Source organism: Podarcis muralis, chromosome 1 (assembly GCF_964188315.1).
Source record: "Podarcis muralis chromosome 1, rPodMur119.hap1.1, whole genome shotgun sequence".
NCBI lineage: Eukaryota > Metazoa > Chordata > Lepidosauria > Squamata > Lacertidae > Podarcis > Podarcis muralis.
Window position 1 is genome coordinate 52622085 of NC_135655.1, and position 121896 is coordinate 52743980.

Genomic DNA, 121896 nt, shown 5'->3' on the forward strand with positions numbered 1-121896 from the left:
CGTTCACACACACACTTCCTTGTTGTTTGGGTGGATGACGGTCCAACATCTGAAAGGCCCATCTGTTTGTTGCCTTTCATATGTGTTTGCAGCTCAGTCTCAGATTAGTGTCACATTCCATCAGTTCTTAAGCTATTGCTGGGGGATATATGTACACTAGCAGAGGGATCACACACATCATATCAGGTCATGCATTCACTGAAGACAAAGGAAACTGCTTTCTTGCACCAAATCTGACTATTTGTTCATCCAGTAGCAGTTAATACTCTGATCTATCACAGGAAGCCTCACACAAATATATTTTCCATCACAACAACCCCCCATTCTCCTCCCACCTCCCACCATGTGCTGTTCCAGGGATTTTCCTGACCTCCCCCCCCCCAAAAAAAAACCCAATTTTGGGAGCACAAGAGAAGGAGATGGGGACAGCCCCATTGCACAAGCAGGAGTCCTTGTGCAGGGCTGCTACTGATGGGACTCTCATTCATTGAATTCTGCCCTCTCTTTGTGAAGCATGTGCTTTGCTAGATGTATATGATGATAGCCCTGTCCTGTCTTTCCTTGCCCACAATCCCTCTCCCACCTCCAAAAAAGCTCTAATCCAAATAGATGACTTGTTCAAGGCAGTAGCTAAGGCTTTCTGGAAGAACATCATTTTGTTACCATCAAAGCTCAACTATTACATTTCTCTTACAGTTGAGTAACAACAAGCAAAGTCTGCAGAGCCCCCAGTGGATTTGCTGGGGGAGAATTTTGATTCAGCTCACATTAAAAAGTGAACTGACTTAATTCACACTTTCTGAAACAATATTCAAACCAAAACACAACCATCCTTTGAAATTTGCACTTCTCTGAATTTTGCAATGCCATTCTCTAGCCATGCAATGCATTTACTAGGGTAAAGAATGCATGAAGATGCAAACATTAGTATCTTGCAAAAAGATGCACAAGAGGCAGAATTGTGCATATTGGAAAAAATCAAATTATTTTCACGAGAACATTTTTTAAAATATCACCATCTGGTGCAGAAATGTGGAAGAACTGAACTTACAATCAGGAAAATGAGAAATCAGAATTGACAGATTTGCCCATCCCTTCTCTCTCCATCAAAAAAAAAAAGTCAGACAAGAGGGTTTGCAGATTTTTCAGTCCTAAGGCCTGATCGTGCTTGAGCTCCTCCTCCCGAGAAGACACTGAGGCTGCAGAGAAGCGATGTGGCTTGCCTCTCCCCTTGTATCTCTCTTCCCTCCAAGCCATTGCACTGCAAAAGGTAACATGGTACAGGGGACATCTCCAGGCAAAGCCTTTTACTGTATATCAATTTCTGTTTTTCTGCTGGGCATTCTTCAGACAGATTTCAAAAGGCTGCGTTGCTAATGAAAAACACACCGGCTCTTGAAATTAAGTTAACTCCTTTTATAAAACTTTAAAAAGAGAGAGAGAGAAGCAGAAGATGAAGAAAAAGAAAGGGAAAATATCCCCCTTTGATTTCATTGGGGCAGATATTAGAACCACATTGTTCATCAAGATCCATTCTGCCTTACGAGCAAATATACAGTAGTTATTGCAGGCAAGGAGGGTTTTGGTTTTTTTTAATATCCTGCACCTCATTATTGGCCAGCTAGAGTAAAAATCACTGAGAGCGCTGTGTGGAGGACAGATAGCAGCTCAAATAATACTTTTATTTTTAACCACAAAAGTATAGATACAGAGTGACTGGCACAGTTGGGTTAGGAATGGGGAAATGATGGGCCGGTGTACTGCTCCACCCTCACGACATAGGACTCTCAGACCTTTCAGAATGACAGAGGTTGTCACCAGTCTTGGTTGACAGCATAAGGCTAAACAGGCGCCACCACACTTACGCAAACCAAAACGTATTGTATTTTCATCAATGTTGGCATTCCCATGAAGCAGCCTGAAGCAGTCAGTAGTATCCCATGCCCTAGGATGGGATTAAATAAAAACTTTTAAAAACAAACAAACTGATCGTCTGTTAAAGACAGAATGCCAGTTCCAAGGTCACAACTGATTTGATCATAATTAATATCAGGGCTTTGTTTCATCTGGAACTCAGTTCTGGCACCTCTCAGGTGGGCGCCATTTTAAGACTCTGGGTTCTGGTAGTATGATGGACAGAGAATGTATCTCTGCAAGCCTTTGCCATGCCTTGCTATATGGAAGGCACAGATCCAGAGGCAACTCCATAAAAGTTATTAGTAGGGTATGGAGTGATAGTGATGATCCAAGATCCCTCTAGTCCAGAGCTGGCCAGCCAGAGGTGATAGCTATGCCCAGCTCCTGGTAGTCAGAAACATGAGTACACTGTTGAAGTTAATACTTCTGACTACCAGGAGCTGGGTATAGCTATCACCATCACTGGTTAAAATGTTGGGGTTTGTAGTGCGTGATGTGTAAGCACTCTGTACATGGTCATGGTTCCTACTGTTTCTGTAAAAATGAGAGGGGGTGTTGGGTATTCTCTCTGTTTGTGAGAAAATCATTTGTTCCAGAAACAGAAAACAGAGAAGAAGATTCAAGAAGCAGCAGAAGGCTGAGATTGTTTTGTCTATGCAAGGACATTTTCGGTGGGAACTGTTCTTTGGACATGTGCAGTGTGACAGGAAGTGCTGCTAACAATGGTTCTGTGTAACTTGTTGTAACTTATTGTGAGTCTCTTGCTTGCGTCTTGCAGTGAGAGAAGCAGAGAGAGAGTATTCATCTCTTCTTGGACTCTAAGCATGCTTTGACCACGGCAGTGGTGAATCTCTGTCTCTGTATATATTTACTACAAATACGCTTTTATACCTGTTAAGTAAACCTCTACACCTGACTGAATCTTCATGGTATCCATGAGTGTTTATTGCCTACTGTGTGTACCTTCAACCCCAAAGATGCTTCCAAGGAAGGAGCTGCATTAAGATGTAACTCTGCTGAGTATTGATACTGACACACACAGAGAGAGAGAGAGACACACACACAGCAAATGTGATGCTGGACCCAATCCTTCTAGTTGATGGATTGATCCAACATACACTGCCTATGGACATGAAAGTTCTTTCCCCCTCCCCCCCAGTCATTCAGAGTTTTCAAGGGCAACCTAGAACATACCTTCTTGGGAATTTCATGAAGGCACTCAACCTCAGTAATATACAAGGCACAAATGCAAGCTATTTACTTCTCACAAAGGAGTTCCTCCTCCATATGAATCTTGTCATAAGTGATTCATCTTGCCAAGTGATGAATCTTGTCAAAACCTGATCCTAGGGATGAATTGCTTTCAGTAGATGTACTCAGAGAAACTCATGTATCTTATTATACAATTTGTGCAAGTCCTAAACACAGCTTTTGGAAGTGTAGCCAAATGATTTTAGCAGAACATAATCTCAAGTAGATGTGCTTAAGACAGCAGCCTTTTCACTCACCCTTGTTTCAAATCAGCTCACATGCCTTGTGTAACTCATGCCACTGATTACATTACATTCTAATTAGGCCCAGCAACATTTTAGGAACATTTCAACTCCGTACTTTCAAAGATTTGAAGAGGGTCATTGAACAATACAACACAACATCTATAACTCAGGAGGCGTCAATGTGGCAGCTAAACCGTGCTGATGGTGTTGGGGGAAATGAGATGCCGTTGTGGCATGAGAGTCATTATGTAGCCACTTATTTGTTTTACAGGCTCCACCACCAGTCCATGAGCCAAGAGACACAGGAAAACAAATGTCATGTATATATATTTTTAAAAGGTTGTGGGGGCGCAAGGCTGAGCATTGGAGGCATTCTGTTCACAAGCCACTTCATACCTTGGAGCTGACCTAGAGTGCTGAATTAGTCAGTGTTTGGGGAAAACTTGTTTTCCACAACCAAAACCAAATAAAGGAGAGAGAGGAAAAACTCCTCACCTTAAGGACAGAAAGTTTATAATGGTGGCTTTTATTCCCCCTCTTTGCTGATATCCGCAGGCGGCTTGGAAGGAGCAATGGAGCGATCTCAATGGTAAACAACATCAGACAAGTTTCTTCCCTACTTTGGGTAATGAGTTGTTTTCATCAAAGCTTGGCTTGTTTGATGAGACTAATGGTGAGTCCAAGCCCAGGAGGCTTTCTTCCTTTACAATGTGTTTCAAGAGTTTCCAGGAGTGTAACAATATAAGGAAAGTGCCCAGCACATGCTCTGCTTGCTGTCATATGTATTACACGCTGTTTCTCTCTGCCCTGCTCAGCTACTGGAAGGTGACTTTGGGAACTTTGTCACTGAGCTGTTGTTCTGTAGAGATGTTAAGACCTTGTGGACTCACTAGCTGGCTTTTATAGAAGGAGGAGGAGGAGGAGGAAGAGGAGGAGGAGGGGAACTGAGGACACTTACATACAGTTCACCCTGACTTCCTCGCTGTTCAAAGCAATTGCTTTTCATGGATAAAGTTTTACACTGTTTACAATGGATGTGTCGTAGTACAAAGCTGCAGGAAGGGCCATAGCACAGTGGCAGAGTGTTTGCCTTGCAAAGCAGAAGGTCCCAGGTTCAATTCCCAGCATCTCCAGGTGGAGTTGGGAGAGACTAACATCCTGGAGAACTACTCAGTATAGACAGAGCTAGATAGCCCAATGGTCTGACTCAGTATAAGGCAGGTTCCTACATTCCTTTGTTCCGACTTCAATTTGCTGCTGTACTCCCCCACTTGGATTGGTGTGATAGAAATGCCAAGTTCTAGATTTCTTGAAATAATGCCCATCAAGTCCAGGAGAAGGACTTGTAGCAGTCCAGGGCCTGAATTAAACTAATCTCAGACATATGTTCCTAGAGATCTAGCTTAAAACTGTCTACTACTTAGACTTCATGGTTTCGGGAAGGAGACTAGCCATGTTAGCTGTGTTCTACCTCTACCAACACACTTCTGAATGCTTCCTACACTTTGGTTGCTCTTCTTTGAAGTTTGGAAATTTAAACCTAGACGTTATGTGGGGGTAGTGGAGATTAGTCACCTTCACCTGTGCTTACCTCTCAGGTAAAAGAGATACTCTCTGCTATGGTTCTCCCATGAAAGGAGGCACTGCACCTGATGAGGAGAAACGGACAAGGGGGCCTTGGATATTAAAAAACAGATTTATTTATTTTTTGAATTCTTATATTGTGGGGCACTACAGAGTTGGCCTCTACAATCTTCTCTCTATCTCTCTTGCAAAAGTTTGCTCAACCTGTTGTGAAGGACATCCTCCTGATGTAGCTTTCTCAATTTACAGATCTTGAGTTCTGCAACAGTATAATTCCTTGTGTCCTACTCCTCGTAATTATGAATCCCCCCCCCCCGCCAGCATTTATTGAGGGGGGGGCGCGTGTTCAGCAAGCCTTCTTTCACTCTCTAGAAAAAGAAAGAAAGTAGGCTTAGCCTACTTTCAAAGTGAATTTATCATTCCATTCCCCCCTTCTATCACTTCCACACCCACTATCCCCTGCAGGATAAATCTGCAGAGTCAAAACAGTGAACATGTTGTATTTGTTACTGGCAAAATTTGGCATTGTTTAACCATGCTGTAAGCTCTTTTTTCTCTTTTGCTCCCTCTTTACCTCTTGCCTTCCCTCACTCTCCCCCACCCCTTTGGAAAACAAAGCTTTTGGGCCACAAGGAACGCTGGAGGGGATAGGGCATGACCTGTGTGAGGACTCTTTATGAAGCCAATGCTCAGGATGTGGGGCTGCCTTTACTCCATGATTGAAGTCTTTTTTATAAAGTTCGGAAGGTTAGAAAGAGCCCAGCAGAGAAAGCGACTGAATGAAAGACGGGCAGAAAGGAAGGAAGGGCGGAAGCTGAAGAGGAAGGGACACAGGAAAGACTCGCCATGCCTAATTCTCTTTTAGATAGAGATATATATATACATAAAGACATCAATTGGGACATAGAGGAGCAGTGTCCTTAAGAAAACTCTTTCCTCTGAAATTAATTGGTATCATTCAGATCTGTTTATCTCATGTCATGATGTCAGGCCTCTCCCTCAAGGGACTCTGCATTCTCCTTGTGCATTCACTATATTTAGCTCTGAGGGCTGCTTTTGACACCATGGGTAGGAAAGCTTTTTTGGATAAGCTGGTTTAAATGAAAACTCCAGCCAGTACTCACCTTAAGATCCACATTGATGCAGGTGGATTCCCCCCCCCCATAGTTTCTAGACACCTTAATCTGTTGTAACAAAACCAACAAAAAGCCTTATGATACCTTAAAAACTAAAGCTGCATCCACACTATAAATTTAAAGCACCATTATAACACATTAACAGCTGTTGCTTCCCTGAAAGCATCCTGAACTGCAGTTAGTTAAGGGTGCTGAGAGTTGCTGCAAGAATCCCTATTCCCATCCTCTGCCCAGGGAACTCTGGGAATTGTAGCACTTTGAAGGTAATAGGGAGTCTCTTAACAACTGCCAGTGGCTTTAACAAGCTACAGTTCCCAGGACTATTTCTGTGGGAATCCATGACTGTGAATAGTGCTCTTGCCTTGCTGGAAGTGTGATCATGCCTCATGCTTACACGGACAGGGATGTGTGGAAAGATGTGTGTGTATGGGATTGTGTGTACAGACCCTTTATTTCTGTGTGGCTGGAATATAGCCTGTTGCCCATTCCATTGTCCTGCTCACTTTTGCCTCTGGCCCCACCCACCACTGACATGTGGCCCCTGAGGGGAATTGTGTCCCTCAGGCTGGAAAACCTTTCCTGCTTCTAGAGATATCTGGATCTATGCATTCAAGACTAACACCCTCATAGACTTTATCTGGAAGGCAATGCTTAATTTCTATCTAGTTTGTGAATTTTCTTTTTAAAATCTCTCTGGCACATGCCACATTCCTTAGGACACTTCCCCCTGTCCTCTGCTGCTTGCTCCTAATCCATGATGTGTGTGGATTCTCTGTAGCACGTTGTGCACCTTCTCAGATTTTGACTTTCCTTCCTTCATGTGTCCCAGCATGTTGTACTGGAACTGAAGCAATTGCCAGGATGGAGCCCTGGTTACCTCTGGCACAAATTAAACCTGCCCTTGTTGTGCAGGAAGACAGTTATCTTCCAAGAGGGTACCATAACTCCTCCACGTACAGGATGCTTGCTACTGAAATAAGTCTGATTGCGAGTGACTTGTGCCACAGGACACTGTGTTAACTAAGGAAAGATTAGAATTTGGATTTCCATATGCTCACATACCCCTACATAACACTGGCTGAAGTGTGAGGATGACTGAGAGGAATTGAATTTTTTTAAGCAAACAGAGTCCATCTGGTCCAGCATCCTGTTCTCACAGTAGCTGACCAGATGCCTGTTGGAAGCCCATAAGGAGGACCTGAGCACAACAGCACTCATGCAGTTTCCAGCAACCAGTATTCAGAAGCAATACTACCTCCAACAGTGGTGACAGAATATAGTCACCATGGCTAGTAACCATTGGAAGCCTTATCCTTTATGAATTTGTCTAACCCTCTTTTGAAGCCATTCAAGTTGGTGGCCATGAGGAATTGAGTTCCATAGTTTAACTCGTGCTTTGTAAAGAAATACTTTCTTTTGTCTGTGCTGAATCTTCTAACCTTCATTTTTTTTTTGACAATTGACATTGTCAGTCTTCAAGTACAGTGGTAGCTCGGGTTACAGACGCTTCAGGTTACAGACACTTCAGGTTACAGACTCCGCTAACCCAGAAATAGCACCTCGGGTTAAGAACTTTGCTTCAGGATGAGAACAGAAATCGTGCGGCGGTGGCACAGTGGCAGCGGGAGGCCCCATTAGCTAAAGTGGTACCTCAGGTTAAGAACAGTTTCAGGTTAAGAACAGACCTCCAGAACGAATTAAGTTCTTAACCCGAGGTACCACTGTACTGTGAAAGCAAGTGATGAGAAATCAAATAACGGACATGTGTGTGTGCTGAGAAACAGCCTTCAAAAATCACAGAATCTCTAGGTGGAGGGAACCAATCTGGTCTATGTCTTCATTATGACAGACCTGTGCAGGAATTGTAACCTGAGTAGGGGTTGTCCATTTGTCTAGAGAATTTGGTTAGGGTTAAGATGTCTGCCACAGATAAAGAGCATGTTCCTCATTTGGGGCATGGTTGGCGTGAGCCAGTGTGCTGTAATGGTTAGAGTGCTGGACTAGGACCTGGGAGTGCAAGGCTCAAATCCCCGCTCAGCCATGAATCTCGCTGGGTGACCTAGGGCCAGTCACCATCACTTAGCTTAACCTACCTCACAGGAAAAGTTCCTTCCAGTTGCACCTTAAAGACCAACTAAGTTAGTTCTTGGTATGAGCTTTCAGGTATCTGAAGAAGTGTGCATGCACACGAAAGCTCATACCAAGAACTAACTTAGTTGGTCTTTAAGGTGCAACTGGAAGGAATTTTTTTTGTTTTGACTATGGCAGACCAACACGGCTACCTATCTGTAACTACCTCACAGGAGATAGGTTGTGAGGATGTTGTGAGAATGAAATGAGGAGGAGGAGAACCATGCACATCCCCTAGAGATCCTTGGAAGGTAAAGGTGGTATATAAAGGTAATAATTAATAACAATAATGAACAGCCACCCATGTGAATTGTAGGTATCAGAACAACCCATACAATACCCCAAAAAGCAACACACAGACCACTCTCCAGCCAAGTCCTGTGAAAGAAGACTTATATGAATGTGATAGCTGGAAGACACCTCTGTTCTGCCTATTGCACCTCTGTCGAAAAGGCACAGAACCACAGCAAAATCAAATATAGCAAAAGTAGGGATTTCCTGTGCTTCTGCAGTTGGCTGGGGGTTTTTAAGAACCATTCAGTTAACAAGACAATGCATGACAACAATGCCTAATTAAAATATTATTAGAGTATTAATAGCCTTCAAAGCCATGATGAACTAATTCAGCAGCACTCCACTGGTTAGTCAATTCATGCAGAACAGCAGAGGTGCACAGACTTGAATCTTGTGGATCTACCAACCAGAGATACACACTTCCCATTAAAAATTTGTTAGCCCAGGAATTTGTTTTGAGTATACAAAAACTGAACCAAGCTCACTGTCCTTCCACACACAAATCTGTTCCAGATACCACAGATAACACAGAGAGATCTTTCTTTATTTCAGAAGTATAATCTAATGGAAATTTATTTTGTTGTTGCCATTCTTAAAAAACTGAGTCTCAGAAATCTTTGCTGATCTACATCAAATCACTGAGAGCTGCCTCCTGGCCACTCTAAACTATTTAAATAATAATTTCCCATTCTTTCTTTTTTTTAAAGAAAGAACTGAATTTTCAATATTGGTTTCCGAGAAATGACTCAAGTGACTCAAGCCTGTCTATCCTCCTGAACACCTTCAGTAAGTTTCTGGAAATAAATTTAAACGAGGATTTAAGTCCAGGAAAGGCTTTTTCCATGAGTCTTTCCTCCCCTTCCATGCATACCCAGTGTATAATGATGCATTTAATTAATGTTAAATGTGCATAGAATTCTCCGGGCAACCAACCATATGATAACCACATTAACACCAGATGAGGTCAACATGTTTATTGTCACTGTAATGAATACCAAAGCAAATAAAAATTGTTGAGTTGTCACAAGAAAGTGATTGCATACTATAGTGCAGCATCCTAACTAAAACAAGGGCGAAAAATCTCCTCACTTACTTCCTAACTGCGGGTATGATCCTGCCAACATGCAGCAGTCTTAAGCCCCATTTATTTCAACCCGCTTAAATCCCTCCCCGCTGAAATTAATGGGACTTAAAAGTGCCTGACTTTGGATGGATTGTGCACAGTCCCTTTTTAAAAAACAAAACAAAACACAAAATCCTTCGCATGAAAAGGGAAAGCGCACCAGTTAACAACATCCACATTATCCATGACTTTGACCCAAGGAAACACCTAAGCAAATAACTGGGAAGTGTCCCCTGGCAATCCATCAATTTTGTACAGTCAAAGACTCTTAGAAAAAAGCTGTATTAAACCAAACGTATTAATAAAACTAAAAAGGCATTTCAAATAGTGCTGAAAGACAGAGTCACATTAAGTCAGAAGGGAGCCAAGAACAGAAGTCCTATGCCCAACATTCCTTGCATCGCCTGAAGCAAACTTTTCCAAGAGTCAAATGCTTGCATTTTCCTTGTTAAGGAATGCCCCTGAACTAAGCTTTTCCTGGGGAGAGAGAGAGAGAGGGAGAGAGAGGGAGAGAGCAAGAGCCCTTATTGAAAAGATTATCTTTGCCATTAATAATCCCCATGTAACCGTTCCTTATTAGTAAACCTCATGGCAAAACCTGACATATTTACTGCTTGTAGTAAACTTTATGTATCTGCAACAATATTCATAATCAAGAGCCGGTGACCACAGCAAATCGTTCGAGCCTTGCAAATGATCAAGTGAAAGCTAAATTGTACTGAAAAGACCAGCGTCCTGACAAGTCTGAAACCTTTTCCACACACCAGAAAAAGAGACCTTTTTCCTAAGATGAAAAAAGTATGTTGGAAGGACTGGAAACATAAGAATACATATATATATATTTTACCCCCCCCCCCAAAAAAAAGAAAAAACCCACCCTGATATCACAGGCTGAGCTGAGACAGAAACCTGATCTTTGTACATGAATGGGCAACATTTGGGTCTGTTTTATGTGAATTGCTCCAAGCTGTTTTGGTTAGAAATGTATAGATTTTAAGGTAAGGCAAACCATATTGGCAGTCTAAGTCATATACACTTTTGGAACACAGTCCCCCTGTTCCTTTTCATCTACCAAAGGTAGGGTCTGATACTTTGCTTTCTTTCCTGGGTAAGTTCATTGTCTTTTAAGATGGAGCTGCAAGGGGGACGAAGCATACTGTTCATTTTGGTCATCTTTTCCGCACTGTAGGTTGTATGTAATTTTCTCTCTGATTTCTTTCATTTGTTAAAAAGATCAAGTGACAGTGATTTTGTTTTTATGGTGGTGTTTATGGTTTCCTCTCCCCCCACCTTTTAAAGCTAACTTAATAATTTGATGGCTTTTTCTCTGACTAGTGAATAATCATGTGGGGGAAGATCACTATTCAAAATAATATTTGCAGGGAAGACAAGGGAGTCTAATACACCATCTGTTTCGCTTGCCTTTTGATCTAAACCGATCAAGACATCGGTGCAATTGAAATAATAATTAAATGCAATTCAAAGCATTTTTAATTTAGGGATAGAGTACAATTCTTTAAAAGCTGGCTGAAATTTGGGTATTTTCAGGGCCATTTATCTTTAAATGAGATTGTGGAATTAAAAATACAATGTATGAAAAAATATGCAAATAGAACGGTTTACAAGGCACAGAGTGGCTGCCCATTCTCATTGCTAATAGGAGCAAGGGTTCAAGATTCAAATAGTTAGTGTTTAACCACCAAGACAAATATTTGGCTTTCTTTCGTGTGGCCCATTTTGCTGATTAAAAATTGGCAACAATGAAGAATACGTGTTACTTGTCATCTAATTAACCCTCTGCTCATGCACACAAAAAACCTCACACTTGTTATAATTAAAAATAATAACATTCTAAGTATATACACTAAGATATTATCCATCAACATAAATTTATGCTGGTGCTTATGTATTATCACTTATTAATCATTCATTCTTGTTTGCCAGTTTTGTGTGGGAGCATCTGAGTAGTTGCATATTGTACTTATGGTTTGGATATAAATACGTGCATGCATATCTATTGCTTTGCATTGATGTCTACATAAATAATTGTGAAAATTCACATACTGTTTTGCATTTTATTGTTCATCTTTTTCCTCTTTTGATTTTTATGTAGGTCAGAGTAATTTACACCTTATATTAAAACCAATGTTTTTATGTTGTTATCATTCCTCTCACTTTATTTGGTATTCCTATTTTTGTTTCTCTGCTGTCTATTTTTTATGTTTTGTCCATTTTTAACAATGAAAGAGCCTTTATCGATGTCTTTTCTCTATGTATGCATGCAAAGCATTCGTGTCTTGGTGCCCAAAATCTTGTAGCTAGTATGATCAAAATTAGTCTCTGAGCAGTGTGAATTCCACATGTTAAAAAAAAAAGTAATTATTTGCTCTCCCTACTAAGGAGAATAACTTTTGCCACTTTCCTGCTTTAAAAATATAATTTAATGATTTTGAGTTTGAAATAGTGGATTTCTTTGGAAGTTGTAATATATGTTCTGAAGATGCAAATGTAAGCTTGATTCAGGCATCATTAGTACATAGAACACAAAGAAGTTTAACTCGTCATAATATTTTTAGGAGTATAAATTTGTTGTCATTGCACAAGCTTGTTTGTACATGTAGTTAACACAGCCTTAAGACAGGTTATTAAACTGCTAGTGTTGGCTTCTAGGAAGGAAAAGAAAGCTTTTATATCCAAGCCTAAGGACAAAGGGGGTTCTTAATAATAAGCAAAGGGAAAATTGTAAAATGTTTTCTTTAAATTAAAAATCAAATTGAATTGTTTTAATGAATATCCAAAGTCAGGAGAGTAACTTCAGCTTTGGCTTCACTACGACTCTAAGAAAATTTACTTTGTGGTTTCCCTTGTGAGATCAAAAGAATCTAATTAACTTTTCTAGAAGGTAAACAAACTTGTAACTTGAAATATCCTCCTGAATTATCAGGGCAGTAGAGTCAGGGCCTCTGTGTGTTGTGTCTTTTGCTTTTTTATTTCGTAGACATTTTCCATATTGTGCAGGAAAAAAGAAAGAAACCCTTTTTTCTTGCTTGCTTGCTTTTTTCTTTTCTTTTTTCTGTGGCGGGGGGACATGAGAGGTGAGCTCTCTTCTAGGTTGTGGCTGCTTAATCCCAATGGAATATTTAGATGCAATAGCTGCAAAACTGCTAAGCTGAAACCATTTGGAATATTAATAGAGTATTGTTCTCTTAAGATGGATTTGTTCTCCTAAATCAACTTTAAGTCGAGTCTCTTTAGGATAGAAATGTGCAACAGGGAGTGTGGGAAAGTTGGATCTTCAGATGCAGATGATGGGGAGGGCAGATGAGATAAGGGACTTCTCTATGAACCCCAGGTGCTGAACAACTTGGTGCTTTGCTTTGGGTTTTTTTGATGAAGAAGGGGGAGTCAAGCACCAGTTCTCTGTATTCTTTCTAGCCAACTAAAAGTCATCCAAAGAAGGAAAGCTGGAGGATGGACTGAAATTGAACACAGTAAGCCTGAAACTTGCACACATTTAACTTGTGTGCATTCAGCCTTAGGTGCGCGGCAAAAATTGTAAATAAATAAATGGGGGCAGAAAGAGGGGGTCTGGGGAAAATGACTTTGGCAATCCCGCCTGCCGTTGAACCCAATGGGTTTTGTCTATACACGGTTTTGGCTTTAGGCGAGATTCCTGGAATGTAACTTCTGCATAAATTGTGGGCTTACTGTATAATTCCCCCCAATACCATTCCACATTTTCAGTAGTTTCACATCAGCTACGCATATGTTTCCTGGATCCATAGATGATTCAGTGTGCAGATTGTGTGGGCCGTCCTAGGATTCGAAGCCCTTATTCTTCCAAAGACTTTCAAACATTCACAAAAATGAGAGGCAGTCATGGGTTTAGCCATGAAACAACAGCTGATGGGAACTGTGTGAATCACCTCCATGTTCTCTGTATCTTTCTGAAGACAGAAGTACGTGCTCTATGCATATGCATGTGGCAAAAGCCAATGGCTACTTGCAGCTTCAGAGGGAGATTTGGAATGGTAACACTGTGTCGGGGGGGGGAGAGACTTAACCCTTCCCCGCTTGCTGTTTCTCCAGTCCAAGTCGACCCTTCACACCCAGCCATTTCCTCCCCAGTAGAGTTTCATATGAGTCTTTTGAGAGTCAAGTACACATTTCGTGCTCTGACTGGGATATGGTGAGTGGCTGGAATGGCTTTGACAGGTTACCCAGAGTGATGAAGCAACAGGCAAGGAAACAGGTTAAGCATTCCCTTCCCCTTACTCTCCCACCGCTTCAAATCCTGACGTTGCTTACCCTAGAGAAAATCAGCCCTTCGGGATTTTATTACACATAATCTGTGCACGGTATGTAGTTATGGTTCTGACGTTAAACAAAACAAAAGAAAAACCACTCCCATTTTCCTTTCTCATAGTTCAGTGGTAGAGTTCAGATGTTGCGCACATAAGATTTCAGGTGGAGCCTGTGACATTTCCAAATAGGTCTTGGGTGGGGTGCCTTTCTGAAACCCTGAAGAGCTGCTGCAAGTCAGTGAATTGAGCTTGATAGACCACCGGCCTGGCTCAATGTGTAGCAACTTCCTAGGTCCCTGATAAAATCCTGAATAAAATTAATGCTGGGATCAGGCAGGGCCAATCCTACCATTAAGCAAAATGAGGCAACCACATCAGGCTGCAGATTTGGGCTTTCAGCAGCAAATTATTAATTACTTAAGTTGTAATCCTAACCCAATTTACCTGGAAGTTAGTCCAATTTAATTCAATAGGACTTTTGTCTGGGCAGACATGGTTAGGCTTGTGCTTTTAGTCTGCTATTACGGTATTTTTGCTGCCAGGGAGGGGGAACGTGCCTGTAGGATTGCCCATTTTGTGTGCCAAAAAAAAGTTGACTGGCCTTGGCTATTATGCACCTTGACTTGGCAACGCAGGGAGGGCTATTTTCTGCTCTACCTCAGGCAGCAAAATGTCTAAGAGCAGGATTCAAATAACTGTCGAATTCTCTGCACCTCTATAGGGATTTTAGGCTTGTATTTTTAAAAGCAGTAGTCACCATGCCACATGGCAAACTGCATTTGAAATGGAAAAGACTCCTCAAAACAACTTTGTGACCTGGGATGGGGATCTACTGTTTTGAAAACAACCACTGAGCAGCCTGGTGCACCTGAAAGTAAATCTTTTGATCTCAGTCTAAATTTCCTGGCTCAAAAACATAGAAATTTGAGCGGGGGGAATGTCCAGCTCCCAGTGGGTTTCAATGATTTCAATACCAAAGCATTAAAGGTAAAGGTAAAGGTAAAGGGACCCCTGACCGTTAGGTCCAGTCGCGAACAACTCTGGGGTTGCGGCACACATCTTGCTTTACTGGCCGAGGGAGCCGGAGTACAGCTTCCGGCTCATGTGGCCAGCATGACTAAGCCGCTTCTGGCGAACCAGAGCAGCATACAGAAACGCTGTTTACCTTCCCGCCGGAGCATTACTTAAATCCAAATCATTGTGCTCAGAAATGAGCATTGGATTGGTTTGTGAGTGATGTGATTCATTTTGTAAATGTAGTATGTATGTATGTATGTATGTATGTATGTATAAATTATTTATTTATTTATTTATTTATTTATTTATTTAGTGTACCCTGCCCATCTGGCTGGGTTTCCCCAGCCGCTCTGGGCGGCTTCCAACAAAATAGTAAAATACAGTAGCCCATCAAACATTAAAAGCTTCCCTAAACAGGGCTGCCTTCAGATGTCTTCTAAAAGTATGGTAGTTGTTGTTCTCTTTGACATCTGGCGGGAGGGCGTTCCACAGGGCGGGTGCCACTACCAAGAAGGCCCTCTGCCTGGTTCCCTGTAACTTGACTTCTCGCAGTGAGGGAACCTCCAGAAGGCCCTCGGAGCTGGACCTCAGTGTCCGAGTAGAATGATGGGGGTGGAGACGCTCCTTCAGGTATATTGGAAGAACTGAAAATTGAAATTATAACTTCATGAGTTAATTTCAAGATCACTATTGAATAGAAGTTAATATTTAATCTAGGACACCAGGAATTACAAGTGAATCTGGATTTATAGCTTTATGGAAAAGCCAGTGAAGCTGAAGCAGAACTGAGATGCAAGTTGTGAACCCTCAAAAAAAAATTGGGGGGGGTGATGATTCACTGGCTTTCCCCAATTAGAGTTTCGGATTTTCTAATGCCCCAAACTTTAGTTTGCAAGATTCTCCTGCCTTAACTATAAAATTGGATAATAGCAGCTTATGCTATCTTTCAGTCTAGTCCTAAAATGAACTGCTGGAATTTAGAACAGAATTAAATAAGTTTAAAAGTAAAGTGTTTTATTAAAACGATGGTTCTGGACTCTACATAGTTTGTTCCTTAAATCTGCCTGTCAAATATCTTTTAAAATCATCTTCACCTTTCTGATAGATGGGGTACCCTTTTCAACTAGGGACACAAGTCTTGTTCAGTCACTAGAGGACAGCTGTAGAGTCCTGTTTAATTGGGGTGGGGCATGATTTTCCTGCAGACTGCTAAAATAGCCTGGGTGTGGGCAGCTTGCATTTCTTTAATTAAAATATCTGGAGATCCAGAAAGTGTTTTCTCAGTTATGAAAATTCTGATTCTCAGCATCATAGTATTTCAGTCCTCACCCAGAAGCCATATTTGGGCTTCCCATATATCGGGAGACATTGTTGCTTCCTAAGCATGGCTCCCCATTTCAGAGAATTGCATTTCTGAAGAAGACCATGATGCTCTGCAAAGCTTCACAGAATATTCACATTTACTTCACATTGCCACCTGTGTTGTAATGTTTGACCTCATATTGTTTGACCTAAAGCAGATCAAGTTCAAGAAAGCTTCACATACACGTACAGACCTTTGTGGTATATTTTGAGCATTTCAATTGCCAAATAATGCCACAGACAAATTAGAGGTAAAAACTGCATTGAGAGTGCTCCAGTTATATTATATTTAATCCCCATGATTGTGCTGCTCTCAGCATTACCCTGTGCTGGTCCTCCTGAGGTCTTCTCTTTGACAGGAGCGTGACCAAAATAGAGTTTTCCCCCATCATATTCTTTGCTTTGAAGACATTAGGCAACATTCCACTTTTCCTCTCTCTCCTTCCTCTGGATGCCCCCCATACCACCTAAATCTTCTGGGGGGGGTGTTAGTGAATACCCAGAACAGGTTCATACCCTCCAAGTGTCCCTATTTTCCAGGGATGCCCCTGATTTAGAGAAGCCGTCCTGGTTTCTGATTTGATCCTGGAATGTCCCACTTTTCCTTAGCATGTCCCTATTTTCATTGGAGAAATGTCAGAGGGTATGCAATTATCTGACACACACACACCCCAAGCTGCCTGAAGGCAATCCTGTAGAGGGAAGTTTTTTAAATGTTTAATGTTTAATTATGTTTTTATTTATGTAGGAAGCTGCCCAGAGTGGCTGGGACAACCCAGTAAGATGTGTGGGGTATAAATAGTAAAATTATCATTATGGAATGGGACGTCCCTATTTTCATCGGAGAAATGTTGGAGGGTATGCATGTTTGGGGGGTGAGCAGGGGGGCCACACAGGGGAAGGTGAGAGGGGGAAAGTCTAGTTGCTCAAGCAGACCCCATTCTATGCACACATAACTCATGCATAGGTGCACACATACCCTACGCTGGATTCCACCCATTCTTTATTGTGCTTCCATTCTCAACAAAGCCAAAACAGGAGTGTAGCGGATACCAGGTAAATTCAATTTCAGTCATGTCCTATGTGTGCGATCCTAAGCACTCTTCAATCAAAGTAAATGCCATTGAAATAAGTGGCATTTGGTTTCAAATAAATGTGGTTAGGAGTGCAGTGCTTGCTGGTAGTGCATTTGACAACTGTGCACTAAAGCACAAGCACAAACATCTAGGAAAGTAGATACTTGGACAATGTATGTACTTCCCCTCTCTCTTTGTTACAATGGCACTACATGCGTGTTGACTAGGTGGGCGCCACTGTATGCTCACCATGCCTCACAGGGCAGATGGGATAGGCCAGGGACTACTATGGTCGAAGGCACAAAAGTGTACAAACTGTGAGAGATGGGTGTGCTCCAAATATACATCTGCCCCTATTCAAAACCTCCCTCTGGATGCACCCAAAGGTTCCATGATATCTGCATGGTAGAAATGACATTGCTTCACCGCTATGGTGATAGAACATGGTTGAATGGGTCAACACAGACTGGTTTACTCCATGCAATTTCCAAACACGTGGTTTGATTCTCCAGCAGCAAACACAACACCAAATAGAGCTTACAAGCTCAGTTGTTCCCCCAGCTGACTTCTAAATGGCGATATGGATTTCACAAGGGTGACATTCCCCACATCCTCAGGGGGGAACCTGTTTTTTATTCACACGACGAGGATGAATATGAATACAGGCTTATGCTGTTCATGAATATCATTGTTCATAAATTGGCCTCGAAGCTTCAGCAGCAAAATAAGAAAACTTGGTGGTAATGGTGAAGATAATGTAATAACAACGATGATGATGGAGAAATGTCATAAATATGTTCGGTCTTCATTACACATCCTAAATCCCAAATTAAATGCCTCAAGAACAAACGTATTACTTAAATCCCAATTTCCTTTATAAATCTCATGAACCTCTCCCTTTTTTCTGGATATCTGCTTTCAAATGCTGCTTCAGTGCCCTTTGCCATAGCATGCATGAAACAGCTGCACTGCGGTCTTAATCAGAAGAACAAAGATCCCATGCAAGCCTCTTACTGGGAATACCCTAGCGGAGCTTTACTAAGTATCAAATCTACTGAGTCAGGAACAGCCATTTGCTTGCATTGAAGAATCATGGGAAGCAAAGCTGTGTGCCTTCTCCTACAGAGCACAGAGCATTTATTCAAACTGGCCAGGCCTAATTTGGTGTTTCGGCTGCTTCCACTTGAAAAATAGTCACTGTCGCTTGACTCAACTGGTGAAGAAACAAGATCTGAGGGGCTGAACAGTGATATAAGCCAAATAAGTCTTTTCGTATTTGCAAATACTACGTTGATTAATTTTAGCTTAGGTAGAACACATAGCTACTGTTTTACTTATTGTCACTCATTAGCTACTCCTTATTCATGTAAGTAGCAGGAAATCAAGGATGCTAGCACTCACTGCGTCGTGTTCTGTCTGTGTGTGGCAATTCCCCTCCTGTAGAGAGGTAAATGTGCAAAGCTCCTTGTGTGTGTGCACGCAGAAAGTGTGGTTCTTAATAAAGAAAGGCATAGCAGCTCCTTTCACCATGGAGAGTCAAAAGAAACCTAGATGTGATTATGCAAAACTGATCGCAAGAATTCTAATTTGCTAATGAAAGTTAACTTTCCCCATCGTTTTGCTGGCTTTTGATAACCAGAGATACAGTGGTATTAAGGGCTAGGGTTTTAATATTTGTCAGGGTTATTAATTTATTTTATTGGTTTTAACACATTTAACAAATCCTTGGCATAAAGCTGGTTATACACCCTGTAGATAAAAGCACAAAGCTGGATTATGCAGCAGAGTAGTTTTAAAGGGAAATAAACATGCACCCAATGTAATCAAATCTCTGCCATTCACAGACATCCACAGACACACACCTCATGCTAGTCCACTCCTTCTGAGACCATCCTAGATCATGCAATGGGTATTAGAAGAGTCATACAATGAACCTGCAAAAAAGGTACCTTAAAAAAAAAAAGTATACAGTTTCATTCATTTCTTGCATTTGGGGTTTAGCATCATATACAGATGGGGGAGAAAGTTGATTTGGTTCTCACTTAAAGGTGAATCTCCTTAATTTGGGCTTTCCAAAACAAAACACAGACCAAAACACAACCATCCTTCACACTTCTCTGAATTTTGCAGTGCTGTTTTCCACCAAAGTTATGAAAACAAGAATGTGTATACTAGGATCAGGTGTGCATTAAAATGCTTTTATTGGAGAAAACAACCTTTAAAATGCATTCTATCTGGGTGAGTTGCTTTGCAGAAATGTGTGTGCAAGGCAAAATCATGTGCAAGCCTTTGCATATTAGAGGAAAGTCACAGATAAATTTTCATTAGGACATAAAAAAAAAAATATGCAAACTGATATGGGACAGTACAGAACTGAAGTTAAGATTGTCATAATGAGAAAAATTGTGAGAAACTTAAATAGGCAGATTCAGCCAGGAAAAGCAAGCATCAGTATAGGAGCTTCCAGAGTACAAGCATGAAGTCTGTGACAGCAGAAAGAATCTCAGTTGCTTGTAACAGAAAAAATTACATAGATCACCAGTTGCACCAAGTGTATAACTGACTTAAGAATTTTCACCAGTCATCCATTAAGTAGCTATTGTTACTGATATAACTGTAGTGCTCAGATAAGAAATATAAAAATGTATGTCTGCTGCATCCCAAATCTACAGAACTAGGTGCATCACAACTGGATCGAACACTACACAATAGGTTAACCTGGAACAAATACAAAATAAAAAAATTCCTTCCAGTAGCACCTTAGAGACCAACTAAGTTTGTTATTGGTATGAGCTTTCGTGTGCATGCACACTTCTTCAGAATACACACGAAAGCTCATACCAATAACAAACTTAGTTGGTCTCTAAGGTGCTACTGGAAGGAATTTTTTTATTTTGTTTCGACTACGACAGACCAACATGGCTACCTACCTGTAACTGGAACAAATACGACACCCTGGTTCTTGTTTCAGGATCAATGATAAGAATAAAAATTTTCATTCCCCAATTTTGTCTCCATGGTATCCAGAATTAAAATGGCCGGCCTACAGATTTAAGATGTGTTTGTTATTTAACTGCTCCAAAACAAAAGGAGCTTTCATGTCTTGTAAGGAAGAACATAGGAAAACAGGGGAAGGTTCAAGCAGGGAGACTCATCAGCAGATGCACTGCACAAGGATTTCTGCTTACAAAATGGGGCTTTCTGAGCTCTCCTCTCCCACACACCCACCCCCCACACACCCGGAATTGAGTTGGAAAGTTGGGACAACCCCCAGAACAGTGTGGGGAAGAAACCAAAATGCTTGCGCTTGCGATCACCGTAGAGTGGCACTGAATTCCTCCCATAGGAAACTGCTTTATACAAAATCAGACCTTTGGTCCATCTAACTATTGTTGACACTGAATGGCTACATCGCTTTGGGGTTTCAGACAGGGGACATTCCCAGGCCTACCTGTAGATGTCAGAAACTGCTTCTGGGACCTTCTGCATACAAATCAGATGCTCTGCCAGTGAGCTACAACCCTTCCCAGATGACATATTTTAAGTGAATGTGATCGTGCGAACATTAGCGCCAACAAAGAAATAATCATTGCCTTAAGATTCTTAAATTTAGATTTATTTATTTTTTGCTGGAGTTGTAGACAAATGAATCTTCTTATTGCTCCCTTTTTTAATTTGTACCGTTCAGTCATGTTTGCATTCCATATTAAGTCAGATGACAATGACCATTTTGGAATCAAATTTAATTAGTCCCAGCCAAATCAGTTCCATCCACTACAATATATGAAATGATTCTGGTGAGGTTGCTGAACCAAACTCATGAAGTGCCAAATGCTAGATTCCAATGGCTTCAGTGGGAGCTAAAAGTATTCAACAGCACCTCAGAGAATCAGTTCCAGATTTATGAGTTGCTACTTACACTGGCCTCAAGAACCCTGTTCATAGTTGCTATTAAACTACTTCTTATAGTTAGCATTTGCCCCAGAAAATCTCTATGTGCCCTTTGGCAACTATACCTGCCATTCAAATGAATGGTGAAGCTGCGCTCTGTAAACATTGCTTACTTCATGCAACCTTGGGGGACCAGAGAAACTGGTTCTGTCAAAAGTTGAACAACATGCCTATGGTCCCATTATTCTGTAAAGCCCTGTAAATTGCTTCACACTTGTCTCATTGCTCTAGTAACAATATAGTGCTGCAGGTATATGGTGGTGGGCTGATGTTGCCAAGTGCCAGTGCTACTTCGGTGGAATTAAATTCTTATGTTATAGTTTTGCTGAACAAATGTGGACCAGGCTTTGGTTTCTCATTGGGAACTTTTAAGAGCACTATTTAAATGTGCTGTGGAAGTTATTCTTTAGCATTCCACAAGCATTTATGAGCCCACTCAACTTTAGCCATGGGCAATCTCACAGTTTCCAGTGGAACTGCTGACATCAGTGAAATCGCGCCCACGCCTCCGGGACCCATTTTCACAACCCCTGACTCTGTGACAACTGCTGCTGTCTCCTTGAAACCACTGTGTACATGCTGGCTTCCAGATGCAACAACAACAACAAAAGCTATGGCATATTAAACTTTTAAAATAAGATACAAAGTGTATAATTTATTGTAATGCTCTAAAAAGCAGGCTCAAGAATAAGAGTATGGCTGAAATCCAATGCTGCTGTTCCACATGTGGAATGGCTTTTGATCTACAGCAGCCTACGTCAGCCTGGGGCCCTCCAGATGTTTTGGACTACAACTCCCATCAGCCTCAGCCTCACAGCCATGTTGTGTGACTGGGACTGATGGGAGTCAAAGTCTAAAATATCTGGAGGGTTTCGGGTCAGGAAAGGAGGCACTGACATAAGAGGCACACACACACACACACACACACACACACACACACCTCCCAATCTTCCACTGTAGCCTCTTCTCTTCTATTAGGAGATGCCTCCACTGGATCAAAAGCTATAACACAGGCATCCCCAAACTCGGCCCTCCAGCTGTTTTGGGACTATAATTCCCATCATCCCTGACCACTGGTCCTGTTAGCTAGGGATGTTGGGAGGGCCAAGTTTGGGGATGCCTGCTATAACGCAAGAAAATTGGCAGCAGAGGTTTCCATCCCTGATTTGCAGATTGCATTTGCATTGGTCACTGAGTTGAGCACTGCCTTTTTTGTGTTGCATTGGCTCCCTGCCCATAACAAGTTGCTCGTATCTGGGCACCACCATGTGCATGATTTGTGTTTCCTGCACAGAGTGGTGAGATGTTACATTCCACTACAAACCACTACAGAGCCCTAGTATGAATTTGCTTTTACACATGATGAAAGTATGAGACACAAGCAGGATCTGCTATGAAGGCCTGGCCAGCCCTTTCAGCAGCAAGCAGGGCTTCTTGTCCATTTCAATCCATTTGAAAATAGATTGAGATTGTTTCAGCGCTAAGACCTCTCATCGTTTGCTTTGCTAGATAAAACTGTAGGAGGTTTTGGTTAACAAGTGCCAGCTACCCTGAGGGAAACTTCAAAGGAAACCATCTATTGAATGATTTGATTAGTCTTCCATGCCATACTCATGTTGGATGACCAATTTGCACACCAGGACTACTATGAATGAAGACTGTTGGGTTATTGATGCCTTGAATATTCCCTTTGCTAAATATCTGTCACTATTTTTGCCCTGCCTCATTTTCACCATCCTCACATAAGCAAGCATCACATTAGGTATCTGTGACTCCACTTTTGTATATAGGATTTAGATTCCTAAGCAGCTTGGTTTTAATTTTAAAAATACTATAAAGTTCTGGTGTGATTCTCCACGAAGTCCAGCACTTCCTATTGTCTGTGGAGTCTGAATCAGCCCCAGGTCAAAGTAAGAAGCTGGGCAGAGGAGAGTAGTAAAACGGATTGGATTGGTCTTGCTCTCTTTGTCTGGGATAGAATGTTGCACTAGGAATGAGGAAGAAATTCAGTTCACATTTAAGGCCAAATTTCTCAAATTCACACTTTCTGAAACAACATGAGAACTGAAAAACAGCCATCCTTTGAAATGTGCACTTATCCAAAGTTTGTGATGCAGCTCTCCAACCAATGTTTCCAATAATGCATATATTAGGGGGAAACATGAATAAAAATAAATAAGTGAAAACTGCATGCAAAGATGCATTATATTAGGAGAAAATGCTTGCAAAAATGTGTGCATTAGGAGAAATACACATGAAAATAATGGATTTTCCTGGTGGTTGTGGGGGGGGACACAATACAAATTGCTGTAGAAATGCGGAGAATTGAATTTAAGATTGGAAAAGTAAGAAACTGAAAGAACCAAAAGTGACAGATCCTTCCATCCCTAGCGGACATTGTAAAGATGCAAAGTACAAAGCTAGCACTGACAACGTGTTGTGTTGCTTCTTAGCATCCAGATTCCACTAATTACTGAGAAGTGGGATGTGCTACCAATATTTTTCAAACCTATTTTTGTTGTTGTGCAAATCCATCTTTGAAGCAGTCCCTCAAAAGTGTTCAAATGTTCTGCTGTTAAATTTATATCAGCATCTGCAAGAGGCTTGTGGCTGCCATTCAGATGAACACCAACATCAAAAGTTCTAATCTGGTTCTGATGACTTTCTTCAAATGCCAAGTTAAACAGGATTGGGGAGTGTGAATCACCTTGCATTGACCCCCAAATCTATTTAAATATTCCCTTGGCAATCCCCAGGGTAGAGAACAGGACAACACAACAGTGTCTCTAAGCACTTAAGGACAAATTACTAGAGTTGCTTAGTAAGTGAGAAGGAATTGGCCATTCAAATGACTCTTAGGACCTGAATATACTATCCATCCCTCATGCCCTTTTGACATGGGCATAACTTCCTTCACCAGTGGAATTAGTGCTGTGTAAGAGAGATCAGAGTACCGTTCATAGTTTCATACCATCTGGCTAAACAAAATGAAAGATCATCAGAGACATTATATCTCTCTGATAGCTAGTTGCTGGGAAGCAAAAACAGGAAGGGTTGTTGCCTTCAGCGTGCTGCTTGTAGGCTTCCTGATGGAATCTGACTGGCTGCTATGAAGAACAAGATTCTGGATTCATTGGACCTTTGGTCTTATCAAGCAGGACTTTTCTGATGTTCATATAATGGTTCCCATTAAACAAACCAAATTTTAAAGAGAGCAAGAGATGCTTGTCAGAGTGTTGCTGGAATAAGGTTGATTGTACATGTATAAGTGGGTATATTATTTTAAACCCTCAGATGGATTTAACTCCTGGCTCCCTTTTCCCTCCAGGAAAGAACTAATTGAATTAGGTTTTCCTTTGTATGTTAGCATTAACTGAACTCCTTTCCCCACTTCTAGTTACAGGTAGGTAGCCGTGTTGGTCTGCCGTAGTCGAAACAAAATAAAAAAAATCCTTCCAGTAGCATCTTAGAGACCAACTAGGTTCGTTATTGGTATGAGCTTTTGTGTGCATGCACACTTCTTCAGGTATCCCCACTCACAAACATACAGCTTTCCTGTCAGATCCCTTTGGAGAGTGACTGATCATTTGGTTCATGGTCACATATCCCAATCAGTAAATTTCTCCGGAATGATTTTTTATTTTATTTTTTTGAGTCGCCAAGAGAAAGAGTGCCAATAAAGGGTGCATACTTCACAGAGCAGAAGCTGATAAATTTACTGCAGAACGATTCACAGCTGCAAAGCATAGCACAGTCATGCAAATCAATGCAAAAGGTTAATATGAAAGGTTAAGGAACTTGAATCTGGCTGATTTATGGCCTCTTGGCTCACTTTTATCCTAACCATGGCTTTGCAACTGCAGTCAGGAGCGGTGGAAAACAAAAAATTAGTATTAAAGGCATTATCCCCCTAACTATAAAACAAAAACTCCCAAATGACCAGTGAGCTTCAGGAGCATGGCACCTATATAGAAAGGCAACGTCTTTTCTTCTTAGGACCAAGCTAGTTCTCATTGTTTCTCCAAGTTCTTTTTTCAAAAATCTAGACAGCATTTCACACATTTGGTAATTTCTTATGAGCTTATTAATTATCTAGTTTGGAGTATGCCCTGAGATACTGTTGTTGTTGTTGTTTGTCAGTTATCACTTTTTATTATGATTATGTTTATTGTACAGTGGTGTCTTTTATTAGTAGTATTTTTACTGGCCAACACAGTGGTAAATTTTGAGAGCGTGCCATGAGGCATAACCTCCTTTATTAGTACTTAAATGTTGCAGCCACTGTGGGATAGTAGTTAGCGTACTGAAGTAGGACCAGGGTCCTACTCTCCACTCTGCCACAAACCTCACCCACAAACCCTGGGTCAGCCACGATCTCTCAGCTTAACCTACCTCACAGGGTTGTGGTGAGGATAAAAAGTGGGGTGCCTTGAGTTCCTTGGTATATAAATGCAATAAATAACATACATTGGATTGATGTTAATTATGCCACTGATCAGAATAATGTTTAGTTTCTACCTCAAAGACCTAGGTTTGTAATGTTCACGATAGCAATCAGTGGAGAGGCAGCCACTTGATAGGGAGTCACAACTTATACCAGGCTTTTTGTTGACAGGATAGAACAAAGGATTCCTTGAGGAACCAAGCCCCACAAAAATCACTCAAGTCTTGACAACACTGAACTGACAACAGCAAATCAGCCACTTCTGCTATCCTGTGCAGAATCAGTAGTCCAGGTCCCTGTTGTTTTCTGTTTAAAGCTGAATATGTAATGCCCAGCATTCACACACTAGTATACAGAGCCGTCTTTCCTATTGGGCTTACTGGTGCATTGCGCCAGGGCGCTGGCCTCTCAGGAGCAGCCCAGTGAGTGGGGGAGCTGCGCGGCTTTGCCGGTGGCCTCCCCTTTCCCTGCACACCCACCAGCTGTGCCCTGTCAACCATATGGCTGGTGGGCGTGCAGCTTCCCTCCCAAGCCTCCGCAGGAGGAGAGCGATCCCCGCAGAGGCTTGGGAAAAGGTCAACAACTCTGGGAAACGGGGGGGGGGGCGGAGGGATCTTTGCACCACAGCACCGGATATGCTTAAGACAGCCCTGCTAGTATAGCTTGGTAATGGTTCCTAACATTTATGAGCAGATTAGAGCTACCTCTTCACAGGTTCATGACTTCATCTGCATGAGACAAAACCCATGGGTTGACGTTGCTTGAGTTTCAGGTGTGCCCAGATGTCCATCTGGCCTTGGTGAAGCTCCCTATGCCATGCATCCATCTGTGGTCAGGAGAGGGCAATCACAATGTTGGTCACATTTCTATCAGAGGAGGGTTGCCAGGTTGTTCCTATACAGTCTGTCCCACAGCTTTTTCTACCAGTTCATCCCACAGCAGATGAAGGACATGTCTGTGCAGTCACTTCTCCTGCTGCTTATGCTCCAGTGACAAATTTGAATGAGTTTCATCCCCATCTGCCATGCAACAGGAAAGGTGCCGGGTGCTTCTAGATGGGTGTTTATTTTAAGATGAGTGCTACTCATGCATACAAGTTTTTCACAGGCTCCATATGGCATCAAGAGCATTAAAATGCCAGCCCATGTTTTCCCCCCAATGAATCCAGATTTACCATTTCCAGAGGAAAGCCAAGAAAGTTGTTTTCTTGTTAAGGCTGTTGCCAATAATCCATTTGTGATACCTGAATGGCCCGTTTACAGTATTAAGCTCCCATCTGTATTAAGCTCCCACTTAAGGAAAAGAGAGGTCTTGTACCATAATATATAATGCTACAATATTACCGTATTTTTCTGTGTATAAGACTAGGTTTTCTTCCTAAAAAATAATGTCCAAAATTTGGGGGCGTCTTATACACAGGGGCCATATCCCCCCATTTTCTTAAATCAGAGTCCTCAAAAATAGAGGTCGTCTTATAAATGGGGTCGTCTTCTAGACAGAAAAATACGGTAATCTTTTGGAAATGGTTTGCTTAAAAAAAAGCTTTTCTGGTCACCATTGTTAAACATGTTGCTAAAAATAGTGACTGGAAAAAATGTATTTTTGTCAGTTTTTAAATATAGAACATTATAGCATTGTTGTATTATAGGGCTATATCTCTTTAATTTAAAAAAAAAAAAGCCAGGAAAATGTTTTAGTGCTAATTAAAAGATGGATTTTAACAAAAGGACATACCACAAGAGTTATGGTAAATGTTTGCTAAGCTTCAACTAGCCCCACCCACAGCAACGATGACTGTATATGTCAGAGTTTTCCAAACTGTGTGTCGCGACACATTAGTGTGTCGGGCTGCAGTGTGTAGGTGTGTTGTGCGAAAGCTCCCCCTGCTCCTGGAAAGGGGTTAGTTTAACTTCTGGTTTGCTAGTAAAACTGAATTACTGTGTCACAAAATGATGCGTGTCTAAAAAGTGTGTCACCAACATGAAATGCTTGGAAAGCTCTGCTATATGCACTATACAGTTAAAGCAGTAATATAGCACTTTAAGCAGTCATGGCTTCCCCTCAGAGAATCCTGGGAGCTGTAGGTTGTTAAAGATGTGGAGAGGGTTTAGGAGTCTGTTCCCATAATGGTTTAGTTCCCAGGGGACTTTGGGAATTTCAGTATAGTGGTCTCCTAACAACCCTCAGCACCCGTAACAAACTAAAACTCAAAGTTCAAAATTGTGCATTCCTGGCAACTGGCACACTTCATATAGAATAATCATAGAACTGTAGAGCAGCTCTGCTGCCATATGCCTTAAGCCTGAATGCAAAGACTGAAGAACAAATGTGGGAAAATGAAGCTGCCTTATAGTGAGTCAGATTATTGGTTCATCTAGCCCTGTATTGTTTACCCTGGCTGGCAATAGCTCTCTAAAAACTGAGACAGAGGCATTTTCCAGGTTTGCTAGCAAATATTATTCTAAAAATGCCTGAACCTGGGACTTTCTGCATATAATCTGTAGACTCTCAGACAGAGCTATGGGCATACAGATGCCAGCAACAGTTAGCACAGCTACTCCCTCTATTATAGGTAGCCATTGTAGTGTCTGCTGGTGTTCTTGGGCCATAGCCATATTGTCTGGGGCTGATGGGAGCTGGCGTACCAACAAGAAGGGCACTGTGTTGGGTTTCTCCTTCCCTACACATTTCTACAAAGTGGTATTTTTTTAGTCTTTCCACATAACGATAATGTTATATCATTACACAAAGAATAGTGCCTGTTTAGTTAATTGTAATTGATGTACTGTATTACATTATTACCATGAACGGTGCATGCACATGGTTCTGTGGAAATTTTTATCTTCAAAATGCATCTCAGTGCTGGTCTCTGCCCAAATGCAATGCTGATGACACCCTTCACATGACATCCATTAGAAAACATGTTCCCCGACCAGTTAATTCCAGAACCATTTAGCATCTGCCAACCAATATAACAGAGGAGACCATATAACTGTCTGTTTACAGATATCTTCCCTTTGTGCGCCACAAATACCCTGTCAAAAATAGCCCCTTGAGTTTACATGGATTGATTAAACAAATCATAAGGCTTTTAACCTCATTTGAAACTTGAATCTCATGGAGATATCTAATCGCATTGTAGAATGGTACTGATGAACCAGGAAGCGTTTTGTTTGTTTCTCTGCCTTGTGAATAGGCTTTGCATTTTTTAAATTTATTTTTAGCCAATTACAGAAGAATTAGTCCAGAGGAATTTAAATATATGCATATATGCATGTTGTTCACTCCTGCTGCTGCTGCTGCTTTTGGTCTGGAGACTCTTGCATTCTGCTTCACTCAAAGTGATTCAGCTGGAGGCAGTACAACATAACAGAACACCACAGTCTGCTCTGACACTAACTTGGTCTTTTTTCATAATTCTGCCAGCTACTAGTAGCCAGAGGTAACTGTCTCAAGATCTGTGGATGAAGGGTGGTATTCAAATTTAATCAACAGCAGCAACAACAACATAAAATGTCCTTCTTAAGGGGCTACTTCTCTTTCCCAACATCTCCTTTTTTGATATGGTATATCACTGGGGAAAACTATTACTGAAATATAGATTCATCTTTTTGTAGTCTGAATGGTCTCTATAAATTAGCCCTATAAATCAGGACATAAACCCCCTAGATCTCAATGGAGCTAAGTTCTGAGTTGAAATGCATAGAATTTACACACCTAAACTCAGCACTGGTTAATCTTGTAGCAGCTCATGTTATAGTGTTTTCCTGGCTGATCTATAGGCTAAGCACCAAATGACACAAAATGATAAAATTAAAATAAAAAAGCTTGTCACATAAAACTGGTGGAAATTATGCTTCAAGTCCAGACCAAAGCCCCACACCAGTTTGCTACCGAACCCTCAACCCCTGCTTTGGTGTTATTTCTCCCTGCTTTGGGGGGGATAAATTGAAGATTTTCAGCACAAAACAGGCACAGGAATCTGAGATGGATGAGGAACATATTCTGGACTGAGCTGACCACTTGAAGTATTCAAAAAAGCTTGTTCATCATCACCATCATCATGATCATGTTGCTTTGAACTCCACTCCCACTATTATCTAGACTCACTGAAATAACCAATGTGGTGCTCTCCATCAGCTCCTGCCAGCATGGCCAATGGTCAGGACTGGTAGTCCAACAGTGTCTGGAGGGCAGTCCTGACCTAGACTCTTAAGTCTTCCATTTCTTTCTCTTCTGGAATAATTTGAAGGTGACTTTTGCTGCAGTTGAATATTTGACAGCTGCATATGACTGTGGCTGCATCCATCCATTCATACCATCCATCACGGCATGTATCTTTGTGCCTAAATATTTTATCTTTAGATTTCATGAATGGCAATCCTTGTGGCTCATTTTCCTACTACTGTTATTGCATTTATTTATTTTACCCGACTTTCAGATGCCTCCAAATCCCTTTTCTTCTTTCTGAGCCATATGTACTAAATTTGGCAGCCAAATTTCTTGTGAAGCAATATTTCATGTAATTTCAGCCTAGCCAGATATGGATCTCTGCTTGAATCTGTGGTTTTCAGATTTGCCCATTCTCTACTAAGCAGTTTGATTATAGGCCATGTCCCTGGCCATGCCAAGCAAACTGAGTGCCATTGTCAGAACTTAATACATGCAGTATTCTCTTCCTTGAAGACCTTGATTCCAAGAACATGCTGACATGTTGAGCTTCCAAAAAAATTAACGTGAGATTTGAGGATAATGAGAATAATAACCTAAGAGTCAAACTAAAAAAAAAAAAATGTGAAATGCATTCATTGGTTGCATTTCACATAGCTGCTTAAATTTTTTTTTAAAGCCGCTGTTGAAGAGAGTCTGATCAGGACCATGGGGCAGAACAGGTTAAAACTTTCTGATAATGCCATAGTTCCAATAGAATTGGCCTCTGAACCTGCTATTTGCTGCAGTGAGGAAACTGTCATTGGTGCTATGTTCTGCTTCATTTTACCGTTGATGGTAGATTTGTCCTGCTCTCTTGCCTTGCTAGTTGCAACAACATATGTACTTCAGTACTCCACCAGGATAGTTAACAATGCCAAGCTCTTATAAGGTAGATTAATTTAGAACCAAATATACCATGGAACATGATACAAGCTACAAGTGAACTTGCCCCCATTTATCCTTTAATACTGCGCAACTGGCTGGTGGTATATCATCTCTCCTACAGCAATGCCTCGGGTACCACATACCAACACGTTGATCCATATTGTCCATGAGAAGGCTGATCTGACATATTCTACATCAGGGGCGTTTCTTTAACCACGGAAACACACAGAGATGATTTGATACGGAACTGGAACACTGTTTAAGCCAGTTTTTTCCAGTTGTGGTGTAACTACCACTACCCTGAGACAGAGCAGCAAAAAGACTGGGATAAGGGAGGGTATATGAGAGAGAGAGAGAGAGAGAGATATCGCATCAGTCTGGCTTTCCTATAACATCACAAATTTAACTGACAGTCTAAGGGTGTGTCAGACGGTGACAAGACATGCACTTATGAAAGATGACCAAAAGAGATTGTACACGGCTAGGAAGAGTGCACTGCATGGGACACAGAAGTGACAGCAGGAAGGCTGATCTATAAACTTTTCCTGTGCTTATTTAATGGCTCAGAATGTGTGAGCATATATAAAGTTTTCATCCACAGTTAAAATCCCCTTTATCTTATCCAGTTGGAGGATGTGGACAAAACTAGAGTTAGCTCTTATTCCAGCTACTGTTGGGCTCCCTGCATCTGCTCCACCACTTTCAATGAGCACCAGTCACCACTGACCCCAGTACCTCACTTGTAAGGAATCAATTGTCAAATGAATCATCAATGATGTAAGAAAATATAGCACAGATAGCACAGTTTGTTTGTTTTTAATTGTTTTATTCCCCTATATCAATACATTCAATACCACTGGTGATGAAAGTTTATGATCAGAGTTGACTTTAGCATAGGAAGAACTCCACAAGTTATTGGAGTGAAATGTGCAGTGTATTTTCAGTGGCTATTTGCCCCGGTCTACTGGTTGAATTTGCATGATAATTCAAACAGATGAATGGATGACTTAATTTAAGACAAACAAACCTATCCCAAGTCTCATATCCTCTTAATCAGGAATGACAAACCTGTGGCCCTCCCTATGTGCTTGGACTCAAAATTCCATCAGCCTCAGCCAGCATGACCAATGGTCAGAGATGATGGGAGTTATAAGTGAACCCTGAGGGACCATCAATTCCTTATTCCTGCTCAAAGTGATGAACAAGATATCCAACTACTTCTTGAACACATAATACTTCTGATGAGACTTCTTGTCAGCACTGATGAGATCACCACTTAGACCAGTCTTGCACCCTAGATCAGCACAAGTGTTAATAGTTCAGTCTGCTGACTTCTAGTCCCTGAGTTAGCACAAAGTGGTCAACACAAGACAGGCTCAGAACTGTGTTAGGGAAAGGTCAGGTGTCCACTATTTAAAGTCTAGGGAAACTGTTCAGGGACAACTCTTCAAGGATTGCAGGATTTACAATAGATGACCAGTGCTGCATCCTTTGCATGGCTAGATTGCCTAAACCTGTTGTTCCAGACTATCACTCAAGAGTTTTTATGCATTACTATAGGTCATATTTGTATTAAAGTTAAAGATTCCTGAGTGCTATTGTGTCTGTAGATTCTCCGGTATGCAGACATAAGTACTGCTTCTGTCAGTGTCCATGATCTGATTATGTGGGCTAGGCAGCCCAATCCACTGAGAGGTGACTTCAACAATAATTTTACTAAGCCAGTCTCCATATGATTGTTATTTGCTCAGGTGCCCATTGGTAGACATTTTAGATTTCCTCCTTCTTTCCTCAAGTGTTTGTTCCCCAGTTTGTGCTTGTCTTTATTGAAAACATCAGGGTAATAGCAATCTGGGGGTGGGTGGGGAGGCACCCTTCCCTTCCCTTTCCTTCCTGGAATGCAGCCATCAAAATAAACATTAATCCAAAATACTGAGTTTGAGTTATTACTTGCAAGGGTGCTGGGAAAGAAATTTATAGCAACATTACTGTGTCTTGCTAGAAATCTCTTAATGCACCAAAGTGGGAAAGTGTGTGTGTTTTTTATTAAAATGTGGCACTCTATAAATCTGAGTGGCAGAGAGGACACAGGTGGCTTTGCAGCTCCACTCTCTGGACTGTCATTTCAAACTTCAGAGCAGCCTCTGGATCTTTCACTGCATTCCACCACCAAATAAATTTAACCCATCACTTGTCACAAACCCCAAACTTCTCCCACTGAGATCTCTCTGCTGGTAGGTTGTTTGTTAAGATTTCTCCCTGCCATCATTTGAAGTCACCAGGGATAGGTGGCTCAAAACCTACCTTCTGATACTATGTGTAGGTCCTTTCTTCCTTCTTCACAGGAGCATTTGTTTGTAGATCTCAAATCATTTATCCCAGAGGAAATCCACTGAAATCCCAGGGTTACTAATTAAGAAGCGATTTCAGGATTGTAGCTTTAGGGCGCAAGCCTGGGAAAGTTAGATGTACCTAAATCCCATTGTAATTAAAGGGATTTAAACACACTGTTAAATCTTAAGTCCCATTGACCCCATTTCTCAATATTGTTCTCATACACTCTAGACATTACAGCCATTCTTTCCATAGTAGTCTGATAAGTAAGAGCTGTCTCAGCTGTGACAAAATTCCTGCACAGAAACAAGGTTGGCCCAACTGGAAGAGCAAGACCGCAATCACTTGGACAGTAATGATATTATGGATAACAATGAAACCGCATGATCTGAGAGGTGCATAATCCCTTGCAGAGGTGGCTGGAGCACAATTTGTAGATGATATGCTACCAGCAGGAAGAGTCAAATGCTGCCCAGGAATTTGAAGAAACCATAAAATACTGTGATTTTTATATGAATGGTGTAATTTGTGAGTTTTAGGGCTGTGCACACACACACACACACACACACACACACAAACAAACAAACATGCACATTCCAACCTGACCCAGGGAACACCTGACTAGGCCATGACTAGGTGTGGGGGGCGCTAATCTTTAATGAGGGTTTATTTGGTCCACCATCTTGATTCCACATGGTGCCTGGCATCCAACCATAGATGAAGACATCACCTCCACCTCAGGAATACTTGTACCAACTTGAGCAATGATATCTTCAGAGGTGTCCAAATCAGTACAGTTTGGACCCATCACACCAAAGTCACATTCAGGTTTGCCATCTTGATTCAAAATGGCAGCCAACATCCCAACTTTGACAAACCCCACCTCAGGAACCCTCATGCTGAGTTTAGTGACAATGTCTCAAGAGGTGTCCAAACTTATAGAGAACAGATGGACAGATGGTCAAACCACTTTGCACAACATACAACAGATACAAGTGTTTGTACTTCAGCAACTTCTACAACTTTGTAAAGGATCCTAGCATATTCTTCTCAGATCTTGTAGCTGCCTGAGGCAGCAAAATGTTTCAAGTTAACACTCTATGAAATCACTTTAGGAAGCAGCTTGCAACCCGTGTAGGCTGTGGACTGGAACCACTGAATGAAGTCATCTGGAGATTTGGCCTTGACACTTATCAATATGCAGATGGAACCCAGTTCTCTCTCTTGTTGACATCGGCTAATCTCCAGAAATCCTGAACTGGTGATTGGCATTGGGGTTGTGTGGGGGTTGGAGTAAACAAACTGAAAGTTACTAATGGTTGGGAGTACAGCATGTATTGGATGGGGATTGCACTTTCATTTAAGAAGCAAGCACACAACTTGAGGGACCTTCTCAATCATGCCCTGCTCTTGGATGGCCACTCATAGCAATAGCCAGAGGGATCTTTATCAGCTTTGGATGGTATGCCAGCTGCAATCCTCCCTAGAGAAACTGGACCTAGCCTTGTTCACTTATCAGAGCTAGATTGAATTACAGTAATGATCTCTACATGGGACTATGTTTGAAGATGGCTTGGAAACCCAACTGATTCAAAATCCAACCTCTTATATGGGCCAACCTGGTCAGATTATATTACTCCTTGGATTAAGCCATTTTCATTCCAACTAGTTTGTTTTGGAGCTCATTTCAAAGTGTTGGCACCAGCACTTAAAGCCCTGTATGTTCTGGGACAAGGTTACCTTACAAACTGCCTCCTCTAATATAAACTTGCCCAAGTATTAAGGTTAGCTTGAGCTTCATGACTGAGCAACAATTTCTGCTTAGATTTTCCACATCTCTGTATCCAATGCCAAAGCTCAAATATCAGGAGAGCAATTGCAGTCCATCCTCCTTACCTTTTGAGATGGCTCCCTCAGCTGCTGCTCTTAGAGGGCTACAGGGAGCCATGGTTTAACTAATAAATCAAAAGTGGGACGTGGATTTCATTAAGAGCTCAATAGAAAGCACTATCATTTAGGATGTAGGGATCAACCAGTACTTGAGAGGTAAGGGATTCATTTCCATTCCCGCTTTTAAAATCTGGCACATGCCTTTGATTTGTGTTTCTTTTGCTTTAGTGATTGCTAAATAATAATACAAATCAGCAAATAAACAAGTACGGCTGCAATCCTCTATCTTATTTATGAGTATAGATGTATAGGTTGACTTTGCTAATGAATTAAATAAAAGTAGTAAGTCAGTAAAATGGGGAAGGACAATAGAAGGAATTTGCAGTGAGGGGTGGAGAGGCATATATCTCCACCTAAGAGATGTGATGCTAAAGCCAAGAAAAGTTTTGGGAGTTGATGGATTCAACCTGCTGAAATAACGTCGCTGGTGCTTTAAGCAAATATTTCCATCGGCGGGGGAGATTTATCGCTACGGGACGCCTTAAGGTTCATTTTCTTGCGCAACGCTGCGGTGGTGAGAGCCTCACATGAAAGGCGTTTCAAACGTCCCGAGTCTTTCCCGAGACAGATGCGAGGGCGGCCTTGATTGCATCGGAGCAATAACAATTTGTGACCAACGGGCAGAGCTTTGCTTTATCTTTTGCAACGGCAACGCGTTCCAAACATATCAGTTCAAAATCTACCGCGTAACCAAAGGCTGCTTGACCAAAGCTCGCGAGACTTGGTAAGGTGGGCCCACGAAGCTTTATGGGGAAGTTTTAAGACTTTTTTTTAACCCCTTCGGCGGATTTCTTGCTCAGGCCGAGCTAAAGCTGCAGCCAGTTTTATGTTTTGCTCCTTCCTTTCAGCCCTGGCTACGTTTGTCCTCCTGCTTCGCTAAACCGGGGGAGAAAATTTCCTCGCTGGTTGTGTGTGTGTGTGTGTGTGTGTGTGTGTGTGTGTGTGGTTCGCAACCTGACAGCGACCTTCTTGGCGCTGGGAGGGGAGAGAGGTGCCTTCGGTGCGTCCCCTCGGGTAAGGGAGGATTTATGCCAGGCCCATTAGGTTGTTCCTCCCAACGCCATGGAAATCGGGCATATGCTCCGGATTATCTCCCTCCGCTTACTAGTTGAGATGTCTTTGGCGTGCACGTTTATTGCTTACCTGGTTATAATTATGCACGCGATTTCCCCTAACCCGAACGGGAAACGGGCTTGATCTTGCCGCTGGGTGAGAGCCTCATAATCCCGAAGAGAGCTCGGGGAATCGAAAATAGCCCGAGCATTAATATTGACAAGGCAACTGTAAATAATATTGCATTCTCTATTTCTGGCTTTACTATTCAGAGAGAGGGTTAATTAAGTGGTCCGCGCTGTCAGTCAGTCAATGAAAGATGATGAGGACAGAAGGAATAGTAGGGATAGTAACGTCCTCGTGGTATAAATAGAGTGGATGCCGTTAAATTAACCTTATAACAATAATATGACCTTGTAGCAATTGTATCCTTGGTGATGAACCTCTCAGGACGATGTGGCCCGTTGCAGAATGTCATTATTCGTTACAATAACATCCCATCGTACATTTATCATGCAGTTACACTGCTGAAATTCCCACTAGAGTCAATAAATTGGTGCTGGATTCCAGACCAGCCCCTTCCAACGCCAGAGAACGAAAATCAGTGACGCTATTATTGCATTTATCCTGTCACCTAATGGGCAAAAATTAAATTAATGAGAGGTGTTTCGTCTCACAACATAGTAATACAATTAGTGCATGTCTAGCTAACATATTAACAGAATGCTGTAGGTTTTAGAAAGAGAGAACGAGAGCTGTGCTCAACAGACTCCTATTATTTTTTGCTCTCTTCCTAAAATAAAAAGGCTACAGTTCGTTCGGGTTCTTATTATTTATTTTCCTTTCCTTCCCTTTTCCACATCCCCGTCAAATGTGTTCTTCGAAAACGGTAACTGTTACCTGCTTGGATCCTGAACGCATTATTCGTCAGGAGGCATTTCCGATGCTACGATGCCACTGAAAAGAGCCGCTCTCCTCAAGAGCGCACGATTTTTTTTAAAAAAAAACTGATTTGTAGATAGAAATGGGAAAGGTGCCTTCCTTTCTACATCGATTTCAGAGTGGGAAAAGAAAGCCACCTCTTGCAAGCCGCGGGAGAAGGTTGCGTGTACAAGGGGGGTTGGAGGAAAGTCGAGGGCGCAACCTCAGCTTCTCGCATCTTAGCAAGAGTGGCCCATTCTGACAGCGTGTAAACAAACCCTCTCCCACCTTAAAGCAACGTGGGCTTGGCTCCACTTTAATTGCGACTCAGCCTGCAACCCTGTGCACCGTTACGTGGGAATAAGTCCCGCTCTGAGCAAGATCGACGCGGCTTACTTCTGAGTAATGCATGCGTCTGAGATCGCACCAGAACTCCCAAGAAGCGGGCAGCTTTCCATTTGGAAGCACTGAAAGCGGGGCGAAGAAGGGGAGGTGGGAAGTTTGACGGTGCGTGCGGATACAAGGAAGCATTATCACCGCGAGGACGGGGCCCTTTCTATCCCAGCCCTCGCCCCTTCCACCCTGGATCTTGTTCTCAGGCTTTGGGTTTCAACGATCGTAGAGGGTGGGGCGATCCTCCGGCCTCCGACAGGTGTACCCGACGGCCGGCCGAGGCCTTTGGCGCTGAGCTCCCTCTCTCTTGCGGAGGCCACGCGCTCCCTCCTTCCCTCCCATGCCCCCTTTGCACTGTGTTCCCAGGCCAGGGTCAAAGAGGAAATTCCCAGGGCTTTAGGACACTCCCCCCCCCGCCTCCTCCAGGGTGGCAGATGCTACAGAGCGCGGAGGCAGCTGGTGCCAAGAGCCTGGGCGCTTGCAGCGACCTTCGAGAAGGTCACGATCCAGGCCGGGCTTTGGCAACGGTCTCCTGCGCCCCTCACGTTGAGCCTTCCCGCTAGCTAATCGCCGCGACGGGGCTCCGCGCCGACCCCGCCCCTCGCCTCCTCGGCTAGCCAATGAGGAGGCAGCAGCCGCAGCATCCCCTTATACTGCTCTTCCTCCTCCTCCCGGGAAGACCTTGCGTCCACGTGTTGGGTTTAGATCCAGTTCAGTGGCGGCAAGCTGCGTTGTTCGGCCTTGATCCAGCATCTCCCAGATTTTATTCTGCTGGTTTTCGAAAGGGCATGGGATTCAAAGCTTTTAAGGCAAGACCTATGGCAGATGTAGGAGCACATGTGTGGAAGCCCTGCTGAGCAGTTGTTTTCTACCTAGCGGTTTAAGGGTCTGAATTGTTACAGTACGTTGAAGGCAGAAATCCTCCCAAGAGCAACAGCTCAAATCCAGTTCCTGATGCTGAAGATTGGAAATCAGTGGCGTAAACAGAACTTGCTGGCCTTATCATACAGTGGTTCTGGAGCAGGGTGCCAACTTGAATAAAATATTGGGGGGCCCAGGTAAGCCCCACCCCATAACCAATCACATTATGTTGCACAAGCACACTATTTGAATGGCAATGTCCATCAATTTGGGGGGAAGCCCCCTCAAATATTTTAATTGGGGGGCCAAAGGGACCTTGACCCCTAGGAGTTGGCTCCTATGTTCTGGAGGGGTGGCTTTCCCAGACCAGCTTGTGAACAGTAACCCCAAGCTTTTTTAGATTGTTGACTTTCCTACAACGTTGCCCTAGTTGCAAAGAAGAAGAGTATCACCTGAGTGGTGTAGTGGTTAGACTGTTGGACTATGAGCTGGGAGACTAGGGTTTGAATTCCTGCTCAGCTATGCAGCTCACTGGGTGATCCTGGGCCAGTCATTGTCACAAAGCCTAACCTTCCTCACAAGTTTGTTGTAAAAATAAAAGGGAAAAGGGAAGAATCGTGTATGCCATTTTGCGCTCCTAGGAGGAAATGTGAGATATAAATGTAATAATAAAGCTCAAGTCCTGGCTATGTCTCCTGAGAAGTAAGTCCTATTGAATTTAATGGGCTTACACCCAGGTAAGTTGGGTTAGCATTAAATCCTAAGTCCATGTTCACTTTATCATTTGGATCCACATACATAGTACTGTAACTTTCTCTCCCCCTGACGGAACTGGGCTGCTTGGCCTTGAACATCTTAGATAATTTAAATGGCAAAGCTTTCCTTGGATTAGAGGGGAACTGGTGGGGGAAACATACCCATTTAAATCACCTATTGTGTTTTAAAACAAAAAGAGAGTGTTGTGCTTTTTTCTTATTCAGAAGTTGTGGATATTTTTTTTCTGAAAAAAAGAACATTCAAAACCATCAACCATTTGTTAGCAGGAGTGAGCAGTGTGGGGGGGGGGGAGTATTGAAATGAAAACCATCAAAAGAAAAAGAAAAATAAAGATGGCATCAACCTTTGCTGCTCCTATAATCCAGACAACATGCCATTTCCAATTAAGATGGAATGCCACATTTTAAGCAGGTCGACATTTGCTATGCTAAACATCCTTACTTGGAAGCAAGTAAGACTGTGGTTTGTCAGTCACTGAGCAAAAGTCATATTGAGATAAACCCTCTCCAACGTGGCATAAACAGGGTGGTTAGAGAACAGCCAAGGAGGCATGCCAGGCAGCAGGGCCTTCATGGTCATGGTCCCAAAGTTGTGGAGCTGGTTGCCCAAATGAGAAAGCCAGTGTGGTGTTAGACCTGGGGTGCTGGGGTTCAGATTCCCACCCAGCCATGAAGTTCACTGAGTGACCTTGGGCCAGTCACAATCTGTCAGCCTAACCTACCTCACAGGGTGCCTTTGATGATACAATGGTGAGAAGGAGAACCATGTCTGCCACCTTGACCTCTTTAGAAAAAGGTAAGATAGGAATGTTGGGACACGGGTGGCGCTGTGGGTAAAACCTCAGTGCCTAGGACTTGCTGATCGTAAGGTCAGCGGTTCAAATCCCCGCGACGGGGTGAGCTCCCATCGTTCGGTCCCAGCTCCTGCCAACCTAGCAGTTCGAAAGCACACCCAAGTGCAAGTAGATAAATAGGGACCGCTTTATAGCGGGAAGGTAAACGGCGTTTCTGTGTGCGGCACTGGTCTGGCTCGCCAGATGCAGCTTCGTCACACTGGCCACGTGACCCGGAAGTGTGTTCGGACAGCGCCGGCTCCCGGCCTCTTGAGCGAGATGAGCGCGCAACCCTAGAGTCGGTCACGACTGGCCCTGACGGGCAGGGGTACCTTTTACCTTTACCTTTAAGATAGGAATGTAATAATGAATAATGACGTTGGCCTTCATCTAGAAAATTTAAGATGCAGTCATTTTTGCGTGTCAGTGGTGTTGATTGTAGTCACATTAAGATCATTATACAGTAAGGTCTGCATTATATTGTTTGTAAGCTGCCTTCAGCAGAGAGAGCAGGGAGTAAGATGCGGAAAATATGTACACAGTTCTGGGGAAACTGGCCTGAACAAGCCCCACTGTAATGAATGAAAGCTGCACAACACAACTCCTTAGCACCACTGTGATCCTACAGAGCTCCCTTTCATTTCAGCAGGTAGCACATCTTTTCAGAGGGTTGTACCTGCTAACATTCTGAATCATAAACACATTGCGTGAAAGGTGGTAGTTCATTTGATTCCAGTTGGAGTTGGAATGAGGATACAATATTTAACCTGAACAGTTGTCCTATTGTGGTCCGGGTCCACCTAGACCCACATGTTGGTTTTGCTGCCAATAGCTCCTGAATAAGGATGCACAACCCTCTCTTCATTGGGTCCCCCCATCAACAGTACCTGCATTACCTGGCCAGAAAGGTCTGTCTTGTTGCAGCAGGTGTATGTCTTGAGCTTTGAGCCTGATGCTTACTTCTTTAGAAGCACACTAACCTTTTTTTAAAAATACAAAATTAATATACCACTTAATTGTAATAAAACCTCTAAGCAGTTTATGGCGAAAACAATAAAAGACAGGTATTTAAAAACACACAAACATAATTAAAAGACAAAAGACATGTCTGGATAGGCTTGCCTAAATGAAATGGTTTTAGGCAGTACAGTGAAGGCACCTGCCTGATAGCAATAGGCAAGGAGTTCCAAAGTGTAGGTGCTGCCATCAAGCCAAAGACTGATTTCCTACAATGCACAATAAGTATTATGCAACACCCATAAACAGCGCCACTTCTGCAAATCATAGATGAATCATTGAATCAAAGAGTTGGAAGGGGCCACAAGACCAACCCCCTGCAGTCAAAGTGGGCGTATATGAAGTAAGGTAATCTCACAAGTAAACTGGCCCCAAGCTGTTGCGGTTTCCTAACAGTAACACCTTGAATTTGGTCCAGTAGCTTATGGTGCTTTTTAGTAAACTATGCCCTAGCACAGTGGCTGAAGACCTGAGCTGTGATATGAGAAATACTAAATTCAAACCTGGTCTCAGCTACTAAGGTATTAGGTTGAGTCAAGTCACTGTTGGGCACAGGTTCTATGTACCATATGGAGGCTAATAATGGTGTAAGAATGACTGAGCTGTAGAATTGCTAATTTTTGTGAAGGCATAACTGCCCAGTATTCTTTTCTTTCTTTCTTTTCAATGGGATGCTGATGTACCATTACCTAAGCAGGTCTTTTAAAATTGGGTCACCTCTTGCATTTCCCATGGTGGAACCCTTTCCATGGCTTTCAGTTCCTAGTAAAAATAAGCCTAGTAGGCGAAGCGAGGTTTACGTTGGGGCTGCTTCCAAGTTTTCAATTGCGTGGGTGCCCAGGAACCGTGTTGCTTCTGGTCCTATCCAATACAGTACAATGCAAACTTCACAGGATTTTGGGGTGCTTTCTTGCGCTTTCTCCCTCCAAATCGATCCCAGCAACGTTTCATTCGAATTCATTTCGATTTGAGAGCGCTTAGAATTCCGTCCAATTAAGTGGGATACAAATCAGGCAGTCAATGCGTCCATCGCGCACTCCGACTTCCGCCTTAGCTCTGCCATTTATTAAGTGGGAATCTGGGCAGGCTCTTAGGAACCAGTACGGTGTGGAAAGGGGAGTCTCCGGGATGATGTTAATGTAAAAAGGGCAGGGTTCGGTGATGCGGGAGAGAAGATGGAATTGAAGGAGCTTCGTGATTCACACGATTTGCGGATGGTTAAAATCCAGCAAAGGCTTATTACCTGTCTCACCTGTGCGTAAAACCAATCCGAAGAGCACAAGCTGTGTGCTCCAGCCACCCATTTGGCCTGTCATGAACTATTCGTTTTTTGGCTGGGATGAATATTTTCCAATACAGGTAGCAGAAGAAAACCTTTAGAAAGATTCCCAATATAGCCGGGGATGGCAGAGAAAATGATCCTACGCCCCCTCTTTAATTCTAGAGTAGCTATATTGTCTTGCCTGTGATTTTTTTTCTTGAGTAGGTGACTTGAGGATGACACTTGCTAGGACTTGCGTTGCAGAGGAACCCCCTAAGAGGAGTGATTTTTTCTTGAGTAGGTGACTTGATGATGACACTTGCTAGGACTTGCGTTGCAGAGGAACCCCCTAAGAGGAGGGTTCTTTTAAACTAATCCCCAAATTGGTCAGACAAACCGGATTCAAAGCAGCCGCTTCACCCCTGTTCCCTCTAAGACTGAGAGGCACCCCTGTCAGAACGGCCTGCTGGATCCGACCCTCCAGGCCAGCCTTCTGCGTTCTCCTAAGGCGTTTGTGTGACTGTCTATCCACCAACCATGAAGCCCCAGTGGGGCTGGTCCCCAACATCGGGTGCTCTCTGAAGATGGAGGTTCTACGGGGTGGCTGCTTTATAAATGGAATGGAACTGCATTGACTTTCAGGCTGACTGAACAACGCATTTAAAAATGAAAAAATCCTGATCATGCTTTGCATCTTGAATGGTCCCCCACCTTCAACCCCAGCATCTCCAGGTAAGGCTGGGAAGACTCGCGTCTGAGACCCTGCCTGGAGAATGGCTGCTGGTCGGTGTAGAAACTGATCTCTGATCAGCTTCCTCTGGCCACTCAGGGCACCCTTCCGTCTATCTTCGCTGCTGCTTGGGAACGGCTCTCTCTGCTTATTTCACCCAGGCGCACCCAAGCCTATCGCTTGCCATTTCCAGTCTCTCTTCCTTTTATCCCGACGTCTTGCCTTCCCGTCAGTTCATTCGGTAGCAATTGCATAAGGCAGCGTCTCCTCTTGGCTCCCCCTGTTTCCTCGGAGGTTTCCCTTTTAACGCCATTTACGGTGCATTTGGCAGCGATAGGTAGGAAAGCTGCCGAGATCCCCCCGCCCTTATCAAATATTTTGAAAAGTTATTTCGAGTTACAAGCCAGATCGTCTTGGAATCGATCCCCCCCGAACCTCGACAATGCGGGTAGTCTTTTGACTCTTGATATAAGGAAGGAAGGAAGGAAGGAAGGAAGGAAGGAAGGAAGGAAGGAAGGAAGGAAGGAAGGAAGGAAGGAAGGCAGGCTGTGGGTCCTCCAGATGGTGGTGTTGAACTCTAACTAGCATGGCTGATGGGAACTGGAGTCCAGCAATTCTGAAGACCCATCCCTGCCATATAATAATAAGCCACACCATTAACCACAATGAGTCCCATTAACCACAATGGTTAATACTGAATAATTATATTGATAAGAATAAATAATGGGTGATGGTGGTACAATCGTCTATATCTGTGTCGTGGAGTTCACTCTTTACACTCCATCCTATCAGTTTGCACCGATATAAGGCGACTGAAATTGGTGTGACTGGTTCCCAGCTGTTGTTGGACTACAACTCCCATCATCCCTAGCTAGCAGGACCAGGGGTCAGGAGTGATGGGAGTCGTAGTCCAACAACAGCTGGAGACCCAAGTTTGCGAAACACTAGGTTAGATTTAGGAAAATTCATGTTTCTCAGCTGAACAGGCTCCATAACTGCTTCTGCCCCCAGACGTTTGGCCCAACGGAGCTGCGGGGGCGGGATTGGGGGAGGGAGCTTGACAAAGTCCAATAAAAATCAATTGTGACTTTAAAACCCCTTAGGGTGGGCAGGAACTTGGCCGTCATTGTAGCACCCTTTTGAAATAAGGAGAGTGGCACTGCTTTCTAAAAAGACAGGAAACGGAGCTCAGCTCCGGGATACGGAATGTCTAACCCTTAATCTTAAATGCTTGGGAACTACTTCGAGGAGAAGAACTCTGTACATGCTTGTGGGAGCTCGCGTGTCTGGCTCAGATTGAGTCATATTCGCAAACCAGTTAAGAGGAAGCAGACCCTGTCAGAGCAGCGGATTTTTAAAAAAAATAATTGTCCGGTAGCACCTTAGAGACCAACTAAGTTTGTTCTTGGTGTGAGCTTTTGTGTGCATCCACACTTCACATGAAAGCTCATACCAAGAATAAACTTAGTTGGTCTCTAAGGTGCTACTGGACATTTTTTTATTTATATATATATATCTCTACTGCGTCAGACCCACACGGCTACCTACCTGATTCTAGAGCAGCGGAGGTAAAATTAGTTCGCATTAGACTCCGGACTTAATGGTCTTAAATTGACTATCCCGTGTCCCCAACACCTGATAACCAGAGCCTCTGTTCTTTGAGATTCTACCTCTTAGAGCTGTCATTGAACGCTGTGGGGCTTGCTTACGAGTAAACATACAAAGGCCCGCACCTTTGAGAGACTGTTAATTTGGAGAAGCCTTATTAAGAAATCCCTTTCCGTTCAAACGACAGTCGGAAGCGGGCAGGCATTGAAATCAATGGGTAAACGTTCACCTTAATATTGAGAGAGGCTTCCAATGAGGGCAGACTCCGAAGGGGCTTGAAGTTAAACTAGTTTCCCCCTCCCCCTTTCGTTCTGTTTGTAGAAACAGATTATATGAAGCTCTCTAAAGACTGCGTATAATCTGGGAGACTTGCGCGCATCCGACACCCCGCTCTCACAGAAAGAGAGATCCTCCTCCCAGACCAGGATATTGACCGGAAAGTCCCCTGGACTGAAAAGGAACTTGCTTCCACATAAACTGGGCATTTTGGTTTGGAAGCAAATCCTCCCAATGAGGAGTCCTTCCTTCTTGGAGAGAGTTTTTAGAACCGAGGTGGAAGAAACAAATTTCCAAAGTTAAACTTCAGAAGTATGGGTGTGTTAGGCCTGTGGGTGCTGCAGTCAACTCTGTATAACAGGATAGGTGCGGTGTAACTGGAGATTCCTAAGCAATCCGCTACCTCGTGTGTGTGTGTGTGTGTGTGTGTGTGTGTGTGAGAGAGAGAGAGAGAGAGAGAGAGAGAGAGAGAGAGAGAGAGAGAGAGAGAGGTGTGTGGATAAATTAACACCCCGATCGAATCTTACAGGGAAATAAATCCCTTTGAAACGAATGGATAGGGTTTCCACCACCACTGTGTCCCTTCCTCCTCCCCTTCCTCTCCATTCCTCCCGACCTTAAAGCTTTCTTTGCCCAAAACAGGGTCGAAGAGCATCATTTGGCTCTCCAGAAAGGACTCGCGTTGCTAAGCGAGCCTCGGCACAAACAGAGATGCACGAGGAACGCCTCGCCTGGGGCAGCTTAGCGCCGAATGTCGTTCCCTGATTTTATGCTCTGCAGCAGCCGCGTGATAAAAATAGGAGGCCTCGGAGCTCGTGTATCAGGTAGAAGGTACCGAAAAGGAGGAGGGCGAGAGCCCTGGGTGAGGCTGTGTGGGGCGCTCAAGACCCCTGCCCAAGCGCCATGGAGGCCGATGAAGGAGGTGTGATGATGGGGAAAGGACGTTCTTTGCTTGAAAAGAAAATGCTTATTTAAAAAAATAAAAATAAAAACCAGCATGGAAAATCATTGTCCTCCAAGCAAAAGAAAATTGAAGAGAGATGAGTGGTAAAGGTGGGTGTTCAGCAGCTCCTGCTTAACTCCATTGACTGGAATGGCTCCAGAAGTACACAGAACCAGCAAACGGACTAAGCTGGACTCTGATGGAGAGGCTCTGCAAAGATGGGTTGGGTGGTGAACAGAAAATCAGAACCGTCGACTCTTAAATGGGTTACTTTTTCCCATCCTGATTTTTACACGTGGACTTGGAGGTCAAGCTCCGTCTATTTCAGCGGAACTTTACTTGCACACTTGTCATAAGGAGTCACACCCGATCTGTTCATCACCTCGTTTACTTCGAGGACAAGAATTCCTCCTCTGTATTCATGCCATTGCAAAGTCACAACTGATCTGGCCCCTATTTAGTCCCACTATGTAAGTGGTTTACACTTGGATTATTTTCCCTGAGCTTATTTGAAGTAAATGCAATCCCTGGGAGTTAGGCAATTCCTGTTGGAAATGCTTTGATTCATTCTCTAACATGATTTTCTAGTTTTTAAACGTTGTCCAGCTTCTGCAGGACTGATACCTGTATCTGAGTTCTTTCTCCTTCTTTCTCTTCCCCGGCCCCACCCCCGCAAATCAAACCTAGGCCTTCCCAGGTAACTGCTTAGAGCAGCCCTGAAGTGCATCAGAAGTCACACAGTCTACAGGGATAATGAGAGAAGCCAATCCACATTATTCTGCCTCCGCTCCGCCGTGCATGAGCACAGATGCCCCAGCACTCATTATTAGGAGGGAAGTACAACTTGTTTGAGAACACGCTTTCGTGGAAAGTTCTACTGTGACGTCACTGTGGATTCTGTGGCCTGGTCTATGGAGCATTTTTACTGAAATGCTACAGACGTTATGGGATGTTAGGAACATATTGAGTGGGTTTGGGAGGGGGCGGCTTTTAAATAAAATTGTGTAAAGCAGTGTTTTCCAGACTTGGGCCTCCAGCTGTTGTTGGACTACAATTCCCATCATCTCTGACCACTGCTTCTGCTAGCTAGGGATCATGGGAGTTGTAGTCCAACAATAGCTGAAGGCCAAGATTTGGAAAATGCTGGTGTAAAGGTGCTCTAGCCTCTAACAGATAGATCCTATGCATGTTTACTGGGAAGGGAACTAAATAAGGGAGCTAAATAAGGCTTAGATGGCAAGTGTGCACAGGCTGGCAGCCGGATCTATCTATTTCCTCGGAGGATGCAAAGGAAAGGCTATGGTTGGGCGGTAGTAGAGCTTGTGCTTTGTATGCAGGATCAGACCGTAGTTCGGGAGTGAGGAGCCTGTGACCCTCCGGATATGGTTGGATTCCACCTCCCATCATCCCTGATCATGGGCCATGCTGGGATTCTGACAACATCGAGCGGCCCACCTGGTTTCACCCACGTTCCCCTCCCTACTAACAGGATCCTTCTGGATAGCAGAATCCAATCCTGTGCTCTTAGTTCCCATTCAGTTCAAGGAGATTCGCTTTTTGGTGGGCACATGATTGGATTCTTCATCTCTCACACCCAGATCGCGTGTTGCACACGCTTACTTGGGAGTAAACGGCACGGAATTCGTTGGCGTTTATCTCTGAGTAAACCACGTGCATAGAATCGGACTGAGCGCGACCTTAAAAATAGCAGAGGGGAGTGAGACCCACTGCACAGAAGACGTCTTACGACGGTCGTGCTGCCCCAAGGGAACATCTCGAACCGTTTCCAGCCCCCCCCCCACTGCCATCCATCTTCGGCGCCTTGAGCTGCGCAGTGGATTTCGGAGTCGACGCGCGCTGCTTGAGGAGCCGCGGTTGGGTTTTTGGTTCTGTCACTCCGGATGCATCAAGAGCCTCTCCTGATATAGTCCAACCGCCTTGTAACCCCGTCCGCCTAAACCTGTATGTAAAAAAAAGCCCTTCCCTCATCTCATATGCGGTCCTTGGGGACAGCGACCTGTCTGGATTCGTTTGGGTTAATGAACGTCGATGAAACGCCACGTCGAGCACTGCTGCGGATGCACAAGAAAACCGCCCTGTGCTTATTTGCTCTCCAAGCCGCATTGCGTTAGCGCTGGAGTTAAGCCCCACAACAGATCCCAAATGATCTTTGCATTATTATAATTATTTACTTCTCTAAGCAAGTGCGCTTTGGTCCCCAGCCTTAAACTGGCCGATGGAGCACATTGTATATGATGGAAATCGACGAGCGCAGCATCCATTTATTTCCTCGGGGCTGGGTTTCTGGATTGGCGTGTTGGGACAGTCGGTCAACGGGCGATCCTTTGGTCCTTAGATTTAGACTCGCAAAGGCAGCGACGCCCAATTTGTCCACGATTTCTAACTAGGCATTCTTACCATTGCGGCGCTATAGGCGTCTTCCGGGGAATTAAAATAATTCCGAGTGGAAATTTCGGGTGGCCTTGCCAGCTTCCTTGCTCCCATCGACCATTGCCTCCAGTGAAAATATCACTCTACTTTTTTTGCAGGTAGCTAGAAACACAATAGCTGGGAGAAGCCTGAAGCGACTGAGCAAGGACTTCCTTAGACTGGGGGGGGGGGGGAGTTAAATTAAGATGAGATAGTCTTAAGGCCTAAGGATGCGATCCTGTACCCAGTAATCTAGGAGGGATTCCCATTTAGCTCAAGGAGATTGGTGCCTGAGGAGACCGTATTGAAGGGCACTGTATGATTACAGGGCATAACTACCAGAGCTTACATAAAAGTAAGTCCACTGATCACAATGAATTTTACTTCAAAGGAAACGGGTTAAGCAAGCACAACCACAACCCCTGGTTGCACGACCAGGTTGATGGTTTCTAGTCCATTTTGAAACTCTTATCACTGCTGCTATTCGTGATAGTAGCGATAGCATCTGTTACTCTTGCTGCTCCTATTGCGGTGTAGCTAGTGATGCCGGAGAGGGGTGGAATTCTGCCCAGGAGCCTAGATTACTTGGTTAAGGCTGAGATCCTGTGCAAATGTACTGGGGGAGGATGGCGCATCCTATTGAAATATGAGGAATTTACTTTCAGGTATACGTGGATTGGCTAGAGATTCCCGAGATAGTTGCTTTGTACACACAATACTATTGTAAAGGGCATTTAAAGCACACGGGGGGGGGGAGATGTGGGCACTGTACTTTATCCCTCACAGACCTGCAATTCCCAGCACCCTTAACAGACTACAGTTCCCAGGATTCGTTTCAATCGGGTACTTTAAATGTGCTCTAAATGTATGGTGTGTACGCAGCAAGAGTCCACAGGGAAAGAGTACTGCTGAACTGAAGACCCATTGGAATGGATGGGGGCTGAGTAAGAATTCTCCAGACCGTGTAGCTTTCATCCATTTCAATGGAACTTGTGTAAGTAGAACTCAGGTCTTGCAGTGGACACTCTACTAGGGGTGAATTGTGCATCTCAACTTGAATTTAACTTACACACACACACACACACATTCATAGTGATTGCCCTTGGGGTAATCTTGAGCCTCTGCCCCTCCTAGCTGTGTCATGGCAAAAATTCAGACTTTTCCCAAGTTTATTTGAAGGATTGTGTTGTTATTTTTCAGAAAGACGGTAGAAAATTTCTAAATTTGACTGTAAAAACAGATTGTTTTATCAGTCTGGTTTTAAACGTCATCATGATCTCCGATTCCTTCTCATCCTTTTCAGGATAATTGCTGCACGGGTCCGTTTGTAAGGAATGCTTTTTCCTGGATCTACAGAACTTCATGCAAATTAGACCCAGTTTAAACACACTCACGCCCACACGACCGTCTCACAACAAGTACGGGAAACTTGTTCAGTTTGATTCCCCAATTTTCTCTACTAGAAGGGAGCTCAATTTGCTGTTCGCGATAATAATTTGGAGACCGATAGCACCTTTACAGACCTGGTTTAAAAAATACTACTTTTGAAACTATTTTTTAAAAAACTGTTTCTTAACTTCTGTCCCAAAACTGGTTTCGCTGGGCGAAGCTTCCTGCAGAGAACGCCGCACTTCCAAATAAATTATAATGCGATCTTCATTCCAAGTGTCTTGGCGCTCAGACTTCCTATTTCGCTTTTCTCTGTCCAAACCCCTGGAATTGCTCCTCGAGGTAATGCATTTTACTTGGAATAAACCCCACTGAATTTAGTAGGACGCACTTCTGCTGAGAGGTGCATAGGATTGCCTCGTCGTGTGGCACTTTAGAGACTAATAGCTTTCCTTCGATTTTTTAAAAGTATACACTGAGATGCTCCCGGAAAAAAACAACACAAATCTTCTGGGAGAAAGAGAGGGAAGTGGCGGTTCTGTTTCATGGTCGCATCCGATTTACAAGACTCTAGATTTTGCCTTGTAGCCCGTTCTGCTTAAAAATAATGCCGAACTCATTTTCTGCTTCTATAAACCAATTCTGCTGTGATTTCACTAACACTTACTTCGAAGTATAGTCGTTTAGGAGCAAGCGAGGTTAGGCGCTTTGCACTTTCAATCCTAAATCTCTGGCTTTGCGTTAAGAAACCCCATTGATTTCAGAGGAGGGGCGCCGTCCCGCCCCCCAAAAATGAGGTTCTTACAGAGACTTGCAGCCCAATCCGTTTTACTTGCAAATTCTGTTACTTTCAGCGGAATTCTGTTCGGAGGGAGCTGAGCTTTGGAGAGACACTGAAAATCACTTTCAAAATCCAAGTTGTTCTGTTCAACTCTGCAAAGCTATTTAAGGAATCGAGTTTCCGACATCCCCAGATCCCGACTGTATTTCCCAGCGCACTAAAAGCAACTGATTTCACTGGGGCTTTCAGACTGATTTCAGCAGAATTTACTACCAAATTAATGCATGGGGGATTAGGCTTTCTATTTAAGATCTCGATTTCTCCATTTAAAAATAAATGTCGGATCTAATGAAAGGAAATCCTGACACCATACTGTTGCTTCTCCTATCTCTTCTCCTCTTCTGTTGTCGTACGCGTTTTGATTTCATGTGTACTTCTTTGGAAAGAATCATATTTCGCTTTCAATATTATCTGACTCGTTAGTTGATGGCGATGATGATGATTAATAGTAGCAGCAATAATATTTTGCCTTGTATCTATTCTACAGATCCTTTTCTCTTTCTCTCCAGCTAAAGATGGCTTTGGCGAACGTCTCACCGCAAACCATAGGAGGCAGTTAGTCGGGGCTCTCTTAAGTCCCATTGCTTTCAATGGAGCTCAGCCGCGACTCACTTCAGCTGGGTTTGAGCCAAGAGCGCGTTCCCATGCGCTGCTGCGTCAAAAGCGCAGCCCAAAGCGAACGGGTTTTATTGGGACAGTCCAAAGCCCTCTGCTGCTACAAATCTGCGCGGCTGCGGTAATCGCGCTGCTTCCTTTCCCCCACCCCAGCCCACCGCCACATACACCCCAAGTTCCCCCGACTTGCCTTTTCTCTCTGACGATTCCCCACTGCCCGTCCAAGAAGCGGTTTTTTAAGGAAGACTCGCACGCATTGTGCTGATTTGCTTTTTATTAAGTCATGAGAGGGTGAGCGAGAGGGGAATCAAAGGAGGAGGGAGAGGGGGGGGCGGAGAGGCCCCGAAAAAAATGAGGAAAGAATTAAGCAGGTAATAAAGAGAATAAGGAAGGGAAAGCCGCCGAAAGCTTTCTTGGATCGGAAACCTGCCCAAAGTCTCTGCCCAGGGAGGACTTGAGGGGTTGTTTTGAAATCGAGGCAGCACAACGGTTTGGAGCTTCTTCTGGAGCGGTGCAGCTCGGTGTGTTTCTCTAACATAGAAGAAGAAGGTCCAGGTCTCTTCTCAGGAGCGTGTGTGTGTGTGTGTGTGTGTGTGTGTGTGTGTGTGTGTGTGTGTGTGTGTGAAGGATCCTTGCTAATATATTATTAAATCCGGTTATAGATTATATACGGATTTCCCCCTGAATAATAAGCGCTGCCCACACACCAGCACGTTAACACAGAAGGGTTTAGGAATGACCTCTGGCTGGATCAGGCCAAACCGTCCGTCTCCAAAACGGTCGTCCTGTTACGCTTTCAAGGTTGGTTTCACATGAGTCCACTCCGCCAAACAGGTGCCTATTCCTGGGCCCACGAAGCCAGTTGGATCAGCTGAGCTATGTCGCCCTGGCTAGGTGTGGATCAGGCTGCAAATCGGTTTAGGCACCAGCAGTCCGCATTCGGAACGGACGTTTGAACCCTCTCTAAGTAGCTATTTGGAGAGGTAGGTTAGGTCTGATACATGACGCCGCCACATTCCGGCTACACCGAAGTCTCTGAGCTGAAATAGTGTGTTCATATTTTCAGGCGTGTGGTTAGGGGTTTTTTTGGTTGCGTTTGCGTTTCGTTTGATTTTATATCTCCGCGTCTCCTTTTGCCCTTAAATTGCTTTCTTATTGCATTTATTGTAAGCCGCCCAGAGAGCTTTTTATGTTGCGGGGCGGCGTAACGGCAAACAAAAGTAATTAATTAATCGTCCCCCTAGAGGAGAGTGGGACAAACTAATAAACAGAAATACAATGTCAATTCGCTTTGCCTTTGTCTTGCGCAGATCGAGTTGCCCATCTTTCTCAAGGAGCAGCATTTCCCCATCGCAGCACAATGCCATGGGAATTTATAAATGGCAAATGTTACTTCTAGGAAAACGTCTGTTTGGACGCCCACATTCACCTCTTTCATAGGGGTGTCGTTTTCTTGACGACGTTGTTATTGTTGTTGTTGTTGTTGTTGTTGTTCCCTAGTGGGGTTCCACCTTTGCAGCCAAGATGGTCCCCGCAAGGAAAGGGTTAAGGATCCTTCTGACTGAGGAGCCGCGGATGCCCTTTGCCTAATATCTTTATTACTGAAAACTTCAAGGTAAAGGGAGAGAGCGCCAGCAATGGAAACCAGATGTGGCGATGGAAAAATGAGGGATTACAAAGGGAGACGGAGAAAATGGAGCGTAAAGGGGCAGCAGGAGTTAAAATGGGGAAGGAGGAGCGTCGTGAAGTCGAGCTGACTTTTGCAGGATCCGTTTCAAAGGCCTGGAACGGCGGATGCCAAGCCGTGTAAACATCTTTGGAAGCGCAATCGACCAATTCGGATCCGCGGCTGGCAAATGGAGAGCTCTCGCCCTGGTTGTGCCGAGGAGGAGAATGGCGAGGCGTGAACTGAAAGAAAACCACGAGCAGCGATTTCAGTCGTGGTGTGGTTGGTGATGATGGGAGAAAGATCATCAGCATCGCCACCATATCTAGGAAATCGAACTTGCCTCCTCCTCTTTATGCGCTTTTAACAGCTACTCATTTTGTTGCAAAAACAAAGTCTTGCTCGTTCCACAGGTGAAATGCAACAGGGGCAGAAATTCAACCAGTCGAGCGTTTCCTACCAGGCCCCGGAAACGGTGCCAAGAGCTGAGCCGGTTGAATTTCTACCTGTCGCGAGTGGTTTCCCAGCCCCAAAAGCCCTGCCAGGACACACACAGACACACCTGGCAACCTTCATAAAGGGAAGCCTGACAACAAGCGGAGCGACCTTTCTCTGCGGCCCAGCAAAACGACAGGCTCCTCCAGTGTCCCAATTGCTACGAAAGAGAAAAGCGCCGGGGAGAAGGGGGTGGGCCAAGCAGAGGGTGGGGAGACTCCCCAGTGCAGTTTTTAATAAAGGAGGGCAGATCAGAAACGACTCCACAGGCCTGCAGCTGCCAGGCTAAGGCCGCGGGGAAGATGGACCAGGGCGAATCGACTGTGTCGGATCGGCATTAAATTTCCGCTCTCTCGCTCTCTGCGCGCACAGACCCTCGCATTCATCCCGCTAATCGCATTACTGTCATGTGGCTGGTGTGTTTTATTGTTTTTGCGGTTGTGATTTTTAATATATATCTCTATCTATAAATCCTGAAATAAAGCTTTTTCCTCCCTCCCCACGCCTTCTCCCGTTCAATGCAGAAAATAAAAACCCAGATCTGCGTCCTACTTTTTTTTTTCCTTCTTCGCCTTCCCCTCCGCACTTTTTCCTGTCCCTGCACATATTGATCAGGGCTGGGAAGGGGAGTTTATTTGGCTTGGTGTGGCTGGAGGCGAGGAGGGAAAAGTGGGGGGGGGTCGAGGGAAGAGGAGAGGAAAAGAGAGGAAGAGGGGGGCGAGAGACAAGAAAGCAGGGTTCCTTGAGGAGGGATTCCCCCCTTTGCTTCCTCTCCTCTTGGAGCCAGAGAGAGGGAGAGGAGGCGGGAGGAAAGAGACCCTCTCCCCCTCTCCGCTAGATCTTCTGGGTGTGGGGGGATCTGTTTAGCTCTCAAGAACATCTGAATCCTCTTAGTGCTCGCTCGCCCAGCTGTGTGTGTGAGAGAGGGGGGGGAGTTGGAGGAAGAGAGAGAGAGAGAGGGTTGCTGGTGGTGGATGAGGACACTGCGGGGCCCTTTTAATTTTAGGCATGAATGCCGAGAGTTGCGTTTCGTTCTGCGACCCAGCTGCTGCCATGGATTCCTTCTACAACGCCGCCTCGCAGGGCAGCGCCGACGGCTCCTCGCCTTTTAGGGCATTCCCCGGCGGCGGAGGCAGCGACAAGTTCAGCCCCGCTTTCCTGGCCAGCAAAGGGCAAAGCTTCGGAGACAGCGGCAGCGGCAGCAGCAGCCCCAAGTGCCGGAGCCGCTACAGCCAGCCGGAATGTCCCAGCCTCGACGGCAGCGGCGGGCAGCAGCAGCAAGCGCCGTCGGCCGCCTCTTTTAACAAGTATCACCCGCAGCAGCAGCAGCAGCAACAACAACAACAGCCTCCGCCGCCGCCGCCTCTCTACGCGCAGAGAGGCTCGTGCAAAAGCCCGTCGAGCGGCAGCCTCAAGCTGCAGGACGCCAGCGGCCACAACGGAGCGCTGCAGCTCTCCTGCTACGGTGAGTTCCCCGAGTCGGTCAAGATGGGCTGTGCACGGGTCTGTAGATTTTTCTTTCCCCGCACCCTCCCTCCCAAAAAAACAGCCCGTCTGGACTTGCCTGGAGTTGTTATTAATTCGTTTCCGTTTTTGCAGGGCTTCTCCTTGCAAATCCGGAGTCACTCCTGCGTCGCTCTTCACCATTTCCACGCTACGTTCTCCGGGGATGTAATTCGGATTTTGGATTCTCCCCACTCTCGCACACGTTCCCTCTCTCCCCTGTGTAGTGTAGAATATTATGGACTAGATAGATACCTCTGGTCTCCAAAGTGGAAGCCTACGAAAAGGTTCAAGAGATGGGAGGAAGAGAGACAGCCCCCTTAGGTAGAAAAATGGGTGTTTTTAAGATATCTTTTCTCCTGGGGTCGCTTGCAGATACCTCCGTTGGCTGGGTCCACACGCTATTTAAACCCATACATGTTAAGCCAATTGACGTTCATAGGGGTGACCGTCCATAACTGGAAGACATAGATTTCAGTTTAAATTTATAACATTTATATGCATTTATAACAACTTTCTGATGCTTTGGTACTCGTTATGCCTTCTGTCTCCTTTCCTGGCCAAGTCTTTTCTCCTTCTCTCTCTCCCCCCCCCCCCCAATATGACCAAATTCATAACGGTGACTTAGGTCAGTGCGTTCAAACGTTTCCTGGCTACCGACGCTCAGGTTTCCCAAAATCCGATGTCGTTCGAAAGCAACTAGGTAAAGCTTTCCGTCCGCGAAGTCTGGGTTGGCGGCGGCGACGCGCAGCTTTTCATTAGCGTCAATTAAATCATCTCCTCCTCGACTTGGCTTAATGAGTCGCCTTAACCCGGATTCGTTCTCGTTACAAGTTTAACGCCGCGGTTAAAATGGCAGGCAAATGTTTGCTTTAGACGGTTATTCTGGGAGGATTAATTAGAGATAAGGGGTAGTGAAAATTGAAAAATAGAATTATAGAATTATCTCTCTGGGTCTTTTTTTCTCCCCTGTCGCTCCTCCTTGCAAACCCGCTCGATTCAAGGCACCTGAGAGCTCACCTTCTGCGCAATCCTAAACCCGTTTACGTCCTATTAAAAACAAAAACCCAGTGATTTCAACTGGTCCTAAAAAGCCGCGATCCTAAGTTTACACGTCGAACTTCTCATCTCCGACAAAACTTTCACCAAAGACTCAAACGGGGCAGAGGAATCAGCAATGTAATTCCAAGCGAGTGGAAACAGTTCAGTCAAAATTGGTCATTTTTTTACTTCTTGTTAAATCTATTGCATTAAGTTGATCCATTTTGGCTGGATCGTGACCAATAACGGAGAAGGAAACACTCAGGGAAGGAAACACTGTCCGACTTGAGCCTATTTCAGTACTCCGAAAAGGGTTGCTTCTAGTGTCTGTCTTTGTTACTCTTCTGTCTCCCCCTCCAAGAGCCCTCTTTGTCCCCACTGACTCTGAGTCAGAGATACAGAGAGGTGATGGAGGATAACTGGCTCAAGGTCACCGAGTGAGCTTCACGGAGGAGCGGGGATTTGAACCCAGAACTTCTTGATCAAAGTTCAGCACTCTGTCCACTACACTCCCGTCACGCTCCTTTCGATCTCCTTGTCTTTACGACTCCATTTGTCCGTTCCAGTTGCTTTTTCCTAGTCAGGTTTACCTTCGGAGGACTCCCCCCACCCCCCACTTCACTCACTTTCTCGTTTCCAAATTCAGAGGACGTCGAAGGCACCTTCCATTTCTCCCCCCCCCCCCCAACGGGTTCGGAAGTCTGAGAGTGTTTTCTGACTAGAGGGAAAACCAGAGGGCCTGGGGTTACGTTAACAAGCCATCCATCACCGCAGCAGCAAAGAGAGGTCCCGATTTCTTCCAGCGCTTGCTGGACTCCTATCCTCCCTCCATTAGACTCTTTAAACTGGCTGGTTACCTAACAAAGTAGAAGTGGGGCCGGAATTCCCCTCTTCTCGTTCGCCCCGTCGGGCTCCCTTTGCAGATCTGCTGCTGAAAGGAATCGTGTATGCAGTCTAAGCGTTCAGCAGTTTGAGGTTAGGGGAATTCTGACACTCTGGGCTGCTAAGCCGGTTAGTAATAAGGAAGGTAGGAAACCCAGCGTGAAAGGGCCTGTTTTTAAAAAACAAAACAGTTCTTTCTGCTATAGGTCTGGGAACACTCGAGCTAGGGCATTTTGGAAGGGTAGGAATTGAATTCCCTTTTAAAGAAATGCACTCCGTGTGTGTGTGTGTGTGTGTGTGTGTGTGTGTGTGTGTGTGTGTTTGGTAACAGTGTAATCCAATGCATGCCTGCTCAGAAATACATCCCATTAAGTTCAACAAGGCTGACTTCCAGGTAAATGGCGACAAGTTTGCATCCCAAACGAGCTTTCTCCCTGCGCACCCCACCTTGACAAAATCTGGGGGGGGGGGGGGGAGACAGCAGTCCTCACCCAAGGACCATTGCCTGTTGACCGTCTCTGTTGATTTCCAGGGAAATCAAAATACTGTACTACTGAATTAAATTATGAATCTGGACATTGGGAGGGGGGATACAGAGCCCAGAGACCACCCTCCGTCCCAGAAAGTCTCAAGAATTAATTTTATAGCAGGATGTCGCCTTCGCTTTTACTACATAGGGCAAATTTAGTGGTGAGCGGGTTTCCTCTGCGAGGGAGCGCTCAGCTCCTCTAGAAACAGAAAAGGCAGCTGTCGAAACATCTTGCGGCAGAGGAGATCGGAAGGAGGCAAGCCACACCACAAGTCCCTGGTGCCACTAGGAGGGAGAGAAGAAATAACAGATCTCGGTTCCATCCTGCCTTTTAAAAAATTGTTTACATTGCCTTTCCAAAAAGCGAAGTGACTCCGAATTGGGCTGCGAAGCAAAGAAGCTCCGAGAGGCGGTGCATGAGGAGAGAGAGAAAAAGAAGGCAGATTTACTGCCCGAGAAGGCCAAGGGGCGGCCGAAGTCTCTCGAGAGGCTCGTCTGCTAGGCGATTTCTTCAAAGGCTGCTTCGCATTCCAGGCGCAGCCGCATTTCCACGGCCTGGGACTTCGAATGGAATCCCCGCCGGCGCGCCGAGGGAGAATCCGCGGCAGCCGCTCTGCTCCTAGAGGTGGAGCGCAAGCCATCCTGTCCTGGGTCTGCCAGCGCCAATAAGCGCCTGCTCACCGGCCCCGTAAGAAGTCACTGGCGTCAGCTTTTCAGCGCCCCCCTTCCCCACCCAGAGAATTTCAAGATGATAAATCAGGAGGACGGGGGTAGAGGTGGAAGCGCCCCTTTAGAAAATATTCCCCGACACCTGCCGTGGATCTGTTTTAAATAACCATTTGCGCGCAGTTGGACTCCACTAACAGGCTCTGTTCCGCGGCTCCTATGGGGATTCCAGCCCCAACTGAGTCGAGTGAGCGCTGGTGCTGCCTGCCTCCTTAAACCCACAGGCTTCCAGATTTCCTAAATCGGCTTCCAATCGTACTACTTCGGCTTAACAATTAATTAGCCGGTATAGTTATAAATCACGGTGTGTGGGGAGACGGGTTCCCATTTCTAGATGCTACCCTGCCGACGATGTGTTGTTACCACTGACGCCCATCTAACGATATTTTCTGGGAAGGAGAGCTTATTGAAACGGACCGGCCTTAACTTCCGCATTAATGAGCTTAGAAAAATAGCAATAAAAGTAATGGCCACCTTCATAATAAATCACGATACCCTTCAAAACACACCGAGCAGCGGCGTCTTCGCTGCGATCTTCCTATTTAAAAAATAAATAAAAAATGGGAGGGGGGCATAATAAAGACATATCCACAGAGCACCCAACCCCCCTTAAAATCGGAGTTATTCTTTCAAAGTGGAGCTCCTAAATTGTAACATTTTGTGTGATGTGGCTTGAAGGACAAGGGCATTTAATACGAGCCATCTGGATTTGTGGGGATAATTATTTACAAGGAGCCATTAAGCGAGGAATAGTTTCTGATTAGTAGGGAGAAGGTTGGCTTGGGGGTGGTGAGGTAGAAAGGAATGGGATTTCTGGGCACACGAACCACACTATATATATATACATTTATCGAGAGTAAAAAAATGGATGGATGTTGGCTGAGACGGGATTACCGCCTCGCTCCTTAAAGATTCTTAATCGCTGGAGCTGCGCCATTGCTTTTCGAGCTGAGTAAACCATTTATTTGCGGAGTGTCCAGGGTGGGGCGAGCGGGGAAGGAAGAAGGGCCCTGTGCGGTTTCTGCACATACAAAAGCTAAATACATCCACACACGGGCCGCTTCGGCCAGAGCACGGCCCAAGCCACCGGCATTCGTACAAGAACTGGAAAGCAAACAGCGGCCCATTTTCAGACGCCTGGCCTGAAAGGCAGCCTTTCTGGGAGAGATCCGCTCCTCTTCGCCATGAGGGCTTCTTCTGCCACCGCCGCGCAATTGCAGACACGGCTCCCGGTTAGCCACTTCTGCAACCGGATCTCTTAACGATTTGTCGGCCTGGGGAATGGCCTCGCACTGCAATAAAGCGCTAATGGCTTCTGAGTGCCGTTCTGGTTAACCAGCGCGGGCGAGACTTGCCAAACCCCAACTCGTGTATTTTCTTCGCCCGGCTTCGGGCTTCCTCAGGGTGGGTGTCGATTGCCTTGCGGATCTAAGGCAGACGGAGGAGGAGATATGAAAGGAAACCTACATCATCGAAGGGAACCTGCCTAGGCTTCAGCGAAGTTTTGCAATGCACTTACACAGTACACATAGCCTTAAAAAACCCATTTGCTTGGCAGGGAAGTCCCTCCAAGTTCCTGGGAAGCCACTTCCACTGGAATCAGCAGGGCTTCCTAGCAGATCTGTTTAGATGGCGAAGAGAAAGGAACCACCGTCCAATAGTAAAGAAAAGATGTTGGGGTGCCCCGGGGAGTGGGGTTTGGCGATGCGCATTTCCTTCAAACTTTCTCGAGGCTTTTGCAAAATGGAGCCCTGCGGCCTACATGCCTCGCGCGGAAGAAACCCTTCTCTCGATTTCCACAGACTTTCCAGGCAGTGTGGAGAATACCCGCATTCCCGTCTTAGGGTAGGGCTGGTGGGCTTAGGGCCTACTCTCCTGAGCCGACGGAAGTTACTGCCAGGACGCTTTCCAACTAGGCCGCAATGGCACTTCCCCGTGTTTCCCCCTCAAGTGCTTTTCCAGCCGGGCCCAGGTTTGCGCTGCTGTTGGTGGGGGAATCGAGGCCCAACTGAGGCTTGTGTTCCTGTGTGATAGAGACCAAGGGGACGTCCTTAAAATAAAATTTAAAATGGCGCGGAACCCGAAGGGTGTCTTTCTAGAAAGTCTGGAAAACTTTCTAGGCTCCTAAAAAGCAAAATACATGATTCAGCTGCACATGGAGAGCTACACCATTCCCCAAAGAGAACCTTTTCCCCAAAGCAGCAGCGCCATGTTTTTCTTTATTTAAGTTTGGGCTTCATAAAATCTTCCCCGAAATCAGAACATTTGCAGGGCGCGTCGAGGGTGTGAGGAGAGTTTGCCAAGGCCGTCCTAGTAGTTTCTTAGCGGGCCAACCCAGGTGGAAAGGGGAACGTATGGCTCTGTTGCTCCCTGGAAACGAAAGGCAAGAGCTTTGCGTGTTATTCATCCTGCTAAGGTGGCTCCTGAGCTCTATTCGGCCAATGGAAATGGCGACGGAGCCTCCTCCTCCTCTTTGTGGGTCCTGAAGCAAATCCTGCGCTTCGAGCCCCGCGCCTGTTATGGCGCCTCTTGATTTTTGGCTTGCGCTGCTGGTTTTTATTTCATGTTGTGTTGGATGATTTCCCCGTTTCCCCTCCCCAAAGTCCATCCATTTGATTCTTTCTAAACCTGAGAACAATAACCTAACAAGATTTAGCAAAACAACAAAGCCCCACCATTCTTCCAGCTGCTCTTCTAGGCTGCCTTTCAGTGCCCTTCGCTTTGCAGTGTCTGCCTCCCTTGGCGCACCGGACTCTTGACTGTTCCAGCATCCCGAGGGCAAGCCGTGGGCGCCGGCGGTGGGGGACGTGCCAGGATCGGTGGGATGGCAGGACGGCACGCTTCCATGGGAGAGAGGAGCCATTTCCCCAGAAAGCGCCCTCCATACATGCCCGTCTATGACTTAGCAGCCTTTGCAGCAGCGACTTTTTGCTAGATTTAAAAGCCAGCTCACGCGATCATCACCCCCGCTTTGTCCACAGCCTTGCTAGAGACCCCTGTTTCAAACAGACCCATCTCACAGATCCCACAGATCCATTTTCCCTCTTCCACCACCACCAGAGCTGAGCAAAACCTCTTCAGAGCAGCTCTAGGTCTGGCTGACAGCCCTATCGGGGAAGGAGTGAGTTAGATCGGTGCGGGGGATCGGAGACGGGAGGGGAGGCTGTAAAACGGGCAGCGCCGCAGCGGAACATACATGCTCAAGAGCAGAATACTGTATGTTAGGATCAGGGTGTTCATGTCAAAATGTGAAGGGAGTCAGTTCCCATAAGTTGCCTCCATCCATCTATCCCCATAGATTGGAGGATAGGGAAGTTTTCAAGGATGCAGTCCTGGTCATTGACGTGCAGCTCGAATCTCTGACTTCAGTAGGCTCACTCCCAAGTAATAACTGCACAACGTGTAATTAATACAAAGACATTGCAATCCGAATCAAGTAAAATGCTTTAGATTCGAATTAAGGGCTTTCACTTTAGTGTGTGCAGTTGTTCTTGTACGTAAAGTGGGAAGAAAATAATTCTTTGCTTACTGACGTGTGTGTACTTTAGCAAATGGGAAGCGGAGTGACTTCAGATAAGCAATGGAACCGATATCCTGGAGCCTAGTTTTTATTCGGTTTTGGTTTACTAATGAGATTTGCGTGGATAAATGCCTCTAAATGTGCCCCTCTTTTCTTAATACGATCCTCTTTACTTTCTTGCTTCAAAACTTCTGGCTGTAGATAATCCCCTCACACACTGAAACAGCAATTAAAATAAAAAGCGTATAGCCTAAGAGTATATACTTGTGTTAGAGGTGTGACGGGGGCGGGCGCGCGGCTCCCGAGTGATTTATGGCTGAAAGTAATCTGAATTACTATTTCTCAGTCTTGGAGCTGAGATAAATCATATTTCTGTATAAGGAAATGTATTGCCCTCTTGAAATATGGTTTGGGGAGGGACGGGGCGTTGGGGAGTGGGGTGGGGGTCTCTTTCGAGGCGTGCGAGAGAATGTGCCCTGGGATGTTTGCTCACCGGATTAAGAGAAAGAAAAACTGCTTTTCCTGGCACAGGAAAATCCTAAAGTGCCAGGCCTGGCAGATCATAACGACCTGTTTTATTTTAGAGCGAACAACCAAGGCAGTCTATAAAGCAGTATTGTTTGGGAGGAGTGCGCGCGCTGAGAACGTGGCTTTAGGAATTGATACAGAGAGCCGAAGTTTTTTTTAAAAAAATAGAACATAATCATAGAATTGTAAAGTTGGAAGGTACCCCGAGGGTCATCTAGTCCAACCTCCTGCAATGCAGGAATCTCAACTCGATTTCGGGCAATTTTAAAAACGTCCCAAAAACGAAGGCAGCCACCAGGGCCAATGGCCTTGCTGGAGAACAATCCCTAGACACGTTTAGCATCTTGACCCAAAGATGGTGAGCCAGCAGACCTGCTCTTTTGTCCCGCTCGTGTGAGTGTCTTGCGAGGGAATTCCGTGTCCTTGCAACCTGCCCTGGCCTTGTCAGGTCAGAAAATAAGAGAAAGTGGTGGGGCCAGATCTAGTGTGGATACTTGTGGCCCTCCCTCCAGAAGTTGTTGGGACTACAGCTCCCGACATCTGTGACCATTAGGCGCGCTGATCGTGGCTGTTGGGAGTTTGAATCCACCGCAGCGGCGGTCCCAGATTCCCCATCCCGGGTCTAGCCTGGCCCGTTGCGGTGGGGCCCAAAGAGCACACCCGCTCTCACGATGCACACCACAGGGTGCCCTAAATAGACACCAGGAGGTCTTGATCTGTTCTTTTGAGGAACAAGCCCACTACTCCCAGTGTCGTCTGAGCGAGCGATCCAAACCGTACGACGAGGAAGGAGGGTACTTGACCTTCCTTCGCACCGCCATAATCAGTAGCCAGCCGCAGGGGACAGCCCTTCCCGATCGCCACCTGGGAATCTGTCGGACGCCCAACGCCACTGACTTGGGATCTTCTTTTGCCATCTCAGATCAGGCAGAGTAGAGCAGCGATCTTTGTCGCTGCTATGGTAAGCTCCTGGTGAGTTCTGCATTTCATTTCCCTCTGACCTCACTGCATGCAAAACCACTACGACCCTGTGTTTGGATACACCTGTAACTCAGGCGAACGCATTGCATGCGTCTGATGAAGTGGACGCCAGAATGAATGTTTCTGGGTACCATCAGGCTCCTGCTTTTATTAAAAGAGGCAAACAAGTCTGCCCTTTTGGAAGTGGCGACCTTATAACGTTCACGGAAGATGTTGCAGACCATGCAAGGATTTTTCCTGTCACTCGCTCCTAGGAATGAGTGCAAGGAGAAACGGACGCCAGGCTTGTAACAGATCGCGCTGTCCAAAAATAAGGTCCAGGTGAGAGAGATACAGGTCTCTTCATCTGGTTCCTCGTGACTCCCAGAAGCCACCTATCTGGAGGGAGAAAAATGATCGGGGGGAGGGGGGAAACCGGAGGGCTGCAATCGCATACCCACCAACCTGAGAGGAAAGGGGACTTACTTCTGAGTAGACGTGCATGCGATTGCACTGCAAGCTGAATCTGTGTCTATCCTCCCACGATCTCAGTGATCCCCCTTTAATATTCTCTTTGTCTTGGACAAAACCACACTTTTAGAAGTGATTTGTTTGCTCTTCTCTAAAGACGCGCCGTCTTTAAAAGTCAATCAGGAGGATGCAATTATTGTGACGCTCAAGTTCGAGGTTATCATCTATCCCCACCACCACCATAAAAACTGGTGCGTGTGTGCGGGATCTGTGTACAGAGTACAGCCTACACAGATAAATTTCCTGGAGCAAGCTATTCATTTTATTACGCTTCCCAATGGATTGGTCCAGAGTTTTAAAGGTTACTAACGACGAATTTCTGCAGAATGGCGCAGATAAAAGGCATTTCCGTCTTGCAGAGGGAGGAGGCGTTGCTCTGATAACTCTTAAAACTGTTCTTTAACCAAGATCGTTTGCCTCCATCCTCTCTTATGGATGGAGAGGATATTTGAAATTGCATCGTGGTTTGTGAGCTCGCCACGACAAGATTGGCCTGCTTCTGCATTAACGATTTAGAAATAAGGTGCAGTTTAAAGAGACTCAAAGCGAAAGGTGGATGAGGTCAATCCGGTGGTCTGTTGAGAGTGAGAAGAGGAATGCTAGAAAGCCTGTCCTGGGAAGAGAGTGAAAACGGAGCAGTCCAGTTCACAAAATAAGCCGCGAACCGGTTGCCCTTAACGAAATTCAGCCAGGAAATCGGGGCTTGGGGATTTTACGGGAGGGAGCAAGAAAACGACGTAAAAGGAGGAACTGACTGCTTTGACCTTCCAGATGGAATTGGACCCCAATTCCCACTTGCCCCACACAGCACAGCCCAATGGTCAGGGATGATGGGAGCCGCAGCCCAATAACACCTGGAGAGAGACAAATTCCCCATCACAGTGCTATGGATTTCTTTCCTTTATTCTCTATCGACAAATCGAATGATGGTGCAACTGACTAGCAAAGGGTGACAGCTTGTAATACGTAAAATAGGCAGTTGAGCTGGAGGAATGCATGTGCCAAAAACCTCTCCTCACTCGAGCTATCTTTTGCCACGATTTGCAGGAGCTGTCTGAATCGGTTCTCTTCGTGGCATGAGAGGCAGCTCTGTGTGCGGTGCTGGGAGATCCAATTGAATTAGATCTTTTCTCAGAACCCCGGTAAGGGGTTCAGAATCTTCAATTTAGTCCTACCTGCTGCTCATTTGGATCTGTCATTCAGGACCAACAATGCGCTTAGGGTTGCTACTTCTGCTGCTTCTTTTTGTATCACAGAGCTCCTGTACATGAGAGAAAGTATTTTCCTGGCATTGAGATACAGTGTTGGAGCTTCTGTTGCTGGTCCCACAATGTTCTAGGAGCTTATGTGGGATTTCAGATGTGTTAAGTTTCATCAATCATCACCATGTAAAATAAACGTATTCTGGACTTCCACAGTCAGCCCATCTCTGAGTCTCTGAGAAGGATCAAAGCACCTGCTTTGCATGAAGAAGGGTCCAATGCATCTCTAGGTAGGGTTTGGAGAAACCCCCCTGCCTGGAATCCTGGAGAGCTGCTGCCAGTCTGTGCAGACAATACTGAGCTAAATGGAGCAATGATACGTCTCTGTGAAATGACTAGCCACAGACTTGGCTTGGGGAGCACATAGCAATTTCACCAGCGTAAACATGTCTCTTTTGCAAAATTCTCATTGTGAAGCTGGATACCACAGACCTGTAGAGCTCTAATTTTCATTTTGCTGATTTGAAAGGGCTGCTGCAGCGGTGTGAACTGACCCCTCTCTAATCTTGTAAAATGCAGGTCTGAGATGAGGAGTGTCTCTTTCAAATAGACTCACTTTCATCTCTGTCTGTACCCCAGGGAACTTGAAGTACCTGGATTTAAAGCTTTAGATACACCCTGGCCTTTAACATATTGGGCATATGTCCCATGGATTGCAGTGGAATAATGGAGAGGAGACTGCGAATCTCAAACACATTACTGAGTGTTCATTGCATCACCAACGCCAGGGTGGGTGTGTTATCATCAACACCACTTTTGGGAATGGTCAGTGTAGTTCTTTTATAGCCAAGGTCATGTCTATTTAGACATCAGACTCACTGAGCTGAAGAGATTCATTCCTAGGTAAATTGGCACAGGATTGCAGCTTTAATGTAGTTGCCCCAGACTGTATTATTGACATTTCATTTCCCTCTGACGTCACTGCTTACATATTCCTCACCACCTCTCATCTCTTTCTCTCCCCGCACCAGCCCCATCCTGCCAACAGGATAACAAATCATGTATCAGATGAAATGGACTCATTTACTTGCTAGGAAATTTGTTTTTGTCTGCTTCTTGCTTGCTTGTTTTGCTGTTTATTTTGATGTGTCAAAAACATGGTATCACTCACCTGTGGCCTTGAAGTGATCCAATCTTCTCCAGCACCCCCTTTCCCACTGAACTGTGTATTGGGTGTGAATGAGGCTGAGTCCTTGGTGAAGTGACTGTATGCGCTTTAGATGTTGGTGCATGGAAGTTCTGTCTCTCTGTGTGTTAAATCTGTGACAGTTCATACACACATGCAAATCATCATGAGGCTGCAGCCATCAGGCGATGAACATGCAGGGATGTCTTGAAAGAGCCCTTTGAACTGATTAGCACATGATACAGGGATGGGAAACATGTGGTCCTCCAGAAGTGTTGAACTACAACTCCCATAGTCATTTATCATTGGCCACAATAGGGCCCAACAACAGTTGGAAGGCCATCTCTGCTGTACCAGAAAGCTGAAGAGCAAGTTATGTCATGCAAGCAAAGCAACTTGCAAGTAATTACTAACTTCTGTCTTTTTTGCATGGGGGCACTTCAGAGAGATTTCCCTCAATGTTTGGTTGATTTCTAGGTGAGAGCACAAAAGGAAGGTGTACAATGATGTACACCCAATGTTCTTGGCTCCTCAACCAGGAATGGGCAACCTGCGGCCTTCAAGATGTTATTGGACTCAGCTCCCATCAGACCCAGCCAGCATGGTCAATGGTCAGGGATGATGGGAGTTGTAATCCTAGCAACATCTGGGGGGGGCACAGGTTGCCCATTCCTGCTTCAGAACAAGGATGGTGCAGCGTTGAAGTTGGCCTGGAGATCCGGGGCCCAAGGTGAGGAAGGGGCAACAGTCCATCCTGAAGCAAGGTAGGGAAGAAAAATGTCCTGATAGTGGTGGGACATTCTGACCAGCTCTTGCAAAGGAGAGTTGTTGTCTTTTAAGTGGCACTGCACTCATCATAGCAATGTCCTTGATTTTTGGATCAAACTTATACAGTGTATTGAAGATGGCTACCCCCTCACCCCGCCTCCAAATTATGGGAGGAGCCATGGATATTGTTGTTGGCATCCATCTGTCTTGGGGGACAATGGAAGAGTCTGTGCATTTTGGGGTGAAGTCAAACCACTGGAGAGTTACATGTATGCTTTTTCCATGGATATAGTGCCATCTAAAGAGGCAAAAGGGACGCGGGCGGCACTGTGGGTTAAACCACAGAACCTAGGGCTTGCCGACCAGAAGGTCGGCGTTTCGAATCCCCGTGATGGGGTGAGCTCCCATTGTTTGGTCCCTGCTCCTGCCAAGCTAGCAGTTCAAAAGCATGTCAAAGTGCAAGTAGATAAATAGGTACCACTCCGGTGGGAAGGTAAACGGCGTTTCCGTGCACTGCTCTGGTTCGCCAGAAGCGGCTTAGTCATGCTGGCCACATGACCCGGAAGCTGTATGCCGGCTCCCTCGGCCAATAAAGCATATGAGCGCCACAACCCCAGAGTCGTCCGCGACTGGACCTAATGGTCGGGGTCCCTTGACCTTTACCTAATGAGGCAAAAGGTGAACAAAAGCTGAAGATCATAAACAGAATAAGTCATAGGTGTGTGAGAAAGGAGAAACTTGACTCTAGGGATAAGAAAGACTAAAGGTGAAAAGAAGAGCCCTTGTAAAAATCCATTGGTTTTTATTTCTTTTTTAAGTTAAAGTTTCACTGTCTCCTGTTGAAATAAATTTAGTTTGGGCTGGTTCTGCTCAGAGTGATCAAGTGAAGAATGGACTAGGTGAAGCGTGTGTGTGTGTGTGTGTGTGTGTGAGAGAGAGAGAGAGAGAGAGAGAGAGAGAATCATCAGCAGAAAAAGAGAGGCCGAAATCCTAACCACATTTACCCATTAAGCTCCATTGAATACTATAGGACTTACTTCTGACTAGCCATGGTTAGTCTTGGACTGTACGGTTTGATCGAGACTAGAGATGAGATGAGGACAATTAGGACGGCAGAATTTGGTCTGCACCAGTTCAGACAGCCGGCGGGAATACAATGTGTTTGTGTGTGAGAGAGTTGCCCTCACCTGCAGCCACTGCACATTGCGCTCCGTGTATAGCTCAGGCCTCTGGTACCACTTAGCAGAAAAGCCCTCGGCAGGATTGGAACTCGCGGCAGCCTGCGGCTCCCCGCCGCTGGCTTTCATCTTACCCGCTCTCCTTCCTGGAGCGACTCCCATTGGCTACCGCGGTGCCTCTCGCTCGGAGCTAAGAGTTCTGACGCGGCTTGCGCCTTCGCCTTCCCTCTTGCGCAACAGGGGTCGCCAGCGCGGTCATTCAAACGGCTCCAGCGCCCTCCCAGCGAGAGGGGAGGGGGAAGAGAAGGATCTGGCTTTAGAAGTTGGCGAGAGGCGCCTGGAGCTTGGAGCGAGTCCTTCCTCGCCTGGAGGCAGCATCGGAGCCCTTTCCGTCTGCACATGCAGCGAGGCTGTGGGATTCTTCATGCGCCTGAAAGGTAGGGCTTTTCCCAGACCAGATGTGTCTGCATCTCTTTCACAGAGAGGGAGAAAGAAGCTTTGTTGCTGTTGATTTGGCCGCCTTAAGAGGAGGCTTGTTTGCAGCAATGATGTGTCAAAAGATCCAAACTGCCAGACCTCTCCCCCTTTCCTCTATTCCTCTATGCATTCTTCTTCTTCTTCTTTCTGGGCAACTAGAAAAAGAGAGAAGATTTCCTTTCCTACTTGGCCTGTTTATTTTCCAGTTGCTTTGCTCTGAAATTAACTCTGTTTTCTCCATGGCTTTTCACACTGGCGCCCCCTAAAAGGCTTTTTTTTTTTTTTTGCCAAGGCTGAAACAACAAGAAGTGGGGAAGGAAGAAGCTGAAAAGTCTCTTCCCCCCCACCCGCCTCTGTTTTTGATAGCAAGCCACCCACTGCAAAGCAGATGAAACAGAGGAGGATCTGCCTGGGTGAAAAGTTTGGAGATGCTTCCCAAATGTGTCTGCTTGGATGAGACGCCTATCCTCAACAAGATGTATGGAGGCCAGACAGCACACATGAAGAGAGAGAGAAAGAGTGTGTGTGTGTGTGTTATCTGGGCCTGTAGGCTGTTTATTTTGCGCTTCCTTCGGGTGTGCGTTCAATGTGGTTGCATGACTAAACCGGCTGGAGTGATTCACTGGCTGCCTTTCTGGGTGACTACTCAAAACAAGTTGTGAATCAATAGAGATGTTTTGGCTCTGCTCCTCAACCTCCCAAGTTAATGCACTCAGGGCTTAAGGAGAGTTAATTTACAGACTTGCAGGCTCTCGAAGCCAGCAGATTTATTCCCCCCTTTTTTCCGCACACAGCCATGATGTGTTTTCCCTTGCAGGACAGAGGGTAAGTTTTGGACTGCCAAAACCCTGATGTGAAGGTGCCAGTCACACTCTCGTCTCCCCCAGTCTCTGTCCAAGACATTTCGCTTCCTGGAGTCCAAATGAAGCCCTTGCCTCCTGACAGGACCAAGGCTTGAAACAGTTTTGCGGCACCAATTTCTGCTGTCTTTCCTCTTAGTGAAGGTCACTTAACCCAGCTGCATGGCAGGTCTGGTCCTGCTGTGACTCTTCAGTATCACCATGTTTCTGATTCAATGGCCAGCCACATCATTAACATTCATGGGCTCAGCAGAAGTATATGAGAATTTAAGTCTGGGCAGGACTTTGGGGCAGAGACTCAGGTCCTCACTCAGCAGAATAAGCCAGGGAGGTCTCCTGGTGAAGCAAGGCTGTTGGCTTACCGTATCTTGAAGCAAGTGAAGTTAAAACAAAAAAAATCCTTCCAGTAGCACCTTAAAGACCAACTAAGTTAGTTCTTGGTATGAGCTTTCGTGTGCATGTTAGCCGCTTTTTGTTTTGACTATGGCAGACCAACACGGCTACCTATCTGCAAGTGAAGTTAGTACCTAAAGATGGCTCCTCATATACGGATATTAAGTCCAGAGTCTAAAATGACCCAGATGCACCGCTAGATAGGAATGTTTAAATTTATCAGTTTTTCGAAGTAGCCTATCTATACAGTACTTCAGCCTTTTAACCAATTTAATAGTCATGGCTTTCCTAGGAATCATGGGAAGTTCTGAGAAGACTTTCTTAGTGAATCTAGATCTAGACTCTCCTCTAGAATGACAATTGCCCGAGTTTCTGAGAATGCTAGACACCACTATAAAGCAACAGTTGCCTGCATTTCTCGTGAAGAGGGATTTTTTGCTGAAGCAGTTTAAGTCCTGTATGCCCTGTATGGCAAAAGGTAGAAGAAAGTAAAGGAACTGGTCAATGCTTTCATGGTGAGTTGAAGACAGAATAAATAGTCTTAGTGTGGACTACTTTGTGCCTTCATTCAGTGTTCATCCTTTAGCGGTGATGTGTCTATGTATACAAACTTCAAATATAAACAAGTACATAGTAGGCAAGATGGGAAAAAGAGCTAAGATGTTTGGATGTCCAGCCAGACCTCAAAATTTGAGATGCTATGCATGAGACACCTTTAGAAAGTCTCTCTGGGTATCCTTAAAAATCGAAACTAAGTTTCAGTTTAGTTTACTGGTCAACCACTTACAATAACAAACTCCGAATATGACATGGCACAAAATACAATACAAAGCAGCACTAAACCTAGTACAGCTTGACCATGAACATCTGAACCTCCATGAAATTCTTCCTAAGATTCAGGTCACTCTAAGGCCCCATTTGCACTTCACATTTAAAGCAGTATCATACCCAGTTCCCAGGTTCATTTTGGGGGAAGCCATGACTGTTTCAAGTGGTATGATGCAGCTTTAAATGTATAGTGCAGACAGGGCCTAAGATATATTGTCAGTGTGCAAGGTGGGAAATGTAATGAAATAGTACATCTTGATACAAGACCCTAGTATAAGTACCTGAACTGTATAGTTTTGGATGGAAAAGCACAGGCTGTGGAACTACTAGATGATAATTCTTAGAAACTAAAAAGTGTGATGTTTATGCTATTAATTCACTTACTGTTTGTAAAGGTAAAGGTACCCCTGACTGTTAGGTCCAGTCATGGACAACTCTGGGGGTTGCGCGCTCCTCTCTCACTTTACTGGCCGAGGGAGCTGGTGTTTGTCCACAGACAGCTTCCGGCTCATGTGGCCAGCATGACTAAGCTGCTTCTGGCGAACCAGAGCAGTGCACGGAGACACTGTTTACCTTCCTGCCGGAGCGGTACCTATTTATCTACTTGCACTTGACGTGCTTTCGAACTGCTAGGTAGGCAGCTCACTCCGTTGTGTGGATTTGAACCACTGACCTCCCAATCGGCAAGCCCTAGGCTCAGTGGTTTAGACCACAGCGCCACCTGCGTCTGTAAGAGTTGTTTATTTGCATGAGCTACCCATGTAGGCTTTGAATATAAGAACAATTTTAAAACAATAGACTGGAGAAGGATGTTAGATAACAGACTATATAGTATCAGGTGAAATTTTCTGGCTTCAGTGTTAGATGATGAGAAAAAGAAAATTTTAAATTAGAGCTTTTCATACTTTAAAAAAAATATATCTAAAGGCTTTCCCCAATTTAATTTTGCCATTATCCATTCACAAACGAGTAATAGAGTATAGCTGCCAGATACAGGAGACAAAATATACACATACACACTCATCTCAACAAATGGTAGTTAGTGTTTATTCAGAAATAAGTCCCACTGTTCAGCTGGGCTTCTTATTCCCCATCAAGTGTCCATAAGATCATTATACGTCCCTTATTTGGAATCCAGAGTTGAGAGAAACAAAGCATATTTAGCATACTTCTCTACATTTCCATAATAAGGTTTAGTTGCTATCTCAGAATTTAGTTTATTGATGCAGCTTGTTGACAGCCGCATGAAATCTGAAATTTGGTACATGTCTGAAGTGAATGGCAGCAGGGAGAGTATACTGGCTTCTTGCATTACGTTTTGCATCCATACTATATGATGCATTCTTCAGGTGTCCTGCCAATTGGCAATCATAATTTGCAGAGATGATCTCTGCAAAACCAAGAACATCCACTATTTCCTATGTTTCTTTTAATGAGCTAACCCTCAAAGGAAGGTATTTGGGTCCATCCCACAGCACTGTGTTAACATCCAGATTACGAAGCAGCTAAATCAGAGTGCTTGGTGTTAAAATGTTTTATAATCCCTTAGTGTTTACAGTACATAATCCTATACATGTCTGCTCTGTCCACTGAATTCAGTGGGGTTTACATCCTGATAGGTGATTATAGGATTCCAGCCTTTCAGTGGTTTAAATCTAAGTGCTCCATCTTAACTGTTTGGTGGATCAGAATGATCAATTAAGAAAATATAATCCAGATTGCACCACACTGTTAAATTTCCTTGATTTGTAATTCAATGCCAGGTGAAGGGACCCTCACCATTAGGTCCTGTCGCGGACGACTCTGGGGTTGCGGCGCTCATCTCGCTTTATTGGCCGAGGGAGCCAGCGTATGGCTTCCGGGTCATGTGGCCAGCATGACTAAGCCACTTCTGGCGAACCAGAGCAGCACATGGAAATGCCGTTTACCTTCCCGCCGGAGCAGTACCTATTTATCTACTCACACTGGCGTACTTTTGAACTGCTAGGTTGGCAGGAGCCTTAATTATGGCCTCCTGTCTCATAGTTGATGAAAGGAGGAAGATAATAATGGAAGCCCTATTCAGAACCATAATTTTGGGTCTCATAGTGAGAAGCCTCTGTATTTCTCCACAAATGTGGAGACTGCTGAGCTGGATTTTGAGCATTGTCCAAACATTTTCCCATCTGTAAAGTGGAGGATTTGTTTGTTTGTTTGTTTAAAGCTGTAGCACAGCATTGTTGTGAAGGGAAACGAAAAAATAATTGTGAGCCCTTTGCAAAAGCAATGCACAGCTTTTATATTGTGCTTTGTAGTGTTCAGGCACTTCCCATACATTATCTTAGAAATCCCTACAAAAACCCTGCAAGGTAGGTTGGTATTATTATCCCCATGTTACAGATCAGAAGTACTGAGAGAATAGGGGCTTGCTTACAGCCGTTTAATGAGCTGTTGACTGAGCTGCCCACACTATTAAATGGAAGTTGGTAGTGGTGGTAATAGGTTGGGTAGGGAAGCTGATGAATATACTTCTAGCATTTTAATATGCTGCCAGGTAGAAGGTTTCCTGAGGACTGAAGACCTGGCCGCCCCACCATACTTTCTCTATGTCTATCTTCATTCACACTCATTTAAATACCTGGCATATCGAAACAATGTGCCATATGGGTTGGATATGGTAGGATATGGTGTCCTACCTCATTTATGGAGTTTGAATTAAAGGGTCTTCCAGTCCTCTCTAGCTCCACATAGTCTGGATGATTCCAGGAAGAGGTTTATTTATTCAAAAGGTTTATAATCTATTTTTTGAGAACCATGCTCCACAATTCAGAGACGTTTGCACCAGTTTTTTCCATTCAAGAACACCCGTCAATCCTTCTCAAATCCCACTAGTATCCTGGGCTTTTTTCTTTACCACATGGGTGGTCAACCATTGGCATGGATGTCACAAGAGGAAAAGGCCTCAGAGCACAAGGGTTTGTGGCACACCTGGGCAGGAGCAGGAGGGTCTGTCATGGGCCTGTCTCTGGTGAGGGTCTTTGCCATCCTGCAGTGCACCCTGGGCCTAACAAATTTGAAGGGAAACTACTCAAAGCCATGGGGACTGTAATAGGCCCTGTAGCACGCACAAGAGAAGCAGCCTCTGAATATTTTGGCAAGTTCGCCATGAATGGGTCCAGCAAAGAGGGCTGCTATTAATTTTTCAGCATTTCATATTTACAAATGGATTTTTTCTGGAAGCAAATAGCATGGAAAGGATCCTAAACTCGTGCTATATCCTGCTGTATTTCCAGGAGTATGTGAAAACTCAAAAAGATTGTGGAAATTAACACTTGGGGAAATGTTGAGAAAACAGAATAAACTGCCATGTGAATGAGGCCTTAGTTACAGACAGGAAGTTACTTTAATGGAGAAGAAGTTTTTTGTGGCATAGACTTTCCTGTACTAGAGCCCAGCATTGGGTGCATTTTGTTATCAGTGTGTAAGTTCACACACATACACGAGAAAAAATATTTCTTTTCTTTTCAAACCTATTGATCTCATACCTCTCCCAAGTGAGGACAGCACTTAATGAATCTTACAAAAGGAGCTCCAGTCCACAAATGCCTATTCTCAGTAGTGACATATGGAGATGGGGCGGGGGGGGGGGGAGAGAGAACTGCAATGGTGCTGCTCACTTGAATGGGTCTGGGGTGGCAGCAGGGCTGAGGACATGCAGAGACACTGGTGGGAGTGCCTAATTGGTGGTGGTGCCATTGCCACCTGCACAGCTCTAACCTTGCCCCAGCCAGGTAAGCAGTGGTGATGTCAGTGTCATGAGGGTGGCCCACCATGTCGTTATTGCCACACACAAATATATTAGTCTCTAAGGTATTGTCTTGTTCGTAAGCTGTCCAAGATACTGATGTGTGGATATATGTGTTTCATAAATAAATAAAAGCTGGACCCATATCTCCAAGTAAACATGCCTAAGATTGGGCTGTAAGGCTGCATTTCTATGCAGACTTACCTGGGAGTAAGCGCCTTCCAGTTCAGTGGGACTTACCTCCATAGGTATAGTCACACTGCATCACGGCTGCTCTGCTGGACTCTTCATCTCTGTTTATAATTACAAAAATGCATTGAAATAGGGGGAAAATAAATCGTTATATTTGCATATACAGTATTTAACAGACAAATGAATGGATGCTTTTTGTTGTTGTTCGTCTAAGAGAAAAGGCACTGATCAACACTTGTAGGGACTCAATTACCGAAAACCTAACCATGTCTTTCCAAATGTCTCATGGAATGAAATGGTGTGATTTTTCTACACCATGCACAAACTATAAGGCATTTAGTTCCCCCTGAACTAAATAGTCCTAAACACTGTAACTTTTCTTCGTCAGGGCTGGAGCATCTCTGCTATGAGGAAAGGTGATGATGTTGGGGGCTATTTTGTTTAGGGGGGGAAGGTGAGTAAGTGGAGGGGACATGATAGACCAGGTGTATAACACTAGAGTGTGGAGAAAGTGGATGGAGATAAGCTTTCCTCTATGCCTTATAATATTAGAACCCAGGGTCATCTAGAGAAGCGGAAGGTTGGGAGATTCAAGACACAGCAAAGGAAGGACTTCTTCACACTGCACATGGGTACTAATTATGGGATTTGCTACCAGAAGATGCAGCAATGGCCACCAACTTGAATGACTTTAAAAGGGTGTTCAACAAATTCAGGGTGGATAGTGCTATCCACGACTACTAGCCAGGATGCTCTGGCTTGTAGTCTAGAATCAGAGGGTAGCATGCCTCTGAATGCCACTCGCTTGGGAACAATGGAGGGAAAGGGCCTTTGCCCTCTTGTCCCACTTGCGGGTCTTCCATAAGTGTCTGGCCACTGTGGGAAACGGGATGCTATGCTAGGTGGGCCTCTGGTCTGATCCAGCAGGGCCCTTCTGATGTTCTCATAATCTGATGTGATAGGTTCTTATGAGAAAATAACCAGCACCCCAAAGAAAAACTTGCCTATTTGCACTTCCAAAGATCTGGCATGAGTTTGACTTAATTGCAAGCAAAGCTGAGGATCGGGCAAGCAAGAGGGATTATTTTTGTTGGTTTAGCAAATGAAGACAGAAACAAAACGGACCACTTCTCCTTTCAAACATTCCTCCAGCTCTAAATTCTGGGGACGGCATGAGAATCAGCCTTTGCCAGTGTTGGCAAGCTCCCCCTCCGCTGATTTCCTGCTGTGAATTCGAGTATCTTTCATCTATTGGAATCTAAAATGTTTATCTCTTCTTCGTCTTCCTTAATTTCATTCTTTCCAGACCCCTGGAGATAGGCATATCTCAAAACAGTTGGGAAAACGGAAATGGGCAGGGAGGGGGCTTGACATGTGCCTTTAAAAAACTTCAAAGCAATTCCATCCCGTTCCATGCATCCCAAATCCCCCTCCTTGCATATGCACATGTTTATTATTTCTCAGCACCCCAGTCCTCCACGCATTCCCTTGGAAACAAGGGGTGCTTTGCACAATACGCTGTTTGTGCACACAAGCAAACACAATGGTCCCTCTGAACTCCTATTGTGAAACAAGATGTCGGAGCCAGGCTTGAGTGCGCAGAGCTGCACATTGGAATGTGGCCACTTTGCCTCAAGAGAAGGTAATGGGGAGAGTCTGGCACTGGGCTTCATGGAATCCTGCTCTTTCCTTTCTATTGATGCTGTAATAACACCATCACTCGCCCAGCAGCTGCTATTTAATATAGTCATTCTTGTCTGTGCATATATTATTGAAGAGAGTTTTCAGCATTGCAGGATAGAATACGTTTACTGTTTTAATTTCTGCGAATAATACTTCTCCACTGGCTCTGATGCATTCTCATGATGCCACACTATCTTCCACATCCATTCATGTAAATTTTCTCACACTTTAGTTCTGTTCAGTATTCCTGGTGGTTTTCTTTTTCACTGAAACGTGCATCATAAACACTCATTGATTGATTTTATGCTTGTGGACCATGTACTATTAGAATTAGAGTCTATTTATTCCTGCATTGCAGGGGGTTGGACTAGATGACCCTTGGGGTCCCTTCCGACTGGACAAACTTGATTCTATTTGGGTTATCTGTCGCTTAACAGGAAGCACTGGGCCATGCCTATACTGGATGTAAATTAGTTTTGGTATCACTTCCTTCCTCCCATACTTTGCTTTCCAACAAATCCTTGGCACTTAGAACCATTTTCGTGAACAATGTTTGAGGAATGCCCATGCCCCTCTACTCTCTCCTGCATTGTGGGTGGAGTGCGGCTTTGCGTGCCACATTTCCTGGTTGTGTTGTTGATGGGGGAGTTCAGTAGAAAGGTTGTACCTTTGCCATGTCCCTAGCCTCATGCAGACCCGTCAATGGGATTTGGATATTGCCTAACTTTCTAAGACGGTAAGAAATGCTGGGGAACCATTTGAAGATAGAGGGCCAAAATACTGTGGCAGGTGTGCCAGAAATGGATGTTATTTGACCTAGACACACACTCTCTATCCAGGGAAGCAGGTGGTTTTGTCACAGGTCAGGGCACATTCCATCCAGGTAAAATCAGTAGAGGGGGGCACAGAGCAGGCCCACTGAGTGGGATACCTTGGGTGTGTGAGGCCTGGGCAGAGCCTGGAGGGTTGGAGAGAGAGGCCTGAATTTGGCGTGGGAGCCCAAGGTTGCCCACCTCTGCCATAAAACCTGCCTCACTGTGCAGTTGGTTTTTCACCTCCTCCTCTTTCTAGATACTGCAGTGTGGGTTTAGCTAGTTGCCTTCTAGGGCCTAGTAGGATTCTACCACCCCGTTTGTCTCATACTCGTTATGGGAAGAAAGTGTTTGTTCCACCTATTCTGCTCTACAGTATTGGACGGGGCTCTTTGTGCCTTGGCTTTGGTTGTATTTTAATCAAATGTCATTTAAATAGACATCTATGTACCACTTTTCTGTACATATTCAACACTCTCAATGCTGTTCATAAGAAAGGAAACAACACAAATTCAAGAAGATGGATAGGAGAAGAGAGCAACAAGAATAACAAGAAATATTATATAAACTTAACTATTGCTTCCCTGAATGGCACACAGAATGTTTGGGGTGGGGGTTTTATTTTTTAAATATACTTATCAAAATGCAATTAAGAAAAGCAAACCACCCCGATGCATTGTTATCCATCGCATCTCCCTATAAAAGACAATTCAAAACAGATTTATCATGAAATCTCTGATTCAAAATACAATGTACCACAACAAACAAGACGTACAGAATTCTGTACTCACAAAAAGAATACGATACGTCTTGACCTGAGAGGTTGTTGTAGCAGAATCAGCATTTTTTTAAGACCTGGAAAGGGAGTTGGTAAGGCTCCTTCTGTTCTAGATGGTAATTGGCCAAAGCTCTTTCCTCTTGCAATGGTGGCTGCAACTTGCAGGGTCAGTGCATGATAATGGGTAGCAAGATTAAGGCCGTGCACACATTAGCTGGTTAAAATGCATCAAGGTTGTTTTTTCTGAGTCCCATTCATGACAATAAAAAGGCGTGTCTTTAAGGGTGAAGGGTTTCTCCACTAGATTTGCCTCCCAGGGAATCAGGAGGACTGGAATTCATTTGGGGTTTACCTGCAGTGGCGGGCTTTGGACTCTCAAATTTCAGTGGTACCCTATGTGATGCTAAAAATTCAGCAGCACCCCCCCACCTCTTGTGCTCTGTTATACAGCATTGTTTTCGGCCCCCCTGCAGTGTGGCACCCAGTATGACCACACATGCTGCGCCACCCTAAAATCGTCTCTGTTGCTTGTCTCATCCACTGGAGGATAGTAGGCAAGATGACTTGACCAGACCTCACTTGGTATACCGTTGATATGTGAAGAGCAAAGACTAGAACTGTGGACTCAACTAAACAGTTGTAAATAAAACTTTTTTAGTTTGTCATAAAGTGCAATATGCAAATGTGACACAAGATGGCGATGGTGAGCCATGGTAAATTCAATATATTTTTCAAAACGTTTTTTAAAAAGCATTGTCACAGCATTTTTTGATATGTGCGTAGATTCCACCTGTGTCTGAGCCTGAGTGGGGTCACCTTCTTAAGAGGATAAAGATGGTGGAAACAGATTCTCTACCATCTCGTTCATGAGACTTTGAGTGGAATGCAATGTCACACTAAGGCAGTTGTTCCATCAGTGCAAGCATTTCTGCTTGGCCCATTGGAAGGTCCTATGCTCTCCTCTCGCCATGCCCCATTCTGGGGGTTCTCCCAACCTTCCAGAATACTTGGTGGGAAACATGGGGGCATGGAGGGGGAGCCCTGCTGCACTAGTGGGTTTCCTCACTCTGTTTTCCACCAGTGTTCTGGGTTAATTGAATCCAGCCCTTAAAGTTAAGTTTGAAATCCTTGCAGCTCAGCTCCTTTAATATTAACAAAGTGGTGTAGACCTTGTTTGATCCAAGAATTTATATCTTGTCTCTATGCTCCTGCATCAACACACAATGCTTGTTTTCAAGCTTCCAGAGAAAATGGACTTTGGTTTATCATTGGGAAATGCATGCTGTTCTGCTCATCAGAGGAAAAGCCGTAATGAACTCTGGCGTTATTTCTCAGTGCCAAAATGAAACATTCCACACATTCAGAGTCTGATATATGTTCCTAATTTGAAAATATTGGATTGCTATAGATAGTACAAAGCTCACTTTCTGCATCCATGTGAATATTAAATTGTTTTTAAAAGAGAAAACAAAGTGAAACAAAACTGGCAGAACTATCCAGAAACAGGGTGTTTTCCTCCCACCCCATAATGTTTACAAACTTTCACAGGCCAGCATTATAACTTGAATCTAATTTTGTTTTCTTGAATTCATTTCATTCTGTTATGTTGTTAGGAGGTATCAGTGAGGATTGAAAGTTTTTTCAACATCTTTAAAACTATTCTCTTGAGAATCTTGGAGGCTCATACTTCTGTTTGCAATAAACTGTTTACTTGCACATGTGCAGGTAAAGCAGCAAGGGAACAACTGTTCTGGGTTATAATAAAGAAAATAACTGCACTGATTACTTTTAGAATCCACTGCTTTCTGAAATCTCTAGCTAAGAGTATGTAAGCCTTTTGACCTTGCTGTGCCCTTGACTACAGTAAGGAGAACGTTTTACTACAGGAATGAGAAATCTGTGGCCCTCCAGATGTTGCTGGACTCCAACTCTCATCATCCCCAGCCAGCATGGCCAATGGTCAGGGACAATGGGAACTGGAGTCTAACATCTGGAGGATGACAAATTTCCCAGCCCAACTTTGCTGAAATGCAAGGACTTGTTTTCCTAGTTGATCAGGTAGCATCCATTGTTAGTGACCAAGTCATTGTCTGCTGCATTTAATCCCCCAAATATCAGTAATTGTCATGGTCGGGCTGGATATGGATACAGAGGAGTAGTGGAAGGCATCAGCTGGGGAACCCACAAGGGAACCCCCCAGAGGGAGAAGGCTTAGAGCCTGGGAATTTGTGGTGGGATGACGATGAGTGGTCAGAGGGAGAAGAGGGGGCCGACTGGGAGGAGAACCTACTGGGAAGGGTTGTTGTGACTAGTAGGACTGATCTGTTTTGTTTTTTGAATAAAGAGTTAACTTCACTGACATTGGGTGCTTTATTGTTTTATTGCTGACCTATGCCTGACTTCCATAAGGAAGCAGGTGGCGCTGTGGTCTAAACCACAGAGCCTAGGGCTTGCCGATCAGAAGGTCGGTGGTTCGAATCCCCGTGATGGGATGAGCTCCCGTTGCTCAGTCCCAGCTCCTGCCAACCTAGCAGTTCGAAAGCATGCAGTGCAAGTAGATAAATAGGTACCACTCTGGCAGGAAGGTAAACGGTGTTTCCATGCTCTGCTCTGGTTCACCAGAAGTGGCTTAGTCGTTCTGGCCACATGACCTGGAAGCTGTATGCCGGCCCGCCCTGGCCAGTAAAGCGAGATGAGCGCCGCAACCCCAGAGTCTTCCGCAACTGGACCTAACGGTCAGGAGTCCCTTTACCTTTTATGCCTGATTTCAGCTCCTGACAGTAGTTAGTGGTCAGCTGCTCATGACACAACTGAGGTAGCAAGGAAGAGCACTGGCATTGCTGCCCTAGGTTCCTTCGGAAGGAAGGGCTATAAATTCAATAAATAAATAAATAAAGTGGATGATTTTATTTTATTTTTTTTAGTCCAGAATGTGAGAATGCAACTGCTGGGAGCTCAGAAGGGATTTCTTAATCAGAAACACAAGAAAATGGGAGTAGTAAATCTTTTCTCCAAAGTTCTGTCTGGACTTCAATGAAGACTGCTTTGTGCTGTTGCTCCTATAGGAATTGTGTTGGGAAAGGCCTGACCCTTATAATGTGTGTAAGTGATGGCACATGTATTTCTCAGTCCATATAGATGCACCAGGAAGCTGATACACATCATTTTCCTGATGTATAAGTTAGTGATTGATTTTGAAACCTGGAGATGCTGGGATGCATGTCGTCTTGAAAGTTATGACTGAAAAAGTATCCCTAAATCCAGATATATGTGTTTGAGCTATAGTGCATCATTGGCAAGGGAAATGCCCCTTGCACATGCTCTATTATTATATTCCACGTGCCTTCCAGAACTGAGCTCTGCTATTAAAAACAGGCTCTAGGGCTTAACCCTGGCAAAATCTGCCACTCTCACAGTAATCACTTACTTCTCCAATATGAGGACTCCCTCTCTGAAGCAGCTTCTTGAGTATTCAAAACACCAGCTGAGAGAGAGTTGGGTTGGGTAGCTGTAAATTCATAGGGCCATCAAGTTAAGAGGACTGTGATCAGCACAGTTCTGCACAAGTATACTTGGAAGTAAATCACACCATGTTGAAATGAACTCAATCTGAAGTGTGTGTGCATTGGATTGCAGCTGAAATCCAGCTGTGAAACTGGACCATGCACGCACACAAGCAATTCAGGTTGATGGCATGTCACAAGGAGAACAAGTGTGCTATGGTGCTTTTGGAGGAAATAGCTTGACACCATTTGTGTGAATGACCCAAGTGATATGCTGCAAAGCAGCACCCTCTCTACCAACATAGAATCACAGAATTGTAGAATTGGAAGGAACCCCAAGGGCCATGCAATGCAGGAATCTCAGCTAGAACATACATGACAGATCACCGTCCAACCTCTGCTTAAAAACCTCCAAGGAAGGAGAGTTCACCGCCTCTCGTGGGAGTCTGTTCCACTGTTGAGCAGCTCTTAGTTATTCCTGATGTTTAGTCAGAATCTCCTTTCTTTGAACTTGAAGCCATTGGTTCAGGTCCTAGCTTCTGGAGCAGGAGAAAACAAGCTTGCTCCATCCAGAGCTTGCTCCATCCCCAGAGTGGCTGAGGAAACCCAGCCAGATGGGCAGGGTATAAATAATAATAATTGATAAGAATAAGAATACATGTGACAGCCCTTTGGGTGTTTGAGGAGACATGGGGAAAGTTATTTATGCAGTACAGAATCATGTCTTCTGTATGAACAAAACTCATCCCTAAACGATATCACGAGAAAGGTTAATTGTGTGCATCGGCCTGTCACAGGACTGATTGTCCCCAGTTGAGGCTGTTCTGGGCACTCAGTGATCTGATATGGATCTCTGGATCTGATGGGAGCAAAGGATATGAACAACAGAAAAGAAGAATATGCCAAATAGAGTAAAAGTGCTAAATTGTTATCTTTTTGTTTTAAAAGACAAAGCCTCTTTCTTTTTTCTTACCCAGGCCTTTTTGTAAATTGCATTTTCAATACCAAGGAAATATTTATCGATGCACATCAATTGAAATCACAGTCAGAATAATATTCTCATATGATATAATCAGAAGTCTTGGGACTATATAGCATAATGACAAAATGCTTAAAATGTTAAGATTCACAACAAATTCCGAAAATGCTCATTTGACTTTTATTTATACATGTTTTCTATGAATCCCCGAGAGAGAAATCTTCCTCTCTTATTGACAGTGAGCAAGGCTGGTGTTGGAGATGCTCTGATACAGTCAGTCATGGTGGAAGCAGTGTGGAAGTCTGGATTTGTGAGTTGCTTCCAGTGTGAAGGTAACCACTCATATCGCTTGATTCCAAGCGGCTGCTTGGTCTTGCTGTGTGGTTAATCTTGAGAGAGTAAACCGAATCGATTGGTTCTAAGAAATTTCTCAATGAGTTGTTATTATCACAGTACAATTCTGAATTTTTTGGAGGAAACTTGTTTCTCGGATCTGGTCCGCAGCTCATTTGAGAAGCTCCTGCTGGTTTTCAGCTCCCTACGCCGCATCCAGCCACTCGAGCCTAAATTTGGGGTTGGCGACTGGGGGAAATAAATGGGAGAGAAGTCTTCAAAGAGAGAGCTCCTCTCTCCGATCGAAGAAATAAGAGGTGCGACACTGCAGCAGCCATTTAGGGTTGTGATTGATGGAACACTTTCAGGTGCTCTGCCGTTCAGATCAGAAGCCGGAGCAGCGCTAATGAGTCCCCCCTATTGGCAGCTGCTGTTTCAACGAAAAGCCAGTGCAGTAAGTCATGCTGGAAAGACAGAAGGAGGTGGGGCGGGGGTGGGGGTGGGGGGAAGGGTGATGGGGGGAGGAGGAGGAGGAGGGAGCTGACAGAGGCCGAGAGTTTATTAAACTTCAATTTAACTGCTGTTGAAATATGCTCCTCTAAGTCAGGGCAGCAAAGGTTAATGGAATCCTGTTTGTAGATGTTTTATGGCGCTCTTCTGGGATAAATATAAAAGACTGGTGCATTTTGAGTAATTTAAATAAATATTTGTTTAAACCGCATAAGGGGCACTGGGAGCCATCAAGCATTTCCCCCTTCTCCGACTTACTTACAATTATAATGCTGTGTCTAATTACGCAGCTAACCTTAAAAATAAAATGCAGCAGTAGATCCTGATCACAGATTTCCCAGTGAAACCTAGTTGTTGTGATGTTAGTGATTTCTGGGTAACAAAGGCCCTGTCTCATGAGCACTTAAGTCTCTGCAGTCTTTAAGACTCAACTATTACCTCACGAGTTCAAGAGCGCTCCCATCACAAATGCAGAGGTGCCTGTTTATTATCTGTGTTTCAGCTGGTAGATATTTTTTTAATTGATTAAATCAAAAAATCAAGAACATGATCCAGCTGAAGTTAAAACGCTTCTAAGTCATAAAGATTTCATTGGGAAAGACACAAATATGTGTGCAAATTTCCTGTTGCAATAAGCAAGATGTTTAGGCTGCAACTGTACACTGCAATCCTGAGAGTCAAACCCATTCAATTTAGTGGAGCCTGCTTGTAGGTACACATGCATAGGATTGTACTGTAAAGCACTTAACTTTCTCTGGATCCTATATTCATTTTCCTTTCTTTTTAGTACATTTCTACCATGCCTTTCAGGGCACATTGCCTTCATAAGGCAGCTCAAGGGCGGTTGGGATTAAAACATAAACAGGGATTTTTTTCAGACGGAACTCACTCAGTTTTGGCACCTCTCATGTGGGTGCCATTTCAATTCTAAGAGAATGATGCGTTCCGGCACCTCTTTTTCTAGGAAAAAGCACTGCGTATAAACCACCTGTCAGGGGTGCCTCAGGTCCCAGCTCACAAAGGACCAACGCCAGTGTCTCTTTATATACAAAAGTCTTTATTGAAGTTCATTGTTGGTTTTACATCCGTGGCGCGCATCCCTACGTCTGTAACTCTAGACCGTCGAAGCTCCGTCTGACTCTTCCCCTCCCCTACACCAGTTTAACACCCGAGCTTTGCTCCACCTCTTCCTCTGCTCTTTTCTCCTCTGGGTCCTCCTGCCCCCTGGGGTCCCACCCTTCCTGGACTCTTCGGAGGCGGATTCCTCTGACTCCTCCCCCTGTCTCCGGCGGGCTTTGGGACCTGGCTCCCAATCCGGATTTTCTGCTGACCCGCGCGCCTGCACATTTGAACTTGGCGTGCGCGCCCAGCCGGCCACTTTCCTCCTAACGGCTACATAGGCGCCGACTCCATGGGGCTTGAGGGGGCCCGAGCCCCCTCAAAAATTCGTTTGGGGGGGCTCCGCCCCCCCAATAATCTCCGGCGCCCCTCCAGCAGAGCGCCATCGCCGCCCCTCCCCCAGCCCAAAATGCACAGGGAGGGGCGGGCTGCATGCCTCCTGCCCTCCCTCCCGAGCAAAAGCTCCACCCAATTTCCTTTGGAGCTGATTAATAGGCGCAGCACGCTCTCCCCTATTCGCTCACGAGGAGGCGGCGCCACTTTATTTGCATATTCATGAGCTTATTTATTATTCATGAGCTTTCCCGGGCCCCCCCAATATTTTTTATAAGTCCGCGTCCCTGAACGGCTACACTGCTCCTGTCACTGCTTCCCCCTTCGGAGGGGCTGGCTGGAACTGACCTCCGCTCCGCCCCTCCACCCTCCTACGGAGGCGTGGTCAGTTCTGACTCACTCTCTCTCCCTGCTGGAGAGGACGCTGGTTCTGATCTGTGGGCTTCTTCCCCCCCCCCCCCCGCTACGCTCTGGCAGGGAAGCTGGCCCTGATCTCCAGCTGCCGCTTGGGGACTCACCGCTGGCCCCCCTTGCCCTGACCCTGGGCGCCTCTTTCTGGGAATCTTCTGATTCGCTGGAGAGACTCATGGAATCTCCCGGGTCACTGTCATACCCTCCTAAGCTCCCCTCAGATCCTTCCTCTTCGCTCTCCAACTCCTCTTTCCCCTGTGGCTCTGCCTCTGAGCCCCTGACACCACCAAACACAACAATCTCATAAAAACGTCAAAATTAAAAACGTAATATAAAATACAATTCAAAATTAAAAGCCTACGGCAGATACAGTATTTATTTTAAATAATCCAGAAAACATTTTGTTAAACTATTATTTTAAATGTATTGTTTTAATCAAGATATTAATATAGAAGTGCAATCCAAAGAAATTTAGACATTCCTAGGGTTACAATTCTAGGCATATTTACTGGAAAATAAACTATCTGAAGTAGTGAAGAAGTGTGTATGCACACAAAAGCTTATACCAAGAACAAATTTAGTTAGTCTCTAAGGTGCTACTGGACAATTTATTTTATTTATATATATATTGCTACGAGAAAATAAGTCCTATTGAATGCAGTGGGACTTGCTTTAAAGTAAACATGGTTAGAATCAGGCTTGGCAGTCCAAGTAGATAGCCTAAGAAATGTGCAATCCAGTCATAGGTGGGTTTATTTGGAAGTAAGCTTCACTGAGTTTAGTGGGATTTATTTCTGTGTAAATGTTTTTAGGATTACAACCTATGATTGCAATTCTTCATACATTCTTATCTGGGATAAAGCCCCATTAGACTGAATGGGATTTACTTCTGACAGACTTGCATTGATTCTAATAGACATGCCTCTTCGGTTTGCCTGAGTTTCTAATGATTGTGCTTCCTCTGACTTATAAAAGCGTCCCGAGCCATTAAGCAAGTACCCTTCTTCCTGAGGAAGTAGTTCGGAACATGGGTACTTCTAGGATGTAGGAATCAGGATCAAACAGAATGGGAGTGGAGGGCTGAATTGTCTTTATACAAAGTGCAGTGTTTCAGAATACAGTTGTACCTCAGGTTACATACGCTTCAGGTTAGATACGCTTCAGGTTACAGACTCCGCTAACCCAGAAATAGTGCTTCAGGTTAAGAACTTTGCTTCAGGATGAGAACAGAAATTGTGCTTCGGCGGCGCAGCAGCAGCAGGAGGCCCCATTAGCTAAAGTGGTGCTTCAGGTTAAGAACAGTTTCAGGTTAAGTACAGACCTCCGGAACGAATTAAGTACTTAGCCCGAGGTACCACTGTAGATGTAGGAAATCAAATCAGTTGCTAGCACCACCACCACAAAATAATAATTAATAATGGTATTTCAAGAACGGAAATGTGTTGCACAATAGTGTAAGCGTGTGCTCAAATTTAGGCTGCAATCCTATATACACCCTATATATACCTACCTCAGAGTAAGTCCCATTGGACATCCTGGGACTTACTTCTGAGGTAAGTATGAGTGGCTTTCAGTGTTCTTTTATGAAGCATGCATGAGATGGAATTGGCAATTTTTATGAGCTGATTCTTTTCCTGAAAAAAGAAACACCACTGGATTCAGCTTGAAACTGATATTGATTTTTTTGCACAACAGTTTGCATCCTGTTCTGATTTTAACCCTTTTGGGTTCCTAGGCATCACATGCTATTCACATTCCTTGCGGAAATGCTTTCAAAACTCAGGCTGAACTCTCCCTGGTTGGCAAGGCCTTCTGTAAACAAGAAGCCCGTCCTATTGCATAGAAAATTGAAGATGACAGCCCATAACAGTAACAGTCCTTGATACCACTGTTGTCTCCACACTTCGGAAAGCAAGATTACACGGGTCAGCACAGCCAGAAACACACTGCATAGCATACAGAATGATATTGTTTATTCATATATTTATACCTCATTTTTCAAGGAGCTCAGGACAGCTTACATAGTCACTCCTCCTCTTCTAATTATCCTCAGCAATTGCCACCCTGATGAGGTGAATTAGCCTGAGAGATAGAGGCTGGATCTGGACACATTAAAAAAAAAAAGTTTCAGGTAAAGAGCATGACTGGAAATCATGTGGCCGAAGAGTCGAACTCTGCAGCGCCATCTGGTGTCACAGTGTTATAACGCATTTAAAACGCCTTTTTTATTATTACTAATGTAAAAGGTAAAGGTACCCCTGCCCGTACGGGCCAGTCTTGCCAGACTCTAGGGTTGTGCGCCCATCTCACTCTATAGGCCGGGGGCCAGCGCTGTCCGCAGACACTTCCGGGTCACGTGGCCAGCGTGACATTGCTGCTCTGGTGAGCCAGCGCAGCACACGGAACGCCGTTTACCTTCCCGCTAGTAAGCGGTACATTATTACTAATGTAGCTGAGTCCAAACACTAGCCCAAAGTCACCAAGTGAGCTTCATGGCTGAGTGGTGGAAGTTTCCCTAGTCCCTAACCAGCGTAGCACGTTGACTCCGAGATGTATGGTACCCCCGAAGATCTAATGCACTTTATGGCGTTGCTGAAAATCAACGAGAGAGGAATTTGCAGCTCGGTAGTTGCGTGGAGCCTGGATTTGTTGGAAGCATGGCTTTTCCAGTTATTTAGGTGCCAGATCTCATGCTACTTGTGGAGATGATGCTCCATTGCTACCCTCTGAGTAGAAACTTATCTTACTCATCCCCTGCCATCACCTCTGTTTCCACTTTTATAGGGGTGGGTGGGTTTTTGTTTTTTGGCGGTACTTAAAAAAATCACAAAACCTGCTTGGCCAGAAATAGCAGTGAGATAAAAAAAGGGGGGGGGGTGTAGTATATCATGTGAGGCAATGCCTGCATTGTGCCACCTTCAGCTTTCTTAAAAAGCATTGGGTTATATTGAATGGTGATTTTGTGCTTCTGCAGTGGGGACATCTGCTTTTTTGCTGATCGCTGCTTCCATACCCTATACTGTTCCATGGAGTCCCCCAACATTCAGGCACAGCTTTTTAAGGCACAGGGGGCTATAGTGGGTAGGGAAGGTTGAAGAATAGCAGGTGCCCTGCCTTACCCAAGCAGAAGTGCCTCAGTGGATGCAAGTGCGACTCTAGTTGAAGGTTTAAGATTGGGCATAATTATTCCTTTTCATTTGCAGTCAGGGGAAAGATAGTGTGGAAATTAGAATGGTGCTGATGTATGGCTAATGTTGAAATAGCAATCGCAGACTGCGCTACGTTCAGTCTCATTTGTATTATTTTCAGCTAGATTATGCAGCCAATGTCTGGAAACCAGGCTCTGTTCCAAAGGATATTAGCTGGTCGAGAAACGCTTTCTGAAGGCTGCTTACTTATATAATTTTAAAGTAATAATACAGATCTGGCACTGCTTCTGTACAGGAATTTTAGGCATACACCCTGTTTATTTGATTAAAAACCCATCTGCACAAGTGCTTTCTTTGTTTCTGGTTTGACACTTCAATGCCAATGCAGAAAGAAAAAGTTCCTGCAAATAGCAAGTTGTTCTTTGCCGACACAATGAATCGTGCCATAAAGTCCTACAACAGTGTGGGGACCTGAATGCCCGAAACAGGGTCTGCCAGCGTGGCATCCCTGGGTGCATATGTGCCTACAGAGGCTTTCCTGACTGAAGGGTCACTTCTCCGCGCTAAAATCAGAAAGAAGGCTTGAAATAAGCTTTCTGCTGTAGCGAATAGAATAGGGTCTGTGTGTGTGTGTGTGTGTGTGTGTGTGTGTGTGTGTGTGTGGTGCCCACAACTGCTTCTTAGATATGCAGGTGTGGACCCAGACCCAAAAAGGTTGGCAATGCCTGGCCTAAGAAACACCTAAAGGCTGTTTTCTCCTGTATAGACCTACCCATCCACATTTAAAGCATATTTGAAACACACTCTTTTCTTCAAAGAACTCTGTGCAGTGTAGCTTACCCCTCACAGAATTAGAGCTCTCAGCAACTCCCAACAAACTACAATTTGAGGTAAACCTCTAAACAATAACACCGGGAGGCGATGGAGTCCAGCAGGGCTGCCAACTTGAATAAAATAGGGGGGGGGCAGGAAAGCTCTGCCCCACATAATCAATCATATGGTGCTGTGCACACCATTTGAATGACAATGGCCATCAACTTTGGGGGGGGTGTAGCCCCCTCAAATATTTTACTGGGAGGGCTGAAGACCTGTCAGCCCCTAGGGTTGGCTCCTATGGAGTCCAGTAGCTAAGTGATCACCAACTGAGGGCAATTAGATTTTTAGACTTGTCTCTGGCTACACTGTTATGTGTTGGGATGCCTCTGTAGGCCTCCGCCTTGTGTCACTTCCATGGCTGCGGAATTGCTCTTGGGATGCCCAAGCAATTCTGCCTTTGCAAATTCGGATACCAACCAACCTGATCTGTACCTCCCAGACCAATGTGTAGATTGGGCTTTGCACTTAAAATTCTGTGACATAGCTTGTGGCTCACCAAAAATAATAATAATACCAAAATGTATATATAAAGGTCCATTTTGAGAGAAAATGTATTAAATGCTACATGTTTAAATACAGATTTTTGTATTACCCTCCCCCGTAAAGTTACAGTTTGATGCAGAAAGAGGACAGAACATATTTATGCCAAAGTAACACAGGCTAGAAATAATCATCATCAACGTGTGGGGGCAGAAAATTGCTCCTCTGTCTTTTCTGGATGGTGGTGGCTTTTTTCCACACACACCCCCCACCAGTCTGTCTTTCCTCTCCCAGTCTCTTCAAACAACTCTGCTCAAAATCTCCTTAAAGAGAAGCTTCCAGTTCCCCACAGCCACTTCTGAGGGCCCGCAAGGACTGTGCTCCAGGCCTCCCATAGGGGCTGCAAGGGCCACACAATAATAAGTCAAGAAACATTGCTTTCTTCACAAATTTGCCTCACCGCATTGGTACAATGAACCGGACATGCCTTGCAACCCAATCCTGAAAGCGAGGGTTTGTCTTGTGTGAGGGGATCTGGTGTTTCTAAACCATTTTGCAAAAGAGCCGGGTGAAAGATTCATGCACACAACTTAAGAAGTGACTACTTGCCTAGCGCCACAGCCTTGAGGGTAATGGCATAGCACAAGGAGTCAGGGGGTTATGCTTGTAGTGTTGCCCAGAGCAGTAATGTGGCCCTGAAGAGAGTGAAGCAGAGGTGGGAACAGCTGGAGATGAGTCAACCATTCCCTGCTCTATAGGCTTTACATTAGTGCAATCCAACATGTTTGAGAAACTGAATGGTTGGTGCTATTTTTCCTAGAAAAAGAGGTGCCTGAGCTCACCATAAACACCTCCCTTGTTCTCTTATACAGTGGTACCTCAGGTTAAGTACTTAATTCGTTCCGGAGGTCTGTACTTAACCTGAAACTGTTCTTAACCTGAAGCACCAATTTAGCTAATGGGGCCTCCTGCTGCTGCCGCGCCGCTGGAGCACGATCTCTGTTCTCATCCTGAAGCAAAGTTCTTAACCTGAAGCACTATTTATGGGTTAGTGGAGTCTGTAACCTGAAGCGTATGTAACCTGAAGTGTATGTAACCTGAGGTACCACTGTAATGGCAATGGAGCCCACCTGAGAGCTGCCAGAATGGAATTCCCATGAGTTCCAGCTGAAAAACACCCTGGTTTGAGTGCAAATCGCACTCAAATTGCAAATTTGTGCTGTCATAGATAACAAAACTGTAAGTCAGTTGCTTTTGGAGGGTGAAGTGTACAGTATACCCCTGGTATTCTCATGGAACATTTTCCCCATTACAGTATTCAAGTAGCATTCTTTCTGCACCTTAAACTCTGTTGCTGATATCTAGCACTATTTTCTGAGCATAGAAATTAGCATGGGCTTTGAGGGTTGTAGGATTGTTGTTGTTGTTTTACACTCAGTGGGTATATAATTTTTATGACGTAAATAAATAAAATGGAGTGTTTTTCTCAGGATGCATCCAAGAAAGTGTTTCGGTTTGCCATATGTCACGGGAATTGTTGTAATGCAAGGCAGAAAGCTGAGGAGAACCATCGTAAAGGCAATTCTGGATTCCAGGCAACATGTCGCTTTGTTTGGATGTACAAACACAGGAAATACAAAAACAGATTTAAGCATCAGTTAGAAAAAGTTTAGCACAGTCCTGAATCAGATGCTTCAACAGACCCTGTTTACCAGGCATGGCCCTGTTTTCTGACATCTGGCTCTAGTAAATCATTGGCTCTGTTTTATCCTTATTTTCACTTTTTTAAAAAAAGAATGCCTTGCTAAAACTTTGTTATTCTGTGTGTCGTTTGCTAGAACCGTTCTTCATCTGGGCTCTGCTCTGCTCTGCTCATAGATTCTCTAGAAGCTAACATGTATGCTATCCTATACAGTCATACCTCGGGTTGCGATTGCTGTGGGTTGCGCGTTTTCAGGTTACCGGAACGGGTTACTTCCGGGTTTCATTGCCCGCGCATGCGCAGAAACACTAAATCGTGCTTTGCACATGCATAGAAGTGCTGAATCGCATCACGCGCGTGCGCAGACATGGCGCTGCGGGTTGCGAACGTGCCTTCCTCACGGATCATGTTCACAACCCGAAGTTCCACTGTACATGTCAGCTCAGAAGTAGACCCCACTGAGTTTCCTCTCAAGCAAGTGTGCATAGCTGAGGTGGGGAATCTGTGGCCCTCTGCCTCATTTCACGTGGCCCTCAGCATCGTCTGGTTCTCTAGACATTGTTCTTTCATTCATGGACTCCGGATTGCCCTTCTGAGAATTGCGTCCACTTCTGCTTCATGTGCATATGAAGAGGTAGAGAAGGGTTGGGTGGCACAGACAAAGAAAGAGCTATGCAATCCTGCCATGCTGCCTACTCTGCCCATTTTGGGCTCTAGCTCTGCCCTTGGCAGGATCTGCTTTCATCCACCATTGGTTTTGCTCAAAGTTGACCTTTCCTGTGGATCACTGGTCCTTCGTAGTGAAAAGCTTTGATGCTTGGGGGGCAGAGAGTGTCATCAAGGTGCTATAGGGCAAAGCCGTGCACACCACATAGGCTCTCCTGCACCTCCTGAGCTAGTCCGATGCTCTCTGGTGCACTATCACATTGCCAGCGTTGAAGTAAGATTCTGGTCAGCTTCTGTACACAGAATTGTGGGAGTGTGCATGCAGTGGTGTAGCGTGGGTTGACAGCACCCAGGGCTGTATGGAGGGAGGGAAGTGGGCAGAGTTGCGCATGCATATTCAGCTGCCTAACTGTATCACCCAGGAGAAGTCGTTTTCAATGGAGCCCAGGGACGGAAGCAACCAGTTGTATTGAGGCAGTACTGGGTGTTGAGATTGGCACCCCTAACAATTTTGCACCCAGGGCAACCACCCCGGTGCCCTCCTACACTACGCCACTGCTTGCATGTGCAAACTCATCCTTCACCTCAGGGTGCAAAATGGGCTGGTTTTGCTAGTACTTAGGCTTGTCAGTGTACATGTATCAGCATCCAAGTGGCCTGCAGGACACAACCTGCCATTTCACAGCTGCTAACATATTACAGGGCAATTATGTCTACATTTCTAATATGTTTTAAACCCCCCAAAAATGTTAAAGGACAATCAGCACTTTAAAAAAAGAGGAGGACTATTGCGGCGTCAATGTGTGACAGCCTTCTTACTGAGTATTCATTCTGATTTGCTTGCACAAAGCTTACAGAGTGGTTAGACTTTGTCTGGTCTTTATTGAGGACTCGTTCTGATTTGTTTTCCGGAGTTTATACAGTAATGAGCATTCGTCCTGAATTCATCCCGATTTGATTGCAGGGTGTTCATAGGTCTCTTGATTAATCATTAATTCATCCTACACTTTTCAGTGCATTTCCCCATTATTTTACTAACGGGGAGGTTTGTGGGTTTCGTGTGTCTGTGAACTTGTTGTGCTATGGTGCTAGAACACCTTAATTGTGCATTAATTGTGGTATGCGCTTGATTCCCAGCTACAAAATAGTCATAGCTGTCAACTTTTCCCTTTTCTTGCGAGGAATCCTATTCGGAATAAGGGAATTTCCCTTAAAAAAAGGGAAACGTTGACAGCTATGAAAAGAGTGACAGTCTTGAAGCACCTTAAAGGCAGATTAGAGCTGTCAGCAATGTGTAATGGTGAGAGGAGGGAGACTTAGGCCATAGGTGGGATGTATGAAGAAGGATATTTGTTCAAAAGTAAGTCCTACTGAGTTCAAATAAATGTATTCTTAAGTGTGGATTAGAACGCTGCCATGGTTTGGCTTTGTTATCCCCCCCCCCCCATATTATCATTGATCGCATGGTAAACGCCATCTAGTGGTTGTGCTTGGTAATTGCTAAAGATTATTTTTTAAGTCGTGTTCCCTGACGTTTTTCGGTTCATTATGGATTTTACACATATCATAGGCACAGACTTTGGAATGGCAATATATGAAGCTAAGCATCAGTAAAACTAGAATTTGGGGGGCGGGGGCGGGTAGCAATCCTTAGAGATGACTAGAATCTGGAGGCACAGAATAAGAAGCTCTCTTCATTGTCAGGGAAAGTGGCCTGTGAATATGTAAAACAAACAAAATAAGAAATTTAGTCAATTGGCAAGCACTTCTCTCTACAAAACCATGCTCTTCCTGCTGTCTTTGGCCTTGTCCCCATTAATACAGGGGCACCCACATAACAAACTCCCCATCCCAGTGTTGCCCCACTGAATGTCGCCCCGAATCTGAACTGGCAAAACCCCACATTTATAGTGGGAACAGTCTGCAACAAGACAACATTGTGATGGCATCCATATTTTGCTCTGGTGTGGACAAGACCTTTGTCTACATCTTAAAACAAAATATATGCAGTACTTCCAAAGGCATGGCTGGGGTTAAAATCCCATTACCTTTCTGAGCATGGTCGAAAACAAGCTGAAATAAGAAGGATTTTGAAGTAATTTTGCCTACTTTTTGCATGCTATCTAGAAATACCAAAAGCAAATATCTCCTGTGTCCTTATTCTACAAATAGCTCAGTATAGCAAGATATTTTTTTTTAAAGTTTTGCTATCTTCCTGTTCTTCTTGAGTTCCATGAATCCCGAAACCTTGCATTTTCCTACACTAACCTGAATTGCTCCAAAAAGAAAATTCTTTTTGCCTGCTTTTATCTCCCAGGATCAACCAAGCCTTTTTCAGCTATAGACATCTAGGCACTAAGAAACAGGGCTGGTCAAATTTAAGTGTGTCTGGCTGAGAAAGGTGATTGCACACAGGCGAGACACATGATCTCTCTCGCCCAAGCATCATTTCAACTCGATTCTTTGCATTCCATTCTCTGGGAAACAAGGCTAAACGTTAAAAGAGCAGGAAAATCCCTCCTTTTCACAATCTCAGCCTTTACTTCCAGTGCCAAACTTCCTTTGAAATCTCAGAGCTGCTCCAGTCATTACCCACCTCTTTCTGGACGCAGCTGCTTTAGAAGGGAGGGTTTAATGTATGCCTCTCTAGAACTTTTTTTTTGCACTTAAACATACAACACTGGACACAGATCCCTTGAGCCAGAAAGTTCATTGCGTCCAAGTTGTGCTGAAATCAGAAAACCTATTAGTTGTGACTCACATAAGTCTTATTGATTTCAACAGGACTTCGTTGCAGTCAAGGTACCGCTGGAATGTGTTGATCCTACACATCATTGGAAATGATGCATCTTTTAAAACAGGTGCCTTAGGAGAGATAGGTAGCACAATGAAGCAAACGGCTGTAAAAGGCCTCCTACACAGCAAGAGCTTCCAATACAGTCTTGTTGCCTCAATGAACTACTGGCATCAATGGCAACCTTGTACACATGATGAAAGTTTTATTAGCCTGCTGAAGAAATCTAGTAGCTCACACTTTCCAGATGCTCTCTCATGCTATGAAATATCCCCATAAAGACCTGCTCCTGGCGATTTCCTTAATCCCAGAAGAACACACACCATTGCTCCTCCTTTGAACTCCGAAAAGTATTCTTTAATCTTTCTTTTTCTCCCTCCTGCACTCACACAGAACCAGATTTTCAAAAGAACTTTGTTTCCTTTCAGATGTCAAAATAAGGGTCATATATTTTAACCACAGCCCCCTCACCCACACCCCTCCAAACCAGGGGACCCAACGGCTTCTGATCGGTTCTACTATGTACAGTCAGGTTTTCAAAAGAGTTTAGGAGTTGAATTTTGTTAGGGGGGATTTCTCCCCTCTCAACAAATAAAATTTGTCTCCAGGCCATCTTATGCATCAGCTTTCAAAAGAACTCAATGTCCAGAACGAAGGCGAGATTGACAGAAGATCTCATAAACTCACACATGGGAATCAGTGTAGAATGATACATCTACACAATCCCTTTTCCCGCTTCTCTCACTTTTACCAACAGATTGATTGGTTTAATTTTTTCATTCCATCTTTCCTCCAATGAGATCTTCAGGGCCATGGCTACCTTACCTGGCAGCAGTAGTCTGATTGTAGCAGTAGTGTTGGCTGGCTGGAAGGGGACCATTTAAATTTCCCACAATGCTCCAGAATGACACTACATCGGGGGCCACTTGGGGAAATGGAAAGGAAGGCCCAGTGGTGGGGAGCGCTGGCAGCTGCTGAAGGATGTCAACCCAGTATAGCACCATGACCTCCTTCAATGAAAGGCAGGATACGAATGTGATAAATATCCTCGCGTTGCAATGGTGCCAGTGTTTCCTAACACAAGCAGGTAAAGTGAGAATTACATACATGTGTACAGCCATCTTTAAACACCTGTGGTCTTCCCTCTGGGGAAGTTGTTTGTGGTGGAGTCCCTAGACCCCATGCATATGTGCACATGTATGTGATCCTCCCTCACTTTATGTATTTGCCATGCGGTCTGGAAACATAGCCTGGGAACATGCAACAAACATGTTTTAGGAGGTGGGTTAATCCTGATGGAGTCAATGAGAACTTTGGTGGGATTGTGCCTTATATAAAGAGAAACCATTCCCTGTTTGCAGAGTTGGCCTCTCCAAATTACATTATCCAACCCATTTATTTATTTAGCTGCCCCCCCATACCAATTTGCCTTCAAAGTGTTCTGCATGAAATGCATCAACATGCTGCTAGCCCTCAAGCACTTCAAATCAGAGAGCCAAGACAATGTCTCAGCTGATACCATGGCCTTAATGTTATCTTGGCCTGATTACTCGCAGTGGAGATATATATATATTGCTGAAAGCTCTTGGCTCATCTTTTCTCTGTAGATTGTTCCACAGCCAATGAAGTCAGACCAGGCCAAGAATTATTCTCCCCTTTGTGTGTTGTGGATGCATTTATTTTCTTCCCTTCTGTAATAATTCTTTTATACCCGTCCACGATGAGCTCCCTCCTCTACTGGCAAGAGCAAGCGAGCAGAGAGCTACGTGGAACAAAAGTTGGCAGATGACAGTCACCCCCCTCATCTTCTATTGTTCTTTTTCCTTTCTGCTTCCAGCTTTTTGGAGAGAATGCATATGGCTCCAAGTTCAGATGGAGTCTTCCTGTAAATGCTGTTGTACAATTAAGGGCTTAGCAGGCATGACAAATTCAGGAGGGCCATAAACAGGGATATGAATTTGGAAAATGCCAGTGTAATGGTTGCCAGATTAGAAACTTGAAGATAAATCATTCTTTTCTTTTCTTTTCTTTTTCATAGCTCCAGTTCAGTATGCTTTATAGATAACTCAAGATGTCCACATGTCCACATAATATGCTTGCACAACACAGTACATGAGTTACATCAGCAGACCTTCCAAGTGTCCCTATTTTCCAGGGACGTCCCTAATTTAGAGAAGCCATCCCAGTTTCTGATTTGATCCCAGAATGTCCCACTTTTCCTTAGGATGTTCCTATTTTCATTGGAGAAATGTTGGAGGGTATGGATTTATCCAACCCCGAGTCATCTAAAGGCAATCCTATATAGGCAAGGGGTTTTTAAATGTTTAATGTTTTATTATGTTTTTATATATGTTTGGAAGATGCCCAGAGTGGCTGGGGCAACTCAGTAAGATGTGTGGGGTATAAATAGTAAAATTATCATTATGGATTGGGACGTCCCTATTTTCATTGGAGTAATGTTGGAGGCTATGCATCAGCCCTCTTCAGCTGGTTGGACACAGGCCACCTCAGGTGGCTCAAAACCCAGAAATGGCCTACCATTGTTGTTTTTCTTTAGAAGTCTGAGAGAGGACCTTTTTGCCCTTTTAACACAATCTTTGCGTGTGCATGGAGTGCCTGTGTGTGGGGACGACTTATATCAAGGCAGCAAGTCCCGTCCCATGCATACCATTTCAACATCTGCAGGGAGCCTACCTGTGTGCAGGTACCCTGGAACCCTAGAAAAGGCGGTTCCTGGTTTTGCAGGCATGTGTAAACAATCATGCTTGCAGTACCACGGGAGAGCAAATTTCCTCCACATTTGGACCCAGAAACCCTGCCCCCGAAGTAGAGGACAATGCCTTTTTGAGGAAGAAGGTCCAACCCCCACATGATTCCCAGAAACCACTGATGTTTTGTGAACAATGAACAGATGAATTAGATACGTATTCTGCATGTATGCACAGAGGTTTTGAAACTGCGGATGGTGACCTGCGAACAGCATCTGGTTTGCAGGATGATTTTGTTCAGCCCCTGAGGGAGAAAGCAACAAAGGAGGAAAGCAGCTGTATTCATCGAAGGAGGATACAAGTTAGTCTTTATAACGGGACAGCAGTTGTACTCCCTGGGCATTTCAGATCTGAGCAAAAGCTAGTTGAGGAGTCAAGGAGAATTTTTCTAGAAACTACAGGAGGACTGACAAGTAGCACCTGCAACAAAATGTTGCAGCATGGAACACTCCTGGTTCAGGATTCCTGCCTCTCTGCTCTATTCCATTCTTAATTGTTTTCTGTCTATCACCCTCTCAGTCACCGAGTCAGCATTCTGTGGCTACTGAGCACACTCAATTCTCCTTGGGCTGTTTCAGGATTCTCTGCCCCCCCCCCGCCCAAAGATTTCAGTACTCCTGCATGCTTTTGGGTTCTCACTTGCCTGCTGATACCTCCCCATTGTTCATAGGTGGTGCCATTTTGGCTGCATAAGGAATGGCACTCGCAGCACAAACACTGGAAATGCAGGGAAAGAGTCTCACCAAGAGTAGCTGAATACCTTACATCTTCCTCCACAGAGCCCTTCCCTGGTGCATGGTCTAGCAGCTAGAGAAGGGGTGAGGAATTAGGGCAAACCCACCCACCTTCCCAGGGCCTGATGTCATATATGAAACCAAGCTGTGTCTAAAGGAGGAAGAATCAGGAGTGCATTCTAAATGTGCCCCGATTCTTCCTTTGCTGGCAAAACATGCTGCTTGCTTTTATTTGGCACCCTTTTCTTCTCATGGTGACAGAAAATTTCCCCCCACTAATAAAGAATCAGAAGAATCAGGAATGCACTGGGGGGGGCGGTTTGCTCCCACTTATTCCTTTGCAGCCCTTGCTTGAACTTTCCATGACTTGATATCTTACAATGCCAGGTGATTGACAGGTGGGTGGTTCCATCCATATGACACAAGTGGGCCTCAGAGGGTTTGATCCAGTTCCCTGCAGGCTTGGAGCAGGGAGAGCTGGGTTCAGATCCCCCTCATCAATCAAGCTGACTTTTTGGGACAGTCATTCTCTTTTAGCTTAACCTTCTTCACGGGGATAATAAGGATAAAGGAGGGGGGAGTAGCTTGTGGACAGCTCCTTAAGGGAAAAGGGAGATGTAAATGAAATAAGCAACAAGACTTGCACCCGCATATCAGCAACCCTGCTTTGCTTTTGTGTATTCAGGAGAGGGATGAACAGCCCAGCGCAGTCTTATGCATGTTTACTTGGAAGAAATCCCCATTGTTTCTAGTGGAGCTTACTTCCAGATATGTGTGTGAACAGAATTGTAACCTAGGTTTGTTTCCCCAAATCCAAAGTTTACTCATTGAGTTTTTGCTGTCTTGCCCAATGCAGCATTGACTGAATTAAGACATCACTCCAATAGATGGATGGACTTAGGCAGACTGTCAGTTTAATTGCATGCTGAAGTGCTACAGGTATCCAGCGGCTTAAGACTTGAACATTGATTTGAGGCTGTTGTGTTTCCGCCTCCGCCAATGGTTCATTAGATGTCCTTGGGGAAATTGGTCCAAGGTCTCCATCAGAAATTTGGTGCTGGTGCAAAAAATGAAGACTGTAAAGTTCTTTTGCTATATAACCTTTTACACAAACACTGCTTTTTTGAACAATTGGTGCATACGCCATATTACAAAATATTTTTTAAATGCCCTTCAGTATCCAAAGTAACCTTTCCTGGGATTAAGCCCTCCTCGACACAGTGCGATTTACTTCTGCCTATTCTTGCACAGGATTGCATTGAAAAGTTCCCTAGTTGGATGATTTTTTTTGGACCCTGGGCCTAGTTACTTAACAGGCTCCTTTAAATCATGACCTTGCCATGTTTCCAATGGCTTTGATATATCTTTCTATTTAAGGCTTTTCATCCCTTTCACTTTCCTGACACTCTGCTTCCTGTCTCCTGGGTAGACCGCAAGGCAAACCTCACCAAAACACCCCATATCCACTGTCTGCTGAACCACGGCGAGACATTCCACACAGTTATATGCACTTTATAAGGCTAAAGCACACAAAGACCAAACTTTACAAGCTGAAGTTCTGGAATTCGGTAGCAAAAGCAAAAGTTCATTGAAGCATTGTTCATTGTTGACTATGAAGTACCCGACAAGTGTTTTGATTGGTTCCAAACCATTACCCAATTTCAGATGACAGTTCCTGGGCGAAATCTAATGAATGCACAGTGTGAGGGGGCTGAATTATCATCAGAATTACACAAGGTTTGCTTCCAGTGGCAGAGGCAGTATGCCTCTGAATATCAATTGCTGGGAATCACAATGGAGGAGAGGAATGTTTCACTCATGTCCTGCTTAGAAGCTTCCCATGGCTGGCCACTAGGAGAAAAGGAAGGCTGATGCCCTTTGGTGTGATCTAACAGGGCTCTTATGTTCTTTTGGGAAAACAGCAGAAATGAAAGACTTAAGATACCTGACCTCTTCCTCCCCCTCCGTCCCAATGGCCACGTGATTGACGTCATGTGCTGTTTCCCCCCGTTCATTCATTTTAAACGCTCACGCCCCTCCACCATTGTTGAAACCGCTCACAGCAGCTAACAATCAGAACAATAAAAACAAGCTGAACCAAAAACCATAAAGTGCAACAACAATAAAATTGGCAAGAAATAGGGACCGAAAATTCATGCAACCAGCAAAATTAAGCCAAGAGAAAACAATGCTAAGTTGTAAGGCAAAGGAGAAGGCAGTAATTCAACCATAATGTAGATGTGCCACCCTTTTAAAGTTGTGCTTCCCTTGCCCCAGGATTATTATTATTATTATTGTGGACAGGGGAATTGTCATTTTAATATGTAACATGACAATGACAGCTTCCATTTAAAGAACTATAGCTTTTTTTTTTTTTAAAAAAAGAGCAATTTAAGAAGAGGACCTTCTGAAAAGTTTGGTGAATAAGGCAGTGCAGTTGAACAACGAAAGCCTCAGCTGGAAGTGCCCCCAAAAGTTTTCTCTCTAAAGACTTTCCCTAACTGAGGGTGGATTTTTCATCAGCACAATCACCCTAAAATTACTTAAGTGATCTTGAAAGAAAAAGCCTATAGGATTTTTGAAGATTTTAATTTTAGAACTTTGTATTATGGACTAGAGTTGGACTCCACCCCACAGACTTTCCTTTGTTCTGCTTTTCAGTTTTAGGTGCATTCTCTACTCAGCCAGCAACCAAGAAGCATGTTTGTTTGCCTGCAGTAACAAGTAGGAGTTAGTTTATTCTACAGGTTATTATGATGAGTAGAGCAAGGTTGGATGTTTATTACTAAAGGATGAAATAGAAATAACTTTAAAGTGATCTGAAGAAATCTACCCTAAGTTACTCTTTACTCTTTTAAAGTAAATTGATTGATACAATCATAGCAGCTATTTCCTTTTCCTTTTTCTTGAGTACTCAATGGCAAAGGATGAAAACAGCCCTAGAGGAATAGAAACACTGCTTTGTACACTACTGATAGCTTGCCGGTCACCTATTTGCAATTCAGACCTCCATCTCAGGTCTAATTTCTTATTTTCATAATGTGCGCAGCTCAGCATGAGGCCTTTTTGGGGGTTCTGGGCAGAAAAATCAACCCAGCAACCAGCTAAAAAACAACCTCAATTGCTTTCCACAATCAGTTTACAATTGCTTAGTTAGTTCTTATATAGCAACCAGTTAATAAATTTTCCATTTATTGTCTAACAGAAAGGAACATCTAAAGGTCAGGGAAAAGTCTAGAAAGAGGGACCCTCAAGGAAGAGTTAACAAATACACTCTAAAGTATTTATTTTCTCTCTGTCCGAAACCTGTAGTTTGGCAAAGTTTGCTCAAAAAAGAAAGGGTATACACACACACACACATTATTTTAATTCTAGGAAAAACTAATAACTGCAACTGTTTTAAAGTTTGTTTTTAGGTGCTCTGTATTTTTTTCTGGAAACATTAACTTATCATTCAGAAAGCTTTCTTACATGTTCATAAAGCATTTTTGTAAGTCTACAACCGGAAATCCATTATGCAGTAAATATTTTACAAAGTTAAAGATACTGGGCTTGTTCACTCTTCCTCTTGTCCCACCGCTTTCCCCCAGGGAAACCTGCTCGTTACCACTGAATTGGAACAAATGTTCATAGGATTTCCCATGGACTGAAATTTGTTCCAATTCAGCAGTAAAGAGCGAGTTTTCCCAGGGGGGAAAGTGGGGCAAACGGAAAACCATTCAGACTCATACCTAGAAAGCACAGAACAAGTGGGAAACTGCTCAGACCCATGCTTTCTGGCTGCAGGACATGTTCAGTGTAGATGAGCCCTCAACCTCATAGACTTCAATAAGAAAGTTATGCATATTGTTCTCAGCACCACTCTCCATAAATGCTTGACTATGGGTGCATCATAATGTTCTCTTACACTGTTTCTAAGAACCTGGCCACACTTTCCCGTGCACTTTCCAGGCACAGCCCACAGTTTAAAGCCCCCACTTTTTTGTTGTTGCTCTGGAGGTTCTTCATGAAACCCTACTCTCTAAAGTTCAGTCAGAGCAAACATCAATCCATGGAAAACCTGAATTGACGTTTGCTCCGATTCAGCTTTAAAGAGCAGGTTTTCATGGGGAAAGCTCAGAGAAAACAACCACCACCACCACCAATGCTTGGACACAGAGTATTAAAGTGTAGACCTCTGCCTGGAAAGAATAGGGCAAGTAAGTAGGGATAAACCCTAAGTTTGCTTTTGCTTGGCTTTTTTGTATTTGTGTTGTTTTGTTGTTTTTGAGAAAACAAGTTCCACTATTCTTTTAACTACTTAGTTACAGCATAAGCATCCATCTATATCTATCTATCTATCTATCTATCTATCTATCTATCTATCTATCTATCTATCATCTATCTATCTATCATCTATCTATCTATCATCTATCTATCTATCATCTATCTATCTATCTATCTATCTATCTATCTATCTCTATCTCTATCTATCATCTATCTATCTATCATCTATCTATCTATCTATCTATCTATCTATCTATCTATCTATCTATCTATTATCATCTATCTCTATCATCTATCTATATCTATCTATCTATCTATCTATCTATCATCTATCTATCATCTATCTATCTATCATCTATCTATCTATCATCTATCTATCATCTATCATCTATCTATCATCTGAGTGGGTTACCCCAGCCACTCTGGGCAGCTTCAAACAAATTAAAGCACAATATTTTGTTTGTTTTATACATCTTTATATTCTCTTGTTCACTATATCCTTAACATCTTTTTTTCCCCTTATGAAATGAAACATATGCAGTCATTTAATTACTGGTATTCCTATTAAATCTTCTGTTGAATCAGACTTTCCATAGTACTAATAGTAGTGGGAGCATGTTTCAGAACAGTGTAGAAGAAAGGTATCCTTTCCCCATCTCCATTCTTGAAACTTCTACCCTACCACAAGACCTAATAATGCCTCAAGGCTCCTCTCTGTGGCTGACACCCAAGAGAGAGGAGGGAGCAAGCACTCCATCCTACACATCACTTGCCCCCACCCACTGTAATCTTTCTCCCCATTGCTAGACCCCAGTGATTGCTTGAAGGAAAGAAAGTTATCTTATGGAAATTATCTTCGTTCTTCTTCTTTGGTGATCACTCTTAGCCGAGTAAGATTCTCTTCCATAGACACAGTTTTAACAATGAGTCCATAAGTGACTGTGAAGCCAATTCTGGATCCACACGTCCTTCCACAGTGGGGACATTGGTTTCCGGGTGGGAGTTGATCACGATGTGGATTTGCCAAGCATGCCATCCTCATAGCACATTTCTCCCTTGCGTCCTGAGTTTGGCTCGCAGGCCAGTGTTTCCCAGTTGTCAGTGTTTATACTACATTTTTTTTTAGATTTGCCTTGAGACAGTCTTTAAACCTCTTTTGTTGACCACCAGCATTATGCTTTCCATTTCTAAGTTCAGAATAGAATAGTTGCTTTGCAAGATGATCATCAGGCATCCACACAACATGACCAGTCCAATGAAGATGATGTTGAAGAATCATTGCTTCAGCACTGGTGATCTTTGCTTCTTCCAGTACACTGATATTAGTTCGCCTGTCTTCCCAAGTGATGTGTAAAAATAACTGGGTCATGAAGTCGAAGTTAAATTAAGGCCATAGTCAGTGCTATTTTTCTAGAAAAAGAGGTACCAGAACTCACCATGAATGCCTCCCTTGTTCATTTATAATGGCAATGGGACCCACCTGAGAAGTGCCAGAACTGAGTTCCAATGAATTCTGGCTGAAGAAAAGCCCTGGCTGTAATCCTGTTTACTTGAAAGTATAACTCCATAAAAATCAATAGGAGTAACTTTAGGTAAAATACATTTACAATAGTGGCATTAACTTAAAATGTACCATTATTCCTCTTTCAGAAATGTGGCATGTGAGACAAAGCTTATCTACTACAAAAAAGTGCATTTTGCACATTATGTGACACCTTCCCTCATGTATATTTTATGGTGTAGCCACTATCCTCTTTTTTTAAAAAAATATATTATTAATATTTTTATTGGTTTTACAGCTTTATATTTCATCATCATAATATATTCACATATTTAAAAAACACAAACAATACATTCCCAGTATTCCCCCCTCCCCCCATCCTACAGCTTCTCCCAACTTCCCCATCTGGTTTCTTTAGTACATTTGTTAGTTCTGCACTGTTATATAACCTTACTTGATAGTCTCCATTGTAATCATCTTATATTCCTCCTTCTGAACCAAATTATTAACTTTTTACATTATTTTGTTTTTTCTCAATTGTAAGTGTTTATTCAAACCCTGTTTGAATAACACTATCCTGTTCCAAGCTGACTAGAGCCCTGAAGAGGAACATTGTTATTAGGTGCTGGGGAAAGGTTTTGCTGCAGCAGGTTGCCACGAGTAGGATATGTAATCATATAATGTCTGCTTCGTTGAAGAAGGGACACAACCAAATACGGGCAGAGGAAGTGCTAAATTGGCTGAAGGAGAAAGAATACAACTGCTAGACTTGTAGGGCTAAAATCAATACCCCACTGAACTCAGTGTGACTTACTTCTGAGTAGACGCACACAGGATTGCAAGTTACACCACTGCATTCTTTCATGTGTGGGTTAATTTGACCTGCACCGCAACATCTGTGTGAAAGATTCATTTCCTTAATATTAGAGCATTTTGGATTCCCCCCTACTTCCTCACACTTAGGCTGTGTGAACAAGATAGCACTGTGCAGTGTGATTGCATTTGCAGAATAAAAAGCAGAATGCATGTTCTCTATTAAACGGAACACCCTGTGTAAGCATATATAATATATATGTATGATATCCTCCTTATCGCCAGTTACACGCCCTTCGGTAATCTGCTTCAGCACAGGAAACCACAGCCGAACTAGCAAGACAAATTCAAATCCCTGACAGCGTGGAATCTAGAGCTAATCTTCCTTAAGTCATTAAAACAGAATCCTTTTATTTATTTTATAGGTCTCCAGCTGCTTCCTTCACCTTTCATATATGGCCTAAGCCAAATGGTCGGCCTTCCTCGCTTCTTAAAAGTTCTTCCTCCTGACTCGCCTCTTTCTCCTTCCTTCCTTATCTGCCCATCTCAACCCTTCCCTGTGCGTACCTTCTTCCTTTCCACACTGGTGTAAATCCAGCTCAGCCTCATTCATTTTATCCACAGCTTTATGTTTCCTTTATCTCCTTCCCTGCTCCCGTTTCCCCCACCACCACATACACAGCTAAAGAGAGTTCTCTGGGAGAGGCCGAGCTGCAGCCAGGCTCAGATCCTGCCGGGATGGATGGCAGTTACCTCAGCGTGAAAGAGACCGGAGTGAAGGTATCCCAGGAGAGGGCAAGTAGCAACCTCCCCAGCCCGATGGACAAGACTGACTCAGAGAGCAACAAGGGCAAGAAGAGGCGGAACCGCACCACCTTCACCAGCTATCAGCTGGAAGAGCTGGAAAAGGTCTTTCAGAAGACCCACTACCCAGATGTCTATGCCAGGGAGCAGTTAGCCATGAGGACAGATCTCACTGAAGCCCGAGTTCAGGTAAGGACTGAAACTACGGGGATGAGTTCAGGAAAACCAGAATGCCCTCAAGTCCCCCCCCTCCTTTTTTTACATTTACTGCTGCTTATGATGTTTTATGATGGAATTTTCTGAAAATCTAAACATTGAGCTTATATGCACAGATTTTGTTTTAATTCTTGTTTTGTTCTGCTAAGAATATGAAAAATTCTTGCATAATACAGTGGTACCTTGGTACTCGAACGGCTTGGCTCCTGAACAAATACGCTCCTGAACGCCGCAAACCTGGAAGTAAGTGTTCCGGTTTGCGAATGTTTTTCGGAAGCTGTATATCCGACTCAGCTTCCGCTTGAGTGCAAGAAGCTCCTGCAGCCAATCGGAAGCCACACCTTGGTTTTTGAACAGTTTCAGGAGTCGAGCGGACTCCCGGAACAGATTAAGTTTAAGAACCAAGGTACTGTGCATGCCAAGTTTGCTAAAGTAACCAGCATATAAACAGATACATACAACTATGCATGTGACTTTATAAAAATACATATGCATTAATACTGATAAAAGTATGCTCATCTTGAATCTCTACATCTTATGTACAGTATACATATTGGTTTGCATATATATATCTCCATATAATATTGCATATAATATTGCAGGCTTTTTTGAAGAGACCCAAAAATGCCCAAACAACTTGAACAAAAACAACGCTTGATACAAGAGCTGGTCATATGCTGGCAAACCTCTGTTGAGTCAGAACCACCAAATTCCCTTTATAAATCCATTTAAGACACATTCATCCCTAATCCCCGATGTGCCCCTCAGTGACAATGTCCTAACTGTTCTCATGTGACTAGTGAACTATGTAGCAACTTCTAGCCGTCTTGACTGAATTTAGTTTTACTCTTCTTAACACTGTCTACTTAGCCTGTTATCTGACAGATTGCAGTTCCGGTGATGGTGGAAAAAGAGAAATAAATAAAAGTGAGGTCATGGCTCTACTCATTATTCCAAACCTCTGGATGGTTTCAAATAGACTATTAAGCAGGAGTAGCCCTAGGCCAGTTGGCAGCTTCACAGACTAAATTTTGTGTGTTTCAACAACCCTACTTGAGATTGGTCAATTAAAAATGACCAAAGTGACTTCACCACCATCTCCCACCCACCTCCAAGCAGTCTAGTAAAATCAGACTGTTCACAGCATTGAAAGGTGCCTAGAGGCCCAGAGAGATCAGAAAGATGGTGTTGACCCTCTATCTTTCCTAATGGAAATGAGGCCAGCACAAAAATGAGGGACAAGGCCAGATTGATAGGGGTGGAGAAAGGATTCAACACCATTCAAGAGTGCCTGGTTTTCTAGTCAGTCCTAAATCTCTCCCGAGTTCACACTTGAGTAGTAAGATACCTGAGCAGAAGCCAGGCACCTGGAGAAGAGCTCACCCAGAGAGCAATTACAACTTTGTGGGTTCTGTCTGCAGTAAACCCTGCAGAGCTTTCAGTTATGAGGCTTTCCCCCACCTCCTTGCAGCTTGGCTCCCTTCCAGGTGCTGAAAGAGGCCACTTTTCCGACTGCTTTGGATTTTAATCTCCACAGCTGGTGTCTAAAGGCAATAAAGAAAAAATTGCCCCGTAACGTTTGCATGTAGGCCTTGCACCTCTTGCTCTGTACACACAAACACTTTCTACAAAAGAAGCTCCTCTCAAAGCAGTGAAGCAGGAAGGGGGAACGTGGCCCTCCAGATGTTATTGAACTTCAACTCCCATTAGCCAGCCGGGTTCAATGCTCAGGGAGAGTGGGAATTGTAGTCCAGGAACATGTAGAGCTGAGGTGAGACATCTCTGGACTGTGAGCCTAATTAGGCCCAACAGGGGTCCTGATTTGTTCCATGAAGCCACTTTTCCTAAACCACACCTGAGGTGACATCAGTTGTGGGACAGGACACAAAGGAACAATCAGGCCTTTAAAGCAGACTCCCAATTGTTCCTTCTCACCTGCTTATTCAGAAGGTTCCAGGTTCAATCCCTGGCATCTCTCGGTAGAGATGGGAAGGTGCCCTGTCTGAAGGCCTAGAAAGCCACTACCAGTCAGCAGAAATTATACTGAGCTCCAGGGCTGGCTCAAGGCATTTTTTGGGCTGCCTGAGGCAAAGTCCAAAATTTCTTCCCCCGCATTCCACATACAGAATCCAACCAGACTGGAAGATGAATCTTACTTTGACACAGGTGATAGAAGAGCATCCTTTACCATTGTTGTTGTTTAGTCGTTTAGTCGTGTCCGACTCTTCGTGACCCCATGGACCACAGCACGCCAGGCACTCCTGTCTTCCACTGTCTCCCGCAGTTTGGTCAGACTCATGTTTGTAGCTTCGAGAACACTGTCCAACCATCTCGTCCTCTGTTGTCCCCTTCTCCTTGTGCCCTCCATCTTTCCCAACATCAGGGTCTTTTCTCTTCTCATGAGGTGGCCAAAGTACTGTATTGGAGCCTCAGCTTCACGATCTGTCCTTCCAGTGAGCACTCAGGGCTGATACGTTTGATCTTCTTGCAGTCCATGGGACTCTCAAGAGTCTCCTCCGGCACCATAATTCAAAAGCATCAATTCTTCGGCAATCAGCCTTCTTTATGGTCCAGCTCTCACTTCCATACATCACTACTGGGAAAACCATGGCTTTAACTATACGGACCTTTGTTGGCAAGGTGATGTCTCTGCTTTTTAAGATGCTGTCTAGGTTTGCCATCGCCTTTCTCCCAAGGAGCAGGCGTCTTTTAATTTCGTGACTGCTGTCACCATCTGCAGTGATCATGGAGCCCAAGAAAGTAAAATCTCTCACTGCCTCCAATTCTTCCCCTTCTATTTGCCAGGAGGTGATGGGCCCAGTGGCCATGATCTTCGTTTTTTTGATGTTGAGCTTCAGGCGATATTTTGCGCTCTCCTCTTTCACCCTCATTAAAAGGTTCTTTAATTAAAAGGTCCTTTACCATACCCAAGGGCAACAGGCTAGCTGGGGGAGCAAAGAGCAGGCTAGATTAGGGGACTCAGGTAGAATGGTGTGGTGGCTGCAGCCAGAAGCATAGTGTGTGTGTGGGGGGAGCTATTGCCTCAGGCACAAATTTTTTTTTTAGGGATGCACCTCTGCAGCTGCTGCCCTGACTGGAGGTGCTCCCTGTCCCACCTGCCCACCTCACCTGAGCAGCATGCTGAGCAGGAGCTGGGAGAGGACGGGCCATTGCAAGCTTATGTATTACACAGGTATGCTGATCAGGCAAGCAAGGATTGACTGTGGCTCCCTGCCAAGAGGACAATTAGGAGCAAGCTCAGATTTGCTGCCCTGTGTTATGTGGAATGGGCCTGCTCTATACTGAATGTTTAAGTTGACTTGAGTGCCAGTCGAAAAGGGAAGCGATCATAGACATCCATTCACAATACTTCTTTAGGGAAGGGGCAAAGCTCAGGGAAAGAGTTTATGCATTGTATTCAGAAGCCCCCCATGTGATCACCAGCATCTTGAGTTAAATGCTCCTGTAGTAAGCATTGCCACAGAGTTTGTCAGAGACCTTGGAAAGCTGCTGCCAATCAGTGTAGGTCTGATTCAGTTTAAGGAGCTTAATTGGTCCCTGAGGACAGAAAAGGGATCCAGCATCTCTGCTTCCACGTAGCACAGGAACATCCACCCAGCGTTGCTTCCAGTTGCTTTCTCCCAGTTGGTGGTTTCTTACTGGCAGCCTGTTGCCTAGCTTACAAACTTGCCTCCTTCCACCGTGCTGAGTGCCAAGAAACGTCCGTCTGTCCCCTGAGTGCTCGCTTGTTAATGAAAATCTTTTCCATGGGTGACCCTGTGATGTGGCGGGGTCTTGAAAGCAAGGTGGAAATGTCAAAACTTTGCTGTAGCAAAATCACCGCCTGGGTGAAGAAAAAACAAAACACAACAAAAAGCAAAGCGAGAAGTAATATATCTTGATCCCTTTTCTCCCATAAAACCCTGGGAGGCTGGTGGAAGAAGCGGAAAGGCTGAGCTAAGCCTGCAGGAAATTAAACATGAAATGAAAACAAGCTCAAGTTATTCAGCTCTCTCATCCCAGGCTCCAATTTCCCATTCCAGGCCACTGATAAAATGGTGTCCAGTTTCAGCGCTTAAAGATGAATTCTGGCTCTGTTCCTACATTCAAGCAAGCTGCCGAGAGAAGCGCTCATGGCCCTTCATAAGAAATAAGGAAGGCTTGAGCGGGGAGTGAAACAGACAATGAAGAGGGGGAGGTGGTTGTGTGTGAGAGAGAGGTTGTGGAGAGGATGAGCAAGAGACAGGGATCATGAGAAAGAGACAGACAACTGAAGCGGGGCATGTGGGTGGGTAGCTATGAGAACCGGCGGTGGATGCTAGGGATATGCTGTGAATGAGAGTCCAGACCTACAGCTGTATACAGGCACAGCAAGAGTCCAGATTGAAACCCCTTCTAAAATCAGTGCAACCGATTTATATCCTAGGGATACCAAAAACACAATCTTCAAGTGTGGATCCTTATGTAGCCCAAATGGCACTGTCTGTGTACAAGAGGGAGGCCTCAGGAGGTATGGGGGAACCCCAAGTCTTAAATGAAAACTTAAATGAAAATTAATAAGAAGTGTAGAAAAACTAGAGGTGGGGCACCCCAAAAGAGCGCAATGACCATGCTCAGTGAGGCAGTGACAGCAGAATGCTGACTGACTTGGGTCGGGGAGGGCTGTAAAACCTAGGGGGTAGAATGGAATCTGGAAGATCCTGGCTAGCTACTGCCACACTGAACAGGAGCTCACTCCATCTGGCAACCTTTTTTGCAAGTCCCATTTGTGGAGCCCATTCAGACAGAGCCAATCCTACTGTTGACAAGGATGTAGGTAGCACATCTTACATGGCAGGTTTTGGTGCACCATTAAAGGGCATCAAAATGCCACTGTGCGGGTTTTTGTCTTGTTGTAGTAGTATTATATTTTTGCTATCATTTGTTTTTTGTCTCAGGCCCCAAAATCTTTTCAGCCATCTGTGCCTTAATATGACTTTTTCATGCTGTGATTTTCATTCAGACCATGCGGAGTTGGATCCATGCAGGTCTTGGTGTGCATAACATTTAATATTTGATTACAACTGTTGCATTTTTTGGCACTCATTATCAAGCACCCCACCCTGATCTGCGCAGCTTTCAAGTGTGCTGATGATGGGCAGCTGCATGGCTATTGTCCAACTACAAACCATGGTTACCACAATTTGAGGCAGTATATACCCAGTAGCTTGGTACTACTGTTGCATAGGTTTGTTTATTGGTCAAATATTACCAATTCTTGATGGGCAAAGCTGTGTCTACGCCCCACTTCCACACTGGTGCAGAAGGTGCACAGAATCCTGGCCATATTTTCTTGATGCAGAATTTGAATTTCTTTAGCATTTGCAGATCTGTGTCCACAGCATGGAAGGGTAGCCTGTGGCCCTCCAGAACTCGCTATCACTCCCTGATCGTTCGCTGTGCTGGTTAAGTCTGAGGGGAGTTGTAATATTCCCAGTAATATGCCTGTAAGAAAAATAACAATTTAAGAATGTTTTGAAAATGAGAGGAGGAGGAGACGATTCATGATTCAGCAGAAAAGGCCCATCCCAAACAACCCCCAGGTGCATACCTGGCAAGAGTATGGTGGCCATTTTGGTTGCTGTGATCTCACACGATTTTGCAGTAAGATTTCCCTCAGAAAAAATCACTTTTGGGGGTGCTGATCTTATGCTGTGCCTCAAAACACAAGTTTTTGGGCACTGTGCCCAAAAAAAGCACTTGGGGGGGGGCTGCAGCACAAAATCATGTGAGATCACGACAACCAAAATGGCCACCATGCTCTCATGATTAAAAACGGAGAGATGGCGTCCAGGAAAATGGCTTCCCAGATTTTGGCTTCAAAGCGTTGGATGGTATGCAAGTGTGGCAAACACTGACCCTTGAATGCAGCAGGAGATAGACATCGTGACTGACTGAGCATATGTGATACAACAGCACAGAGCTTTCCAGTCTGTTTCCTGTGAAGCAAAGATAGAAGAGGTGTAAACTGAAAGGGCCTTTAGCAATAGAAGGGAGTGCTACCAACACTGCATGCTTGAAGATCCATTGCTTTCTGGTGGAAGAAATTGGACTTCATACATTTGTATTAAACACCAGCACCAAAATAATATTTATACTCTACCCATCTGGCTGCGTTTCCCGAGCCACTCTGGGTGGCTCACAGCATATATCGAAACATACTAAGACATCAAACATTTTGGTTATCAAAATGGTGCAGAGGCAACACAGCTTTCAGCCTTTTGTGTTAGAATCCTTCTGGGGTCTTTTTGCACTCCATCTCTCAACCACACGGAAGTCAGTCTCATGTATTCTGGAAAATAAAGAACTGAAGAGTGGTGTTTTGGGGTGTTTTTTTTTTTTAAGGATTGAAGTAATAGAAGAGAGGAATAGCTTAGGTTGTCTAAAAATATCACCCTAGAAATCATAGTGATTAGGATATCTCTCTCAGTAGTAAGTGTTGTAATCTTTTAATCTGAGCATTTGTACACAATTTGCGAACATTTGCATTTCATTATATCATGTTTTAAAGCTTTTTCTGGAGCCAAGAGGTAGTAGGGATCCCACCACACTCGTCTCAAATGGTTCCAGTTAAGGTTTTTTTTTAAAAAAAAATATAATCCACCCAGATGTTGTGGGTGTTTTTAGTTTGGTACAATTGCTCAACTGTGGACAATTTTAATGAGTTCATATCTGCATATCAGCTACTGCTTAGTTCTTAAAACATTTAGAAGCAGAAATCTAGTAGTAGTAGTAGTATTAATTCTTGTTCTGTTATCCCCTGCTATTTAACAATAACCCAGTTTGGTTCATGATAAAATGGCATGCCCTAGCAATAAAGGATGAAGCATGAATAAGCAAAAAGAGAAGGGATTTGAGGATGAGGAGCATAGAGTTTCACTGTTGGAGCATCAGGAAACCAATGTACAGTGGTACCTCAGGTTACAGACGCTTCAGGTTACAGACTCCGCTAACCCAGAAATAGTACCTTGGGTTAAGAACATGGCTTCAGGATGAGAACAGAAATCGTACTCCGGCGGCGTCGCAGCAGCAGGAGGCCCCATTAGCTAAAGTGGTGCTTCAGGTTAAGAACAGTTTCAGGTTAAGAATGGACCTCCGGAACAAATTAAGTACTTAACCTGAGGTACCACTGTACAAGTCGAAGCCCAAAAGGGCATGAGTGATGCTCTTCTGCTGGTCCTGATATTCACTCCTAGTCCCACTGGTGGCCATTGTGGCTGGAAGGGTGGATGGCAGGGAGACCAACTAATAGATGGGGCCAGTTGACAGGCTGGGTCAACCCCTGATTGGTTGTCTGTAAGAAGGCAGCCAGCTTGGGGTTGACTGAGGGCAGATTGAGGCTGGTGGAGCAGCACTCCCATTTGCCACCATGCACCAGCCTTTGCTGACTTTAGCACAAAGGATGGGTGTGCTCTACCCAGCCTGATCTGTAAATTTAATCATAGGTCAGGCCTCTAATCTGATGGCCTCAGGGCATTGGCAAATGCTTAATGATGCCATCGGCCACATGTCATGACCTTGAGTCCTCTGAGGATCACACCCAGTTTGCTTCCACTTGACATAGCACAGCCCATGCCAAAGGGGCATACTAGATTCACCATACCAAGGAATTAGAGGCTACTGGGAAGACTGGATTCCTTTATTGCACATTTCCTGAGATGTGTAGACTTAAAAGAAACAAAAACCAAGTTACAGACAAACAAGCCCCAAAATGCAGCAAAAAACAAGTTATCAAATTTTACTGTAGTTCATAAACCTGAATAATTGGGCCTAATGTGCTGGCTGTTTCTCCTCCTCCCTGCAGACACAGCCATTTTACATAAAAGTATTTGCACACTTTAAGACAAGTGAAATATACTCTGAGTCGAGAGTGGATTTCATGCTCTTTATTCAGCTCATAGTGGTGAGGAGGAATGAATGTCCCCTCAAAGTATCTGCTTTATATACATTATTTACACAATGGGCTGCACGTGATTGGCTAATTCCGGAATTCTCCTGTAGGCCAATCAGGTTGTGGATTCACTTCCATCTGTAGCTGGATTGGGTGGCTCCTGCAGACCAATCATACTGCTGCATTGTTCTAGGACCAATCAGACTGCTACATTTTGGATCCTATTGTTCTAGGACCAATCAGACTGCTGCATTTTGGATCCTATTCAACTCAGTACATAACAACAAGTGTGGGGCATATGCTTTCAAATCCTTGAAGATCAGCTGGTCCCAGCAGTAGCAGCAAGCTGGAGGGAGGCTGTTCCTGGCAGGGAGGCAGAACCGGATGCCTCAGCTATTTGAGACTCTGGTCTTTCAAGGGGAGTCCTCTTGAAGTGCCACAATTCACCAACTTCAAAATGTGGTGAGCCCACAGCCCCGCTTAGGGTCCCTCCTGCTCATTTTGCTGAGCAGGGCCCTGAATGCACCCCTCTTCTACTTTCTCAGGAGTTTGTTAGTCAAAATGCCGGCTCCTGAAATGCCTGCCCCTTCAGAAATGTAAAACAGTATCTTGGTTCCCTCTCAACTCAATTAATTCATCAGCGTAGGGTCAGCTTCATTCCTCTGAAGGCTTTAACCTGCCCGTATGAAAATGGCTTTGATTTCTGGGCTCCGACACACGTTGCCAGCAAAACCCTCCCCTTAGAAATCATCTGTCAAGGTTTCTCCTTGCCCAGGGGCACTCCTAGACGCTCTAGAACAGTTGCACGTTGCACATCATCCATATTCACGAGCAGCATAGCGAATGCTTCACCATGACAGAAAGAAATGCGTTTGCCGTGTCTGGGGATGGACACATGTGCGGAGCATATGTTCTGCTAGCAGCTTATGGCACCCTCTCTACCTGCTACCCACTCCTCTTCGCACAGCAGGGTCACCCTGTGGACTCGGCATCTGCAGATCAAAGATACGTCGGCTGACCAAGCCTGTGACTGGCTGCCAGCTGGGCTGCTTTTGGGAGGGGTCATATCAGCATGTGGGGAAGGCAAAACAAGACTGTGAGGGTGATGAATATACCCGGTTGCAATGCTGTATTCTCACTACCTGAGTGCAAGTGGTATGTCAACAATGATGTCTCTTCTCCCCTCACCTAACATGCACACACTATGGCTCTGCAGCCTCTCTGTGGTTCCCTGTAGGGATTGCCTCAGTGGTACCAGTAAGTCAGGACTTTGGGTCAGAACCCCAGGGAATGTGCTGCAAGGCCCCTCAAAAGCAACAGGGCTGCCTTCCTACATCTTGAAGTCAGCGAAGTTAATACACATAACCATCTAAAAAAGGGTTCACCCTGTAAGACCGTTAAGGCCAGAGTCTAAAATTACCTAACTGCACCGCTGGGGATTGTCATTTTTTTTGCAGATTGCAGGTCAGCAAAAATAACTCCAAAGGCTGCAGCTGGCAGACGCCCATGCAGACACGGTTTCAGTCATTTCACATAAATGAGTGATTGCTTTGCTTCTGCTGCTGCTGCTGCTTGGATGAGATACAAACCATCCTGGAGCCACATGGGGAGGAAACCTCCAGGTCACTGAGAATCTCCTTGCCAGGCCTAAGCAGACAGAGAGAAATCTCCTATTGGAGATCAAAGTGAGATGCTGGCAAGACTGACTCCTGCAGTTTACAAGGGAAGTCAGACTTTAAGGAGAGGGGTAGACAGAGAGGGAAGAATATTGCCATCCACTTTTGCTCTCCTCCTTCTTGAGAGGCTTAGTGAGTGACTACACACACACACACACACACAAAATGACGATAAAAATTCAATTAAACACATTTAAACTGTGGCAAAACATGAATGCATTTGTATAAATGCAAGCAGATGACACCCCAGCAAGCAGCTGTAGGTACAGTCAATTCAGTTGTGAGCCCCCTTTAGATAATTTTACCTCTTTGCTATGCTGTTCAATCCTCCTTGCAGTTTTATTTAAGGGAATAGATGAAGGACACAGGTCAGCCAAATACAGTTAATGTAAACCAGTTTGTAGAAATGTTCCTTTGGAAAGCACAATATTCTAGTTCCTGATTATTATATTTTAAGAAAGGAAGAAATTTATTTTAAAGATTTGGTTAATAACTGTATCATCCCTTGCAAAAGAGTAGAACTGCATGGTGGATACATGAGCCATTTAAAACATAGCAAAAAATTTTAAAATTAACCATAGTCAGTTTGCATAAACAGGCAAAAACAATGGCAACTGATTGTGATTCTGCTTTAATTGTTGATAGTTTTGTCTTTTTGTGTGTGACAGTGTACTGCTGATTTACTATTATGGCAGCATCACTGTCTTTTTAGAATAGAATATTGAACTTTAAGATCTTCCAAGAAAAAATAATAATTGAGGACTGAATAGATAACTAGGTTTCTGAAGTTCATCCACAGATCAGACACCTTTTAATCACTTTTTAGTGACTGGAATTATGTGAATATTACTGACTTAAAATGCAGATAGGTCACTGTTTTTCTCAATTTGGATTGAAACTGGTTTGAGCAGAAAGCACATAAAAATGCAGTGTTTCCTAAGGAATGACAGGATAGATACAGAATATATCTGGATTATGGCCAGTATATGTGCACCGCTTCTCAAACCAGTGGTGGCCTTTGGGCTCTCAAATTTCAGTGGTGCCCTGTGCGATGCTAAAATTTGGCGCCTTCTCACCTCCCGCTCTCCATTCTGCAACTTTGTTGTGGTGCTAGTTGTACTACCCTAAAACCGCCTCTGCCCAAACCAGCAATGGGAGCGCACTGGATGCTGAGTCAACAGGAAGGTTTACACAGCCTTAGTTGGTTGTCTCACATCATGCCCATAGCACTTTGATATCTCTGGACTCATAGTTGTTCCCCTGTGAGTTGTGACCAAATCTTGCTTAGTTAAATGCACCATTTATACTTTGGGTACATCTTTTTTTAAACTTTACCTTGTAAAACAGTTCCCATCTCTCCCCCCCCCCCACCTCTCCTCAATTCTAGTTGTTTTAATTTTGTCTTGCATATGTTGTAGAACCCTGCTGTTTGGTGCTGTATTACAAGATTAGTATTAAGATTTTGTTTGAGCTTCAAAAGTATGAACAAAGCTTCAAAACTCCCATTGGAGGAAAGAAGAAGACAGTGAAGCATTGGACCCATAGTGAATCAGATTAATCTATGCATTTCCTTGTGTTGGCCATGCATCTCACTGTAAATATAAAATTCAATAATTTTAAATAAATTAGCCTTGTTTGGCACCTCCACAAGCAACCAAGTTACAAGTTGTGTTAATAGCAGGCTTTTTCTAGACTGTATCAGTGACAGGTTACAGCTGCTATGGGCTAAATATGTTTAAAGTACAGGGGTACCTCAGTTTAAGAACAGTCCAGTTTAAGAACGATTTGATTTACAAACTCCACAAAACCAGAAATAGTCTTTTGATTTGAGAACTTTACCTCGGTCTAAGAACAGAATTCGAACGGTGGAAGGGCACCGGCGGCAAGAGGCCTCATTAGGGAAAGCGTGCCTCGGTTTAAGAACAGTTTTGGTTTAAGTACAGACTTCCGGAACGGATTAAGTTCGTAAACCAAGGTACCACTGTGTTGTTGTTGTTGTTGTCATTAAATTTATAATTCTGCCTTTCACCAAATCATTGCACATTCAGTATATGTCCCATCTCTTTGTGATATAAGAATAAAGAGCTTAACAGGACAATTCTATAGATATGTATTTGGAAGTCAGGCTTAGGCGTGAGTTCAATGGGACTTGCTTCTAGGTAAGTGGATAAGTGAATAACCCTATAGTTCTGGAAGAGTGTCCCAGGCACATTGGGATATATTGGTTCTTCCTCTCCCATGTCAGTGATGAAGCTCCTGCACTGGATAAAGATATTCTGTTCTGGACTCCCCCCCCCCCCCGCCGCTGCCATAATGGAAACCTCCAGCAACCTGACCTGACAGGACTTTGGGGCTCTGATATCAGTGGGGCCCAAAAGGGTATGTGTTGGTGGACTTTCAGAGCTGTTTCTCCTCACAGTAGGCAGATTAAGAAAGCTGGTGAAATAACTGGTGGAGAAACAAACAGATAGCACAGCATCTTCCGTTTGTATGCTCAGAAAAGTTAGAGGGACTCGGAATCCATCTAAGGCAGCACAATGCCTTGGGTCAGCCTTGCAAGTGGCACTGGCCAGGTCTGTTTGGGCCTTGCATGGTCCAAGCCTATGGGCAGACTGAGGCTGAGAGAACATGGCTTGCCTTAGTGAATTGGTGACAGAGATCAGATTTGAACCGGGGTCGTTCCCAATTTGTAGCTTGGCATTCTGCTACACCTGCTCTTAGAAATGTGCAGAATAAATAGGAAGGATATGGTAAGGTAGCTCTCTGAAAACTCAAATGTCATTGTGCCCTGATATAGAGATACAATGTAGGATGATTACCTGTCACTTTAAGAGCATGAAGCTCTCATACCAGAAAAATGGACCAGAAGAGAGAGGAACAGCTAATTTTGTTCAATATACAGTGGTACCTCGGTCTACGAACAGCCTGTTAATGAGCTATTCGGTGAACAAATTCCACAAAACCAGAAGTAGCTGTTCCAGTTAGCGAACTTTGCCCCAGGAGACGAACAGAATCCGAACAGTGGAAGGACACTGGCAGCGGGAGGCCTCATTAGGGAAAGTGCACCTCAGTTTAAGAATGGCTTTGGTTTAAGAATGGACTTCTGGAACGGATTAAGTTCGTAAACCGAGGTACCACTGTAATTATGTTGGTGTTCAAATTAACCAAAGGTTCATGAGCAGTTATTTGTGAGCAACGTACAATACAAATATAGCTCAAATGAAAGCACCTATGTGTGATTCTGCTGAGATAAGCACCCAAATGTGGGATTTAGGTTCCATATTAAAAGACTCTCTCAGCCTGCTTCTTGGCCAGCAACGTTCAGCTACTACACAGAAGGTAATAGCACTGATATCAACGTTGCCATTTTAGGAAGGTCTAAAATATGGGATGGGTATACAATGACAACACAAGCAGAATTCTATTTTTCAAACTGCTTACAACTTGGGGTGGCCTGGAGGAGGCAATTGTTCATCTCCAGATGCAGTAGATGTACTGAGTTCCTCTCCCCTTCCTTCCTTTCCTGAAGTGCTTTTCAACCTGTGCTTTTCTTCTCAGGTTTGGTTTCAGAACAGACGGGCAAAATGGAGGAAGCGAGAGCGGTTTGGTCAAATGCAGCAGGTCCGCACCCACTTCTCCACAGCCTATGAGCTGCCCTTACTAACTCGAGCAGAGAACTATGCCCAGGTGAGTGTCTGCCACCAGCACACCTGTCTCTTTAACATTAAGGGTGGCATTCAACTAAGCTTTACTCATTAATGAAATTAATGAACATGACTCAGTCAGGTCCATTAATTTCATCAGGTCTGCCCAGAGTCAGTGTTGAATACCACCCTAAGGCCCTGCCTTTAGTCAGTTGGGATATGGTAGGATGAGACAAGTGATTCAAGGTTCAAGGAACTGATACGGTGTTACAAACCTTTGCCTCTGTAACAGCTGTGAAACTTACCCTCACATTTCAAAGATAGGAAATAAATGTGTAGCATGTACTTTGTTGCCTGTATAACCTGGAGAAATTTGGAAGTGGCTTGTAAAATCTGCCATCCATTTGTAATTCTGTGCACATTTTGGGGGGAGTAAGCCCCATTGAGTTCCTTCAGAGCAAACAGGCATATGCCCAGGAAGGAAAGTGTCAGAAGAAGAACGAGTTAAACTTTTCCGCTTTACATCCTGGGGTCCAAGGGAAATTCTCCCCCCTCCCACTTGTTGGAAACAGACAAGGTTGCTCATCTTGCCCTTGCTCATCTCCTCCCACTGCATAACGAAAGATGCTTTAGGTTGGGAAGGATCTCCAGGCTTTCAGTTGCCCCTTTCTGTACTTTCCCTAGCTCCATGATGATCCTTCTTCGAGATGGGGGTCAACCAGACATGATATTCATGATATTCAAAATGTGGCAGAACCATAAATTTAAACGATGGCATTTTTACTCTGGCTATCTTGCGTCCCCTGCTTTCATCACCTCCGAATGTTACGGCCTCGTCTCCCCCGCTATACCTGCCACAGAGATGTAGTCTGCTGGAGGTAAAAGGTCAGGCTTGGAGCCAGAGCTGAATGGCGCTGGAAGGCTGTGGAATGCAGGCCTTTCAGAGACAGGCATTTTCCTACTTTCCATCTGGATCCTCTCCTGTTGCATTCTTTCATCTCACATTCTCCCCCCAACACACCTCCCCTCCCCACCTCCCAGGGGCCTCCTGCTGGTAAAAGTCATTCTTCGCTCTCTGCTTTGGTAGGATCGTTTTGGTTTCAGCATCCTAGATAATCCTAGATAATGTGCTTGTTGTTGTCATTTCAATTTTTCTCTCTCACACTAAGCAAAAGGGGGAAGCTCAGAGACAGAGTGTATTTAATTGCAGAATGCCCCGGACACAATTCCCAGAAATGCCTCGATTTAAGAACTGCCTAGCCCAGGATCACCTGCCCAAACTGGCAGAGCTGCTGTCGGTGAGGACAGGTAAGTCCTGGGCTAGACAGACAATTCATCAGAAGGCTGAGTTTTCTAAGGGTTCCCACCCCTCTTTTTTGATCAAGGCTCTTTGCCTTTCATGACTGAATGACAGAATTTCAATAGGAACTAATCAACAGTGTCTTCAAGCGCAGGGTTTTCTATTCCTTGGCTTTTTCCAAAACAGAATAGCACAGTGGATAGAGCATATGAGATGTGAAAATGGGCATGAGGTGGCCAATTTATGATCTGAAAATAATAATAATAATAATAAATAATCTCAAGGATGTGAAAACCTCAAGAAGAAGAAAACAAGAGCACCAAGGGCCACCAGCACCATCAATCAATGTAATGAGAGACATGTGCTCTTCCCAGATGCCAACACTACTTTGAGAAGGAATTGGCTTGATTCAATACAGAACACCTTAATACTCGGACAACCTCTCCCTGTCCACAACATCTTTTCCACTTTGAGAACCAATGGATAAACCAGTGCTCATTTACTGATTTTTTCCTTCCTTCTCCCCCATCTCAGATCCAGAATCCATCCTGGATTGGCAACAACGGTGCTGCCTCCCCCGTCCCTGCCTGCGTCGTGCCTTGTGACTCAGTGCCTTCCTGCATGTCTCCCCACACCCATCCCCACACAACCGGAGGGGTCTCCGAATTCCTGAGCGTCTCTGGTCCCGGCAGCCACGTGGGACAGACTCACATGGGGAGCCTCTTCGGCGGCGCAGCCATCAGCCCCGGCATCAACGGCTACGAGCTGAACGGCGAGCCCGACCGCAAGTCCTCCAGCATCGCGGCCCTGCGGATGAAAGCCAAGGAGCACAGCGCTGCCATATCGTGGGCGACATGACAAGGTGCAGCTGTTGCCCTCCAGACACTGACCGAGCAAACAGGGACGATCGAACCAATCCATCCACTCTTGGACCCGAGGCAGCCAGTGCCCTACTCAGAGATCTGAATGCAGCACTTTTAGCTATCCTAGGTATAATAGCATTACGTGCGTTGCCGTATTTGGAGTGTTTTAAACATGCAGGGGATTTTGTTGTTGTTGTCCCCAACAAACAGGTGTGTGGAAGGAAATAATGGGTGTGTTTAAAGCACCAGACAAAATTTTGTGTGTGTGTGTGTGTGTTCACATGGCATGTTTCCCGAATGCTGTCATTGTCCTGACTTGCCAATGAAAAAGGACACTTTGTCTCCCCTGCTTTCTCTGACACCGGATTTGTCTTTCTCTTTAAAACACAAAAGCTTCAAGCCACACTTCCCAGTTGAGTGCTCTGCACATTTCCAGTACCATTTATTCTCATTCTATGGGCAGTTCTATGATACCTATAATGCCAGAATAATGTGGTTGCTTTAGTTGACGAGTGCCAGACTGGTGTTTGTGTGTGCATGCATGTGTGTGCTGAGTGTAGGGTACGCTGATTCAACTCACAGAATACCTGTAGATGCCAGGCTGCGACCCAGAGGTTGCCTTGGCAACTGCACTGGGTAAAAAGAAGCAGCCGCAGTCTTGTCTCCCATTTTCCTGACATCTGCTGTATGTAGTGAACAGGACTGCCACACAGCAGGCAGGGGTGGAGCACAGCGTGAAAGGAACAAGAGAAGCCAAGGCCCCTCTCGATTTGGCAAGGATAATAAAGGTCCCAGGCAATCTCCATGTTGTGCTCTGGCAACCCTACCACACAGGAATCTGG

The 121896-nt window shown here is 44.5% G+C and overlaps 1 protein-coding gene across 1 annotated transcript; it reads left to right on the top strand.

The window, feature by feature from the left end:
* Positions 1–54068: 54068 nt before the first annotated feature.
* On the top strand, positions 54069–121413 carry ALX4 (ALX homeobox 4). Its single transcript, XM_028727633.2, has 4 exons — positions 54069–54788; positions 105304–105614; positions 118806–118934; positions 120726–121413. The coding sequence occupies exons 1-4, from the start codon at positions 54332–54334 to the stop codon at positions 121047–121049; spliced, it is 1221 nt and encodes a 406-aa protein (XP_028583466.2). The 5' UTR covers positions 54069–54331; the 3' UTR covers positions 121050–121413.
* The last annotated feature ends 483 nt before the right edge of the window (positions 121414–121896 follow it).

Excerpts from the sequence above, each read along its gene's own strand:
- ALX4 (XM_028727633.2), top strand. The coding sequence starts at position 54,332 with ATGAATGCCGAGAGTTGCGTTTCGTTCTGCGACCCAGCTGCTGCCATG. Across the intron at positions 54,789-105,303 it reads GCTGCAGCTCTCCTGCTACG|CTAAAGAGAGTTCTCTGGGA; the intron begins GTGAGTTCCCCG and ends CCACATACACAG. Across the intron at positions 118,935-120,725 it reads GAGCAGAGAACTATGCCCAG|ATCCAGAATCCATCCTGGAT; the intron begins GTGAGTGTCTGC and ends CCCCCATCTCAG.